Source organism: Hirundo rustica, chromosome 5, assembly GCF_015227805.2.
Source record: "Hirundo rustica isolate bHirRus1 chromosome 5, bHirRus1.pri.v3, whole genome shotgun sequence".
NCBI classification, from domain to species: Eukaryota; Metazoa; Chordata; class Aves; order Passeriformes; family Hirundinidae; genus Hirundo; species Hirundo rustica.
In genome coordinates, this window is record NC_053454.1 from 37950509 (window position 1) to 38094687 (window position 144179).

The 144179-nt window shown below is 43.1% G+C and overlaps 1 protein-coding gene across 3 annotated transcripts; it reads right to left on the reverse strand.

Moving 5' to 3' along the window:
- Nucleotides 1-30781: 30781 nt before the first annotated feature.
- ELOVL6 (ELOVL fatty acid elongase 6) lies at nt 30782-110945 on the reverse strand. 3 transcript variants are annotated; one of them, XM_040065234.1, is made up of 5 exons: nt 110932-110945; nt 110426-110487; nt 60037-60168; nt 38942-39093; nt 30782-36986 (listed from the first exon to the last, which is right to left on the reverse strand). In XM_040065234.1, the coding sequence occupies exons 2-5, from the start codon at nt 110437-110439 to the stop codon at nt 36562-36564; spliced, it is 723 nt and encodes a 240-aa protein (XP_039921168.1). In that variant the 5' UTR covers nt 110440-110487; nt 110932-110945; the 3' UTR covers nt 30782-36561. The 3 variants fall into 3 exon arrangements, with proteins under 3 accessions (XP_039921168.1, XP_039921167.1, XP_039921166.1); XM_040065233.1 differs by lacking the exon at nt 110932-110945 and adding an exon at nt 110645-110719; XM_040065232.2 differs by lacking the exon at nt 110932-110945 and having other exon boundaries at nt 110426-110586.
- Between the last annotated feature and the right edge of the window lie 33234 nt (nt 110946-144179).

Below are 144179 nucleotides of genomic sequence, written 5' to 3' on the forward strand. Positions count from 1 at the left end.
ATGTAGTGTAGACTGTTAGCAATGATGTTCTATGTGGTCTTTTGGTCCTGCTTTACTACCACTGTTCAAGCTGCTCCAGCAGAAAGACCCAGAAAGCAGAAACGTCCCTGTTAATGTAATTTAATTCCAAACCTTTATGCCTGTTGTGCTTATCTTTCAGGAGGGGCAGTGAGACTTTTAAGGAACCTGTTCACATCTGAGTTGCAGAAGTTAAACACAATGAGTCTAAGAAAGGATGGAGTTCCCGCTAGAACAGTGAATTTCCTGACTTCTGATTAAAACCAGATGCTCAATACTGTTATAACATAGAGTTTTATGGGTGAGTACAGAAATTTTTGTTCCATAAATATGTGCTTTACAACAAATCTAATGGGAATTGTAAAGTAGTACCTCGCAATATCAATGTTTAAATGTCCCAGCGTAGCATATTGAAACAATTGCAGTTCTTTGCTCATGACACAGCTGAGGTGCAAATCCCTAGGCTGATACCCTCTGTAAAATGTGTCAGATGGAAGACAGAAACACACTCTCCCAGGACAATATTTCAGGGCTAAATGCAGTCTCTCATGGGATGTCCTTAGAGATTGATTTCTTAGGGCTATGAAAAATAAATGTAAACATTCTTGCAAACGTCTGTCAGCATTTAAGGATTTGCATTATGTATAACTTCTGTCCATTCATGTCAGAAAGAAACACCACAGTGTGTCATACAGATTTTCTTATATTGCATGCTAAATGTTGTATTGGTGTTTTAATGGGGTTTCAAATAAAGTCTTGTCTAGCTCAGTGTTTGCTTTCTTGGAAAGAATTAGTTGTATATCCACATCCTTCTCCAATGGAAAAATCCCACGTAAAGCGCTCTTTTTTTGCCCTTTATTTTTTGCCCACTATTTCCTTGTTCTGGAAACCTGTAGCAATAAAAGCAGAGGTACTGAGAGATGCACTCCCATCCAGTGAGTGGTGGAGCCAACTGGGCAGCTGTCAATCCGGCTGCTGTTTTCCTTCCCTGACCTCTTCATGCCAGTGCCAGACCCAACAGCTCATACTGGAAACAAGGAGGCTTCGATTGCCTCTGGGCTGCCTGAGCTTCAAGTTTTAACCCTGTGTTATATTTTATAGCACAGGAAACTTTTGCCTCTGGGGTAAGGTAAGGGCTGGACCTACTGTATAAACAGCGGCCAGAGTGCCAGGAGGTGTGATTTGTGACTGAAACAGCTCTACCTGCAAAAATTCCTCATGTGAATGCCCATACATAGACTAAACTTCCCTTTAACTGGGGATGAACATGTAGTGTGCTGCAAACATGACTTTCTCTGTCCACCTTTCTTTTTGCTGTTTTGCTGGAGCCACTCCCTCTGCTTTCATGGATGTTTTCCCAAGTCAAGTGGGAGCACAAGCATATGAGGGCAGATTTCAAACCCACAAGGATCCCTGTGAGCAGGAGGTGTTAGAATGGTAGTGCTTACTCTGTAGTGCTTACTCCAAATATCAGAGGAAGAGAGCTGACACAAAACACTAAGCACCATTTTTCTTTAGGAATGATAGTCAGGACACAATATCAACAATGAAGTGTCTACCTCATTTCAGAGTTACAGTGGTCAAAATGTTGCGGAGGTTCACCTGTAAGAATCAATTCCTAAATTGGACATAATGCTTTTGTTCCAGTCATTGCTGATATGGCTGAAATCAGTAGTGCTGGAATGGGTTGGTGTCTTCAGTCTTTCTCCTAATCTCTGTGCCAGGGAGTCTGTATTTCTATGGGGAGAGAAAATGATGGCATTATTTAGAAGAAAGGTTGGTTCATCCTGGGCGAGGTCCATCACTTTAACCTTTTGATCTGTGGAGGGAAAAACCTGTCCTTTTACTTTAGATCTATTTGGTGTTTGCGAAGACATATGGAGTGAGAATACTGGAAACCACATGCCCACATTTATCTGAAGGTTGGGGATTACCTTCCTGACAGGTGAGAAAGAAGCTGTCTCAAATCTCATTCAAATGTTTTCTTTGTTTCAGAAAATCTTGGAAGAGCGACAAAGTATAGCAAACGTAATTTTGACATGAAAAACAGTCCAAAAGGGCCTGAAATGAAACCAAAAATTCCTTTCAGCTAGGCACAGAGAATGAGCGTGACTCTCTTGCAAATGAACTTTTCTCATGTGTTGAAATTCCAGAGGTTGGTCTCTCTCCTTCTTTTTCCTCTTTTTAATTGTAGAAAAAGGATCATTGCTCCCCCTTCTCATTAACTCTGCTAGTCTCTAATGGTATTAAGTCTCTCTTCCTAGTAATTTAAAGCAACTTTTTTACATTAAGTTAAACATATACCACTGTCAACTTTGAGGGTCCTGCATCAAGGTATCAAGCTGGGGTGGTGTTAAGAGCAGGAGCTCAAGGAGAAGATCTTCATGTTCTGTCAAACTGTTTCTGACTTTGACCTTAACAGAGCAAAAATGACCTGGGGGACTGCATGAATCAATGTGATCTAGCAACTCTCTGTCCTGGTTCCATGTTCACCACTTAACTGCTCTTTGGTGTTGGTCAATGAGGTGTTTTATTTCTGTGTCTCTTGTTCGTACCTCTCAAGATAATCAGCTCTTGTGCAAAGCCTGCCTGTGCCATGCCCTGCAGTCCTGTGCCCAGAGACTTGTCCATGTCAGCCCAAGCCAGGGCCAGAGGGGGATCACCCAGCTGCTGTGGCAGGCAGGCATGAGGCTGGACCATGCCTTTTCCGGGCTGAAAGCAGAACAGAAGGGTCTGAAGGCAACAGGGTATGGCCTAATAATTCCCTTGCTGATCCACAAATGGTGATAATAAAAGGGATGGGGTTGCTGTAGGATGCAGCACAAGCATCTGTGTAGAAAAGAGATGGTGTGGGGTTTGTTATCCACTTATCTCTCGCTGAAACTGACAGATATGTTCTTGCTAGGAAAGAAGTGTGCCACTGAAATACCTAGAAAATGATCATTTGCACCAGCTCACCAGTCATTTTGCAAGTTCTAATATTAAACATTAATATATTTTGGTGAGTGTCAGCTGCCAGCATATTTTTCATTAGTTTATGGGCTGTCACATTATTGCACTCCACACTAGAAAGTGACGGCATTCTGAGAGACATGGAAAGCTGCTGTTACTTCGTCATCCTGTCCTCCCCCACAAAAGGTCCTTTTCCATTACATGGTACCATTTGAACTTGGCAGCAGTGTTTTACCCTGCTATGGATTTACCTAAGGAAGACATTGGTGTGATGGGGATCAGTGACAGACTCTGCTCGCAGCTGTGATGTTACAGCAACTTTGTCACCACTTCACTTCTGTTTTCAACTTCCCTGGCATCACCCTTTAGGATATACGGGGGAAAAATAAAACAAATCCAACCATATAGTCCTTGTGTAAGCAAAATAAGATGCTGGGTTAAACTGTCTGCTAGAGCTGACTGAAAGCTTTGCAATAAGGGGAAAGCTGCTTGTTAGAGGGGGTTGGAAATGGCGTGAGGAGGAATTTGCAGAACCAGACTGTACATCTGTGAGCTCTGTACAGGCCTCTGGAGGGAGGGAGGGAGGTTTCCTCTTTTTATTATCTGATGAACATCAGTCCCTTTGGTCAGACTGCTAGGCGCCTCCTGGAGCTTAACCTCAGATTAACATCTGCTTCATTTCAGTGTCTGTCTGATAGTGATATCAATAAACATCATCATCTTACAGTAAAAACTGATAATTAAATCTTTGCCTGCTGACTCACTATCTATTGTACCCTGGGGAATAATTACAGATAGTGAAGATTTAATAGATAAAGAAATATATTTTGTATATGATTGGGTAATGGATATGAAGCTCTTGTAAGCACGATTTACTGCATATAACATGTATCTATAGATCATATGAAATACAGCCAGAGGCAGGCTGAATATCCTTCTTCTGGTTTAGACCTACTATAAGTGGGTAATTCTTGTTAGCCAGATTTGGAACTGTTACACCAGGATGGTACCTACAGGTCTGATCCGTCTCCCTTCTGCTTTGCAAAGGTCTGTGGCAACTAAAAGGAGTACTGGAAGAAAATCATAGGTGAGCCCCCTGTCGCATTGCATGTACATTTGCAATGAAGGGATCTTGCCCTCTCTGGTAGGGCAAACCCACCATCAGGCTTTAGTTGGACAGACTTGCTCTTGAGGTACAAAAATTAATTTTTCATGATTTTCCTCTAGATTTCCCCATGGCATTTGGTAAACAGTGTCTTGACTTGAAGTGACACCTCCCACCAGTGACAAACAAAGGAGTAAGAAACATCCTGAAGGAGAGTGTGAGGCACGAAGTGCTGTGGGCAAGGAGAGGGCTGACAAGCACTTTCTAGTGTTACACGCGAGGCCCTGTTAAGAACCGAGCAAGGTGCAGCTGGGAGACTCTAGGCTGGCAGAAATAGCTCTCCAAGGGCCTGGTGCACAGCGGTGGCTGAGCATCCTGCTGAAACCAGAGCTCAGCCCCCAGCAGAGTGCCGGGGCCACGCTCCTGTCAGCCTCCATCCATCGCCCGCCATCCCTCCTGCGGCCGATGCCCGGCTGAACTGAGGAAGACCAGGAGCTGGAGGGGGCTCAGCCCCCAGCCTTGCAGAGGTGGGTGTTCAACCCTGTGCTGCCAGCAGCTCCTTCAGTGGTGCTGCAGGCAGGTTCAGGGTCTTAAGCTGAGGGGCTTTGGTTGGCCTGTTGAGAAGAAAGCGTGGGAAAAAGAGAGAGAAAGACAAAAGCTGATTCCAACTCAGAGTATTCTTTGATTCTATGATTTTGTTTCTCTAAACAGATATATTTGTACCTCCAGAAAAAGTCACTCTCAATAAATGAAAATATGAAGAGTGAATTGGAAGAATAAAACAATGTAACTCGGCTATAAGCAAGAGAAAATGAAACCTCTTTCTTGTATTTTAGTTCAAGATCTTTCCTGCTGCTGGGGAAAAAATAAAGAGCAGGGAATGTAAAACTGTTTGCATAAGCACTAATTTAGAAAGAAATTTTAGTAAGTTAAAGAGTAAAAAACAGTTAAAATACTTCAATAGTGTGCACATTTATCTTTCAAGTGTGGTTGGTGTAACGCACCTGAGATAATTTCTTCTGGAGATGGACCAAGGGACACAATTTAATTTTTCTGTGATTGGGGCACCATGTCATCAAACCTACACGAGGATTTGGTTTGCTTCTGAAACACTGTGTGTAGGGTTTTGGGGATGCTGCTACCAGCTGGTGTGCTGGGGAACGCAGAACCTGTCCCTGTGAGTTTGGGATCTGGTCTGTAGAACAGGTCACCGAGCCTGTCAGAACCAAAACTCACCCTGGAATCTTTCAGGATTTAATCTGAGGGTTACTGAAGTTAGTACAGCTTGAGTTGTTTATGAGCAAGGATATTTAACTGACTTTTCTAGACATTCCTAGATTGTAATACATTTAAAGTTTATTTAGATTTAATTAAAAACCCCAAACACTGACAACCCCTTCACCCCAAAACCTCACAGTACTACACTGCACTGACTGTCAGAAGATTAAAGCAGAGGGAGGTGAAATAGCACAGTGCTCTAATGTGAGAACACACAAAATAGGGATCTGGGGACCCATTTTTAAGGAATCTTTAGAGAGCAGAGATAAGCTGTTACTACTTTAGCTGATCTTTCATCCAAACATGCACTTTTATCACAGATAAAATCATATCATATCATGAAGCCACAATCCTGTTAATATCAAAGGCAATTTGGCCCTTGATGGGCTATCAATTCAGTTATTGAAATAATTTGTATTAAAAAAATCTGTAGCTCTTTATGTGCATTTAATGCAGAGATACAACCAGAAATCAGTGACCCGTACCAGTATTTTATGCAGTGCTTCAAACTGATGGCAATTTGGCAGTGAAAAGAGGGACTGAGGAGAGACACTAGGACACAATTAAAGTTTTTACTGGCAGAAAAAAAATCTCCTTTGCCAAGGTTTACACTAAAAGCTTTTGCTTTCGCTTTTCCCACGTGGACAGTCCCTCTGATTCAGCCATGTGCATTAACCCACTTAGCTGTCCAAAGATGTCTGATGAGAGAAGGGAGAAACTTGTACCCTCTCCACAGAGGACAGGGGGGACACTGGAGCTTTGTTTGGCTTAACCTCTTTATCATGGTACATTACATTAGGAAAAGAAACTTTGTGTTTAGAGATAGGTGAGAGTGGCAAAAGCTTCGGGAGACTGTGGGTGGTCTCAGAGGGTCTCAGTTTCGAATCATGCCTTACTGCAGGTTCATCCCACAGCGAGATCCTGGGCAGCTTGGAGGGAACCAAGAGTTCCTCCCGTGTTTTGAGCACATGGAGCCACCCTCAGTGTTGGCTCTCAGGGGCATCCTCACCTATAATCTGGGGTTAGGGCACCAGGGGACACATGACCCCATCCTGCCCTCTTTGATGCTTGGACAAGGGTTTGCCCTTTCTCTGGGTACTGCAAGTTGCTCTTGAGATTTGCTGCAGAGCTGCTTTGCAGCCCAGAGAGGGGCAGCTTCTGGGCCATGCTTGGAGAAACCCACTAGGAAAGCTGGTCTGTGGCATGGTGGAACCCCACAGGTGGCCAGGTGGGCTTGAGGCAGCTGGGCAGCACACTCAGGGTTGCACCATCCATCCTCTCCCTGCCTTTGGCTGCTGAGCCATGCAGGCAGGCATGGAGCTGGCCAGTGCAGTGGAGCAAGAGAATCTCAAGGAGCTGGGGTTAATTGGGTAATTTGTGCAAGTTGCTTTGAACATAAGAAGAGATGTTAAATGCTAATCATTACTATGAGGTGTCTAAGAGCCCTTTTTAATTTACTGGTTGCTGTTTCTATACTGTGGATTTATAAAGGGGCTTCTGGCAAAAGGGACTGTTATTGTTAAAATTCAGAAAGAAAAATTACATAATTGCCCAACAAAAGTGAGACCAAAATTAATGGAGAAGGACTTATTTTAATGGAGCAGAACCATCTCATAGCCTACATTCTTTGAGCCATTCTGAAGTTCCTGGATGCACACAGATCATCCAGAAACTTCTACACCACTAAATGTATTTTGGTTGTATTTGTTTAAAGGAATGATAGTTTAGTGTATAATATAATTGGCCATATTTATAGAAAAAACACTTCCACCCAAGTCCTTAAGTGTTTTACTGATCTTAATGAATCCTGGTTGGAGAGAACATTATTTGTATTTTTGAACAGGGTACCTGAGAGGCATTCGGAGAGTAAGTAATTTTTGTGAGTGCAGAAAAGCACCTGTGCAACATGCTGTTCTCTGTGGCTGCATTTACTAAAGCTGGGTGCATTCTGACACTTGGGGCTGGGTAGCGCGCTGTTATCGTGACACGCAAAGCAGTCACATGAGAGACGAAAAGTTTCGCAGGGCAGAGACCTTCTCTGATCCAGCTCAAGCTGAGTCAGGGCGGACAGAGAGCCTCCTTGTTTATTTTTTACTTTTTATACATTTGTGGGTCTGGCTGAAGATTGGTTTTTGGAGTTTTCACCTCTCAAGCCAACTGGCCAGACCAGCCGTCAGTTACAATTGTTTTCAGGTTAGAAATATGCAAACAAAGGACAGAGAATGAAAAACAAAGGATTTGTTTATGTTACATCTGTTAGAAAAAGGTAGAAACTGCTTCTAATATTGTACAGTAGCTAAAAGGTCTGACTCCATTTTACGAAAATTCAAAAGGCTTTAAAAAACTCAGAAAAACCAGGGTGACAGTGCGCAGCATTAGCCCTCCTCTGTCCTTCTCTCCTTGTTCTCAGTGTCCTCCACATAAAGCTAAATTGCCAAACACTTTCAAAGGTCTGACTGCTTCTGGAGATTTCCTGGTGCACTTTTGCATTGCTTTCAGTATTTTCCAGTTGTAGGAGAAATCTCACATATTGACAGAGTAGAAAACAGTAACTCATGGCACCAGGATTTGTGTCTAAACTGGGATCCATTCCCAAGTCCCAGGCCACCTGCTTGCTTTGGCCAAACACGTCACCATCACTCAATGACACCTGCACATATTGCTACTGCTGGCACTTGATTTCCAAGTGATGGAAACCTCAATGCAGAGGAGAGAAAGGAGCTGGGACAGCCTCCACCAGGCCCTGCATGAATCACCAGGACAACATGATCCTGGACAGTGCCAGGGACATGTGTGCCAGAGAGCAAAACCAAAGCCAGAGAGCTCAGCAGCATCTCCCTGAATCCCAGTGGAGCCCTCCTGGTCTCCAACTCTTTTCAACTTCTCAGAGCATACAAAGGATCTGGCTGGGGTGTAATGGCAGGATCACAGCCTGTGGGGAACTGTTGGGCTCTCTTCCAGCAGGTGGTTTTCCATGGCTGTGGGGAATCAGAAGGACAATAATTTATAAACCACTGTTATTGAGAGATGATGTCTATTTGTTTCCTAGCTCCTGGTAGACAGCTCGAGGATGAGAAATGTGCCAAGGAAGCAGATGGATGGATCATCATAAAAGCTGGGGCATGTCAGGTGAGTTCCCCACTGGCTTTACACTACACAATGTTTTGTCCCTTATTTTCACTTTCACTTTTCCCGGTTCCTGGTATTGGCAACGATCATATCAAAATGCACAAGTGTAAGCTGCCACCTCAAGGAGCTTGCTTTTCCTTAGGAGCCGTAAAATAAGATATTATTAAAGCCCAACCTGTGCTGCTGTCTAACAGTGCCACTAAACAAAGATATGAACTAATTTGTATGCACTTAAAAACCTGTTCAGTGTTTCTCCTAAAGCTCATATCAAACCTTTTTGGGGACATGTTGGGAGAATTTGACAATAATGACTACTTATTAGAGAAAATGCATAGCAACAACATTGAATATGTATGGGGATTTGCAGTTGTTTGTGGGTTGGTTTTTTTGGTGGTTTGTTTTTTGTGTGTGTGTGTGGGGGGTTGTTTGTTTGTTTTTCCCCCTTTTTGGGAAAGGAAGTATCTACAGTACATTGCTTTGCTTTATATTCTCCCCAAACTATCAATTGGGAATATGCATTTAAGGAATAGAAACGAGAACTATTACTTCAATATGACAGGCATGAAATTAAAGAGATAAAGAATTGATTTAATTTCTGTACAGAAATGTGTAACTAGAGATGAAAAAGTGGGGATTTGGAGAGTTTGGTTTAGAAAGAAGGTCTTTTTCCTGTAGGAGAAGTTGAAGATTTGTGCTGGGATCTGTGTGGTAGCCAAAGAATTTTTTTCAGTAAAGCAGGAGCCCACTGAGCTGCAACCTGGATAATCTGTCCGTGAACAACCAGAAGTTAACTGTAACTCTGATAAAACAAGCTTTAAATTGCCAAGGGGTTCAGTGTCTCTGGTTTTCAGAGTATCTTGCAGGAAGATCAGGGACGAGGCTCTAAACGCTGTTGGAGGCTTGTCATGTAGTTTTTATTTGTAAGATAATTGTGCGCTGGAGTCTGGTTTTGGGCATTTGTACTCAGTGCTAACATCTCCTTTCATTTTATTGTCCAACTCTTTTAGATGTGAGGTTTTACATGGATTAAATTGGGATATAACAGTTGTTTAGTCTTCTGTTCAAAATAAGTGCATTTAAAGAAAAGAAGCTGTAGCATTTAAATGAAGGGCAGGAAGAAGTGCGTACCCAGAGGGGCTATCACTTCAGATAAGTGTGAAGGCAAGTTCTGTAGCAAGCTAACACAGAGAGCTGGTTTCTTCACGCGTTAGTTTTGCTCACCACTCAGTAGAATCAGGAATCCAGGAACTGTTCAACCGGACTCAGAAGAATAAAAGCTCTTTTGAAGCATGCTGTATAAGAATGCTGATAGCTTTTCAGGGTTTATTATCTCTCCTGTAATATAAAGGGAAAAGAGGACTCCAGCCTACATTCAGCACATAACAGTAAACACTAGTGTTGTTATTTACTATCTTCCAAAAACATATACAGTCGGTAATGACATATAGGCCTGGATGACTGGGTTAATCTTTACACCTGGATTTATGAACCTGCCAACAAGCCTTCCTATTCTCTCTGAAGGAGAGGGCCATAAACACTGTAATATAATCATAAAGCTTTTGACCTTAGCACTATCTATGGGACTCCTTATTGCTCACTGAGGGTGTATAGGAGTATGCTTGAAAGTGAGTATTGCAAAAACATGTTTGCTATGAATTAACATTTCAGTGAATTTTGGCAGCTACTTCATGTCTGGTTTTGTCTATTCTCTTGTACAAAACTTTATCTGGAATATCTGAGAGGAGTTTCATTCATACTCTAAATGCAAAAGTATTCAGTGAAAGAGAAATATGTATAAGCTATGGGGTTATTTTTGCTCTCTCAGCCAAGGCCTGGAAGCAGTCCCAGTTACAGCCAATAATAGCTGAGCAAACCTCAGTCTGGAACATTAAGTATTTCTTTGCACTCTGACTTAGTAGATAATTATAAATTTACTTATTGAAGTAATTGATAAATTAAACGGTTGCATAGATGTTTGCAGGATGGTGTTTGCAGCCAGAGTTTTGCAGAACAAAATAATTCTTTTGGCAGTGGTAGAAAACAAAATACATTCGAGAAAACTACAATTGATCTCAGACACTCTGCAGATGGAAAGAGACTCTTACATCATGGGATGTGTTATTTGTTGAGAATCAGTTTTTCCAGCTCCAGTTGGGGATGAAAGAGGAAATTTATACTGAACAAAATTTACACGGAGCTCTAACTGTGAGGTTTAAACTTCAGGTAGGTGGAAGCTCAGAAATGAAAAAGAGCCATTTCCAGAGGGCTGAATAGAGGTAATGACTAGGGATGAGATCGCTTTGGCACAACCTTGGTATGAGCAAGGAACTTCTTGGAGCAGTTGAAGTTTATGGGGTGCATAGGGAGAAGGAGAAGACAAAAGGGTAAAGTTAGCTGTACTGTTTTAGACCTCAGCAAAACCTCTGGATGTCAAGGAGGTGCGTTGTGCAAGCTTTGGTCATACTCTCTTCTGCCGGATATTACTATTGTCTCCTGTTTTAAGAGATTTAAAGAGGAAACTTCAGAAATGTTGTGTTAACTAACACTACTGACCAAGGTTTGTGGGGGAGGGAGTTTGTCAAAAATATGGTGGACTTTAAAAGTAAACTTTGAAGGAGGTTTTATAGATCTGTTTGATTTCTACACGAGTTCAAAGATTGGCCATCATGGACAGACAGTGACTACAACAGCAAAGCAGCAAACACTGCCTGTTACTTTTGTTGCTGTTGGACACGAAAGAAAGACGAAAGACTCCAAATATTTCAGAAGGCAAAGAGTATAGAAGGCTTTATTGTCTAGTTTTTACTACCTTTTATAAGGTGTTCCGACACATACCCAACATGACTGGTGACACGGAACGACACCTCTCTAATTCCATTGGTGAAACCAGAGAAAGAGCAAAACACCACCTGGAGAAAGATTGTTTTGGGAAGGATAGTGGTTTTGCCAAGATTGTTTTGAGAAGAGGCTTTCTTGAGAACTTTTCCCTTGGGGAAGAGTTAGCACTGCTAGCAGGCTAAAATCTCTTCAGATTTAGAAATGTCAGGCCCACATTACTTTTCTCAGAGGGGTAAGATGTTTATGTTTGGAGTAGAAGGCTTCCTAAGACTGCTCTGTGTTCATCTCTTTCAGGACGCCACTATACCTGAACCCTTGCAATATTAGAGTATTTATCTTTGAGAAGGTCTGATAGAGCAGGACTATTATTCAGTAATATTTTTCTCATTTTACAGGTGGTGGAATAAGGAAGAGAATGTACTATGACAGAAGCATGTTTGAGGCAGAAAGGTGAGTCTCTTTATCTCACAGTTTGCCCCCATGGAACACATGTTCAAGGAAATAAGTTATTTGGGGGCTCAGATTAATATACTGATTTAAAATGTGCTTTCCGAAATAAATGAACATTATTTATTTCCATTGCTTTCCAGGTGTGCTGGTTCACACTTTGGACAGCTTTATGGACTGCTCCTTCTCCAACCTCTTCCATGAAAGTATGCCACCTCTTCCACACTTATGTCTCTCTCTTCTACCACCTCTCAAATGCCTCTCTGCCATTTTTACCTGCACTGATAATGTTGGTTACATTTATTGCTCCACTAATTACTCCACTTGCAAAAATTTAATTGTCAGCCTTTCCGTGAGTATCTTAGCTCACGTGCTTTCAACTTGAGTCCTCACAAAATTACAGGGCTCCTTTCTCTTCTGTCACGTTTCAGCTGCTTTTTACTCTCACCTCTCTGTGGTTTGCAGACCTTTCCCCCCTAGTTCTTCCCTCTGCTCACTGGGGATGCTTTCTTTCTGTCTTCGTGAGATGCTGTCACACAGCTCTAGCAAGCCATGTGTGAGAGCGATTCATTGCAAACTAATGATAGTCCCCGTGTTTATTTGAGTTGCTGTCATGTTTAGTCTCCATCAAGGCAGAGTGAGTGGCTGCATGACTGCCTCTCACTTACGAGCTTGTGTTAAATGTCATTTTCAGCATGTGTTATAAAACACCACATGGGGAAGATAAGCCATTTTGTTGGTTCTGAAACTTGAAACCCCTGTCATCAGACATCAGAAAGAGCCCCACATAGGTTGTATAAATGACTTCGTTGTAGCCAGCCTAGGTGCTGAACCCACAGATTGTTGCCATTGTTAACTGCTTAAGCAGAAGTGCCTGGCAGGAAAACTCACCCTGACAGCACAGCATAACTTGGTTTATTATGATGTCAGGTGGTAACAGCATCCAGTTTTGTCCAACAAGCACCCACAGCTCTTCCCCCTCGTGCATGTTAAAAGGTACCCCTGCTCTAGACAGCAGCTTGTGGACAAAAGCCATATTGACTGATGTCCTAATGCATTATTGAGCAGCTGGACAGGGTCATCCCTGGATGCAGCTTAGATATTGGGTGCAGCAACAGTAAGGAGAAGGGGAAGTTGGGAAATTTTCATTGGAGTCAAGGTCCAGCTGAAGGAGGACAGATCGTAATGATGGTGCTTGTCTGAAGAATCAGATAGCCATGAGAATGTTTCAAAGGCAGCTGTGGAGCTGCTTTGTCTTCAGTGGCTGATGAGTGAAGGGGACATAGACAACACTCAGCTAAATTAGAGTGAGGAAGCTGGGGGGAAACACATTAATTTCTTTGTAGCTCTCTCTGAACAGAGTAAATAGCTCTTTGACATCATGTTTAGGGAAACAATAATCTCTACTGTTGCTCCAGGACTCCTCTGATGCCAGGTGATTTCAAGGTGTCAATGTAGCCCGCTCAAGCCACTGGGGCATTTTGGTTTCACTCCTCAACCTTCCGACGTCTTGCCCAGTTTAGATGCTCCTCAGTATTAAGAGGATCCTCTCCATAAGGATTAAAGGAACGGCAGTATAAAACATCTCTTGGGGAATGGCATTACCCTCCAGCAGGTAAAAAATTTCATTGGCAGGACATCAGGAAACAGCCTGAAATTTGGCAATCCTCCATACTTTGGAGAAAAGGCCTCCTGTCCTCCTCACGTGTGGGACAGGTGAGGTGCCTATTCCTCCAAGCATGCTGCGTTTTAGAAAACCCCTCCCGCGCCCCACAGTGCCTCAGTCCGGGAAAGGGCTCCCTAGAGAAGGGGGAGCTGATGGAGAACTGCTGCGCTGACCGGTCCGTTTTGGGGCGGAGCTGCCGGTGTAGCGCCGCGATGTTTCGGCGTCGGGCGGGTCCAGCAGAGGGGGCTTTCGCCCCGAGCAGCGCCCTGGCGTGCGGCTGCGGGCGCTCCTGCGGCGGGGAGCAGCGCCCTGCCCGGAGCGCGCTTACGGCATCCAGCGCCTAAACACGGCCGTGGGCTTATTGCATTACATTTGCCACGCGGGAGACGTCTCCCGTTTTTTATTTGCGCCTGGGCCGGTCATCTGGTGCACTATTTTTATGTCTGTTAACAAAACGTCCCTCTGTTGTCACTCCGCCTTCCCAGTCATAGGATGTTTCAACAGCTGCTATACAATCTGCTCACGCTGACGAAGTGCAGCAGCAGTGAGATGACCTTGGAAGAAGTAATTATACAAAACCTCAAAATGTTTTAGGATTGCACTTATGCAGCACTTAGAATTGACCCTTTATAACAAAGCAAAACCTCCGTTTGTGGCTCTGATGTCTTGTTTGATTGTTAAATTAGATTCCTACACCTGAAAAATTAAAACCCTGTGAATTAAAATTGTGCATTTGTGCAAGCAGGTCCTCAGTGAGTGAGAGAAGCTTATGACCTCATTTTTGACAGCTAAACCCCACTCCTTGCAGCCAGCCCTACTATGGGTGCATTACCACCCTCAGATTTCATTTATATGTCCCAAAATCATGCTTTACAACAACTCCTAGCTCCCTCCCTAGCCAGACAGTCTCTGTGCATAGACATCACCAAGCTCTTCCTTGCTTATGACTTGCCTTTATTAGACATTCACCCATTAGCAATTTTTTTTTTTTTTTTAAGTTGGTTATTGTCTTTAATGCAGAGGCATATCTGAGTAGTGAACAAAAAATTTAATGTATTTTCAGATATTTCCAGCATGGTTGAAGGTTTGATATAGATAATTTTAGGTGCAGAGTGAGAAATGAAAATTCTGCTGAGGTGACTTCTGCTGTGGAGCAACCCTGGCTATCGATATTCAGATGTGATTTCCACTGGCTTTGTCTGTCCCTGTGCAATGTGTATTTTGATCTGATGCTTGTAAGTGATTAATTTTCTAAGATTTCTATATACTGGTAAACATAAACAACAGTAGGTATTGTGGGTAGACTCAGCATCTTACTCTTATATTTTTGTACTTGACAGTTTAGATTTGTGGGTGGTTTTTTGTTTGTTTGTTGTTGTTTTGTTTTTGTTTTGTTTTTGTTTTTGTTTTTCCTTGCCATAAATGCCGACTTTTGACTTGAGCTGTTTTGCAACGTGCACTGATTCCTCAAATAGTAATATTGTCAAACGACATTCAAGAAGGAGAAAGTACGATTTAAGAGAGAAATGTTCAGAAAAATATATTTTGGTGACCAGGTAGGAGGAAAAGAAGGAGAAAGTGTGGGACATCCTTAAAGCCATATCAAGAGGATTGTAGGAAGGCCACGGTTCTTGCAATATCATAGTGTTGATTGGGAGATGAATTCTGCATTTCATGAGAACTTCTCCCTGCAAATCTCTTTCAGAATGACCATTTTTTTTCCTGGACATTTCTGTGAATTTATTATCAGTTTGGCAAAAAGTTTTAATCACAAGCTTTATATACTGATGGAAAAATCCAGGAAACTACCTGAGACTTTGGACTCAGGATTCTGCAAGGCAGAGGAATTTATACAAGGGAATGCAGGTGAAATAGGTTCAGTCTGTGAGCTGCTTACACAGAGGAGAAAGTGTCTAAACTGAGAGAGAATATCCTTCTTTGGGAAAAAAAATACTTGAGCAATTTGAATTTTTTGGCTCACTTAAGCATTTGACTTCTTGTAACAGAGTGAAATCTGTGTTTGTATGAATTATAGCCCAGCCACAAAGAATCACAAGTTTAGCATAGTTTGTTCAAGTAATCCAAATCTGACAGTGTTTCTCTGAGCTTCTTTTTAATGACTCAGATTTTCCCCTCCTACTCAGGCATGTCCAATATCAGTAGCAAGACTCCAAAACTTCCTGTGTGGTTGAGTACGTAACTGAGCTTTATTCATTAACCGTGCTTCTTTAATATAGCAAGTTTTCAGTGATCAACAAAGACCATGCATGGTGATTTCTTCAGGTGCAGCCCTGTGCTATCAAAATTGTGATAGTGGTTTATTCCTTTGTCTTCACTATAAATCTCAGTGGGAAGACACAAGATACACCATTATGTTAAAAAAAAAAAAAAAAAAAAAAAAAAAAAAAAAAAAAAAGACGCTAACCTTAAACTTTAACACTTGCTATTGGAAATCCAAATAAATTCTGCCACCGTCACTGGCTGAGGGTGACCAATGGAAAAATAACACCTAATTTTTAGAGAGTTACAGTTTTTCTATAATTTGCTGCATGTGACAGAATGATTGATTATGCTTTTTATGCCATTTTGCCTAGTAGCATCTTGAAGACTTCTTGTGGCCTTTTTCTGTAAGTTAAGTACACTTTCTTCGTTATATATAATCCTCTGGAATAAAACCCATCTGTTCCTGCTTAGAAAGTGAACTTTTCCAGCTTTATTACTGACCATACAACTTGGAAATTGTGAGATTTATGTTTCTTAACAAATACATTGTACAGCTCTAGCTTGGAAAAAAGCAGAGCAGGGTTGAAAGGCATTCCAGCAGTTTCCCTGATTATTTCTGCTCCAGGATAAGAACAACTACCTCTATAAAAATATTTTATTCTCTTATTATATTTTATCTTCCTAGTACATTCTTCAATACTTCCAGTAATGGAAGCACCACAGCACAGCCTTGCCTGCAGCACACACTGCAGTACTCATCTCTTCCCACTACCCTATGTCTCACCTTGAGACAGTGTGAGCTATAAATCCTTCACTCAGTCTGTGGATCCTTTAGACAGAAATACTATAGATGAGCCCCAAAAGGTCAAGCCACATGTCTGTTTTAGAACAAAACTTTCTGACTGACCTTCCTCAAAATGGTGGGTTTGCAAACCAGCAGCACTGAAACTGTGGGGCTTTCTGATTTATGAAGAATCAGGAGTCTGATCAAGAAGCATGATTCCATCTTAGCCTGTGAGTGTGAGTGGAGAAAAATGTCCCCCAAAAAGCCTTTGTATATGCCATGTCATGAATAGCAAAATGGCAACTTGCATGTATGTGCACATTTATGTCTGAAAACAGGATTTGTTTCTTCCATAGAAGGAGAGGCTCTGTGGTTTGCATTTCAGAAAAAGCTCTGTGAGTGATATTACACAAAGTTTTGAAATTACTTGACAGCTAGGAACAAGATGTTCTGCTGTGCCCAATCATTTTGACTGAAAGACACTGGAATATTAAAAATTATTTCTGCCCCGGAAAATTTCTGCATATCTCCAGAACAAGTTTGTAAAGAATTAAAGGAAGCAGATCACTATGGGGAAAAAAAAAAAATAAAAAAACAAATCTCAGCTGATACATAAATAGTTAATCATACAGAGTTAATCTGTAACCTAAGAAGAGCAGCAAACCACTGATCCCTGTTTGCTCTTTATCTCACTGAGTGATGACTGCATTTGAACAAATGGGAATAACTTTGCCAAGATTTCCTATAAGCTGTTTTTGTGGCTTGATACTCTAAGGGAAAAATTATACCACAGTGAGTCCAGAGAAGAGCTCAGGCTGTGTCTTGTTGTGCTGACAAGGGGTAAAAATAAAATGTGTTGAAAGGACGCAACTGTGAGAATGGCCTACCCTCAAAGTTTTATGTAAAACAGCCTATATTTGGGCAACTAAAGATCTGACCACCTTGCAGCAAAGCCCAACCAGCCCTACATCTTAGATGAGGCTTGCAAATGCTACTTCAATGCAAGCACGAGGCATCTTCAGCCCCTCAAGGTTTTCTGGGCAGAGTGTGCCTAGGGCCAGAGATTCCCTTCTGACTAAACCCCTACCAGCCTGGCGCTGAGAGCAAAGACACTGGCAGAGGAAGAACTGAGAAATACATGCCCAGAGCCTGGCTGAGCTGGTGCAGCCCTGCAGTGGGGTGTTGCTGTGTAACTGCCTGGCTGGATTAAAATTGAAGCCCCCCCTTACCGCTGCCCCAGGTTACCCTCCAAACTCCCACACCGGTGTGCTGCCATCCCCATCTGCTAGGAGTAGGGGCAGGGGAGTGGATAGGCCTAGGAGTCAGATCTCCTCCTCTTCCTCACCATTTCTCCCTGGATTAAAAATAGAAGGATAACAAACCACATTTAATTTGCTGTGTTCTATACATAGATACTGTAGTTAATGCTGTGAATTCAGTTCTAGTGATGCTCTTTGATCTTTTTCCATTGGCAAGACTTTTACAATCTAAACTGCAATTGAGTGAATTATCATAGAATAAGGATTCTTTTATCAGTTTTTAACATTGCCATTTAATACAATTTTTTGGGTCAATAATATAGTGCTTTCTTTTTTTTTTTTTTTTTTTTTTTTTTTTTTTTTTTTTTTTTTTTTTTTCCCCTAGTGTAGCTGCTGAAAATCCCTGTGGTAGTTAGGCTGTTAGGAAAGATATATTTGCTTCAATATACTTTATGTCAGATTCCTGGAAAAATAAGTAACTGCATCACTGCATCATAAGAAGGAAAGAGTGGCTTCTATTCCCAAACAAGGGTCTGTCTTGTTGAAATCTCTCAGCATCCACTTTGCTTTGATTGTGTATGTTCATTCTTTCTTTGATCACCTCATTAAAGATGGAGAAATGATTGATTTGCTCTACTTTATTCTAGTCTTAACAACTTTGCAAGATGTGTGAGACAAACAAAGACTCCTCAGAAAGGAGAAGAAGGAAAATGAGAAGGAGAGAAAATGCTGAAAGGTCTCCTGGCTTTGTGAGTCGAAGCAAAAAAAATTGATTCTGACAGTTCTTCTTGTGGTAAAGCATAGACCTGCAGAAATTAAGTGTTTAACTTCTCAGGAGGTTGGTCTCCTGGCTGATGTATTGCCTAACAGCAATGCAAGCCACTCATGCTCTTCCACGTGCTCACCATGCTTGTACTGATCCTTTCTGCAGAGGGAAAGATCAAAGACCACTCTCTCAATTCAGAAAAAAAAATTACTTAATCCTGCTAAAATTCCTTACATCATTGCATAACTGCTCGCCTCTGCTATGGAAAGCAGTGGAAACAGGGGATAGCAATTTGTGCTGGTTGGTTCCCTGCTGTGAGAGAAACTCAGGCTCACTTGGAGGCCAAGTTCTGTCAGAGCCTCTGTTTGTTCCTCACACTGCCCATCCCCACATTTATTCCAGTCTGGGTGTGTCTGTCTTCCCACTGTGTTTGCAGGATTACAGTCCTAGAGGATTAGACCACCTCTGTCTTTACCATTTCCTAAGGGCTACTCCATCCTTTTGGGCTGCCAACTTTTTGGGTGGCTCCTTCAGGGACAAGGTTTCACAAGGCCTTATTAACAGCAGTGTGTAATATTGATTGATGAAACATCAAGAAGTCTTTATATTTTTTTAGGAGAGAAAGTGACACTGGAGCACTTAGTCCTAGTGAATGGAAAGAAGGTTAGCTCAGAAGATTTGCCTCAATTTAATTTTCTGAGTCTTCTCAAGGGGATGCTGCCATCTTTGCCAATTTGCATTAAGTAGTTCCTCGCTACTTCCTGCCTGGCCAGTATTATTTATGTGAACACCTTCTACTCTGTCCAACATTCCCCCAAATCACATTTAATGTAGAGAAAACCCTGAGGCTAGTTCATAGTTTGTAGGTTTGGAAGATTAACTCAAAAGCATGAGTGATGTCTGAAATGTTGTTTTCTGTATCTGATGAAAGAGGAGAACCACTGGATTGACCCATCTACCATCTATGTGCAATCATCCCCTGGTCTGCTGAGAGAGAAGGGAGCTAGGAGGAAAGGGACAACAGGTGGGAGTGAGGATATGCATCTGAAATGCACAGATTTAGTAGGAATCATGGAGGGACCTGACTCTGACACACCTGAGAGTGTTTCACCGTACTGCCAGCTCTAAGCTGATACAGGTTACTTAGGCTTGCAGTCGTCCCTCTGGTGCTTTGAATGCTGCCAAAGGAATCAGAGAGCCATGGTTGTCTCTGGAGAATGGTTTTATCCATCCCCTTATGGGCAAGCAGGCCATACTTTTTTCCGTGTCCTACTGCCCTTTTCCTCAATGGGACAAGTATGCTGGTTGGGGCAGGACCAAGGGTGCTTCCCACTGCCAGAGCTCTGCTGGGTGATCCAGCTCCTCAGGGGCACCAGCAGAGAGGAATTCCTGGTACTCCCACCTGTCTGGTCCATCTGTCAAAGAAAGGCAACACAGGGCTGTTGGTGTGACAGAGCAGGGCGAGAGCATGACTGTTGGGCAGGGCTTTCCCAAAGGTGTGGGAAATGCTGCTTCCACACCCTGCTCTGCTTGATTTATATCAGGATTGATAAGGGAAGGCGTCTCTTATCATCTGTTCATCAATCAGATAAGGTCTACTAATTGAAGAGACAGTGAACAAACCAGGTTTTCTTCACAGCTCCTGCATTCCCTTTCATATACAAAGTATTATTATGGGAGCAGGAATGTCAACTATGGCCATTTACACAGGAAAACCAGACCCACCAGGTTACTGAGTGAGCCTCTCCATTGCAAATTCTCTCTGGTTTTCCTAGAAGCGAATTAAACTATCCAGCAGGAAGCAGCTAGTTAATGTGTGTAAAAGAACGGAAATCAAAAGTGCTTAGGGAAACTGTGGGACAAGTGGCACTGAGCCAGCCCTTACCTGGTTCTGTCCTCTGGATTTGTCATGTTCAGTGTGTGTCACCTTGTGCTGTTACATGAGGATTTGGAGAGGGAAATTCGTTTAGTTAACCGTTTTTTCCAGCAGAACATCTGAAATTTCCATTAAGATAAATCTGCAGACAGGAGTGACATGACTTTTTTTTTTAATTTGAAGGCTGTAAATTTTTATTCAAGGGACTGATGTTTTACTAGGTAGTGAAGCAGCCTGATTAACAAATTCAGGAGCCTTGCGCTTGTGGAAAACAAAAACAGAGCAGCTGTCACTTTTCAGCCCCACGTTACTTTTAGCAGGGTCTCTCCATGAATCTCTCTCTCCGTATCCCACGGAGCATCCAAATTACTTTTGTGCTTTCTTTTGCACTCCAGACAGGTTGGACAGGGCTTGACTGACCGTGCTGCTGTAACAGAGCAGGGCTGTGGCTGCACTGCAGCTCTGATAGCTGCTTCTCACCTTTCTTGGGAAAGCCAACTTCTGGTGGCCACCAGGCTGTGTAAGGCAGGAGCCCAGAACTGCAGCGTACATCATCCACTGCTTTTCATTTATAATTTCCATGGCAAAGTAAAATAAAGATTCCTTCCTTCTCTTGAAATATCCCCTGTGCTCCTCTTGAGGGCTACCTATGTGGATGATTAAAGAAAGCCCTAGAGACATTCACTTTCTTCCCATGATATATGTCTTGGCATAGATATTTGTTATTCACTCATTTGCAGTCACTTCCTAGTTCTCAGCTCTCTTGTTTAGAAAGCAGGAATTTTTGGGAATGGGAGGTTTTCCCATTATTAGACCGAGAGGGTTGTCAAACAGGTATTTTTCCCATGGAAGCTATGCACCATCAGGCAGTCAGGTACCCTGCCAGTCATTTTCTCTCCCAGTTTTCGCATGTACCTTGCAGTAGGCTTTGCTCATGGGTCACAGAGAGCCATGGCTGCACAGTGCACACATGCTCAAAATTACGTCTCACCCACACCCTCACAGGACAGCCCCATCAAAACACAGTCCTGGTGGAAACTTGTTTCTTTTCCTTTCCTTCAGATTCTGTCCAGAAAACCTCAGATGGGCTTACATGTGAAGGAAGGAAAGGGACATACGAGAGAAAACGCCCCTTCTTCCCTGCTGTGTTCCCAGGGAGTATCCATATTTTCTTCCATCAGGGCTGACTTTTCACATGAATATCCCTTTACCTACCTGAAATCTTGTGCAAATGCAAACGTATGACAATCCCTCTCCAGATCCTGAGGAAGCCTTCTTCCCTCTGTCCTGTAACTGAGTATCATGAGACAGAACAAGAAATTGCATCAGGGCAGCCAAACTAAAGCCCATTTGATACCTACTCCAGAGGCTTCTGCACGGGCTCGCTTGGTCTCCCCTTGCAGGCTGGTCTGCCCAAGCGACTCAGTTTCCTTCTCTCTCTGCAAACCCTGGCCTCCCGACCCCTCCACAGTAACTACCTCCAGAGTTTGGCTGGAGCACTCACTTCCTCCCCACCCTGAGCTGCAATGGCAAAAGCCTAGGCACACTGTGATTTTAGGATTGGTGCTCTCTGCTTTTAGCCTGCAGTTCAGTAGCAAAATGTATTTCTAGGGAAAAAAAAGGACTGGCTGATAAAAGCAAGGGCTGCTATTCCAGCCCACAGCGATCCTCCCAGCTGCGAGGTGCCCAGCTGCTGCCGCCGCTCCTGCTCCTCGCTGCCCAGGGACTCGGTGACACAGGCTCAGCTTGCAGGCAATGGGCAGAGAGCAAAGCTTTCCAAGTGCCAAGGCACGTATTCATGTTGACCCACTCAACCAGATCAACACAATCCATGTGCTGCCAGCAGATGATGGAAGGCTGGCACAGAGGTTTCACCTTCACGCTGTGTGGAAAAAAGGAAGCTGAAGCTGGGAAGGGCATGGTATTTCTCATCTGGAAAGCAACCCAGGAAAAAAAAAATTATCTTGGAGGCCAACTTCTTCCACACACTTTGTGTTTGAAGTGAGTCCTTTGTCCACAGATCTGTCGCCCCTCGGGTTGGCTGATCACCCAGTCATGCTCTCTTTTGGCACGGAAATCCCAGGAGCTGCTTGATGGCTTCCTTCATCGAAATAAAGTTTGCTCCAAGTGGGAATAGAGACTGTTTTTCCTTCAATTTTAAACAAAGATAATTTTTTCAAAGTTTCCTTTAAATCCTGGTGCCAGAGGAAGAAGAGTTACTACAGGAACAAAACTAAGCTTCTCATAAAGTTCAAGCTGAGGAAGCTGAAAACATATGAGCTTAGGATCCAAGCTTGTGATGAAAGCTGGGAAGTATTTTTCCCCAAATGGCACATTGCAGAAATTTTTAAGGTGAAAAAAATTCTTCTATGTTTTCCAGGTCCAGCTGGTAGAAGGAAGGTAAATAACCCCTCATCCCTCAACATACCATCTCTGGAGACAAGGAACTTGTGGAGAGAAACAATCACTGCTCAGGCAGGTGCAATCCAAGGGTAGGATTACAGGCCATCACAGCACTCACTGTCCTCTTGGCTAAGCATGTGAACAGGCAGATTGCAACAGACACAGTGCCTTTGACCCTCAACCCCCATCTTTGGGAGGACTGGAAGAAACAGAGAAAGGGGGGTCAGTGGAGGGTCTGTCTGATGGACAGTGCATCTGTGTACTCCAGAGCAGAGACTGGTTACGTCAGCACGGCCTCTCACAAACCAGGAGAGGTTCTTCGGGGCATTTCTTGTGCACATCTTCTAACTCCTGTCCAAATGGAGACCTGTCAGGCTGAGGGAGGGCATTTGTATCCATGTGAAACATGAATAAAGTAATGAGTGCCAAGAACTTTGTTAAAAGATGGTTCATGCCTAGAGAGTAGGTCACAAAAATCCTGTAATTATGTACTACCCCCTAATTATGACATCAAGATTTTAATTTTGTGTCTTTGAAAATGTTTTCAAGGTTCAGGGGTCCTGATGCAATAACTACCCAAAAGTGTAGAATTCATAACAGTCCTGTTGGTGAAATATCTATTTTTAAGTAAAACACTGGCTCCCATTCTACATTGACATGACCGATGGAGAGATTAGCTTTAGCTAAAGTTCAAAAATATGTTTGTCTGGATCTTTCTTTATATTTGTTGTGGAAGCTTTCCCAGTTAATTATAGCAGTATTCAGCTGAAGCTCTAAATGTGGACTTAAAGAATGAATTGATGAGTCATTCCTTACTGAATGCTACTTTCTGAAGTTAAAGATTGATTTTTTTAATTCTAGCTATTCCACCCTCTACAGAGCTGTAATCCCTGTAAGGTATATATTGCTTAATAGCATAAATAGTCTTTGTGAAGTCAAGAACTGTTTGTGTTCCTCTTGCCCAATTTATGACTATTGCTATGGAATGGCTCAACCAAATAGCAAGCAGGACTGGAATTTTCATGCTTGCAGCTCTTGTAAAGCATTGTGAAAGGTGGTGGATAATATTATCTTACTTTTTGGAACCACTGAAAGGCATCGAATTGTAGAATGCCAAAAAAAAAAAAAAAAAAAAAAGGAGTAACAAATGATGAAATAAAGAGGTATCTTGTAGATACCTGAGCAGAACTTTGAGGACAAGTTAAATAAGTAGCTTAAGCTCTGGAGACGTATAGAATGACTACCATTGCCTTACCCTGATGCTGTCTGTCTTATCTAGGCAATCTTAGTAAAAAAATACTGAAGTTTTGCCTGTCTAATTAACACTGATTGTGAGGGTACAGATTGGATTCAGTACACAAACAGGACCATCAATGTTGAGAGCTCATTAGTATCTGCACTTAAGCCAAGAGTTATCAAGGGGAGAAATAGAAAGAAAATAACGCACAAATCAAATAAACAAAAATATTGTGGCTAACATCAGGTTCACAGCAATTCTTCCAAGTTTTTCAGGTCCATCTGGTAGAAAGAAGGTAAATAACCCCTCATCCCTCAAAACACCATCTCTGGAGAAAGGAAACTTGTGAAGAGCAACAGTCACTGGTCAGGCAGGTGCAATCCAAATGTAGGATAACAGGCCATTGCAACACTCACTGTCCTCTTGGCTAAACTTGTGGCAGACCAGTCACAAGCACTTGCAGGCATCTCACCAAGCAGTCAGTCATTAAGCAATGGATAGAAATAATCCTAAATGGAGAGTTTGGTAAATGAACTGGTTCATTACATCACAATGCCACTGTCACATCTCTGTAGGCTACGGCATGTGCAAAGCCTTTCCTTATTATTATTATTCTTAGTGCTTTCATTTCAGAGTTTTGTTTGGGAACATGCCTGAAACTCACATTTTCTAACTCTTGCAGCAGAGAGGACACAGGTGCCCAGCCAGCCCAAGCCTTTGGCAGTCCTGGCATTGATAGCAACCAAGTGACTGTGAACATCTCCCCAGAGGTGTGGTGAGTTAAAGTGACTCTCACTATTTCACCAGGCATCATTCTGGAAAAATAATTCATGTCCCTTCCCTCTTTTCTCCTCTTTAAGTCTTACCAGGGTATTAGAGAGGAGAGACACAAGGAGAAGGATTGGCTCAAAGTAATGGACACAAAGCCAAACGTAACCTGTGTGCTTCACTCCATCTCAGAAAAGGATGACTCAGGAACAGGAGGCTGTGTGGAGAATTACAGCAGGTAAGAATTTACGAAAAAGATCTGCAAAAATACATTACAGATCTGAAACCCAGAGTGTCTGCCATACTGAAGCATTAAGCTTATCAGTACAAGTAAAGAACCGTTTGCTTCAAGCACTATTGCTTAATTTCAAAATTAAAAAGCGACAGCTGAAGAATTGCCAGCTTGTTGGTGTCTGATGTACACACTTCACTCTGCAGGCAGCTGACCAGCGCTGTGGGGTTTTGACTGCTGAGAACTTTCCCACTGAAGAATGAATTCATGAAGGACTGGCAAGTGCATGCTGCATACTGAGTTATACAAGTCCTTTTTGAAGGCAGAATCAGGAACAAAACTGTATTCTCTAAGCTTACTTTATAGTTGGTTGCCATTTCACAGCACTGCTTGTAACACTGCAAGTTCAAAGTTTGCATGGGATACTTTCAAGCAGTGGGCTGTTATCCATAATGAAAGTTATATGTTCTTTTAAAAATCTCCTGATTTCGAGAACACACTCAGTTGCTGTCTTTTAAGAAAGTAACCCCAGGAAGTTCTATATGTCAAATATTCACCTATGAGACCTTTGCAGTTGAAATATTCGTATTTTATATATATAAATGCCCACTTACTTTCGATGAGTTTTCTAGATTTCTACAGAATTTGAGCAGCAAAGTTAGCTCCTGGTTCCTCTTACTGCCACTATCATCCACAAAGGAGCTTGAAAAAGCGAAAAAGAAAAGAAAGAAAATGAAAAAGATTCCACAGAGTTGAGAGCAATTGAATTTTCTCGAGACATTTGTACGTTTTGGGCTTACTGAAACTGTGCATGACTGAAGTTCGCTCCTCTACAAGAGTGGAAACTCTCCCTGCCAAGGAGCGATGCCTGTCCACCAGCCCTGGGCAGGCAGAGAGCCCGGAGAGCTGCTCAGCCTCTCTGGGACTCACAGGTGAGCAGGTGGCTCTGGCTGTGCTGGTGTGCCAGAGACATCACAGCATGTCCTGGCTTGTCAAGCTGTGCCAGAGGCTTTTGGTCAGATGTGCACTATCTGCAAAGAGGCTTAGGAAAGTCTGGCTGGGCCATGATGACAACCAATTTGTCCTCTTTCAAATACCAGCAATTTTTCTTTCTGTTTTACCTTGGAAGTTAGTTTTTTAGAAGTTAATTGCTTTTAGTTTCCAACATAAGATCCTTAAGCTCATTAGCCCTGCCCTATTGAGGGAGGTGGAATGGAAAGGAGCCTTTCTGTAGTCCAATTTTTGCTGTCTCCTTCACTCAATCCTCCCTGTGGTGTTGTATGAATTTAGAAGACAGAGATGTCTTTTTTCCTGAGGCTCCCATGCAGAGCTCTCTTGCCAAGCTTGCTCTCTCTGAGCCATGCCATTTTGTGTGGTGGCCTTGAGCCCATACCAGTCCCGTGGGCAGCATGCAGGACCTGCCAGGGGCATTTCTGCTGCCCTCCAGGACAGTACACAGCCTTAACACCGCAGCTACCTCCTCTCCTGATACAAAAGGATCATTTCCTTTGCTCAGGGGAAAGCTCTTGGCCTCACTCGCTTGATGCACAGACTGAGGCCACACCATGGGGTGGCAGAGCAGGGAATAAGAAGAATTTTGTCAAGGCAGTGCAAGAAGTGAACAGCCCCTGAGTGCCAGAATGCTGCTGCATGTTGCCTAACACCTCCTACAGCACCAGGGAAGGGCAATTTAGTGAGGGAAGGTCAAAAGTGGAAGAGAACAACACAGTGCCAAGGATGTGTAAGTCCATGGTAGTTGTCTGTTTGGGGTTTCTACGTGGTTTCCTCACACTGAGCAAACCAGGTGTTCCCAGCCTCTGGATGCAAATCCATACAAGCCACCAACATTATGCATGCAGGCAATGGTCCTGGCCAGCTGCCACATCTCATTTCTTGTGTTCTTCTTCTTTTGCTGGAGGGAACAGGTGTCCTGATTTAATTCAAACAAGTCTAGGATAAAGCAGGGAAAATAGCAGCTCAAAGGTGTTCTCTCAAAGGGACATAGATTGCATAGGAGCAGATATTCTGGAATTTTGTTCCCTGGGTGTAGTTCATACTTAAAACTAACTCATGCAAATTTTTCTCCTGGCCCACATGGTGTATTGCACTGGATGGTTTTGTACTGACAAGTCTGGCTGCAAAAGCAGGGTGGAAGTTCACAAAGGACCTCAGATAGGACCAAGACCTTAAGCTGCAATCCTTGAGATTTTCCAGTTTTCTCTTGAATGTTCCATCAGCTAAAAGCAGCATATGTTTTTCAGAAGTCAAGTTTCCTGTATGCTTTATCCTTTTCTCTTTTAAATTAGCCCTGTGAAGTTATTAGCCCTATCCTTGTAAGACTTTCTGCACTACGCTCAACATCCTATGGGAACTGACAGCCACACACTCCCAAACTCCATCTCCTAGCTCCAGGCACTCTGTGTCGCTGGGTCAAGGTCCTCTTCTGTCAACCTAAAACAACAGCTGCCTGGGGCAAGCCGAGGGGCAGAAGTCCCACCAAGAGCAGCCCACAGACCACATCTTGTGGTCACGCCTTCTCCAAGCTCCCTGGGAGCACTGGCAGCCCCTCTGTGGGAGACTTGCCGCCCACAGACAGGGCAGGGACCCCCCAGATGGGTATTTCCCACAGCTGCAGGATACCAGGCCCAGCACAGCTGCAGGTGCACTCTCCAGCCTCTGTGTGTGGGTGCAAGCCCCATGCCTGCATCATGCTGATTGCCATGCGGGACAAAGGAGTTCGTAACTGCTTGGGGCTTGCAAAAGCTCCACCTGAAGCAACAGTTTCATGGGATATGCTTGAAGTGATTTAACATCCTTCCAGCCTAAAACCCTACGGACATAATAGCTGTGAATTAAATACTGCAAGAGTACAGAATTTCCATCATGAAATGCATAACCCCCTTAAGTGATAACAGGCCTGAGCAGCTTTTATCCCCCTAGACAAAGACTCTGTTACACAACAGAGAAAACATTCCCAAGCAGACAGCACACCCCCAAATAGCCGTGATCTTACCTGTCTTACAGACAGATACCCTTAATGCTCGTCAGCCTCTGTGGGCTCAGTTTATCTTATATGGATAAAGCCATGCTGAAAGAAAAGCTGCAGTGAGCAAGCAGAAGAGGTGAACAGCAAAGCCTTTGTTAACTGTATTTTGCTGTCTGTCTGACAAATACTTAGGAAAAAGGTTTTAAGTGCTCTTAGCAGTTCTAGTGTCACTGTTTGTGTGCAAGTGCCAGCATTGCATTGGACAAACCTTCGATCCCTGGCATTATTTTACTTCTAGTATAATTTTAAAGGAAAACATACTGACCAAGAAAATCCTATACATGTGACCTTTAAGGTCCTTTCAGCAAACGTAAATTATTCTAATGTTCAAAACCTGGTATTTTCTATTACCATTTCCTTTATTGTAACTTTAACTCCTGCTGTTTCTGTGGTTAGATTTTCTTCATCACCCTCCCTGCGGAGGTGCCAGCAGTGCTGGGGGCAGCAGCTGAGATGCACTGGTGATGCATGAAGGATATGAAGAATTACAGCGACCACGGCAGCAGAAAGGATTTGAGCACTGAATTGCAAACTGCAGCTGGCAGTGGGACGGGGACTGGAGCAGGTGGACGGAAAAGTCCTCCTCTGTTACACAAAGCAATGGATTTCAGCCTGGGCTGAACAGACAGACGGTCAAAATCCTTGAAGTAGCAGGGCCTGGGGCTGTATAAAGCAGAGAGGAAATGTGAAGAGCAGCGTAGATGAGAGGCGAGGCAGAGCACTGTGCCCCAGCAGAATTCACCTGGCTTCATCTGTCTCCCCCAAATCAGGAATTTAGGCAACAGAGCCTGTACTGTCGCTGTGAAAGTCATTATAAATAACCCCTTTTAATCCTTCTCTGGTGAGCTTCTGATAGAGCAGCACCCAGGGTTTGCTGCCTGACAAGTTCTCAGGCCTCCAAAGGGCTGGAAGGTGGCAGAGCAGGCACAGCTGAAGGCGTTTATGTGAGGGTTTCTGGCAGGGATTTTGTGGGCACATCATTCTAAGGGAGCATAGAGGTCACCAAGGTACTTGGAGGAGAATGGATGAAGAATGCTTGTTCAGCATTTTGACATTAAGCAATGTGGCAAAGACTCAAGAAACTTCTTGGCCAAGTCCAGCATCACTGTAGAATGTGTGTTTGCTGTCATGGACTTGATGTGAACTCTGCAAAGTGTTTCAGCTTTGTTTTCGAGGCAGTCGCTGTGCATGAGGGACAGAGCATGGCTGAGGTGGAGCTGTACCCTACTCCCCACACCAGCTGGCAGCTATGGCTGGGCTTCTGCATGCAGTCATCTTAGGAAAATGTTTCTTCTTGCTGGGATGGCAAGAAACAGAGCACTGCTAGAGCCACGTGGTGATGGATGCCTGCCTGTCCGCTCAGTGCTGAAGGACAAGCATGACACAATTCCTTTAACTCTGATATCAACTTTCTGGGTAAGCAGCAGCCCATGCTTAGTGGGATGCCAAGATGACTGATTCTGCTGGGGACTTCTAAGCATAAGCTCACTGCAAGCCACAGCAGCTTGACAGAGGGAACCAGAAAGAAGAGCAGAGTTTTGCACTTAGGGGCATAGATGGTACCTGTCAGAAGCATAGAGCGATGGAGGAGAGAAAATGTAGTTTCTGCTGTAAGCCTGAAATAATCCCATACTGTCCACATCCTGGTTTTGTTCTGCCTGGTTATTGAACCAGTTATTGAGCTGCACTTACCTTGGAAATACTTGTCTGCTTTGCTACATTATTTGCTCTTTCACTCCGTGATAATATTGAAGATGGTAGGCAGCACTTCCCAGTCCATATGTGCAATTCCCTCTTCTTGTTTCATTTTCAGACTGCTCCTTGGGCTGACTCCCAAACCAGTCCTCAGGAAAGTCACCAGGCTCTCTCACATCCCCATGTGTCCCTACTGTGGGCTTCCCACTGTGGGCTTCCCAGTCCACTTTACCCTTCTCCCTCTGCCTGCAGCTTCTGCTGTGTGTGCTCAGAAAGCTGTTGTGGGGCTGGAAGCCAGCAGGGGAGCGGTGAGGGTCCAGCAGGGTGATGATGCAGCCCAAACATTTTTCACTTTGGATCTTGCCTCAGAATTTGGTTAGTCCTGTGACAGATGCAAGTCACTTCATTGATTTGTGTATATGGGGCAGCAAAGCTTTTCCTTTACAGCCTGCTTTAGCTTAACTCCAAAAGAGTGAGAGCAAAACAAGCCCCAAACTGCTCTTGCTGTGCCGAGCGGGGATGGCTGCGTCCATCATTCAGCAGGGGTGCTTGTCTGCACAAGCTGTGCTGCCAGCAGAGGGATAACTGGGATGTTCAGGGAACAATGGACACAGGATTATCCAGAAAATGGCTGGTGCAGAGACACTGCAGAGCAGCCAGTGCCATCGGTACGGCAGCGACAGCACAGCACTGGCAGGGCTCATGGCAACTGCTGCTCTTGTGGGCTCCCTGCACAGACGGTACCATGATGGACAGGGACCCTGTTTCTACACAGAGGCAAAGATTAGAATTTCCAAAATTAAGGACATTTAAACACCTGTATGATATGCATTCTCACTATCACAGAGATGCATGTGACGTACACAAAAAGAAAAAAACCCACGACACTTCTGTGTGGTACACAAAAATATGAATTGGGTAGAGATCTGCTGGGAAATGAGACAGTAGTCATGCTGTAGTCTCATATCTGGAGAACCACTTCTCTTTTTCAAAAGATGGACTTGGTGGCAGTAGAGAGAAAAAAATGGATGTTACACGTGAATAAGACACAGAGACGGATTTTATTTTGAACCAAAAGTTAAAATTTATTTGGAATATCAATATACCCCAAAAAAATAAAAACTTCCTCTTATGTAATGAAATAGCCATTTGAAAATGGTAAAATAAAGATATTTCTCATACTATTCTCTTCTAGTTACTGTACACATATTAAGGTTGTTTTTCTTTTTCTGAATATAAATCTAGCTTGAGCTTTAAGGCTCCAAAAAGCCTAAAGCATGTAGTGGCCCTTTTCAGAAAGCAGATAAGTCAATCAGAGCTGCATTTTTTCAGCAGACAGGCCTCTTTGAAGCTGTCCAGGACTGGACGGAAGGGAGATTTCTCAGGAAGGTCCCTGTTTTAGGGAAGAATTATTTTATATCCATTGGGAAATACACTCTAACCCCTCTTCATGCAGCATTTTAAAATTTATTGTCCTGGGGAGGGCCCTGGTTCCCCTTAGCTGTCAAGTTAATGTGCAGATCCAATCTTACTTGTGTTGGTACAGTTGATTTAATTTAAGACATCAAATCCCATCCTGTGGTGTTTGCTCTGCTGGAAATTAAGTCAGTAACAAGACCCTGGTCCTGCCTTTACCCCAGTAAGCAAAAGCCTGTGTATGGTACACTGGCTGCAATGGAGCGTTCCTGATAGCAGGATCAGGGACTTGTCCTTTAGCTTGCTTTTAATAAAATAAATGGAATGGAAAATGTATTGAAATGAAACAGTGGAAACCCACCGACAATTCTGAGTTACAATTACTCCCTTGCAGAGCTCATTGATGCTAGGATGGAAAATTTGACTGAAGACCCACGTCAGAGCTGAGTAATGCCCCAGATGGTTCATGTCACCACTAAGCAAAAAGGGAATTTAGGTCTTACATCACCCTCTGCAACTGGGCTCCAGTGGGCTGAAGCAAAGCTACCTGAAATCATTGGACATCTCACCAGCAATCTCACTTTCAGCAGGCACTGGAACAAGTCCTCAACTTACGCAGTATGGTCTGAAACTGGTTTTGATTTCTTCCTTGATCAAAGCCATCTTCACGACTTTGTGTCTGTGCTTATGGTTTCTATACAGAGATGTCATACTTCTGCTTCTGGTTCTGAAGTACGGGACAGACTACGACTACTAGAGATATTACAGCACTACTGCATTATATCTAGCACTGCTCACAAAGGCTGCTCTTTCATGGCCACAATAATTGGTCTTGTATGCTCTTTGTTGCCTGAAAGCACCTGAATGTTGCCTGAACCATGAGGTGCCATTGTTTTCATCAAAAATCTCCCAAGTTTTTACTCTCAGGAGAAAAAAAAAAAAAATACTCGACTTGAACAAGTTATCAGACTATAGATGTTCCTCCAAACAAATCCACAGGCCCACCTTTGTATTCAGGGAGCAACTGCCTAATTAACTTCTGCAGGAGGGTCCCCTGCAAGGAAGCTTTATTCCTCCAGCCATGCCATCCTGAGCACCTGGCACTGTGCAGCCCACCCTTCTTCCACATTACCTTTCCCTCCCCTTGGAAAGGTGGGAGTACTCAGACTGGAAATACTTTGTGCTGGGACATGGAATAGATCTCCCTCTGCAACTCTCCTGCAACTTGCGCCCAATGTTTTATTCCTGCTACCTTGCCCGACTCTTTTGAGTGATTCCCTTTGCACACTTTGGCCCTCATCTTGCAAGCAGAACTTGTATCATTTTACTTTGAGATGCTGGTGAGAGGTCTCTTTTGGAGCCAGCTGCTCCTAGTTGGGTGTTATCGGCGAGCCCAGGCATAAATCATTTGTGACTCTGAGTCTTACAGAAGGTCTGTAAGAATGAGGGGTTTCCTTCTCATCACAGGCACGGTTTAAAGAGGCTGCGGAATTATCCAAGCTTCTGTTCTCTTACTAACTAGTTTAAAATATTTTCCCTAAAGTATTCACTACACAGAAGTAGTGTTAAGGAAGTGCCAAACTCTGCTGGCAGCTGCCTAAGAATAAATCCATACTGACTTTTCTGGTTCTATTTCACTACATTGGATTAATGCCTCAAAACATAAAAACACAAACTTTGACCCTGGCAGAGTGACCTCATCACCAGTGGAACTTTCCTGACTTTTAATAGTGGATCCCATAACAGCATTTCTGCATCTCGCAGCTGTCACAGGTCCTATAATCCTTGGCAAATTTATATAAAGTTCAAGTTCCCCATGGCATGTGTGAATGCAACAGAATTACAAATTTCTTTAAAATAAATAGGGAAAAAGGAGTTCTGGTACTGGGCAGAAAAATTTGTAAATATGACTTAAGCCAAGGGAAATAAGTAGGATCCAATTAGCCCTGTTTGTATCTTGTGGCTTAAAGGTTGGAACAGCAGGAGTACTGTTGATGTGTCTTACATTAGGGTTGACAATGTAATGCGTTTAAGTCTATGCAAGCGGATTAAATGTGATGTCTAAATATGACGCATGTATGTTTCAGGGGAAGAAAAGTAAGAAAAACAGTGTCAGTTGTTTTTTGTCTTTTTGTCAAATCCTTTAATGCCAGTCACTCCATTTGGCTCCAGTGGAAAACCTCAGAGGAAAAGCCCAACAGTACAGTAGGGCCATAGGACCTGTGCAAATGCGTGTGTGATGTTATAATTTCCTGAAGCAAGTGGCAGTGTCACAGCCAGTTCCCAACGTGACAACGAACGTTCCCTAATTTGTCACTGTACCTGACATGTCTGATCCTGCTGCCACATCCCTGTGCTTGTCTGCAGCCCAGTCACCGGCCAGGATGCACCCTGCATTTGGTGCTCAGCTTCCCCTGCACACCAGGGGTGCATCTGCACTGCCTGCTGAGGAGGTCACTCGGGCCGGTGACTGCACTGGAGCCGCTTCCCGGGCAGCAGGGAAGCTGCCTCTCCCACACCCAGCCATGGTGAGGAGCAGGGGCTGGGAGCAGTGCACAGGTACCCAGGAGGGCTTTGGGAGATGGGGAAAGAGCGGGTGAATTTCTTGCTCTGCTGGAATCAGTGTTGGCCTTGTCAGCACTGCCATTCAGGACCTAGAAATGTGGGGGTTTAATCCCATGCTATTAAGGAAAACAGAGTATGAAACAGGGCAGATTGTCGTTTGTAACCCACCCTGTCTCGCACCCGTGTTAAAGTTGGGCCGCAAGTCCTTGCCGTGCTGTGATGTCCCTTGCCATCGATAAAGGTTTTGAGTCGTGAGCCAGAAGCCTCAAATTCGCAGGAGATACGCAGGGCTCCTTCCTCTCAGCTCAGATAAAGGCAGTCAGGCACACTGGCTCTGCTCAAAGCACAGCAAAGCCTCCACTGACTTCAGAGAGTCCAAGATTTCTGCTCCATCTTCAGCTCCAGACACTGGACCACTTCCAGCCTCTCTTGCTCTGTCTGACAGGCTTAAGACACACAGGGCTGAGGCTCTAAATGGCACAACGGTGGGCTCCTACTAACGCTTTATCAGCTAATTGCAGTTAACTTTAATTTTGCCTTTTCCGCTCTTTACTGGTCTTAACCTGCTTTTTAGCCAGGGCAAAATTAAACATGAGGAAAAAGGCTTATTCAGCATTACAATTATCTACTCCCAAGCTGTATAACAAAATGCTTTACACATTTAATTGGTTTTGACTAATATTTCCACATATACAGTAGTCCTATTAATGAATATCATAGCTTCATTACTGCATATCACATTTTGCTATGTTTTGTACCATAAAATAATGTCAGCACATCAACAACTTAAGTAACACAAATGTAAACTCATTTTCTGCTTGTTATAATTACGATTTGAGCCTGAAAAGGCCTTTGATTTGTAAGACCATTCACATAATATGGAATGTAACTTTATTTGTTTTTCTTTTGTATATAATGAGACACCGAAAGCCCTTGTCATCTCTTAACAGGATACTAAAGCAGCTCTGTTTCATGAATGACAGCACAATTAAAGCTAAAAATCATAATTAAAAAAAACCAAAACCCTTTGTACTGTACAATCTTAAATTAAAGCAAGAAAGATAATGACAATCTTTTGCATTAGCCAGGAAACGTGATTCTCTGCCATTGGGCTGTTTTTTCTTGTTGACAATTCACAGAATGTGTATATGGGTGTAGTTATAGGTGTGTGTATATTCTATGCAGAACAGCAGTCCCTATTTTGTTGATCTAGTTCTTCTAATTGTTTAGTTAAACTACCTAGCTGTTACAATTTAGAATACTACATTAACACATTTAACATCAAGTGTACATACTTGCGTCTTTGAAATACTAGGAAATTTTACACATTTTATTTGGCTTTGTAAGGACTGGAATATCACAGATAATGCAATCTACTTGTCTTTGAAAGAATATGGCTGTTCTCAACTAACTCTCTAAGGTTCAGAGTGAAATACATGTCTCCTTATATCTGTAGCTGACTTCAGAGAAGGAAGTGTGTCTTCTTAAGTGGTCAGTCTGATGTTACAGTACAGATTCTGCAGAGATGTATTTATTTAATGAAAGATAACTCTCTCTGGACTTTAGAGTCAAGCTGTTGCAGCAAAATTACCTCATTTAGACTAATCTTTTTCTACACAAATCTCAAGAAAAACCTGTCCCAAGTATGCTTTGTAGTAGTATCTCCACATGACCAGAGGAGGGCACTTTGAACATCTTTGCACTGCCCAGGAGGCAGATGCAGAAGCACAGTGATACCCAATGTCGCACAGTCCTGCCACCTCTCCCAACTCAGGCAGGCACCCTCGAGTCTGCAAAAACACGGAATCCACATTGTACCACAGGGCTCTGTTCTGAAAACAGCGGGCAGATAAATCACTCTCTTCTCGCTAACTGCGATTTCTCCCGATTTCCCCCATTTAATTCGGTGTTGCTGCAGGCTAAACTAAGAGTAATGGAAAATTCTTAAACATCTCGTGAGGGGAGTTGTCTCCCTCTCCTTCCTGAACATCCCTCCGCTATTAGCCCCTGGTAATTTAGCAAATATTGATTGAATTAACCCTCTATGACTTATCCTGCTGCAGAAGTTCCTTGCCTCTAACTGAAAAATGCACTTGGAAAATGCACTCTCTGAGATATGTATTGCAACAGCGCATCTTTTCACGTTAAACTCTTGTGAAAGTACTGCTCCTTTCCGCCTTCTGAGGGAGGTCACCCTATGCCACAGATCTGCTCTCCTGGCAGAGCACATAGCAGCGAAATCAATCTCTTCTCTTTTCCATACATAACCACAGTGTGGAGTTCTGCCAGTTTCCATGCAGGAAACATATTTTTGGGCTTCATTTTGGCTAAAGGTATCAACATTCTGTGGAAAAGATTTTAATTCTGCAATCTTGTTGTTATTGTAGACAGATTTTTTTTTTTGTCACCTCCGCTTTGTTTTGTTTTGTTTAATGCAGAGAAATTATTAGAAAGTATTTAGAAACCTTTTTTCTTTTTTTAAATAAAAGTCTCTCCTCCACCTTGGGAAAACACACTGCTTATTTTATGTACTTTTTTCTCCCCCCTTAACATTATTCCATTTCTCTTTTCTTCTCTTTTTTCTTGATTTTTCTCTTCGTTTCTCCTTCTTTTCTAGAGCAGAGAGGTACAAGAAGGAAGTTGTCTTTCATCAGCAGTCCTTTGAGATAGAGTAGAATTCAGTGAGTCCTCACCATGATAGGATCATAAACTTACTGGGTTAAACCATGCTAACTTTCCCTAAGCTGCCAAGTTTTAGCTGCACCATACATATATGTGTTTCCTTGTGCCTTTTTTTTTTTTTTCTTATAATTTTGTTTTTCTTGATGACCCTGAGCTATGGCTTCTCGCTTCTACCACTAGTCAACCTTTCTTTCTTTTCTGGTTTTGCCGATATAGGCCTCAAAGAAAAAATGGCAGAAGAGCACAAAGTAGCTGAGGTACATGAGAGAGGACCAGATGATGTTCTGCACGTGGGAATGGCACTGGCCCTGCTGCATCCAGGAGAAGACCAGGTAATTGATCACGCAACCGATCAACATCTGAGTGATCTGCGACAGGGTGATGAACATGGCAAACTTGCGCGAGACCCTGAAGCCGGCGGCCCTCAAGGCATAGTACGAGTACATGACGGCGTGCACTCCGTAGTTCATGGTCATGAACCAGCCGCCGCCAGCCACCATGTCCTTGTAGGAGTACCAAGAGTAAAGTAACACAGTAATGTGATGGTACCAGTGTAAGAAGATGAGCTTCTGCTTCCTAAGAATAATGAATATTGTATCACCTGTAATAAAAACAAAACACACACACACACACACAAAAAAAAAAAAAGAAGAGGGGAGGAAATGAGAAACATATCAAACAATTCCGTAATTAATGCACCACTCTCTTCCCTTTGTTCTTGCTGGAGTATACACTACTTTAGAGCATGAACTCCACCTCACCTCTAGATCTGAGAGCCCCTCTGAGAGCCAGTTTGGTTCCTAATCTCTATGTAATCTTTAGCAAACCAACGCATCTGCATTTTTCTGTAGGGATAACCCTGTCTGAAAACTCCATAGGTTTATTTGGTAGCCCTTGGCTGCAAACATTTCACACAAAAGTCTGGGGTGAGGTAGGTGGATGTGTGTGTATCGTCTCTAACTGTGAGACTGCCCATCGTATACTGTGACTGGAAGAGAAACACAGCTTGACAGAGAGTAGAAAACTTGGAGTAGAAAACTTAGAGGAAGCAGCACAGTGTCCTCTGATTCAAATGTTTACGTGCAAACTGAACCTAATTAAAATCAGTAGGGCCTTCTGAGGTATTACACAAAAAAAAGCTGTTGCATATGCAACCTACCATACTGAAAGAGATGCTTCCAGAAAGACATTTGGGTTATGTTGAAACACACATCCTTCTTCTGCAAATCCATCTCACTATTGCAGAAAAGTAAATATTGTTCCTCTTTCTTGCCTTTTTTTCTTCCGTCTCCTTCTTATGATTGCAATGAGCATCCCAATTAGATATATGGATATATAGGTATGTTACTTGTTTTCCACTGTTATACAACACAGTGTTTCCAAAAGGATTCCTGAGATTTGAACCCAGGAACTTAGTTTGATGCGTAAGTATCCCAGGAAATCCAAGCCACGAATCTAAGGCATGGATGGAAGTAAATTTCACTGTCTTCACAAGGTCTTTAATAAACTGTAACACTGCTGTTCACTTCATTAACTGCAAGATGTTGACTCATATTTTAATAAGTAATCATATGTTCAATTTTTTTGTTCTAGCTGATGTTCCCCATTTTTAACAATTAAATTTCTGTGGGTTTGCAGCAATTTAAGCAGCAGGAAACCAAGGGATTCTGACACAGCAAGGCAACTGGCGTCTGTCTTGTTCTAGTTTTAATGCTGATGAATTGCTGTCCTCCAATTCACTGAAGCAAATTACCTGCTGAAAGGTCAAGTCTTATTTTTGCTGTACACCTGAACACAGTGAGAGCTGCAGTCCTTTGAGTTTTAATAAAGGCATCCTCCAAACTGAAAGCTGGAGGGCTGCTCCTTTCCATTAAAACAACCCTTTCTTACACTAATCAGCCACGGATGAGAACACACAAAGACTGACTTTCAAGTTGGCTTTCACATGTATATCCTAAGTATCCTTATCAAGAAACTGCTGTAGAGATATAAGTTTATAAAAATCAGTACTGAAAAAGCTAGGGACATTATGGAAAATTGGTTTCTACTTGGAGGAAGCAGACAGCCACAGCTTTCACGGTCTAGGGAGGAAGCACCTTACTGTTCATAATTGTACACTTAGATGTGTATTGAAGAATGAAAGCTGCAGAATGGAGGCAGAGCCTGACTCAAAGCTTCTTGCTGGCACAGCTGCTATAGCCCACCCTCCACTTCTGTAGCCACGGGGTGTGTGACTGCCAATTATGCCACTCCTATTTGCCTACAAGTAGTTCAGGAAGAGGTATGGACCGGATTGCTTTTACTTCCTGACTGCACTGCAGTTTATTCCCGGGCTAGGAAAGGTCTTATGCAGCTGCACATTGATCTAACTTCAGCCAAGCTGGAATTGACCTCTAGAGACTAAAGCATGTGGTTTGGGGTTGGTTATGTTTACCCAGTTTTTCTGAGACTTAAATGGGATTTTGACAGTGATGAGACCCTTCTTCTGCTTCCTGCATGGACATTTCTTTAAAAATACACAAATGTATATGAGAGAAAGAGAGAGAGGGTACTCACCTAGTTCAGGTGCTTTGCTTAGCACAAATGCATATGCCCAGAATTTGCTGACAGGTCCAATGTAAAAACTCTGGTCACACACTGACTGCTTCAGGCCTTTGGTCATCAAAATGTACAGCATATAAGCACCAGTTCGAACAGCACCGAATATACTTTAAAACAAAAAGAGAAAATTGGGAAAGGTCAGTGGACACTTGAAAACTACATGCAATCCCTTCAAATCGTTATGAGGAAAAGGCCACAACTGTGCTGAAATCATAAGTCTGAGACAGCTTGAAAGTTGGAGAAACTCTGCTTCTAGGAAGTTACTCTGAACTCAGACCTGTAAACTGGACTGCAGCCACATCCCTTGGTGAAATGTCTGCAATGGTAACAGCAGTGTTTTTTACTTCCTTGCCACAGGAATGCTCCTTCAGTTTTCAGGAACAGGGAAACATCTATTTCAGCTCAAAACAACACACAGAGTTTTGATACTGATGGCTGGGAAACAACAAGAAATGAGTTGATAAAATGCTGAATTAGCAATATAAATGGAACCAATTCACTCTTCTGGTTTCCTTAGAGTTTTCTCACATCTCTCCCTGTATTTGTTACATCCACAGGAGCTCTGAGCACAGCCATACCAGGTAGGGCACACAGATTTTGATAAGGAATCTCAGCCAGAGCCAGTGTTTTGGTGCATATGCTTGACTTCATCCCTTAATAGGTCATTGCTAAGAGAGGAAACAGGTAGTTAAATCAAGCTGTAAACAGCAGATTCACCTTCACCTCATCAAAGTGAGATGCAAGGTAACAGTGTTCTGTAAATGAGAAACTTCAAGAGATTCATAACAGTATTAATTAGTGCAATTACAGAGGGGATAGGTTGACATCCAGCTCTTATCAGGAACAAAGGCTTCTGTCTCACCAGCAAGGAACTCTGCAGAGGAGTTTTGTCTCATTGTTTTACAGCAAGAACATGCCTGTTGTCTACCACTGTAGCTGGGTGGCCCCACGTAAGCTGTGATGAATACTGGGTGAAGGAAGCTCTTGAAAAGAAATTGAGCAAAGACAGACGCAATCAATTTTGGGGTTGAGTACATCTTACTTTATGCTTACATCATACGTCTTCATCCCTCTACCCAGCTCCATCTTATCTCCCCTCCAACTGCTTTGTGACCTTGACCTAACCTGGTTCCCACTCTGCCTCATGGTGTTCCATGATTATTACACAGCAGCAGGCAAAACAAGCCACCTAAAACTGGTGTATAAACACGTGGGTAACATAAGCTACCATTTATGCAAAGTGTGTGAAAGAAGCAACAGTTCCTCTGAAGTTATTGATTCCCTGTTACTTGTACTTGTCTTGTCAAGTCAGTATTCTGTAAAAAACATACTTTAAAATCATCAAGGCAGCCTCAAAACCAGAGTTCAATGGCAGTTTTTATGGTACTTGATCAGACTAGATGGTTCTAGAAAGCTTACTGCATACAAAAACTGCTACCTAACATATATAATATGCACAGAGTATTTAGATTTCCAAATCTGCAGCATTGATACACCCAGTCAAATCTGCCTGCTGCTACGAACAGCTTGCTCTCCCCTGTCCACTGCACGGATCACGCAGCCCAGGGGAGTGCCATCTTCGGGCTGCCAGTGGCATCACAGATGGGGCTCTACAGCCAGGTCACACCCATGGAGAAGTGCTGCATCCTGGCTCCTGCACCATTACCTTCTGATGCCTGAGGTTCCACTGCGCCATCAGGAAATCCAGACTGTGAGCACTTACAAAGCTACTATTATTATCTGCTGTTTGCACAGTGGTATTTGCTCATTGGCTCCACTGCCAGACGTATGTGCAATGAAAAAACCACCCTGCTGTGGTTTTCAGGTGTGCTGAAGTTTAGCTGAGTCTGTGTTTCCTATTAGCATTGCCCAAAGCAATGCACATATTCCCAGGCTTAGGCAATAGAGCCACTGCAGTCCCTCATGTTCACCTACCCCTGCATGGAGAGGAGACATCGAAGGGCTCTTAGCATCTACACAGCTCACAGTGCATCCTCTCCATGTAGGGTTGTTTCCTCCCAAAAATGCTCTCTCTCAACACACTTTTCTTGTGTCTTTCAGACATCGCTCATTTTAACTCAGCAGAGTGCCAAAACCTGCAGGAGGAGTTTTGAAACAAGGTGCAACTCATTCTGTGTCTTCTCTTTGGTGTTTAAAACATGCCCCATTTTTTTTTTTTTTTTTTTTTTTTTTCCCCTTCTCAGGAGCTGCGTTTCTCATCCCCAAGAAGGCAGGAGATCCTGACAGAGATGTGATCTGATGATTTCCTGAGGCAGTGAACTCAGGCTAGCCAGGGCATGCTGCTTCCTGCTCCTGTGTTTTAGGTGGTTGCAAAACTGGGTGGGGGAAGATCAGGCAGAAGACCTAATGATACACTTGTTCTCCCATTAGCAAGTATCTCAGTGCTGACATTAAAATGAGGGGAGAAAAGGAAATTTTAAATAATGAAATCAAATAGCTGTAAGCAGTATGTTTTTCTCTATAAAGAAGCTGCATTGCTTTTCTAACAAACTGTTTGCTGAAGTTTTAAAACCAAAGAGAGTTCTTCGCCTTGAACAAAAATGCAAATGACAAAGAACACTCGTTCCAGCAACAGGCAAACAATGATCTAACTGTGATTGGGTATGGACATCCAGGGATCTAACCTAGACTGATAACAGAGCCACAGTCTGTGCCTGGTGGGGATTACAGTGTCCCTTTGCTGTCTTTGAGATTATATTGATGTAACTCTGCCTGTCTTTCCATTTAGCAACTGCTACAGAGCTCCCTTTGGAGCATGAACACACTGATTCACACTCACTTTTCTACAATTTCTCAGGATGATGGAGTCCTCTAGTTCCATAGAAGTGACCCCAGTTACAGGTCTACACAGTGTGATTCAGACTAATCTGTATTTTCTTATCAGTAGAAACCAAGTCACATTTTCACATAATTCACCGTGGAAGGCTTTATGCAAAAGAAGGATAGCAAACTCCAAGTAACTGATTCAATTACCTAAATAGACACCAAGAGCAGGTAGCTGCTTATGAGAAGTGCTGCATGCCAAAACACTATCTTGCCAACAAGTATGCACCACCTGAGACTGAAAAAGATCTAATGCATGCCTGCAAATGTCTTGGAGCCAGAGAACTAAGACTGCCTTTTGTGCCTCTGACACTTAATCTTGTTTGTTCTGTAAGGTAAAATCAACCAACAAATTTCTATCTTGCAAAGACATGATGTGCAGCAGAGTGATGACATTGCTTACTCAGTAAATCACTTCTGCTTCATTCTGTCCTCACCCTGCTCTCTGCTGTAGCTTTTGTGAGGTATTGAAATGAACTGCTTACCAAAGCAGTCTGTCTGGTGGGAATCATTTGCAGGGATTTTCAAAATAAGGTAGCAGTGAATTACTGTACAATTACAGTCTTTTACAGCTAGAGAGACTGATCAGAAACAAACTGCACCATCTAATCCAGCTTTCTTATCTATTCAGGCTCAAAATGTCCTACATTCTCCCTCCAGGCAGTAACTTCTCTGGTAAGTTAGAAAATGCCCAATTGTTATTTTACTGTCCATTAAATGATCAAAATATATCCACGAGTAAAATACAAATGAGTGTTTTTCCCTCTCAAACTTGTTTTCAAACAGGGTTTGGTGGGTTGACTCTGGCTGCACGCCAGGTGCCCACTAAAGCTGCTCTGTCCGTCCCCTCCACAATGGGACGGGGGGAGCAAATATATAAAAAGGCTTCTGAGCTGGCATAAAGGCACAGAGAGATCACTCACCAGTTACCATCAAGGGCACAAGAGAGTCAACTTGTGGAAACGACTTTAATACAAATCAAATTAGGGTAGCATAATGAGAAATAAAAGCTAAGTCTTAAAAACACCGCCCCCCCAATCTTCTCTTATTCCTGGGTTTAACTCCACTCCTGAATTCTCTACCTCTTCTTCCGCAGTGGCAAGGGGAGAAGGGGGATGAGGAAGGGTCCTCCTGCTGCCAAAACCTGGCCACAGAAATCCAGTACTCAGAGGGCCTCAAAACACATCCCATGCATGGGTTAGGTGCGGAATGAAGAAGGGCTGGAGAGCTGGCTAATGGAAGACAATGGAAGCGTTACTGTCTGAAGCCTATTGCTGCTTTCTGCTGTCTCCATCCTGCCTGCCAGCAGGGAGTGAAGTATCTGTCTGTCAAAAGCCCAAGTGAGTAGCAGGTACCTCAAGCCTTCAGTCCAACCCCAGCTGGCATTGTAGCAGGCTCAGCTCCTCCTAATGTGGAGGTCACTGCCCATTTTTGCTAGGGCTGCTTTCTATGGAGACTCATCCCCGCTCTTGGCTCCTGACACCTCTGGACACCCCAGTCCAGGATCAACACTGCAGAATGGAGCAGGGAATGTGACTTCCAAATAAGAACAAATTTAGAAGTGACGCTCGGAATACAGCAGCATGTCCTGAAGGATAGTCACAGAGCGGAAGGTCTCTGCTCTGGCTTTAAACAAACTTAATCAAACAAAACATGCAATCTGTATATGCAGTGCCCAGCTGGTTCAACCAGTTCCTGAGGTGTTGGACTACAGTGTGCTGTGGGTGTGCTGGGCTAGTCCAGCAGCGAGCCAACTGGCCACCCAGACAAAGCTCCCACAGGTCCAGCTCCAGCTCCCAGCATGAGGCCCAGCTGGAAAAGAGAAAAAAAAATTAATTCTACCCCAGCCTGCTTACATGGTGACTCACAGGAGCTCTGGCAGGTAAGTCTGTGCCATGGAAGCAAACAGCTATGGCAAAGAGCACAATATCCTCCTCTGTGAAAGCCACATTGAGCAGACAGTGGTCCTGGGAAAGCAGCTGAGATGACCACACTGACACAGCCTGCTTGTACCATAACAGCAAGAAAAGAGGGCAAGCAGGTTCTTTAGTTGTTTGATTTTTTTTTTTTTTTAAAGCATGTTTTCACATATTTACAGAGGGAGCACTCTGAAATGTCTAGAGGGCAGCAGGTGAAGATGTGGAGCTTCCTACACCTTCCTTCATGACAAATCAAACCATTTTCACCTTCCTGTTGTGGTCAGCAGCCGTACTTTGGCAGGCATTCCAAGCTTCCCTTCTGCTGCTGATGACTTATCTCATAGCATAATAAAATGGCCTTTCTGTGCCCTTCTGATTTAAATCCCACAGTTCTCAGGAAAGAGGAAGGAGTTGCACTGGTAATGCTGGGTCAGCAGAGGAGCGTGGGAAGTACAGTGACCCCTCAGCCTGTCAGTTCCAAAGCAGCAAGGCAGTCCTGAGAGCACACCTAGAGCCAGCAGTATCTGTAAAAAGGGGCAGCAGAGTATTTCTGTGCTTAGCCAAGCAACAGAACACACACAAACTATGAACTGATGCTGGGAAAATGCAGGGAGGAAGCATGTATAAGAAACAACCCTCAGAACTAATTTTCTTGAAAAGAAATGCAGCTTCATCAAGCTCTGCTGAACTCCCCAACAGCACAGTTGTCAAAAGAGTAAAGAAACTCAGGAACTCCTGGTATTGCCAAGCACTATGTACCAAGGTGGGTGGGTCTGGGTGGGTCTCCATGTCAAAGAACATCTCACACCATTCATTTGTTCCCTTGCTGTGCTTTTTAACTTATTCCTAAAAATAAGTTTGTAACAAAGCAATTTTTCAACATGAGTGGTAGGTTTGTTTCGCAGCTCTCTGGAAGAAATTTACAGTTTTTCCCTTCCACCTGTAAGGGCGAGCTTCTTTCCAACCACTCTTTTCTTCTGTGGCCCGAGAGTACCAGCCCATCAAAGATGTGAACCACAAAGATAACACTGCAGAGACAGGGCTAGGTGACTGATTTCTTCAGAAACAGACAGATTTTGTTGCTGGAAATTAAGCTGTTTGTAGATTTCTGTCTGTCTCCCCAAAGACCCTGCTTTGGCCATGTGAGAAAGAAATGGTGGTTTTGGCTGACTAAATAGACCCTGGGGCCCCTCCAGAGCATGAAGGCATTGAAAGGGGAACTTGCAAACCAGCAGAGGAAAGGGTTTTTTCCAAGTTTGTATTGTTTTGTTTGACTTTGTATTATTTTTTCCTAGGTGAGTAGAGATAAATTTGGCAGTCCAGTGTTGGACTACTCCAGGGAGGAAGGATATGATGACAGAAAATCCCACCTAGCAAACAGGGCAGGAGTTCTGCCAACGTGCATTTGTACGGTGACCACATACTAAATATATATTTACAGCTGTACTACAGAAAGATAAACCTAAACTATTATCTGTGTAGACAGGTGAGGTAGTCAGATCACAGTGTGCTTGCTGCATTGCTGTTGCTGTGGCGATTATACCATCAGCCCAGTGGGAAGGAGGGAAGATTTAATGAACCATTGGCCTGCTCCTAATCTAAAATCAGTCTTTATATTTTGTGGTGGTTTCAGGTCCCCTAGGAGCAGAGTACTCTGCAAAACTGCTAACTTTTATGGCAAAAAGAGAAGACAGTCAAAATTCTAGCAGTTAAATAAGAATGCTTATGGGAGTGTGCTCTCATAATCAGTTAAAAAACAAAAACAAAACCAAAAACCTGATTTTTTTCAGTTCTCCAAGGATGTGGCTACAGAGAGGACAATTTCTTTTTACAGCTGAGCAACACCAAAAGGTAATATCCAGGTTAAAGTGTTTATCTGGCTAATGACAAATGAGGAAAGAATACACTACAGTCTGGTTTGTGCTGACCAGAATTATGGACCAACACTATTGACTTTTACTGGTGCCTGGGTGCTTATTCAAAGCCTAGTGTTCCAAAAGCTTTTGTGGACAGATGTGCCAGACTGTTTCAAGGCTGGGAAATGAATTAAGACCACAAGAGCAGCCTCCTTAAGAGCCTGTCTGACAGAGACAGCATTCCTTCCTCCATGGGGAAGGGACAGCGAAAAACCTGGTCACACACCAACCTTCCAGTGTACCGAAGCAAAGGACAAGTGAGAAATAAGTTTCCTGGGTTATTAAGTTTCCTTAAACTTTTGTGTCCACGGGCAAATACATGTTCAGAGGGTATCAGTGAGAGAGAATGTGGGCCCCACTTTCTGGGGGGTTGACATGTGCAGGAACTGGGTGAAGGAGCAGCACGACCCACCAGAATCTGCAATTGTTTCGATCTGATTTCTGATACCCAAGCTGCTCTTGGGTGTTTGTGGATTGGTTGGATTTCATTGAAGCTGTTCTTCTACTTCTTTTTTTTTTTTAATGAATCACCTCTTTAGTCTTGCTGTGATTTATTTCCACTGATGGACATATTCATCCACATCTGGCCAGCTCTGCAAGGGGAAGGGAGGAGCAGCACCAAATTCACTGGGCAATGTGCAGTATGTGATGGTGCAGTATTAAAACACAAAAAAACCCAGTTTGATTTTCCAGATGGAACAAATTTTCTAAAAGACAGAAGGAATCAATGATGCCTATGAAAATCTTAATATATACTGTCACGAAAAGGTTGTCAGACCACCTAAATGTTATCTCAGATGTGGTTTCTTAGTATGTCTTGATGGTATTCAATAAAATTTAAGTTACGTAAATTCCATGAATTACCAAAAGTCCTGGATCTTCCTGTATTTAAATTGGTGTAGAAACTATATGGTTTCTTTAGACTTATCTTTGATTGCAAAATCACGGTATCTGTACTATACGGTGAAAAGCCAATCATTAAGCACAAATAAAATGTGACCAGTTACTGAAAGCTATCATTTGACTGTTGTTCCATGTAGTGACCTATATGGAATTAATGTCTCTTATTTTGATTTCATGAAGCTAATGAGATCTGTTGTTAAGTCACTGCAAAATAATGAGTCCTTGAAACTCACAGAAAAGCAATCTGGAAAAGGGTCCGGCACCCAACATCCTAAATGGTCAGTGTGACACGAGGGCAACCTATATGAAATATTAATAACTGACTAGAAGAACCAGCTTTGTAAGCCTCTGCCTAGTTATTAAAAATATTTTCCTAGCTTTGTGGCAGAGCATTTAACTTTCCAAATTAAATTAATCAGTTTCTTGGTCAGTCAAGGATACACAGCAATATGGTAGTCACAAAAAAGTCTGAAAAAGAAGGGTACTGAGTATGGATCCGGTCACTCTGAACTCTAAATGTAGTATTTTGGAGGTGTTTTATAAGCATTTAAAAGACAAGACTTCTTAACAATGAGTTATCTTGAATTCCTAGAGAGATACTTGTTCAAATCACAGCTGATGAACTCAGGGCAACTGTTATTTTGTAAGAAATGGCAAAGAAAATTAATGTCATTAGGCTATTGTTTCATTGTCTTTCAACATTTCCAAAGTGCTTTCAAGCAATGCCAAGGTTAGTGATGAAGAGGGAGACCTGTTCTTGCAGAAAGACTGTTGTTTTAACACATTTGTAAAGCACTTCTCTGTTTTACCTCCTAGAACTGATGCAGGTACCTCCCCAGAAGGCTGTGTCTCCTCACTGGATCCACTTTAGATGAAAAGAACATCTCCGTTCTCTCCACAGAGCAGACCTTCCTCTGCCATTACAAAACCTTTGTCTTCTCTGCTTTCCAACAGCCAAGACCTACCACCTCCAGCCTGGGTTGTCTCAGGGTTACCAACCTAAATAATGCTCTGGCCAGCAACTGCTTTTTTTTTAGGTCAGAAATTTCGGTGTGAAGAACTGCTAGGTACAAAGCTGTTCATAAGCTGGGGTCTGTTCAGGTAACTTCCTTCAGACTTCTGTATGTGTTGGCATCTCCAAGGCCCTTAACATTGTATGTATGAATTCCTCAAAGAACTTTATGGCCTTTACTCATATGATAGCCTTGTAAGTTGGTTAAGCATAAAACCCATTTCGAAGACAGAAAGGTGAGGCAAACTGAAATTTAATTGTCCTGTCAAAAAATCTGTGTCCGAGCTGGGATGAGAAATGATGTGCAACTTCAAGAGTCCAAGCTTGTGGGTTTAATCCCTGTATGGGCCATTTACTTAAGAGTTAGACTTGATGATCCTTGTGGGTCCCTCCCAACTCAGGTTATTCTTGAATCTGGGAGTTGTGGTTCAGTGCCCTACCCATGAGGTCTGTTTGGTGTAAGCAGAAAGAGGTCTGACCTCACTCTCCATCAGTGAGAACAGTATAGTTGAAAAAACAGTAAACACTCCAGTAGGAGGAATTTTCTTCAGAGTCCTTTGACCTACAGCAGATTTCCTTTTGACTTTTTAAAGTTGTTCTCTAAACCTTCAAGTCCAAAGCCCTTCATCTTAATACCTAATGTACAACTATATCTTTCAAGATAAATAGTTTATAGACATAAAAATTATTGGTACACCTCTTAACAACACTTCATTGCTTGTACATTTGATATTTTGGCAGCACACTTTCAAGATCTAAAAATACAGAGTGATGTGCAGAGACATACAGTGCAAATTTACAAAGCTGTGCTGTCCTAGAAACACCAACAGCTGAAAACATTCTGACCTAGCCTGAGCACCAGATGTGCCTTCCACAGACGCAGTCAGACCCTTGCTTTCCCTCTGTTTTCCCTTAGGAAAATATGTTAGGCAAACACCAGGGTAGATTTGGCCTGACACAGCTGGACAGACGTGACAGAGAACGTGAACTTACAAAGTGAGTTTCAAGGGCATCTGTGCTTCTACCTCCTCCCCACTGTCACACCTGCTGAGTTTGCACAGGACCAGACTGCAGCAACTGACCTTAACTGTAGGAGAAAATACTTGGATTTTCTTCCTCATGGAAGTTTTGCAGTTGTTTTAACTATTGTGGTTGTTTTGCAACAGCGAACTCCAGAATGAAACCAGGTATGGATCAGAATCCATGATGGGGGGCTTAACTCCGTGTGACATGAGCAAGATACAAAAGTGAGGTGGAAAATTCAATGCCAATATTCTTAAAAACTCCTGTTCTCCTTCACTCATGCCTTCAATTACTATAAATACAAAAATGGAGTTTTAATCCTATTCAGCAGCAATGGAGTGTGTGGGAAATCCATTTTTAAAAGGCTTCTATCCAGCCAAGTCTATGAAGGAAAAGCCTGAAGACACAACCAGTAAGTCAACTATGGACAAAAAACAGAACCCTAAACTCTCACTGTAAAATGAAAAAATCTGATTATTTCAAAGTCAGTCTTTCAGAGGATGCAATGCTTCTTTTTGTACGTTTGGGATTTAAGACTATCATGACATTACTGAGCGCCTAAGCTGAACTCCTTTCTGCTCCATACTATTTGCATTTCACTGGGGAAAAAAAAAAATATCACACTGGTTTTAATTTTCTCACATTCTTCCTTTAAGAAAAGTCATTTCGGGCACAAATGTGAAAAAATGTTACCAAGTTTTCTCCGGTGCCAACGTACTATGGTAACTATTTACATGCTCAATCTATATTTAGCAATTTTTGTGTAAAACTGTAAAAACAAAGAAGGAGGTTTTTGCTACCATATTTTACCTCTTGTTAACTGTGTTTAGACAACCATGTGCTCAGTTACTACAGTTCAGTTGCAGCAGATAATTGAAAGTACAGGAATAACTCCCTCAGGTCTATGTCCTCCAAGGCCTAGCCTATAGATAAAATTATATGGGACCATTATTCTCCTACAATAGGCTGAAAAAAGAAATAAGTATGAAATAAGCACCTTGGTTCCATGATACACTTTTTTTTCTTATGGTAACTGAACACCTTTGAAAGCACTGTTTCAAAAATTAACATAACAGTCATTTAAGAGCACTTAATCTCATTCTTTAAAAGAAGACAGAACTCATCCTCTTCAGCCCATATGTCCGAAAGGCTGCAAGGTACCTATAAAATGACTAAACTACTGTAATTAAGAGGACAACTTTCACAAATGTTTCAGACTAGAAAATGTCTTTAACTTCCTAAACTGCCTGAAAGCTTGTAATGACTAACGCCTTTGTTCTCACTTGCAATTTTACCTCTCCAGCTGAGAGAGGAGAGGGAACGCACTCTTTGAAAATGTGAGCTTTCTTTGGGGAAGTGAATGTGATTACTAGTGATGGGCATTCTCTGGGGCTCTTCTCTGCTCCAAGCTCCTGTATCCATGCATCCCACAGTGAGCTCCAGCCCTCTCCTGCTGGAGCTATCCCACCCCTCCACCCATGCTGCAAGCAGGTGCTGCCTCCAGTGCCTTGCTGCCCACCCCTCTGTGCTGCTCTGGCTGGCTCCATGGCCGTGCCATTTGCCTGGACTGGTGAATGATGCAGCTAAAATAGTCTCTCCTCCACTTCTTAATGGCATGATTTCATTGCTCTCATTCACAGTGGGGAAAACGAAGACTGGGAAAGGCAGGAGTCTTTCCAGCCAGCCTTGGCACTATAGAGTTCAAAACGTGGCACTGTGCCCTGAGCAGCTACCCTGCTCTAGGAAGCCACTGAAAAGGAATTTAAGATGGTGGTTGGCATCTCTGCTGGATCTTGTTTCAAATACGCTCCTTTGCAGCGTGACAGAAAATCTCATGTTTTTGACTGACTCAAAAGCTTGGAAATACACAGGCTACAGTTGAGAATGCAGCAGGAATTGCACCAATGCTGTATTAGGTACACTATGTTTATCAGAGACTCTATAACCCACTGATCCAAATAACAGAAATGGGTCCCTCCAAAACATACACAAATGCAAGGGCATGAGAACACCAAGAATTTAACAAGCCCCAACAGTAAAACCTTCCTTCTGATGTTTTGCTGCCTAGCTTCTCCTCAGCCTCTCCCCCCGACCTTTTCCTTACTGGGAAGGAGAACAAATCGATCTTCCAGTTCACTCACACAGTCCTTCTTTACTGGACGGGAAGGTGAAGGAGAATCATTCAGGGTGAAGTCCAAGACACAGTAATGTTAAAAAAAAAAAAAAGGTAGGAATAGGGGAAGATGAGGAATAACACTTTTTTTCAGTATGGTGCTTACTTATCCTAAAATCTGCTGGTTAGCAGTACTGGAAGTGTTTTATAATGAGGTTCTCTGGCTCACAGGACCATGTGTGTGAGCACAACTTGTGCTGATCTTTGCAGTTATTATCAGCCTTTTTGGCAGAAAACTTCTTGTTGCATGAACTCACACATACCTTAAGGTTTGGCTTCAGTCCTATCAAAATCCCAGAGCAAATGTGAGAGAATTCCCCTTCCATTTCTAAAAAGACCCCTACCTACCACCGTACCAAGCACACAAGCCTTGCTTTTCAGACATGTCTACTGCACCGATCCAGATGCCCTTCTAGAAAGCTTTTCAATGCAAATCATTTGAATTTTCAGTTGGGACCAAAACCTGAAGTCAGGCCAGCTCAGACTGATTTAGAAATTGTGCAAACATTTTACATCGCTCCAAGAAATAATACATCATTTGTGCAGCTTTATAGACCCATAAACATATGCATGCATGCCTGGGTGGTGGTAGGAGCCCATGTGATAAATTTTGGGGAAGGTAATGAGGTCTATTAAAAGTGATGGCTCGCTCTGTGGTTTCCAAGTGAGGGCAGATACTGTGCATCTTTCATCAGCCTTTTTTTTCTTCTTGGCAATAAATCCCTCAGTATGGGGCCACTCCCTTCAGCCCTTTCCTCTTGTCGGCAGACTTCTTAGTCACAACTCACCTGGCTCCCCAAACCATTTCTTTGTCCTTTTTATTGACAAAACTGTATGGAAAGCCAGACCTAACTTATTTCTTTCCCTCTCTAGGGACATCATTAAGCATACCCCAACAGTGACATCTCTGCAGGGCTCCCGATCAATGGACACTGTCACCTGGAGATTTTAATCACATTAACACCACAGCAGAGGAAAATCCATCTGACTCTCCCTTGCTAAAGTGGCAAACTCAAAAATTCTGCCAGTTGCTGCAACTACTACTCGTAAGGCTTATTTGTTAGTGTGGATAAAAATCAATCTACCACAGGTGCTGCCTTCCAGTCTCTCCTCACAGAGCCTGAATAAATGTAGTTTGATTCTCCAGATCTGCCTTCCTTATGATTGGGAAAAGCTATATTCAGACAATCCCGAGAGCACAGCACAGAAAGAAATAAGCAGTAAGTGAAGCTTTGTGAGAAGAACTTGCGCTGCTTAAAAAACACAATAGAAAAACAAATAAGCCGGGTCTAGATCCCTGCCAGTGGTCTGTGCAACAGAGGGGAAGATAACTGGTGAAAGTGAGAAGAGCCATGCTTGCATGGAGAGCCTTACCCAGAGCACTCGGCAGCTATGCAAGGCCCGCTGGGTCTTGGCAGAGATAAGCAGGGAGCAATGGCCCGACTGAAGGGCAGCTGCACTCAGTCATCACCCGAGGAACACCAGAGGGACACTCTTGTACCCACACACTGCTGAAAATCACGTAACTCTTTCCTTACATAGAATGAAAAATGATTTTCCAGCTCTGCCCACGCATCCCTGTATCGCCTCCGATTTCCAAAGGGCCGGTTACACGCTAATCAATAATAATCACCTGGTTTTACCCTCTTCAGTGTGCTGCTACCTGACATTGCTTCCTGCTGATCTGGCACACGGAGGGTGGGAACTTGCAGGAACAGAATTTCTTTATGAAAGCTGTTACTTCTCTCGCAATACTTTCACTAAATAATAACTGGATTTTGTTGCAGTTGAAATTCCCTGGCAACCTGTGAAGGCTGCATACTCTATGAGATATTTTTCTTTCAAGAAGTATTTCCTAGTTCTTGGAAACAAGTTTGGACTGTGGCTCAGCTACTAAAAAGGAAAAAAAAAAATCAATTTTCAACTTAAGCCTTGTGTTTGGTGCAAAATCTCATAGGAATTAAGGAATCCATCTGAGGATTTCTAAAGCAGCCCATGAGGATTCATAAGCACAATGTGCCTCTTAAGCAATCCTCAGTGAATGCATCAGGGGCATTTGCACTTGTTCCTGTGTTGTTACTGAAATTATTCTCAGCTTCCAACATCATCTCAAGGCAATCTTAGAGTAAGTATAGAATTGCAGTGATTTAAATGATGATCCAAAAAAGTGGCATAATCTAGTTCTGCAGGATAAATTAAAGATACTTACAGGATCAAAAGTATCAAGCTGGCAGAGTAACTGTCATGTATAGCATTGAAATGTATGTATTCAGGAGATTGAAATTATCCCATGCACATAAAGCCAAACAGCAGTAAAGTAAAAGATTTAGCAAAGAATCAAGCCAACGAATGAAGCCAGCTATCAGTAAAGCTGTAAAACTGGGAGATAACATAGAAAAATCTAAGTTGCAGGAAAACACTAGCATTTGACAGAATAAAGAAGGCTTAAAGAAGCTGGAAGTTATAACACAACTGTAATGAGCTGCTCAGATCCATAAATTTAATACCAATTGCTGGCCTGGAGCCACTGATCTTTTTCATTCTGTCCTCAGGGGGGTGATACTCCTACGAGCACCTAGAGAAGGTCACATCTCAGGGATTTGCCTACAGCTGGCGAATAATTTAGTTTTCTTTTTTAATCCAACAACCCAGGGGGAGGATGCTGAACGACAGGGGCACAAGGAGCCACGTTTGTTTAGAAGCAGCTGAACTCGTGACAAAGCAGCGGCTCTGCACAACCACGGGCCGACCCCCGCACGCAGCCAAGCGCTGCGTGCGAGCACTGCTGGGCCTGGCGGCGTTTATTAACGGCTCGTCCGCAGACAAAGCGTTGGATTTGATAGGTCATGCCAGTTAACACCTCTCAGTGTTGTGTTCCCGCTGTCTCCAACAAGCACAAGCTGTCGGGGACTTAGAAGAAAATACATGGAGACACCCATTCCCCAGGGATTTCTGCATCGAGGAGGCCCTTTCACCGCACTCACGAACCAAGTATTGAGGCTGCGTAAAATACAGAAGAGCCACATGGGTAGGGAAGGCAGGTTTGATTGATTCCTTTTAAATTAATTATATATACGTTCTCTCTATTACAGCTCTTTGCTTAAGCCACCAGACAGATGTTCTTTCTTCCTCAAATGCACACTCCCGTCTGATCCCTGTATAAAACTGAGAAGCAAGGTTTCACTCTCAGAGGCTTTGCTTTGGGTATTATTCACGCTGGGTGGTGGGTGACCTGTGAGGGCTCCCATGGGCTGGGACAGGGTGAGCTCACAAGAAAGGTTTAATTCAAGGTGACACACCGAGTGTCAACACACTCACTGACTGTGAGAGAGGGGAAGGAACAGGGACAAAATGAGCACAACAGCTTTTCAAATGATGCCCTGAATTCACTTTGCTAAGATGTTCATTTTCCAGCAATAAAGACAAGCAAGTAAAGTCAGAGAAAAAGAAAAGGTTTTAAAGAAATGAGGCCCAGCTTAGCACTGAGAAAAGAGATTTTCATAATAACTTTTAGACAGTCCTGTCCTTATCTCCTGCAAAGTACAATCAGCCAGGTCTCAGAGTGACTCCTTAGTTTACTTTTAACTAGGCCAGAGCAGGTAAAAACAGTAAAATCAGCTTACATTCAAAATTAAGGACACAGGAGTCCACAGGAGTAGCAGCAGAGTGAACAAAGGGGTGAGATTTTAGGAGATGGGCACAGCATTTTGTCACATGGCATCAGTTACAAATCTGGGAATAAGGCTAGTTAGAACAAGTAAGGTAGATATTGGAGATACATCTTCTTAGTCTGTATATTTTTATCACATCTACACTTTTTTTTTTTTTTTAATACCAGCTAGCATTTGTTTTGCACTGTATGAATTCACTCTACACAACGTTGTTTGTATTTTCCTACTGGAATTACAATAACTTATGGAAAAGAAACTTTTCTTCTTAAACTATTAAATGTCATCCAATGGATTTTTGTCTTCTCTCCAATCATTCTGAATTTCTACTGTTCACCCAACATTCAACTTCATCTCCAGAAAGGTAATTCAAAAGATGTTTCTTTATCTGTTATGTAAGAAAATCAGGTAAGTATGTAAAGATGAACATGGTCCTATAGAAATAAATTGTTAAGTAGGTGTGTATTAAGCCTTTTACTGATTTGGGTTCTGAGAAATGTCCTGAGAATATGCATTAATGCTTTACAAATACAGGGAATGTTTCACTTTGAATTAATTTCCTTTCAAATTTGTAAGTGAGAAGATTATTAATTCACCTTAAATGCTGCTTATTAATTTTAATGGTATTTGGCAAACATTCCTCTTTTCAGTAATTCATTCTTCTCTTTGAATGTACTGTCAGGACCTTATAAAATTTCAGAATATTTTAAGATTTTGATGGGTTGCTCAGCAACATATGAAATTAAGTTGTGTTTAAATCATGGCAAGTATCTGTGAACAGCAGTTCTTAAGATGGGACATAAATCTCAATCATCTTTCATCGATTCTCCTACTTAAATGCCTGATAACTAGAATGAATTTCAGAGTCACAAACACAAACAACTGAAAACTTTTCTTTAAACATATGCTTTGTCTTTTCTGTTTGATTCAGCTCAGAACTGAGCTCTTCACATAAAGGCACATCTCAGACTACCTTAGCAGGAGCCCTCTGTGGATGCAAACCCCTCTACACGTGCTGCTGTGCTTTCAGCAGCAAATCAGTCAACACCAGCCACCTTCCTTCAGTGAGTCTTTTTGGGCTCATCTTTCAAATACAAGACCTGTTGTGGCGATTGCCTTGCTTTTGAGGCTCTGGTTAGTTTTGTGGCAAGCAGCTAGCAATCTTTTAGGTACACTGATACTATTTCTACTGCACAGAGAAAGTGCTTACCAGGAAGAAAGACGTTTGGAATCCCCGTACTGACATCTAAGTTCCACCACTGCTACAAAGCAAAGCTGGGTTTGGATTAGAATCTAAGTGATCTCCTGAGATGACAGGAGCATGACAGTGGTGTGGCTTGGCTAGATGAAGAGATGTTCCTCCTCTCACTGCACCCACCAGCCGTGGTCAAGCTTAGCCTCTGCCTGCAAGTGATTGCATCATGCTAGATGTTTTAGCTTCTCTGCCTCCTGCATTGATGTGACAGTACTCCCTAGGAAAGACAACCTTTTACTATTATTAGTTAGAGCCTTGACTCTGAAACTTCTGTTGTCAGCCCCTTAAGGATGCACAGGAAAATGGCGCCATGCTGCTGTCCTCTGTGAAGATGAAGCAATCATACACATTTAAGCTCCTTGAGAGAAAAGCTACCCATACATAGTGGCCTATAAAAGGACTTAAAAAAATCCCTCTGAGATGTAATGAAAACATGAATTAATGATTTTGCGGCCTTCTGTGAGTCCTGGCCTCAGCTTTGCTGATTTCTACAGATGCCAGCATGACACTTTCGATAGACTCCATGTAAAACATTCAATGACTGCTTTACAACTTTATGTTCAAAGTGTCATGAATATAAAACTGGCAATTCAGGTTTGATGGGTTTTGCAGATTTTTGACACCAAGAACTATTCAGAAATACAGGACTGACTGTCACTTTGATTGTGTAGGTGACACAGCAATGGCTTCCTGGGGGTCTTGTGGGACTGAAGAAAGACCTTTTGTGTAGCTCCCTAACAGCAGGTTCCTGTAACTGCAGAGCAATGCGGGACTACTCCCCCACGACCTCAGTCCATAACCAGGCTGGGTAAACACACTTAATTAAAGTGCAGAAAACAAAACAAAACAGAAGAAACCTTCAATGACTGAAACCAGTCAACAAACTTGCTAGGGACCAAAAAAATCAAACCAGCCCAGCAACCCCAGTATCTCAAACCCATTTCTCAGCAAAAAGATTTCAGGAGATGATCTTTTCACAGTTGTTTCCAAGTGAAAAGCAAGATTTACTGTCATTGCTCCTACTGCAGTTTTTAGTGACAAACTGTTCAAAACTAGTCAATGCTTTCAAAAGGAAATAAAGCTGCTTTTTTTCTCAGAAATCCTGCTGGCTGCCAGTGTTGACACAAAACTCACTCTTGACCAGGCTCCTGAATGCTCAGCAAGCTCAGCAGGGTGGTGTAATTGTTTTGTTTACTTAAAAGCGTGGCAAGTTTCCTACTGTAGCAGCTACCACATTTAAATAATCTTGGCAAGTGGGAGGGCATACAGGATACATTCTGAAGAAGGACCATGTGATTGCCTGGCAGGCAATTTCCTTTTCTTTTAAAGCCCAAAACACATCTTTTCAGCCTCTGATAAGTGTTACTATTTCTGAGGATATTTGAAGCAGGTAAAATGGTAGGAGTGCTAAAAGGAAGATAAACAAGGAGTTCAGAAAAAAGCCTCACACTGACCTTGAGGCAGAATACTGAGGACTCTCCAGGCAGGTTTTTCTTCCTCAGTACAATCACTCATGGCAGACAAATATATTACTTAGAATTTCTGTAAGGCATTGTAAAAGTCAATGCATTTAAGCATCCCAGAAAGCCAAAGAGGTACTCTTTTGAAATCTAAGGAGCATTCTCCTGGATCCATAGTAAGTCTACAGTCCTCTAAATGTACCTGAACTGACCTTCTGAGGAAGCCGGAATGCCTTTCAGACCAAGCATATATAAATGCAACACCTAGTTATGACAGGAGCCAGGAAAAAAACAAATCCAAGTTACTTGAAAAAGTTTACAGCATTTGAAGTGCTGCTTGCTGAGACAGTCAGTAAGACTGTGACCGATGGCCCCAGAAAGGACATCGGTGCTGAAGCACCAGGTAATGGATGTTCCAATGAACACTTCTGTAAGTCTCTGTCTCGCATTTTCATGAATTCTTTGTCACTTCTCCTGTTTTCCAGGCAAGAAGTCAAGGGGTTTTGTATGGGATTGCATGTTGCTATTGAAACTACAGAGGTTTCATGCTCTGTCCTACTGTAAACATTTGGGGTTGGTTTTCCCCCTTCCTTATTTCACTCTTCTGCACACTACTCAGCACCTCAGAAGAGCAAAGCATAATCATATAATTTTCATAATCAACTGATGCCTGTGGCACATCCAGCAGGTTAAATGCACAGAGCTTCTGTGCAGGCCAAACATCTCACACGTACCCCCCCACTCTGCTGTCTCTTTTCCTAACATACATAAGAAAGGGTGAGTCCTGCAGTGCTTGGGGAACCCCCATCCCTGGACTATTTGAGTTGATGGAGCAAGCAGATGTAGGAGTTGTGAATCCCTCTCTTACTGTACCCTTCTGGTCAATGCTTCTCATCTGCACAAGCAGAGCTCTTCTCGAGTGCCTGCCCTGAGGTGGCTTCTGTGGCAGATTCATCCTGGCAGCTTGTAGCTCCAAAACATGAAGTTCACATTTTTACATCACCCAGCATCACTCAGCAGCTCACACTGGCCGTGAGTTAGCTATTTCATATGATTATGATGGGAAACTCTGAGTTTCCTTGGAAGCTTCCACTACTTCAGCAAGTAATGAATCTGTTGATTCCAAAGTCCATCTAGGCAGCACAGTGTAAATTCATGCTATTCACTGATCAGTGCATTGATCACTTGTGATTTTGGGAGGAAACCAGCTAGTGAAATTGCTTTAAAACCCCACGCTGTGAAAGTCAGCCACATCTCAAAATAATTTGATTTTTAAATTCACCCTAGACATCTTATATAAAAGAAAGTTCCAAAATCATGCTTCTCCACCTCAGACGGAGAATTAAACTACAAATGCTTTGTGTAAGCAGCTAGTTCCTAGTGTCCACATTCGGTAAGAAAATACAATCAGAATTGGGATGCTGCTGGCTACAAACAACTTTACAAACTGATCCAAAAACAAAATGCCATCTAGGAACCAATTCAACAGCTCCTGAGATTCAGCCGTTTCTGGAACAATGTCAATTGCTTACAGCTTAAAGCAAAATTATATTAGACACACAGCCAGAAATACAGCACCAAGCGTAATCAAATGAAAATTACAAATTTTCACAATGTTAGAACTTGCTCTCAAAGTTATCCAGACCACTAAAAGTTTTGTCTGCTCTGAGATATTCTTTGATGTGTTGATGAACTATTAAAACCAAGCCAAATTACAGTTCTTTTGTTAGCATGTCCTAGCTATTAGAAATACAATTTATCTTCCCCTGCCAGAGTTTTGGAAAGTTTCAAGGTGATACAATTCTGGAGAACAAAAGGAAAAGCCAAGAAAAAAGCCAAACTTCTCTACTCCTGCTTTATTTCATTCTGTATAATCTCTTGGCAAAAACTACTCCCATCCTGTGGAAAGCAATGCACCATTCACACCTGCTCAGTAGGCAAGTGTGTTTTATGTAGTTGTGAAGTAATACAATCAGTGATTATTATATTGATATTAGAAAGATACAAGTAGCAGTGTTTGAAAACAGTTTGTGCTTTAACTTACAGTCCCAACAGTCCCTGATATGAAGGATATCAGGATATCAGGTCATCTGTGTACTATTACTAGTAATTTGCTTCAAAAGCATGTGTTTGTAAGGGCTATTTTTATAAACATTTGTTTATTCATTCATATATCTTCAGCGTCATTAAAAATTAGCATATTAAGCCTGTAAAGTATTCAGGTTGGTCACTTTTACTTCTGACTTCAACAAGTACCAACAATCTGAACATGACATTCCCCATACTAAACAGAGTCAACACACAGCCGAGAGATGTGTGTCACTAAAAAACAGCCTTTCCCGGTGGAGCCACCTTTTTGCTGCAGTCACAAACAATTTGTGATAGAATAACCAGAAGTCAGCTCCTGATATCAGTTACAGTGGTCTAATCTACCTGTCAACAAAGCAGTGACTTTAGTTTTAATTCACTGTAATGGAGATCAGAGTCCTGACTAAATATTCCATAGATACACATCACATAAACATAATACTACTTGTAGATGAGAACAAGACTAACATCTTTATTTCCACTTGTAGCTTGCATGGTAAATGTATTGCAATGATAAGAGCTTTTTCTCATGTCCTCCTTTATTTTCACCTTTGTTCTTCAAGAGGTTTATTGATTTCTCCCCTCTTCAAACGCTCCATGATCTGGTAAGTCAAAGGGGATCATTTCAATGTTAAGGAGTGGATCAGGACACAACCCTGAATAACAGATGCAAAGAAATGCCACTTCTGTGTGAGCCTGCTGTTGCACTAGCAGTGCTGCTGGAGGTGAAGAACTCCAAACCTCTTCAGGGCCTGATGCTGAAGGCAGGTGGTGTGGGGAAGTGCCTACCTGAAGACGGCGAGGCTCAAAGACCAGAGCACTAGCGGCTTCCTCAGTTCAAATTTTGCTCGTTTGTTCATTAGGTGCCGACCGCCAAATATAAAGGCAGCGTACAGAGCTGAAAACAGGAATGACTTCTTCCTGCAAAACAAAACCAAAAAACACCTGTCAAATGTTTAATTAGTGTTAGACACACTGCAGAGTCACATATGGACATCACTGCTACGGGCTTGTGCGCTTCCTTGAAAGGAAACTTTTGGAGACGTTCCTACATCCCAGCTGAGCTTATCGTTTCTGTATGAAACTACATGCCTGCAAACACTCAGGGCTGGGTGCAGGCAGAATTGACCCTGGGGAAGTTCTGGAAAAGGACAGACAAATCTGGCTCCCATTCTTAGCCAGCTTCAGAAGACTGAACTTCTGAGAGGAACAGAATAGATACTGCAGAGCCCAGACACACTTCTGCAAGCAAAACACAGCTGGTACTTGAACCAGCTGATCACATTTTGCGTTTCATTTAACTTTTTCATCCAAATTTTTGTTTCCCACAGGATCTTCCCTATGTGGCAGTTTAGTTTCCCATTTTTTCCCCTAAAAAGACACTTAAAGATCATGAGCACTGCAACACACCATGATGAGCCACACAAGAAGCAGAGAATCAGGAGGAGAGGTCAACAGCCCCATTAAGCAGCAGGACCATGCTGGCTGGCATTGCCTTGTACTGTGAGTGCTGGCTCAGGAAATCCAGTGCATTTGCTGAAAAGTCAAGCAGGGCTCACTTAAGGAACTTCAATTATACTCTCCAAATTGCAAATTTTATTTTTAAATCTGCCTGATAGTAGTCCAACTCAGCAATAATCACCAAATATTTGAACTCTGCTACTATAACTCACTGTAAATCAGCCATTAGAGGTCAAAAATAGATTCAGCCTGGGATTCCTCCCCACACAGCACAATATTACACTGACTAAGGCTTAATGATGTACACCATTAATGGTGGCCTAACTGGAAGGGTTATCTATTCAAGAATAGATTTTTTTCTACATAATTCATCATTACATTCACAAATATATGGTGGACTATGGTTTTGAACCAGGAGGTTCTGGTTCCTATTGTATGCCAAGAAAGAATGACAAATACTCTCAAGAAAGGTAGCTACTTCATTAATGTGACAGAAAAGACAGCAGCAGGCTACAAGACCTTTAGTTCCTTCTGACACTGGAATCCCGAGGGCAGCAGTCAGAGAGGCCTAGGATCAGGGCATGGCACACTGCCCAGGCTTCCCTTTGGGAGAAAGGCTCACCCATAATTGAGATGTTCAGAATTTTCACAGGATTTTCAACTGGATGTTTAAATGACAGTACGTTGCTTCACCTCAAGATAAAGACAAGTATATGTCGTGGTGTCACTAGTGGTACCAAGCAGATGCCACCTCTGGGCTCTTCCATTGTGACTGGTCAGCTGAGGTTACCCTGTGGCAAGGAATCTGTCCAGCACAGCAGGGTCCTGAGGGCCAAGCAGTGTGGCACAGCACGGCATGTGCCTGCGCCTCCTCAAGCCAGCTGGTAATGGGTCACGAGACCCTCAATGGCCAAGGGTCTTCCAGGAAGGTTCAGAAAAACTAAGAAAAGCTGTAGCACATCAGACTGGAAATACAAAGAAAGTACACAAAACCTCCAATCAAGATGAATTAACTGAATTTTATATAAGTTTGAGAGCTAACTAAAAACTATGTCCAGAGAGACAGACGCATACCAGTATGCATTCTGCAGCATGCAATTTTCTGCCCACTGAGAAACTCTGTTTCTACTGATGTATTTATAGATTTGTGTTGTAAAATGCAGGTAACTGCATGAAAATACACCTGATGCTCTGAGAAGGGAGAACCCAATGCCTGTAATCCACTGGGTGAGCTTTAGCATTCATCCTGGCAAAAGCCCTAGGAAGACCAGGATGACCACAGGGCCAGAATCCTCTCACCTTGTGCATTGAGATGGTCTAACTGCCATGGCAATGGTTATAATGACCAGGTTTTGAAAATCACAAAGCCTCGGCCCTTATTCATGTAATACAGAATAAAGCATTTCTTTTTACTTCACTGGTCAGGGAAGGGACAGAATCATCAATTTGAAAGCATGACTGCACTTTAACTTGGCTGGAGATCAGTAAATATTTGTTAACCAGTTTGGGTAATGATGAACCACCTCAAGCTTGCTCATACTGAACCACCTAACTGTTTACACAAGATTTACGGGTTAACAGATAGAAGCAGGCTCTTAGCGTGAGTCTGGACTGCATTCCCGTCTCCTGCCCTCTGCACCCTTTTCAGCAGCAGCGTGAAGCGCAGCCCACTGCCCCCCTGGGCATGGGTGAGGTCTGTCCTGCGCTGATCCGTGCGTGGATCTCCAAAGCAAGTGACAGCAGTGCAGGATGACATCCCAAGTAGTGCAGGGGAAACGACTGCAGCGCAGTGCCGCCATGCAGCTGCCAACACAGCACAGGCTATGCAGGCTGGCACGGGAGGACGTCAGGATTCAAGAGCAGTAGCCAGAGACACTTTGCAGGAAGGCAAGCTAGAAACAGTTCAGTTCTAGATCAAATACAGCAGAGATTTAGAAGTGATGGTTCAACTTCAGTTCCAGTTCAAGACAAAAAAAGCAGTCTCACTGAGTTAGCAGTTCAGGTATATGTTCTGTCTGTCTCTACTTCTTCCTGAGCCAGATAATCTATATATTTACATCAAGTAACATTTCATTTTGCTTCTTATTACTGAAACTATCTTTTATGAGTTCATTCAATTTATTGAGGTTGATAGTTCCGTTACAGTAATTAGAACAGATAAATTTTAGGTCACTTTAAAGTTTTGTAATGAGTATAGCATTATTTACAACGATGGCAAATGGTACTCCCAGAGTAGGCAGCTTTGTATGAGCAGTGGCAGACATGGCAAGATTTGACTGCACACATGATGTGACCTGCAGAGAGCAGCTGTAAGCAGTTTCAGACAAGAAGGGACACAGTAGTATTATCTCCCATCAGAGGTAGGAACAATACTGAATAATGACTAGGCTGATCTTGAAATCATCCACTGTTTTGATGGCTGCTACTTTTTGCACTCAAAGAACTTTGAATTTTCCCCATTTTTTCAGCCTAACAATGGTTAAAAGAACTGGGCAGGCCAGGTGGTAGAGTTACAAAGGGCTTGCAGAGTTATGCACTCAAGATAATCTGATAAACTCCATTAGACTGGTATTAACCAGTTCACTACCAGTGTTTTTATGATGGATTTTCCCAAAGGTTAATACTACAGTCAAGTCCTGGGCTAGTGACACAAAGCAATGGCAATCTGACAGAATTCCATTAGGTCTGGTATGATTTTAGCCAAACGAGAGTAATATTGAACAAAGCATTTTGAAAGACAGAGGCTTAGAGTTGTTCTGGAGCAATGTAACTTTTCAATACTATTACACGAAGAGAAACTAAATAGAGCAGAATGATGACAAAAAAACTAACCTCGAAACTAAAAAAAAAAAAATAAAATCCCTCAAAGTAATTCAGCAAAAGACTTGCATCCAATAACTTAAATGTTAGCACATTCATATGTTTGTCTTCAATCCTGTTCTGCAGGGTAACACAGTAGACATAAAGACAGGCCTGCCAAATCCTCCACATTTTTCTGGCATTTCTGTTTCTCACAGTTGTCTCCCACCTTCCTACATTTTCAGACTTCAGGGACTAAGTACTATCTCTACCAAATACAACTCCATGTTCCTCTGACAAAAGTTGCCAGCTCTTTCCCCCTTTACAGGTTTCTGGAGAACCTATTAAAAGCTATATTTGGGCTTATGACAAGAGAGGGAGGCAGGAGGGGCTACAGGCTGAAGATGTGAGACAGATCTTCCACGACAGTAGCAGAGAGATGGCTGTGTCATGAGGCAAAGGGAGAGAAGAAGATGGGAGACATGATGGGTGAGAGAGAAGAGAAAGGATGAATAGCAAATGATGGGAGCTGGCAGCCATGAGATGGGCAAAGAGCTGGGACAGCATGGAAGGCAAGGAGGCTTCAAGTCCTTTCTGTGCTGGAACCCCTGGAAGGACACTTCCTGCATCCATGGGCGCACCGATGGCAGAGGAACAGAGACAGGAAAGAGGACAAGTATGAAAAGAGGGAGGCAGAAACTGAGAAGGATAAAGGAAGACAGGAACAAATCTTCTCCTCATTTCCAGCCAGGGAGTCCCACGCAGGAAAGCCCACTCAGGCTCTGTGGAGCGACAAGAAGAAATCAGCCACCCAAGCCTCAGGCAGGAAAACACGACACTGGGAAGGGGAAGCAAATAAACCAAAGAGGAAAGCAGAGGTAAACTAATGGCTAAGGATTAAGAAATCCTGACTTCCACAGAAGCACTTATTTATAAAACGCTGAAAATGTAAGAATTACCACAGTATTCTAAAATTAGGGGCCAAAGCCTGCGGGTAAGCCTCATGTGCAGCGGCATGAGATATCCCCCTGTCTCTGATGCAAAGTGAAATAGCCCTGAATATTGCAGTACTGCTGAAGGAGGTACAGCTTTCGAGCCCAGATGCACTGTTGCCATTTTTCCCCCTGAAAATAGCAGACTGAGTCTCTATGATGTTAATGAGTAAACTGAAACAGATACATATGTATGTGTGTGTTATAAAATTGATTATTTTCACAGGATTTTCCTTAATCATTAAGGAAAATCCTTATGAAAATGTCCAAAGGACAACCTTATCACAGACCGTTGAACTATCTTTTATCATGTAATACAGGATTATTTGCATAACAGCATTCAGTAGGGGAGTTGTAAAGTGGTGTTAGCCCCCTTTCTAGATTCTGTAGGATTTTTTAAGCACTTTTTAATCTAGAGTTATTTACTTTGCACATTCAAAGCTCATTTTTAAATTCGCTACCACTTCTTCATCTGCTGTAAAGGGAGCAACAACAGGTTAAAAAAATCCCCACTGCAGCTGCCAGAGCTGAGTATGGCTGGAAAGTAGACAGGCAGTTTCAGGTTCCTGACATTTTTCTCTTGGCCTTCTTCATCACCATTTTATTGATGTAAAAAAAAAAAAAAAAAGAAAAAAAAAAAAAGGAATGTTTGCCAAATGAAATATAAGGAAATTTTCCTACTGCCTTCTCCCAGCTTTCAACAGAAAATAACAACAATCACTTGTGTTTATAATTGAAACTGCCAACTTGAGAGTCTAGCTCAAGTGCTTTAATATGAAATATGAAGCCATGTGAATCACACACCATACCCATGTCCACACATCAGCCAGCAGGGTTGGCAGCCTTGGCAAAGTTACTTTCTCTCTGGTGCTTATTTAAAAATCACACATTCTGTATAAAAAAGGGTGTGAAAACGTTTCTCAGTCTCTCAGTTTTTCTACCTCAGAAATACTGTCAAAGCAAACCTTTCTCTCTCTTCACTGATGTAATTTTGACAGAACCAACAAGAAGAGATCCAGTGTGTGGATATGCCAGATCTGTGTATGGAAATATAACCTGTACTCCTGTCTTAGATTTGAGTTTAGATTTTGGAAGCAGCTGCTTCCCACTGACCATAGCAGCCTTCATCACAGAGAGAGGACACAGAGAAGAGGAAGACCTGTCTGATACACGCATGCCAACAGAGTCTGATTTATTCCTACAGCTCAATATCCTTTGACATTTATATTTAGCACAGCAATGATGACAGTCACACACACACGTAAGTGATTCACTGATGATGGCCTTTGATGTAAAAAGCTATCAGAGAGTAAACACAGACGTGTCTCATCCCAACCATCTGATCCCTTGATTTCTAAACCCTGCGTCTCAAGAGGCCATTCAGCCTCCTCGTGACAGGTACTATAGGATGCACAAGTCTTCCCAAAAGGCTGGAGCAACCCTGCAGGCACCTCTGTCCTGTCTGAGAGCAAGGGAAGAGGAGTCAGGGCCCTGGGAACACATATGGGACAGGGACTGTTATTTCCCCACACGTGCCTTCTCTCTGGGGTGCTGCTCCCATCACCCAAGTCATGTCACTACTGCCAGACAGCACTTGTGTCACTGCCCCGACCCCTTATCCCACACGAAGGGAAGAAACATGGGGCTGAGAGGCTGCCAGGAGGACTGCTGTGGGAACTGTCCCAAGAGCAATGTTGCTGAAAAGGATGGAAGATGAGGAAGACTTGCATGCGCACTCTTGCTCTATGAGTGCTAGTGGCTGAGCTGAGGGGCAGCCTGAAGCCCAGGTCCCCCACTGTCCGGGTCAGAGCGCCAAAGGTGAGAACTGCAAGGGCAGCAACCTCTGAAGAGCGGAGTAACTATTTTTTCGTGGTGTATCACCAGCTCACAGCCTGCTCTGTCCAGTGGAGACAGCCCCATTTCACCACCAGCCAATTTGTATGAGCACTGTGCTAGGGCAGCAAGAGGCTGTGCCCACCTGAGCCTCTGCCCACACTGCATTCAGTCAGACCCAGGGGCAGGAAACCACTCCTGCACTGGCAGGGCAGCCAACAGCCCTCAAATTACAGAGAGGAGAAACAAGGGCACGGAAGTGTGGGGGCATGGGAGAAGGTGGCTCATGTCCTGCACCTCCCTGATGGTTGCATCTGTTTCATTGAAATGTTTGCCAGTAATTTGTAACACTCATGTTTGTAAAACACACGTGTTACAGAGTATTAGCCACACACTTAAAATGTGGGCAGCTATCGACAAAAAAAGCAGCAAACTTTTCTTGTTTTTTTCAGTGAGTGGGAAAACATAAGCAAAGCAGAAGGGTGAGAAAACAGTTAAAATTCAGGAACAATTGTGGTTGGGTTTTTTTTTCAGATAGAAGGGGCAAACTCAGCTCTGAAGCACAGTCCCCTGTTCTTTATAAGCTTCATAGATGCTTGACTGAACAAACCATAAACCTGTAAGAAACTCCTAAGTTAGAATCCCAAATATAAGGCATGTCACAAGAGGAAAGAACCTCTCAAATAGAAAGCACTTCAGAAAAAGACCCCAAAACAAGTTCCAAAACTTTGGGTTTTGAAACCAAGTTGCCAAGATTATCAGTGAGGGAAAATCAGCTTCATCTCTGGCTCTGCCCCCAGAGCCACTTACACTTCCTCCACTTACACTCCGAATGGGGACCCACCCAGTGGAGATGGCAGGTGAGTGTACTTGCCATGGCAACAGCCTCCCTTGAAGTGGCACAGACAGCAGTGGAAGCTGCAGCCCAGAGGGTTGGGCGACTGGGGTGAGCCACACCATCCCCTCCTACCCGTTGGCATCCCAAGTGACACGGTTCAGCCTAAGTCAAAGCCTGAGTCACCCGATCCTCAGTGCCACCACACACACCAAGGATGGCCCACAACCCAGGGATGGCATCTGACCCCACTGTTACTGACACCCATCACATGTAACAACCATTTATGCACAACCCCCTCCAAGATTTACAGTGCCAGTGGTAAGAATTGAGTATCGCCCCACAGGAAAAATGATGAGCATCCCTGTCCCTGTTAAGAGGCTTTACAGAAGCTCAGTGTAGTCAGAGAAACTCCTTGACTGGGAGTCTCTGCTAAATCCATTGATATCACTCTGACAACATACATAGTTCTTAAGACTAAGATTTGGGGTTTTAGCAGGAGACAAATCAGGATGTCCCAATTCCCTTCGGACCTACCACCGTTTTTTCCAGGCTTTGCTGAGTCCTTCAGGCAGTTGGTAGAGAGATGGCAGAAAGCAGAGATGCTAATGTAGGTCATAGGCACTGCAGTTCTGATGAAAAGCTACAGTACTTTCACTTTTAATTTCATCAATGTAAATGTAAACCTCTGGCCTCCACAGTAAAAACCTGGAGCTAGTAAACACAACTGCAAGTGAACTTGGGGACTACTAACCTACATCCTTCCCAGCTGAAGTCATTGCTTGTTCTTACTTCGCACCTGAGAGCAGTTAATGAAGATGCTAACAAAGGTATGTCATACAGACATAGCATGAAAATAACTAGATCTCCAAACTGCCTTACTCCTTTGAACTGCTTCATCTGATCAAATTAATCAATGGTTATGACATTTCATAATTTTACACTTAAAAGAGTGCGCCAACGTAAGTCCTTCAGATGCAGGATGATCTCTGAAGAAACTTAAAATGTTATTTATACAGACAAGTGCTGCTTTTTTCAACTGCTTAGCAGGTAGATATTTGTTTATTAAACAGGACAAAACTCAAGAAACAGATCAATAAGAATACTTCACTGAAGCTGCCTTTGCCCGTGCACCTGCGGAAAGCCTCAGCACCACGGTGGCAAGCCCAGGTTCCTCTATCATTGCAAAAGCAATTTGTAAATATTCTGGAAAAGTGTCTGTTGGATCTCAAAAAATATTTAAGTAAAAATAAAAGCAGTTATTCAAGATGAAACATGGAAAATGGAGGGGTTGCAAGCAATGTGTTATTTTTTTATCTATCCGCCCTAAAAGACATTCCAGCAGACATTGCTTCCTTCCAGGCTTCTGCAATACGACCTCAGAAAATGATGTTGCTACAACTGTCAGCGGATTGCAAAACACAAACAAATAAAAACTGTTCTGATTTCCCTGACAGCGTTCTTAGCCAAAACAGACATGCACGATTTTCCCATACAGCAGAGCGCAATGTTAGAAACAGGACAGTAAAAAGTAATGGACAAGTAAGACCTTACAGCCAGGGCTTCTTGATCACCTTATAGAAAGCATCATCATAAAACTTCTTCATCATAAAACTGGAAAACATTAAATTATCTTGGAGGAAACCAAACTAAGGGGATGCCTGAAAAGCATAATAATTTAGAACACTGTCCTGGGTCTGGCCAGGACAAGGTTAATTTTGCAGTAGCCAGGAGGGAGCATGGCTCAAACCCAGACGATATTCTTTCTGCTGAGGCTGGAGGTAAGGGAGTCTATTCTGGGAAGAAGGGGTTCCTTTTGGTCCAGGTGGGAGCATGGCAGGGGGAGCTGTCCAGTCCTGTCTGCTGCTGGGGGTTTTCCGCGTGAACCCTTCCTTTCCCGTACCCTGTCATCAGTATCATTGCTGCTACTCTTTGTTTTCTCATCTCATTGCTCTTTCCAGTAAATTGTTCTTATCTCAACCTATGGTGCCTCTAATTCTCCTCTGCAGCAGAGGACTGGCCAGGAGGGGGAGTGAGTGAAAGGAGCACGGGTTTTAGTGGGAATTTTGAATTGGAACATACCATTCCTAAACCATGTCAGATATACACTTACTCCTCCTTTCTTCCCCACCTAAAGACCTAAAACCACATACATGGATGAGAGCAAGCCAGCAATATCATTTGGTGGCCTGGCTTTGATTAAAAGCAGATACTGGTACCAGTGGTATTACAGTAATGGGACTGTGGAATAAAATGTCATGCTTACAGACTTTCTGACTGTCCAGGCAACCAGTGGAAGAGAAGGGGAGAAAATGGAACTCATAAAGAAAGGCATTTTGTTGGAGAAGCAAATGAAAGAATATCTTCCAGCATCCCTTACGGAAGAAAAATCCGGTCATCTTGAGAACAACTGCCTGCTCTGACTGGTCCCATAGTACTTTTTGATGCATTATGTCAAGGACTGCTTGATGTATCTAACAGAATCTTCAAGGACATGTGACCTTTTTCTATGGGTGAGAGAGGCAGTGACAAAGGATGCTAATGGACATGCTACAGTGAACCCAGACCTAACTCTTGACCAACAGGAAACTGGCAAAATCCAGACAAAAAATGGGGCAATCTCTTCATAATCTTTTCAATTCCCTCTCTAAAACAATGAGATCTGCCCAACAGCCGTTTTCTTTCTTAATCAACTGGGAATTGGGTCAGAACAAATAGAAAGGCGTTTCAGCACAGCTCAAAACTTGCGACAGGAAGCAGTTCGGAGTAGCTAGGAGGCAGGTTTACATGCTGCTACCTCCTTCCAGCACAATGCTTTGCCACTTTTCCAACATGGCCACTGGCAGGAAAGGTAGCATTATCTGATGATGCTGTCATTACCAAATGGCATTTTCATGAACTAAACCTCGCTACTACTTATTTAAGAGTTTCTTGCTTTTCATTCCCAGTGGAGGCTTCAATACCCAGAATAATCTGCTAATAAATTTCCAGGTACTTTCAACCTGTCACAATTCCCATGTGATTGACCGTGACCCATAGCTTCTCCATTAAATCCAGGATTGTTTTACTTGAAATCAGACAAGACAGTATCTTTAAGGCAGACCCTTTCATATGCAAACGTAGAGAGAGGCAAACTGGCCTGAATCCAAATGAAAGTCTTTGAGGAGTATATTAAACACCATAAGAAATACTGCAAGCAATAAACTAGTGGAAGTAGTTTTCTAATTACTGTCAGAACTTTCAGGATGTGAGGTGGACAAAATTTAGGAAGCAGGATGACATTCCTAAGCCTGTAGTGGAAAAAATGGGACAAAGGAATGTGGCAAAAGCTGTGCAATCACCAACACCTGTTCCTCAACTAAATATCACAGCCCGGCTGTTTAATGGCCACTTCCTGCAGAAATCCCACCTGCACTCCTGAACAAGTCCAAGACAATCAGCATAAACTAGCAGGAGCGGCACAAAGCAGTACAAAGTACACGGCATTATTGTAGCTTATCTCCGTTCTGTCAGCAATATGGTTGTGACAGCTTGTTCTGGCTCTCCACCTCTGCCTACAGCGTCACGCTTGGCACACGCCCCTCTGTCTCTCTCAGCAGGTGGCAGGACCCCGCTGGGTCTCCCAAACTAAAGTCCGAGTCTCTTTTTGCATCCAGCCATGAGGGTTTGACTGACTGCATTCTTCCCTTGGCCAGCCCCTCACCTAATTAGATGGGATACTTAACTGCTTAGCCGTATTTCACTTTCCATCGCAGCATAAGAAGACCAGGTTACTAAAGGATTAGGAAGCATAACATTAAAGTGTTATATATACAAAGAGAGCTGCCTGTCCTAGTCTCTGCTAAATCTTGCTCAGAGGGGACCTAGTAAAAGGCAGGAGATGGCAAAAGGGAAAAATGATGAGTGATGAATCTGGACTATGGTAGAAGTGGCTGCATACATGAACCAAGAGAAGGAATAGAAGCATTATGAGGAGAGAGCAGTGACTGACATCCAGCTCTTCTGGACAGGCAGAGCAAGGGCATAAATATGAATAAATTTTTAAACTATTCACATACATCAACAGTTAGAATTTAATGGCTGTGGTCAATAAGGGACAAAAAGCAGAAGCAGACCACTGCAAATGAACAGGAGCCTGGTAGCATGTCAGTGATCTTGTTTCAGATTCTTTTCAAACAGGAAGCAGCCTCCCATGGAGGTAGAGAACTTATTTAAGTTACCTGACCTTGGTTTGTTCTCAAAAGTCACATAAACAAAATCTGTTTTATATCTCCTAATACATTCCATTTGCTGTTCTCTTCTTCACTGGATTGTACACCACTGTAACTTGTGGATTTTGCTCAAATTTTTCTCTATGGCAGAGAAACTTATAAAGTTTAACTTATAAAGAGGTTAAAAAAATATCTGTTCCAGTCAAAAGCCAGGCTAGTCCTATATTAATTTCTGTTTCACATAGCTATTATAGTAGAATACTCTCCACTCTCACCACCTATGCTTAGCACTTTCCTTTTGTGGGGCTCTTATAAAGTCAGCGGTGAATCAGCCTCCTGTATCTGCCTTGTTTCTCTCATGTTATGATCAGATGACACATGAACCCATTTGCAACAGTATCTCTTCAAGGATGCTCTATTCCCTTACCAAACAGAATACAAGAGTCCTTTGGCCCCTGTGTGCAGGATTCGGTAGGCAAGAGCGATGGAAGAAAGCAATCTTCCCAAAGACATTGTTTTCTCAGAAGATGCCCTGAGGTGCTCCAGTGCTTTGCAACTCTTCCACCAGAGCCCACCAGCTGGACAAAGGCAACACCCAGGCGCTGGTCACCCTCATTGCCCCTGCACCTGGTGGCCCCATCACAAAACCCACACATGCAACTGAGAAATATCTGACGCTTCCTTGCTAATCTTGCATGATCCAAGCACCTACCACACTCTCCAGAGGTGGGGCACTACAGTTTCTGGGCATTAAGTACACATTAACATTAGCCTGCTTTTACAGCCTCTCCTCAGGAAGGTAAATGCCTCTTTGAGGTTGGTAATGATCAACACAAGCGCACATTTGCCACCCAGCTAACCTAAGTGCCTGGAGAAAACGTTGCACAGCTGTGTATTCAACAAGCTTTTCCACTTCCATGATACCCTAGAGCAAATGGCAGTTTGCTAATGTTTACTGCTTTTGGTTTTGCTTCTTCTGTTGCTGCAGTTTGCTTAAGGCTCATGAGTGTAAGCATGCTATAAATGCATATTAGAGACTTCCATAATTACTCTGCATCTGGACTGACACTTCAGCCTGCTTTCCAAAAGGCAGATAATCTTGGAATTGCAAGCACCAAGGGGAAAGAGTTTACTCAGGTTTTAGGGAGCTATGCCAGTGACTCCCCTTCTGCCCCACTGCAAGGGGTTTTCTACTTTATCCAATTTCTTCAGATCACTGGGACTCCAGTGACTCACTAAAATCAAAAACATTTTAGAGACCTTGACCTGCACCACCAGCAAGTGACCACCAACACAGACACGTGCCCCTGCGTCTGCCTGCACCCTGGCCACGGTTCTGCTGCGCTGCAGTCAGCCTGTACCTGCACTGAGAGCCAGCAGCAGTGGTCTCGGGAACAAGCTCTGCTTTGCCCCTTTGAGGCTCCAAGCTGCTTTGTCCACACGGTCAGCATAGTGCAGGGCTGCACCTGCTACCGTGGATGTGTCCAGTGCAGCCCTTCTTTCTGGTCCTTCCCTCTAGTCTGAATCACCGAGGTGACAGCACGTACAGAAGGACAAGTGACAGAGAGAAACCTCTGAAGAAAGATATTCGAGTCCTCTGTCTTTTGCCAAGAAGGAACAACGTTCATGCTCAAAGTTTTGGTTCAGCAGTTTCAGTCCTGTTGGTAGAACAGGTTGGGCCAAGCAAAAACACAGTTGGTTTGTGATTCATTGCAATTTTTTTTTTTTTTTCAGCCTACAAGTTTGTATTTTAGTCCCTCTACCTGTCTACTCTATCAGCAAAAAGAATCAGCAACTCCCCGCCTTAGACATTTAGCAATCTCACAGGACCCTGGTGACTTCTTCAAAGATATATCAAGCCTGCAGCTGCAGAAGTTTGTTCTTCTGGGGACTGAATTCTCATAAATACAGCTTTGAGCTTCTCAGCCACATTTCTGGAAAATGCTGGATCTGTGTTACAGTTGCCACTCCACCCATCCTGCCCCACCCCTGGTAGCTTTTGCTCTAAATAAAACAAGGACATGAGCGTGGCTACAAGCCAGATGATGGACATAACTAGATTCTAGTCACAACTGTACCAGTCGTTATTACTTAACTCAGACTGTGCTTCCTTGTTCTTCTAACTCTGTATTTAAACACTGTGCTGATATACACCAAATTCCCTGTAGCACTATAACACACTTTATTCATGTCTCACATGTGCTTGTTTGCTTGGATGGTGGGAAGAATAAATCACTTTATCACTCTGTCACTGTATCACTTCTACTCCTCACTCACTCTGGTTAAACAACACCAGCATGATGGATAAAAATTAAATACTACTGATAATACTACTACTGATAACATGTTAAATGAGCTTCTTAAATAATGTTTAAAGAAAATGGATTTACTCACAAAACAGGTAACTAGTTGAGAGTGTGGCACCATGTAATTGAAACTTAACCCCAGTGCTACATTTGCATTCACAGAAAGACCATAAACTTTGAGTAAAACTATATTCAAATGACTTGGCTAAATTTGGTGCTCACAGGCTGTGCTAGGCTAACACTTTTCTGAGAAGGCTCATGAAGTGATACCATTAGACCTTCTAACACCTACTGATGACCGGACGTGTTAATAAGCAATGGTTTGGGAGCTCCTTCAGACCAAGAAAAAGCTGGTAAGGTGTCTATGTGAATTTTGTGGCTGCACTGATCCAAAAGACCAACAGCGTAAAAACATTCTCAAGGAGGTGCTTCTCTTCCTCACCATTATACACTGAAGCATTTTAAACCATAGAGTTGTTTAACTATAGGGGTGGCACATTAAGCACCGTTCCAGCATACATCCTGCAGCCAAAATGAAAAACCTGGTACAAAACCTAAGCATCCTGCAGCTAATATAACTGGAAAGTGACAGAATAATGTCTTGATGTCCCCTCATGGCTTATTCTTGTATGTTAGTGCACTTTGGAGAGAGTGAGCAGTCCTGGAAAACTCTCTGCATCCAAAGCTCCATGAACCCACCAGGACTAGGGATCCTTCACAAAAGGATGGCTCCTTCACTGTTCCATTGGTTTTCCAGCAAACTTTGTGAACTTTCTGAATGGTGTCTCGGGACATGGTTTTAAGACCTAGAGCTGCTGTTCTTTCCTTTCACTAGTCAAAAGCTCATTATGAGATGTTTCTGTGACTTCAGGTCAGCATCTCCTGCAAGGGAGCTCATCCCAAATGCTCCCACACCCACTGCCTTTTAGTCTGTCTGGAAAAAATATCTCTGCTTCCCCCAAATGAAACATTTTACAGAGTGGTAAAATAGGCTGGGGAAACACTTGCCTCTGATGGGTCTGAGGAAAAGGAAGCCAGACAGGCAGCAAGAAGGTTGGGAAATTAGAGTCCCTGCAGCTGCCTGCCAGCAATGGGCACGCATCACTGCTCCTGTGGCTCCCTGGGCTGCAAGTGTGTGTCGCATGAAATAAGTCCATACCTGACAATTCAATTTCTAAATCGTCGTTTCCAAGTGGCGCCTGGGGGTAAAATATAGGGCTCTGTCATCCTTCCTGGAGCTGCCAATACTGGACCAAAAAAACTGGAGGAATAATGTGGAAACAAAAAACTGAGGGAAACTAAATTCAGGTCATGGCTGTGTTGTTGGATCAAGCAGCTATAGGGTGAAGGCAGGTCCTTTTCTTTGCTTTCTTTCCCTGCTCAATGCCAGACTTGTTTAACAAGACTCTCCTTGGTGAATTTTCTTTTGTAATTAACAAATGAAAAGGAAACATGCTTCTCTGCATTAAAACAAAAAACAAACAAACAATGCAGCTGCCTTTTGGAATCCATTTCCATTTTTAATACTAGGAAAAGGTTTTGCCACCTCTGCTTAAGTACAGTCTTACTCTTCAGCCTTCTCTAGTTTAGGAGGGAGAGGGGGAACAAGCAAGCATCTTAAATGACTGAGGATTTCTGCGTTCATATTAAATGGTAAACACTAACAAAATAACAGTGAGAAAAAGTTTCTAGCACTCAGACTGGACAAATCTATCACAACAGACACAGTGGGTGGCTGGTCTCACAAGGTGCGAAGGATTATCTTGCTCCTCAGCCCGCACTAACTGCACAGGCTTTAATTTTTTTTTTTTTTTTTAAATGATCTTTTGATGCTTTACATAGGCTCACACAATTGTTCCCTGCTTCATGTCTATTAAAAAACCCTGGCAGGTCGAGTTTGCTCTCATGCAAGAGGGAAGGTGAGGAAGGTATATAATCGCTTCAGTTTTCTTGGCAGCAGAACAAACCCACAGACGCCAGCCACCACTAAGTGTAGGCAGGAAAATGACTCCCAGTCATTAGGACATCCAGACTCTGAGAGATTCTGCTTTCCAAGTGCAAAAAAGTTTGTCTGCTTCAAAGATTGTTTGGCAATTTTGGGGAAAAAAATAAGTAAAGACTAGGCGATGGGTTGCATGACCCTTCAGATTCCTTACAAAATTAAACTGGGCTTGGGCACTCCTGCCTGCACCCCATCACCTCCTGTATGACTGTGCTGCAAGCGACCACTGGGCACACAGACCCGGGAGAGGAAAACCTCAGTGGTGCTGGGCAGGGCTGGGTGTGATGCATAAAAGTGGCAGACAAGTCTCACCTCTACCCTACAATCTAGTCTTTCTGCAAACAGAAGCATGCAAGCCTAGCATCTTTAATTTGCAGAAGCTTCTCCCCTGCCTTCCAGCACTTGCAGTGCCAACGCAAATCCCCCAGCCTGCAAGGCTGGGACTTGTTGAGCAAGATGTACACAGTGAAACTCTGACTGAGACTCCTGCATAGCATGACAGCATAAAAATGATACACAGTCGTCCTGTGGGCAGGAAACTTCCTACAAACCACATACCTAGGAGAGCTGCAGAGCTATCAGCAAGGAAGGGGAATCTACAGAAGGAAAGAAGGAAAGGAAAAGTAAGTTTGCAAGCATTAAGAAACACAAAGATCTCCCCTTGCACAGCCATATAGTGACTGTCAGCCCAGCCCATCTGCTACATCATCTTCTGCATCCTTGTAGCCCAGTGACAAAAAATAGTTTCTGTCTCCAGGGCCTCTGAAGACAAGTGCTGCCTAAACCACTCAGACACAGAGAGCAGGACCTGGGATCAGGCTTGAGAAAATCTCATTACTTTGGACCTTGAGATGGGCTGGAGTGGCTGCAGTGGCAGTGGGATCAGCAAGAATATCCCAAAGTGGTCCCTGTCATGATATCGTCTGCCTCCAGAGCAGTGCTCTGTACACCCAGGGGTTTTCACTGCACCAATAATAGCTGGCAGCTCAATCCAAAACTAATAAATTAAAATTAAGATTCCTTTGGGCCTGACTCATAGCAGAAATGTAGTCTTTTACTGCCCTGTGCTTCCCTTCCCCCCTGTGCTTGCCTCTCTCACAGAAGAAAGGTGAAGAACTACAATTTGCCAGTGAACAGGCTCCCACACCTCCCCTAGCCAAGCCCAGCTTTGCTCAACACTCCACATCCCTGCAGCTACACCAACAGTTTAAAGGCAACTCCAGTTTAGAAGGCAACTCAGAGACATGTGTTTAAACCCCTTACTCAAAAAAGCTCACTGAGCACTACGCATGTACAGATTCTTCCTTCTTTTTATTTGTTTTGCCGAAATGCTTTGCTGCATCAGTGCATTGGCTGGGCTGACAACACTGCGTTCCTGGGAACTAAACAGTGGACTATTTGCTAGCCCCTTCCTAGCAAACATATCACTTGTAGTAAGAGCACGTTTTTGTCTGTCTTGGTTTTGATCAGTGGCATTTGTTATGCATCACCACAGAATAGAAAGAGAATAAAGATTTCAGGGTTCAGCCCTACACTGTGTGTGCACAAAGGAGAGAGAAATGGAGCCTGGCTCTTAGGGATAACAGTATTTATCTGAGCTCAAGCCTTGGTAAGTCTTGGAAGTTTTTACCAACTGATGTTGACAAGTCTTTTGTAGTTTCATCCCCCTTCCCAAGAGACCTTAAGGGCAGCATGGCCCTGCACTGATGGCACTTGGCAGCTCAGCCATGTGGCAACCAACACCAAAAGGGCTGACAGGGAATTAATTGAGTCACTCTCTCACTTCAGTTCAGGTCAGCCCAGGTCACAGCTGAGGTGATGCAGAGACACCTGCACTGATCAACGTGTAAGGGTGGACAAAGGGCTGCCAAGCTGGTGTTTGCTCCCAGTGCTAAATGTGCTTTTCCACATAATTCTCTAGCTGTAACCTTGCATGTATCAAGAAAAAATAAAACCATAGAACCTTTGAGGTCAGAAAAAGCCTTTAAAATCATCGAGTCCAACTGTTAACCCCGCATTGCCAAGTTCTCCTCTAAACCATGTCCCAAAGTGTGACATCTACATGACTTTTAAAACCTCCAAGGACAATGACTCAGCTACCCCCTGGGCAGCTTGCTCCAGTGCCTGTCAACCCCTCCTGTGAAGAAATTTTCCCTAATATCCAGCCTAAACCTCTCCTGCTGCAACTTGAGGCCATTTCCTCTTGTCCCATCACCTGTTACTTGGGAAGGATGTAAAGAGGATGGAGCCAGGCTCCTCTCAGTGGTGCCAAGCAGTAGGATTAGAGGCAGTGGGCAGAAACTGGAACACAGGAACTCCATCTGAGAAAGAATTTCTTTACTATGAGGGTAACTTAGCACTGGAACAGGTTGCCCAGAGAGGTTGTAGAGTTTCTTCTCTGGAAATATTCAAAAGCCACCTGGACACAGCCCGGAGTAACATGTGCTAAGGACCCTGCTTGAGCAAGGAGGTTGGGCTAATGATGTCCAGGGGTCCCTTTCAACGCAAATCATTCTGTGAAAAAAGACCACCCCACAACTCACTGCAACCTCCTTTGACATAGTTGTAAAGTGTGATAAGGTCACTCCTGAGCCTCCTTTTCTTCAGCCTACACAACCCCAGCTCCCTCAGCCACTTCTCATAGGACTTACCCTCTAGACCCATCACTAGCTTCACTGCCTTTCTCTGGATACACTCCTAAGTAAGTGCAACTTGCTGGGCAGGAAGGGTAGGGAACAACCCTTGCTTAGGGCATGAGCCAGCAGAAAGCACCTATTTCTATAGCTGACTCCAAGCCAGACACAAATGCTGCAGGCAAAGCTGCTCTACTGCCTGTAAAAGAACAAACATATTTGTATCCTGTCCTTTTTATCTGCACAGGCCCAGTGGGAAATAACAGACAGAGGATGCCAAACATTGCCAAAGTATGTGGTGAAACTGCACAGAAGCCAGAAAAGATTTCACCTCTCTGTGACTGCCAGAGAAACACTTAAGTCTGGTCCAAGCTTAGGGGAATTAATGGAAAATTACTTAAAATTTCAGAGCACTTTGAAAAAAATGCATATTAATTGTTGGACCCTGTTTCTGTTATTTTACATTCCTAAGTCAGACAGCAGAACTCAACAGTTTTAACAACCTTATTTTATTTCTTAGTTCCCCAAGTCCCTACCCAATGCTTTTTCATGATTAAGCAAACTTTCTTAAGGGAGTAATCAGCTTTCAGCGATCTCTCTTTCTATGTGACTTATTCACAAGCAAAAGCATGCTGAACATCTATTCGCCTTCCCTGGGGTTCCTTGCAGTACCTCTGAAGCGCTTTATTCTGCCTTTTCATAACTGGATTGGCAAGATTACCACTCCCTATATGGGTACGCTGACTATATCTATATTGCTTACTAAGTGAAAAAGAAACATTTCAAAAAGCTATTCCTCATCTAAAAAATCCACGCGGCCCAGCTTTCAAGAGTGCGTTAAACAAAGGTATCTCAAGGGTAGAACTACGCACCTGACCATGTTCCTGCTGTGGTCAACCAGCTGGAGTCAACTCAAGCCATTTACAGCCTCTGCATCCTCACAACAGGCATTAGCTGAGAGTCAGAAGGGGATAGACATCAATGCTGGCTTGCTTTCCTGCTCCCCTGCGAGACTCCCACTCACTGCACCCATCCCTGGCCCCACTACTAGCTTAGATTCCTCCCAAGAAAAACTGGAAATCCCCAGGCTGCCGAAGAACATTCCATACAAAGCAGGAGCAAGTTGCACTCTACTGAAGAAGCAACCCAGTTTCTCTCTTTCTATTAAGTTTTGGCCTGTACAACCCAGCTGAGCCCATTACAGTTCATTTCGTTGGCATTTGTGGCAGTGCTACAAGACTGTAATTTGCACTGGTGCCAGGTTGTCTGCATTGTGAATCTGCATAGCACAACTCCATTGTACACTTCTCTAGTGAAGGTTTCTCTAGAGTACGTCTGAAGAACAGAAATAAAATCAGAACTTATTAGGAGCAAAAGTAACTGAGTTTCATCTTTGGTTTACAATAGCTCACTAGATGCAGCCTGCATGTTACATATCGAAGTACCACCTCATGAACTTCACTGTAGGTCACTTGAAGTTATCTGAGTTTAGTTATCCAGAGCTAAAATAAATATGTAATTATATTTTCTGTGTCTGCATCATCATCTTAAAACTTTGGAGACTCCCACTTTGTGCAATGTCCTGGAACACAACTGTTTGCTGAAGCCTACTTAAAACACAAAAATCAGAGTTAATAAAGCCAAAATGGAAAACTCTCCTTTTCTGCTAGTTTCTCATACCTATCCAAAATTCCACAGAATTATGAGACACATAAAGACATGTTAATATGGATAGATTCACAGTAACAACTACCCAAACACAGTACTTTTCCTAACAGTGGTCTATTGGTAAATGCAGCTGACTTTAGGCCATAATTCCTATATAAAGTGGTTCATCTATTTTAAATGCCTGCATAAGCTCATTACTGCTCACGTTCTTCTCAGACACTTTTTTACTTCAGTCCAGAACAGGCTGGTGCCATTTTACAGACAGAATAAAAATAGGCTTGGCCACAGTCTTACCTGTGCTTTTGAGTCTCTTCTGCGGTGGAATGCTGTTCAACAGCACAACTCAGCAGGAACAGATTTATGACTTCTTCCCTTTTCTCTCTCCTCCCTGACTCTCTCTCATTATACCCAGGTCCCTATATATCCAAACTAGTCTTGATATTGGGGTGCATTCGGTTTTATCCAAGTCAGTGACAACCTTAGTGCCCCATAACCTTTCTTACCTTGCACACTTTTTGGTGTCTATGGGAGGAAATAAGGCACAAAATATTGCCCAGGACACTGCCTCTACTCAAGTGCACTTCTGCTTATTCACTTCATTAACTGACCACATTAGGGAACTGCAGCATCAAGCACATCACATGCAAAACACATTTACATTCTCCTTTTAATACATCTTTATGATTTGCAATGTATTTCTCTCATTTAGAAGCAGAGTAACATTTCCTAATGGAGACTGGATTTATTCAGATGCATAGAAGTCAGCTGTCTTTACCACTGACTAATGCACTTCAGTGTAGTTAGTTTCATGACTATTAATGAAATAACTCATTTGAACTTTTGCCACTAAAATGTTAATGAGTAAGACCAGATAGCGGCTTGGTAATGGGATATATATCCTTTTACAGTTTGCTAGTTTAGATCTGGCCCATGTCTGCCATGACCAAAGGTCATTACTACCTGAAGACTATTTGATAATCTGCACGAGACAAGCTGGCAGCATTAAGCCCATGCTTAGCAAGAAACAGCCTTACCATTTCCTCTCAACAGAAACACAAAGCTGAGGAAGATCACTGCTACTTTTACACAGCGGTGGTCAGGAAATTTCAGATTAGGACTGTTCACCCGGCATCTTTCACCAGCAATGCATTCAATAAAGGTGAAAGAGAAATAATTTGAATTAAAAAAGCTTGTGGATTTTTTGTGCAAGACACCATTAGCTGCTCTGTGACTCACTGTCACAGATTGTTTGCTTTTAGCACACTTGTAAAAAGAACAGGAAAAAGAAAAAAATACCATACCCATAAAAGATCATACTGTGTCTAAGGTTTAGCTGGTCACTCATTAGGTTCAGAAGCGCATTTAGGGATGTGAATCACGTTAATCCTGGTATATTGTACCCTCTTGTCAGTCCAGCAAATCAAAATACACACCACTTTCAGCAGCAGCCAACACATACTGTATCCACTCCTGTAAACATTTATACTCTTCTGTTTGGTACTGATACAATTCAGCCCATACATAAGCACATACCAAAATTGAGAAATTCATCCTGACAGCATTCCGGTGCAAGTCTTAAAAAATATTGCTACCTCTTCACAGACAGTAAAATGTGACATGGACACGCAACAAAATTATTTGCTCAGGGACTTAAATGAACTGGGACTTACTACATTTTCATGAGGAACTTTAGGACGAGTAGGCACAACATAATTACTCAAACAGAAATTCTAAGCATTCAAGCTGGCAACCCTTCTCTTATGACTGTACACAGGCTCGACCGAGGTTATGTCTCTCACTGACAGGATGATACCTCCAGCACCAGGTCCCTCCACCTTGCCATCCAGCTCTTGCTTTTACGTGGATTCTCAACAGATACACAACAAATCCTGAACAAGCACCCTCCTCAGGCACAGATTTTGACAAAATAGGCAATGTATGCAGTAAATGGAATTCCCTAGCTTACCTCAGCTTTCCCCTTCTTTAGTCTTCTAAGAACAGTTTTATTTGGACTGGATTATCTTCTGTAAGAGATTACTGGTGGGAGATCTCACAAACCCTCACCATTGTTTTGGCCATGGAAAATGAAATTAAAACTGCTGAGTGGCACCCACTCTGCTGCAGATTTGACACTATGATCAGAGCACTCTTTCAGATGTAGTTACAGGACATGGCCTTCCAATGTCCATGCGTGCAGATGTAAGACAAACTAAATGCTTGCAGGGTGCTGTTATCTCATGAATTTTTAAAGAATAATGATCAATACTTAGAATTTAGTCATACCATATAGGATAGTAATTCTAGCTTACTTTGTCTAAAAAGAAAAAATATTGTAGATTGGGTAAAAACCAGTCACTCATCTGAGAAGCTGTCATATATTTACATTTACATATATATGACTGAGCCTCAGCAGCTGGCAAAACATGAAAGAGCCAAGAACAACTTTTTGAGCCCTGTTGTCCTAGAATTCGCAAGGGACAGTGACTGTAAATGCTTGTGGCCAAGATCTTGGCAGCCAGTCTGGTTTCCAGAGCAGAGCTGCTCAGTACCTTTTGCAGACTCTCATAAGGTGTTTCTGACTAGGAAACTCCCGGGGAGGTATTATAACCATTAGTCACTTTGAAAGCCTTGAGACACAGTAGATATCCAAGACTAAGCATCTCACTTCATACACATTCTAAATGGAAACTTCCACATTACATGGCGCAGCCTTAACTCCATAGCTACAGGCCCGCCCAGGCACTCTTTTCTCATCATTTCCAGATTTCACACAAATATTGCAGCAGAGTAATGAATGCCATGTGTTAAGATTCAAACAAATAATTCTTGAATTAGTTAAGAACCCTCCAAATCTGACACCACATAAACAAACATGGGTTTCATCTAAATTACACATGTACCTTTCAGTAATACCCAGCTGCCCTGTGCTTTCACTTGTTCGTCTCCAGCTGGGATATGGAATCACCCCTGCGGTCCTTGCACAAACACCTGCTTGCACACAGATAACTTTCCAAGGCAAAACCCTCAGCACTGAAAAAGGCTCCAACCAAAAAAACCTCTGACACACTACAGTATCACGGTGAGTGGCTAGCGCTTTACTCTAGGAAGTCACACCATCCGCCAGTGCTGTCATCTTAACTACAGCCACATTCAAATTAGATGGTTTTTGACTTTAATAGTTACTCTAAACAGACTGGATGGAGGCTTCCAAAACACATTGATATTACAAGGCAAAGGCAACAGAATAATAACCTCACCGTAGCAAAACCAAATCTGTCTGAATTCAGAGACTTGACAGGAAGAATGTGCACTTTCAACAGCACTGCTTGAATAAAAAGCTTTGATTCTCTAGAAATTGGGCACTTTATTCTTTATTTATATTTTTCCTCAAACAGCAAGATATGGCACTGTTGTACTACTGACAGATCTTTTTATTGTTTGCAATGATGATTTCTTTTTTTTCCAAGTATTTGGGATTCTTCTGAAGTGGGATCTGCATTTCACAGTGACATTCCTGAAATAACTTTGAAGAAGAAATAATGAGCCTCCCCTTACTTTACAGGTTCTCTAATACAACATAAGCAGCTTTACAAGGCTTAGCTAGTCTCTGCTGACCTAACTGCATATTTTACTCCTACAATAAACTAAAATAAGCAGCCTGCTTCCACAACAATTGACTAATTGACATAGTGCTTTTGTTAGTTTCTTAATAAAAAACTATCCTAGTCTTTCAAACATCAGACATACCAAGTAACAGTGGAGAAGATTACTAGAAAGACAGAGAGGACAGATACACACATCTCAATAAGCAGATCAGCGCACTACGGTTGTCGTGTGGGGTTTGTTTTTGGTTGCTGGGTTGTTTTTTTTAATTTCCAGCCATTTAGGGTGGTTTTTTTCATGGCCTCTGATTCACTTTCTCAAGCGCAGACACTGTTCAAATCCCCGTTGGCTGCTGTGTCTGAGCACTCTCCAATCAGCGCTGCGGTGTCTGTATGGGATCTGTCTGCTCCTGAGTCACTGTGTTCCTGCAGAGAGCTTGAGGTCACTTGCTGCTAGAGCAGAGCACCCGCAGGGACCGCCCCAAGATCAGCCGGACTGGGAAACGTCTTTTACATAAGAGACAGGCTCCTTGCTCTGCCCACCATCAACTGTCCTGCCTCTGCTCCAGAAGCAACCAACAATGGGCTTTTTATTAACACAGGCATTTAGGAAAGACAAGCTTGCAACATTCACTATCGAACATCTGTGTCTCTTGCACTGCGCAAAAGCAATACCTACACGCACCCTTATATACACCCTGTGTGCATACTGATATTGGGATGTATGGGGAGGAGAGGGAATTTAATTGGAACAACCCCCAAAACTGCAGATGTGATATCCCCAGTCTAGTTCTTTTGTGTTTGCTCACAAAGGAATCAGCAAACAATGCTTTTAAATTGTTATCATTAAACTCTCAGAACTAGTGCCTTACAGGAAAAAAAAGAAAAATAGGCAGCATTCAATTCAGTTCAAGCAATGGGGCAGAAAATTACATGTTGGTGCAAACTTAATTCACACGGGTTTAATAACTTTTTTCCCCAAGTATTTAGTTCTACTTTATCTGAAAATACGGTTTCTGAAACCCAAGTAACAGCTCTGAGCAGCAGTATTTGATCAAAAATTCTGTCATCCCCTGGTTTTACTCACTGCAAACATTTTTTGCTTTCATAACAAAAAATGGTTTGCTACCCCTACCAAAGGTCAGTGGCATCAGTATTTTAGTTTCCTCATTTTCCTCATTTTAGCTTCACCTTCTGGCTGAATAATTTAGTCATCAAAGAAAGATGATAATACAGTGGAAAATGAAAGGCAATGGTATCTCTAAATATTGTTACATCCACAGCAATAAATAAATAAAACTAATGTAATGAAACTATACAGGTAACATACTGAACATACATTTAAGTTGAACAACAGTGAGGAAGAGTAAAGAAAGGGATGCATCTCATCTCCATCAGCTGTTCATGTTTCAATGAGCTTTAGGTCCCAGAATGCCATTATCAACACGGGTAACACATGACATGGTACAAATGAAGAACTATGTATGGCAGTTTAAGGAACACAATTTCTGAACCTTGTTTCACTACTAAATTCACTACAGAAATTCTACACGAAAGGCTTCTTCCTACGGACTGATCAGAATATATGCATTTTCTAAAGATATGCTTATCACAAGAACTGACAGGAAACACTTAAGGAAAGGACAAAATTTTACTAGGTGCCAAAACATTTTACAGTGGTCTCCTTATGTAGGTTACTAATTTGTTCTAGTGCACAATGAGGCTTATTACCAGCCACAAATGCTGTGCGCAAAGACTTCACCGCTCAGACACAGACCCTTGTTCATCCGCCCTTTACAAGATGGAAGAACTCTTCAGTGCTCAGTATTTTCTTTCTTTTCTGCGCTAACATGACAATTTTGGATAAAATGACCAGATAAACACTTAAATTTTTCTTCAGAGGGCATCTTTCGTAACCCTTGAATTATCTGAGTGCACTTTCACAACTTTTCCATCTTTGCAATAATACTGCCAATAAATTTTTATTTTCAATATCCCAAACTATTTTTTGACTTTATTCCATTGGACATTCCACTCTTTGGACATTGACTTGAGCATCTTCTGTGGAAGGAAAAACCTGACTTGTCAGGAAAAACCTGACCATCAACAACAGCTGATGCACTCGCACATCCTCCAAAAGAGCTGTTTGAAATCAGAGGACCCCCAAGCATACTGGATGTACCATTAAACATGGGCTGTGTGTGCTTGATTTTTGCACAAGGCACTTCACCTAAGATGAAAAACAATCAAGAAAAGTTGTGATTTCCTCCTTCTCACTATAAAAAACAAATACCAAAGGACTCAGAGGCCGAGAGTCACAAGACTAACTGCAGAATGTTTAAGCTACCCACAAATGTTTCACTGGAGGTTATTCTCAGTCCTCGGGAAGAAATATGAAAGCAGACAAACTTAGGATGGCTACAACTAAAAGCACCACCTGAGACCTTAACCACTGCCTCATCAGAAGTAAGCAACTGGGCCCAGAAGAGCTCCAAAGTGCAGCTCAGCACCCGTTTAACATGTTTTACATATCTTTCTTGGAATAAGATGGCTGAAGAATCAAAGGAAATGCTTTGCAAACAACTCACTATGCAATTGAGGTGAAATTTTAATTGCATAAAAATAAAGGCCTTTGGCATTATCATTACAAAATCAAGTTTATCTTTGTCCTCTTGCCTTGTTTGAATTCCTCTGGATTGCGCAAGTGAACAAATCACCCAGTTGCGCAAGTTCCAGAAAGGTGATATTTATTCAGCAAATATATTAAAAAACTGAACTTATAAAACATCAGATGCATGAATATAATTGTTTATTTTCCTGCAATTATTCTAGACTGTAGTTTAAATACCATCCCTTCAAATACAACTGTGTAAAAAGTAATTCTGCTTCATGTGCATAGATTCAAAAGGTATTTTCTATAGCTATGGATATTTTATCAATCCAATCTCATATTTTATGTTGGATGATCATAAAATGCTTTCTAATGAAAATTTAGGGGACATAAACCAAATAGCATTTCACACTGAAATTTCTAATCCAGCCAGTGATCTTTACATAACATCTCAATCACACACAGAAAAAATCATCTTAACAAAGAGTGCATATATCACCAGCCAGCCAAGCAAACAAACATAAAATAATTGATTTTAAGTTTGACCATGCATTTATTTTTTATTCACCTTTCTGTGGCTTAAAATATTTTTTTGGCAGTAAACCCCATACTGAGTCATTTCACTGTTTCTCCATTAAAATTGCCTTTCAAAAGTTCACACGTATGCATGCATCCATCCCTACAGCACAGCTCCATATTCTGGATAATCCAGATGAATAATCCAGCAAGTATCACAAAACCCTATAGTTCTTAATTGCAGACTTAAAGGAGGACTTTGAGAACTGCCTGCATGCTCCTCTGAATCAGCACTACAGAAATCTGGAAAGATCTTAGTCAGTTCTGGAAATTTTTAGTTTATATGAAGCCAAATTCTGCATCTTTTGCATACCTCAGAACCTGAGGATGCATCTCTGAAGACAAATGAAAGAATGACACAATTCTGAGATCTTCAACAGTGATAAAGTTTACCAGTGGCATCGTGCCGAGTTTGACAGCAATGAAACCTGCCTCTGGTCTTGCTCCTTCTCAGTCAAGAAAATGGACATACCAAGCTGTTGCTAAAACAAAGCCAAGACCAATGTTCAACTGCTGCTCTGCTTTGCTAACTGCTATTAATTATGCACAAATTCCTTGAACTTCCAAGGGTTATGGATACCCTGATGTCCCAGTTTCATTTTGCTGGCGCTCACTAAGCTTTCAAAGTGCTTTCCTGCTTCAGACCGTCTCTTCCTCTTCTGATTTGAAGTTATGTCATGACTATTACTACAGCAACGTGGCAACAAACAGGAAGCCCCAAGGCAAGCAGTGCAGCTCAACCCAGAGAGCGCAGAGGATTATATATGGTAATGTTTATTTGTGCAACACACACAACTTCATGTGTGACCAAAGGGCAGGAGCACGCTCCCCAACCACACAGTGTGGCTACCTGCAACCAGTGGAAGCCATAATCATGACAATACTTCTCTGGGAATGCCTGAAGGGAAGATGGTGCCAAGCTCATACCATGCTGTCTTCCTCCCACAGCTGGCAAGAGGGTGACAATTATCTCTCTGCAACTCATCTTGCGTAACTGAGGACTGAATTCAGCCCTCAGTTTTTTAGATGGCAAACTGAGCCGAAACACCGTTCATTACACACGGCAATTTGCCCTAATCACTTCCAAGCAGGTGTGTGAGGTAAAATCAGCCATAGAATCACAGAATCAGTTAGGCTGGAAAAAACCTCTGGGATAATGAAGTCCACCCTATGAACACCACATCAACTAAATCACGGCATGAAGGACCTCTTGTCCTGTCACTTGCTGCCTGGGAGAAGAGACCAACCCCCACAAGGCTGTACCCTCCATTCAGGTAATTGTACAAGAGAGCAGGAAGGTCCCCCTGAGCCCCCTTTTCTCCAGGCTAAATGATCTCAGCTCCCTCAGCCATTCCTCATAGGATTTAACTCTCCAGACGTTCACCAGCTCCATCGTCTTTCTCTGGAATCACTCTAGCACCTTAATAGGTTTCTCACAGTGAGGTGTCCAGAACTGGACACAGCACTTGAGGACTTCATCACTGCCCTGATCCCACTGGCCGCACTATTGCTGATACAGGCCAGGATGCCATTGGCCTTCTTTGCCACGGGGCACACACTGCCTCATGTTCAGCTGTGTCCTAGGGTGACTTTATGATGTTTGTATCCCCAACCATCTGTTCTGTTTGTGCTGTCTATTGAGTTCTGTGCCTTTAAGACTGGTTCTAAGAGCAAGGAGAAGCACGGAGTTTGTTTTGAGAAAACTGCCTGACTCCTCCACATTCTTCTCCAGCCGGGGCGTTCGGCGGAGGCTTGGAGAGACTGCAGGACAGATATTTCTTTGCTTTTAGTTAGCTTCAGCTAGCTAGAGCAGAGAAGTTCCCTGGACTGTATTTTTTCTTTTTCTTGGAACTGTTTAAACCTGCTCTGGACTGAAAACCCAGGGGAGCACTGGGGGCTGCACCTGCGGCCCACCGGGGCCTGGACCTCGGCATTTTCCAGCAGCGCCGGAGGGACTGGGACTGAGGAGAGACTGAGAGAGAGCCGAGCTACACCCACGGCAAGGACTTTCTCAATTTGCCATCTCACTTCAGAAGGAGAGGTTTTATTGTTTCATATTATTCATTCCTTATACTTGTATGCACTTTGTTTGTTAAGTAAAATAGGTTTTTCCACTTTTCTCCGAAGAAGTTTTTTACCGGACCAGTTGGAGGGAGGGGCCATTTGAGTTTGCTTCCCAGAGGGACACCATTCAGGGGTTTTCTCCCAAATTTGTCCCTAAATCAGGACAAGCTGGCTGTTGACCAGGATCTCCAGGTCATTTTCTACAGGGCCACTTTCCAACCTCTCCTCCCCCCGGCCTGTAGCACTGCCCAGGGTTGTTGTGGATGAAATCTAGGACACAGAACTTGGGTCCTGTTGAAGCTCAATCAACACATCTCTCAAAACCAAGGGTGCAATTAAGGGGAAATTCCCAAATGGCTCAGCCCACAGCGTTGCACAGGAAATGCAATGGAAATAGAGCACTGTATTTCTTCTCCAACTGTTTCCTGTTTACATAGCCCAGCACCGAACAGACCCTAAAAAGACAAACCCCATAATTGTGAGAATGACCTTTCTTTGAGGACCTGATTAACCTGGGGAGCTCTTATGATCCCCAGGTTAATCAGGTCTGCAAAGAAACATCCAGACCACGCTTCATAAGCGGTTCTCTTCTTCTCTTTCTAATTGTCTCCATCCTGGACTGAAAGAGGTTAAAAAATACACAGACCCTTTCTAATGACCATTAAGCAAATTTAGGTTTAGACACCTTTACACTTTGGAGCCATAAGGAGTGATCCAAAAAGATTACATAGAATACAGAAAATTTCTTTTGGCCTTACAGGAAATGACAGATTAAAATTCTTTGCAGAAAAGCTAATTTTTTAAGCCTCTGAGATGCTGACTAGTCTTTGATGATTTTTTTTCCCCCTGGACTCATTCTTCAGTCTTCCTGTTTATTTCCCTGCTATTTTAACTGCCTAAAATACACTGAATTGAACTAAATCTAATATAGAATTATGTAATCATTCTAACAACTGAAAAGTACAGGGCTAGCTGATTCATTCATTATGATCTTCTAAAATGACTTCAAAATTTGCCTTCTGTGAAGACGGTGACTGAGCCTACAAATATTGCAAACCTGCGATTTTTCTCTCCCCACATAGACACTGAAGTGCAGAGAAGAACAGATGGATCTCTGCACAGTTCAGCAAGCATGGGAATGGGGAAAGAGCATGCAGTGTCTACATAAGTTTGCAGTTTGAGTTGTCCATCATTCTTCTACTGTAGTAAGTAAAAGTATAATACCTCTAACAGGTAGTAAGCATTACTGTCATTCTCTATTGGACACTCTAGTCTAGCCACACCAACCTGTGCAGGTTCCTGCATCACCTTTTGTTACTGAGGAATAGCTTATGTAGATGTTAAGATATTATTTTATCACCCTCTGAAAGCTCACCATTTAAATACAGAGTCCGTCTCCAATGTGAACTCCTGTGCAGAGCATCCAGATTCCCACACATCACACATTGAAGTTCCAATGCTCTCAGGAATTTGGCTACCTGATTTTGCCTTATTTGATCTGTTGGAAAACTGGCAAAACACTACTGTGCCTGTATTTGGTCTGCTACATCTGTTGTACAGTAGGACAGTTATTAAGGTCTCACCTATGGAGAGCAAAAAGAAGAAACACTAAATAAGATAGCCTTGGTGTCTCAAGCAAAATTATTTTATAACTGAACAGCAATTGAACTAGAGATTAGCTGTTAGGAGAAAAAAAAATGACTCTAGAGAATAACCTAAAGTCCACAGTGATCTTTCTCTAGGGAGCTTTTTCTGCAAGCTAAGAAGATTACATCTCAGTAAAACTTGCGCTTTTTTTTTTTTTTTTTTTTTTTTTCCCTTAAACCTTTGTGCTTTTTGATTCTCGAAGTCCTTACTTGATACTTTATTTCTTACTTACTTAAAACTTGGTTCTGACTTATGAATCTATTTGCAGAAGATGACAAATTTATAATGCTGAAAACTCTGCTAATATATTCCAGACCACGTTGCTAAAATGACAGAAGTTTGAGAATTAGGTCTTCTAAATTAACCTCTTATCAAACTTAGGAATGTTACCCAATTAATACCAGAAATGTACTGTAGATAACTGAAGAAATCACAGAACAGAATTATATACAAAAGAACACTAACAGCATTGTTCCATATTTCACTAGGAAAAAGTAACCCTAGAAGGTTTTAAACCTTCTCTGAATTCAGTGAAATGAACTTATATGAACTTAAAATGTACAGCATGTTGGAATGTTAGACCTAGTTCACATTCACTATAGGAAATTAGTAAGAATCTAAATCAAATATTTTCAGTATTAAAAACTGTAATACTGTTGAAACCTGGGCCTGTATCTTTCAATTTTTGTATGCAGATTTGCTGCATCTTCACCCTGACGTAAACTGGAAGGAGCTCCTAGAGTGAGAAAAGGGGTACTATTTCATGCAGGATTACAGTCTAGGCAGTTATCAAGTAAAATGCAACGATGTAAAACACAAGAGTACACACCATGCATAATGAAATTGAAACGGGGGTTATCCCCATGGGTCAGCAACTGCAGGTGCCATAAGTCCTTACAAAACAATGTTCATTACATTTGCTTTTGAGCAGTGCCATAAAATTGAGACACTGCATGATGCTGCTCAAGGATGCCACTATTTTCTACTCAAGGGCAATAAAACAATGTCTGACATTAATATGACTGCAGCCTACTGGATAACTCACCTTTGGTGAGGAGTCCAGATACAGTTATTTGTCTAACCTGGGTTAGAAATAGAATTACCATTTAAATGCATTTCAGCGTCTACTGGGAGAAGCTATTTCACTAAACAGTTACCTAATGGCACAAGAGACTCCTCTCTCTACAAAGCCCTTGACACATTACAGAAGTGCATATTGCCTCTGCTTACAAGCCAAAGATCAAAAGATATCTTGAACAGATCACAACATGAAAAAGCAAGAGGCAAGCCATGAAAGTCTTATGGACAAAGCAATGACACCAGGAACCAAACACTACAGCTTTGGTTAGATGGGTTTCTTCATACACGCTTAATCACTGAATTTAACCAGTGAAACTGCTGTGTAGCCCTTCATGAACTAACAAGCAGCCAGGAAGAATTTAGATGAATATTAATTATGGTGTATTTATGGAAAAGCATAGAATCACAGCATGGTTTATGCTGGAAGAGATCTTAAAGATCACCTATTTCCAACCTCCTTGCTGTGGGCAGGGACACATTCCACTAGACCGCATTACTCAAAGCCCCCTCCAACCTGGCCTTGAACAATTCCAGGGATGAAGAATCCACAGCTTCTCTGGGCAACCTGTTCAGTGCCTCATCCCTCCCAGAGGAAAGAATTTCTTCCTTATATCCCACCTAAATTTACACTCCATTTAAAGCCATTACCCCTTGTCCTATCGCTATATGACTTTGTAAACTGCCCCTCTCCAGCTCTCTCATAGCCCCCTTTGGGTACTGAAAAGCTGCTCTAAGGTCTCCCCAAGAACTTCCTCTTCTCCAGGATGAACAAATCAAACTCTCCCAACCTGTTTTCACAGGAGAAGTGCTCCAGTCCTCTGATCATCTTTGTGGCCTCATTTGGACTCACTCCAATATCTCCACATCATGTACCCCAATCAACACTCCCACTTGGTAATTTGTCGTAATTAAACAAAATTTGTCATGTGCAAGTACCTGCAATATGGCTGCAATACATCTGTAGGGTATCAACATCCTCACTGCTTAAGACTCAAGCAGATCTAAACAAACACTGAGATGGATACTCATAAACCAGGCAAATAAATAAATTCCAGGATTTGCACACATTACCTCAAGTTATTAAACAATGAAGGCTGATCCAAAGAAAGTCAGCAGACATGTAGTGCCAACATACAGTAAAGAAAACGAGACAGAAAAGCTTGGCAAAAAATGTAGGAAAGCCTCATAGGGATAAAAAGTATTTATATGGCCTCGAGGCTCTTCTCTTTTTGAGTCAGCATTCTTTTACAGTTCCTCATGGTATAGAAAAAACTTGTCCTAAGGCATTAGTGGAAGCTTTGCCTGGGTTTGCCTCCTGAAACACAACAGCAAAAACGTAACAGACACAGGTAAAGACTTACAAACTACTTTTGTACCTTTCTGATATCAGCCATGAAAGACGCCCCTGTCAAATGAAAAGTACTCTCAATGTGTGGCTACAGTGATATAGTTCTGAGTAAATCAGAAAACCATCAATAGTCCTTACCAAACTCTGATTCTATTTTTTTTTTTTTTTTAATAAGGTGTACATGTACTGTGCATTTAGCTTAAAATCTGACTTAAAAGATCAAAATACCTCAATCCTGGAGTACCACCAAATCCTACCTAGATTACTTTTTAATCACTGCAAATCAGGATAGAAATTGCCAGCTAGTAGAAGGCAGATTAAATGCTAATGTAGTCCAGAAACTTTGAAACTTTAGACTGAATTAGTGGAGAAACACTTTTAAGCCTAAAGAAAAGACGTCCAACTAACACAGAAAAAAAGTGGTGGCTGATACTTATTCTGTTGTGCTGTAGCCAGCAGGATGCTTCTCCCAGGGAATCTGAAGAGGGCTGAAAGCATCTTGTGCTAGGCTTCACTTCAGTGAACAAGGTCTCATGGTCTGTTGGGCAGCTTCTCAGACCTTCTTGGCTGGTACAATATTTTATGCCTCATTTGAACCAAACCAAATCTTTTTCCTTCTCTCTCAATCAGCCTTCCACACAATGCCTCTGCCTGGCAGACATATACAGGCACCATTTTCCAAATCAGCCGGTGATGCTGCTTACTAAGACAGCATCAGGCTCCTCTCTGCATATGGCTTTAAACTGTAGTCCAAATGCAGATAAAAAGTCTGTGCTGGTTAACAGCAGCAGAAAGGAATTCATCCAAGTATCTGGGAAATGCAGATACTCTTTCAGAGAGCTGCCAAATCTGAAGCTTTAAAAAGTATCAACATAATGTAGGCCAATAAGTAGTACTGGATTAAACAGGAATGCTACAGGTCTATTAAAATCATTAAAATTAACAACTTGGATGTAATAACCTCTGCATTAAGATGTCTCAACATGCTTGTAAAATAAACAGCTGGAAAATCTGACCTAACTATCCATGTAACTAATATATGGATATTTCCTTGACTCTGCAGCCTAAAGCAGCTTCCAGAGGACCTCTTTCTTTATCGAACAAAAAAAGCCAAGTGGCCAGCTTTGGGCTGGGGAAGGTATGTGGCACAAAGCTGAAGAGTCAGCAGTTTGGAGGCCAACCAGGGTTGGAGAAGGGTTAGAGTTTATAGCCTTCTGAGAACTCTGGTAAGGCAACAAAGCCTTCTCCTCAACTCTCTAAAACAGGGGATTGGAAAGATGGGTGGCAAAGTCCTAGTTTCTGTTTTAAACTCTGCACTGAAGCAGCTTTTCATCCCAGAAATTCATCATCCAGCCACACAAGGAACATAAAACATTACTGGGAGCAGGTGCTGCAGTTTGGAGGTGGAGAAGAGTTCATCAGTTCCAGCACCACTGCTCACCGTGACCTGTGAGAGTGTGTCATGCTGAAGAAAAAGCTTACTGCTCACCTTAGGCAATAGGAATGAAGAAACATTTCAGTAGAGCAGACCTTGCCAGAATACGCACTACCACTAACTGATAAAGACAAGACATCTGTCTTACAGCTCTCATATTATTGTCTGTTCTGGAACTAGCTTCTGTTCACTTGGGCAAAATAAATCTAAATATATGACTTACAAACAGGTCATGCCAGATGCTCTTTGCCAGTAAGTAGAACACAAATTCAGAGGAAGCTGGGATAGAGAAGATGGGTTAATTTAATGTAAAACAAAAGATCTGATCATCATTTAGTTCTCACTGTATGGATTCAAGGTGCCAGGCACTTTGTTTGAGACTCAGTAAAAACAAGTGGCTTTCAGAAGGATTTGGACAATTTTATTCCCTTTTTCGAAAACTTCTGCTTTATTGTCCCATACAATGATATCATCGAAGTACTACAGGTGTTCCAAAGCTTATTCCCGCTCCAGTGCAGTCAGGGTAAGTCCATGGTAGATGGTAGGGCTGCATTTCTACCATTGGGGCAGTGGATTTCAGGTGTACTGCATGCCCCTCCAAGTAAAAGCAGACTGTAGCCTGCATTTGATAATTGCCTGATATAGTTTGAATATATACTTGGTCCATTATGCATTCAGAATCAATGACAAAAATGTAAATCCTATAGTGAGTAAAGCTGGGCACAAGTCATTAGCATTGCCACTGAAATGCCTGGAGGGCTTTCGGAGCTTGATTCAAGAAGCTGACAGTCATTTCCACTACGAAGAAACATCTAACAGAAGACACTAGAGAAGCTGTATGTTTAACTCCCTCCAGCACTTACAAAAGTCACAATAAAAAATGCCAAGATTTTTCTGAAGTTTCTGTTTGCAAATGCAAAATATCACCGATCTCACTGAACCTGGGATACTGAAACCTGCAGTAAGAAATCCTATAAATACTGTTTAACTTGAGAAAAACAATCATGCCTAAGAAGAACCAAAAATGCAGCCCTTCCCAGGCTAAAGCTCCTCGAAGTGTCCAGGCACGCAAAAGCCTGGCTCTGTTCAGCTGCTGATGTGCAGAGCCAGCACAGAGGATGTAGTTCCAACACAGGGAGGGTTTTTAAGGCACGATGGAGGCTGGATTCCTCTTGATGATGTTGGGGAGTGCTGTCTGTCTGCATCTAGACTGACACAAAAGTGGAGAGCAGGAAGGAGAAGAGAGAGGCAAACAGCACTTTTTGTTTACAGCAATGCTGCTGCAAGGTGATGCTGTGTGGTATGATCTCATGGGAATGTGAACATAATGCTCTTTGAACCATGAGGAAGAATCTGCTAATTAGTTTCCTGGTAATTGCCCATGCAGTGTCCTTGCATGAGGACTACTGTGAATACACTGGACATCATCTGATTAAAACAAGAGAAAGGAACATTGTGATGGCAACATAATGAGATGGGCTTTAAACTAGACCTAAACAAGCTGGACAAGAAAATAAATGCTGGCTTATTTAGAAGCCACTGAGAAGAAAGTTGCAATCTATCTGTACTACTCATACAAAAAGTTCAGGAGCCTGGGATTTAAAGCGAAAGAACTTGAAGACATAATGTCCTTGCATACTAACCCAGACACTCAAATAATTTAGGACCATCATTTAGGATCACTGGTATCTAAAAGACATATCAGAAATGAGCTGTACCTCCACAAGTATATGAACACTGCATACCAAGAACAGGCACTCTTTGAAGTGGTAAGAGACATGGACACTTAATGGCTCTGGGTGAGAGATCAAAGTGGGAAAGCACGCTGGGCTGTGAGGATGCAGGGCTGCTGCAGCACAGCTGATGAAGAGCAGATAGATGAAGCCCTTCCAGGAGCAACCTATAACCAGGGCGGGTGGTAAGCAGGGCCTCTGATCACCCGTATTTCTCCTAGAAAAGCAGGACAGTGGGGAGGGGCCAGAAGCTCTGCCATCATCCTTAGCCATGCCCGTGTACAGCTCCCACTTAGAAAGTGCTTTCAGACACAGGCTGCCTGTGTCAAGAGTCTTCTGCAAGTGAAAACATGAAGCTGCATACCGGCCATTCACTGAAGAGTTGGACTTGATGACTCTTGTGGGTCCATTCCAGCTCAGAATATTCTCTGATTCTGAATTTAAATTCATTGTCCAAAACATTTTGGGGGAGCGGGGCTTGAAGAGACAGCAAGACCGAATGCAGGTGGTGGCGTGAAATGCCAGGCAGTGATGCTGGGGATGGCCCTGCTCAAGAGCAGAGCGTCCCTGCCCTCCTTCTCATGCCAGGGGTCTTTAGACTCCTGTATTTCATTGCTGTTATTCACCTGCAGGTGAATGATATTAATGTTTGTATCCAAATGTAAATACCTCCCACCAACCCAGGAGCCAAACACAAACACGCCGATTATACAGTGTCTGGGACACAGCCCTAGTAACAGAGATAAAAATCAACACATCCAGGGAACAAGAAAGAAAAGGCAGTGCAAGAGTGAGTCAGCAAATGTAAGCAATGTTAGTCAGGCAAGTGTTTCTGAATGCACCACGAGGCTGCTCACACTGCAGACAAAGTCACAGCCCCAAAAACCTGGAAAACCATCCTGGTGTGAGAGGCCCCACCCTTTTGCAGGGGGACCCCTAAATTTTCATACTGGTTTTGGAAAGGCTTTATTGTAGATTTCCATTGCCCCCATCCTCCCCCCATCCTTAAGCCTGAGAAAGGAAAAAATCTGTGCCATGTTTAGAAAGACAGAGACATGAGCATGGAAATCTGGTAAAGCAGAGGAGGCTGGCCTTGCTGCTGTGTCAGGTGTCATGACAAAGGCTGCAGGTTTCCAGGATTAGCCTGGTCACTTTGCAAGCCATGAAATGCTCCGCCGAGCCTGTTTAGCCTGTGGTTTGGCTCTTTCTCCTGCCAGCCTGTTTTTTCTGCAGAAGAGGTGGCTGAGTGCCTCAGAGTGCTGCTGTGACATGGCCCCATCAGTGCTGAACTGCAACAGCCATGGGGAGCACAGCTGCACCGCTCCTCTCTGGGGCCACACACAGCACAATCCCCTGCACCATGTCCAAGGGACACTGCTGCAGAAAGCAGTGAGGGGGAAGAAGAAGCAAGGCACAAAGCCAGGAAGTTTTACAGAAGTCACTGGATTTCACATCACCAGCAAACTGATTTGCTTTTCTGATCTAAATCCTGTTGTTCCGCCACTTTGAAAATGCAGACTCTAATTAACTCACATGCTTATATACTCTGGCGCCTGAAGGGTACTTGCTTTTGTAAATGATATTTATAAAGCAAGCGCTATTTAATACCTCCTTAACATATATCCATAACCTTCAGAATGTCTCCTATGAGTCAACACAGCCTGACTTGAAATGACATCTCTCCCCTTTCTGTTCTGTAAGGCTTTCTGCAGTGTACAGCCACTACCCCAGAGCACAGCAGAAGGCAGCCTAAGCCATTGCTCATATTAACTCGTTCAACACTGGGTAGTTTTACCCTGGAAGAGAAGCACTTGCATAGAGAGGATTGCATCTAAGTCTATCTCTGTGAAACAAGCCCTTTTCAGTCTAGTCTTTGTGCTTTCTAGTGATCTCCCATATGTAGCCATTCACTCCACAGCTAGATCCTGCATTTTAAAATGTTCATCGGTATTTCTGCAGGAAGACTGTGGGATGGTGGCTTAGTCCAACTTCAGCAGCACTCAGATTTCTGTCTGCACCAAAGCTACAGGTAATGGTAGAGCCATCTCATTACTCATCCACAAAAATTTATATCCTCTTCCCACTCCCATCACAGATATGTCTCCCACTGACTTGGATGAATCCCAGGCCCCAATTTTAATAATGAAGGTCCTTGACAGTCTTTAGTTCTCCAGATGGGTGCCTTACCTACTCTTTGAATGAAGCAGGTCAAGCAGGATAGTCTAGGGACACCACAGGACATTATCACAGCAGACTGTGGGATCCAGTCAGAGAGGGATGTTTGTCCAATTCACAACTTAAGAGTGTTTATCCCCACTCCTGCAGCCATAATGAAACAGCTCAGAATGCATGGGTGCAACATTTCGGGCACACAAGCAGAGATGCCATCATGGGTACTACTCAGGACACATCACCTCCATGCTGTGCTTTCTCCAGGACTGCTTTCAGGACAGCTACACAGGCAGCCTCCAGGCAAGGCAGCTGGAGCAGTGTGATAGTTTACTACCTCTGCTGGTCCCTTCCACTCTGCCACAGGAGATCACAGCCCCAGAAGGAGTCATGAAAGGCAACTCATTTTACCCAGCAGTGCTGGCAGTGCCTCCATGTGCAGCATGGAGCCAAAGTTCAGCCCTGGGAAGCTACTCCAGTGCCAGCAAACCCAAGGCAACCCACCCTGATATCATCCCCTTGTGCAACCTGGCTGACAGGGAGGCTGTCTCTGTTGCCTCACAGACTGGCTGACATTCAAGAGGGAGCATTTGATCCAGCAGCCAGGAAAAATGCACGATGGTACTGAGTTTACACGTGTACATGTAATGGGAGACTCTCCAAAGTTTTGGGAACCAAAGTCTTGCTTTCTTTTAATGTCACACAGGACTTGGGAGCTAAGAAGACAGACCTCAACAGAGAGTTAGTGGAAATGGTCATTTCATCTGGGAAGACTTCCCGCTGCAATGGCTTTGGGCAGCTCTCAGACCAGCCCTTGTGGCTGTGAGGATCCACCACTTTCAAGGCATCGTTCCTGCTCTTAGAAATGCTACATTATAGAGCTTTCTGTCATTAAAGCATTTAACTCACCAAGAATGTGACTGTGGGAGTCTGTCTTGATCTCAGCAAAGGGAAAAAGATTCTTAAAATACCGTAACTCTTCATGGTAATACAGTGAACACAAGTGTCCCTCTTTCAAGATGTACAGCTATTTTACAACACAAGAACTATCTGAAACTCCATTGAGTCAAGATTCCTAAGTGGGTTAAACATGTCTGAAGACAAATTCGTATCCCCTGTAAACAGATATAACACTATCCAGTTTAATGGAAAGGAGTCTAACTCTCTGCCAGCAATAAATGTGGATCGTAACTAAGGTCATCAGGACACAGCCTATGAAGACAAAATGCTGGACCACAATCATAAAAGCATAGGCAAGATACCTGTGGTCTGTCAAAATTCTCCCTTAATCCTATATGTCATTTTACTGGAAGCAATGAAAACTGCTCACAGTACTTGCAACAGTTCACTGAGATGCAGCAAAGGACTGCCCTCAGCATCTTACACACTTAGCCTGCCTACCCTGGAGCTACCAGCATGCATTAGGGAAGATGCTCCATGTGGCACCCCAACAGCTGAAGTCACAAGGACTGCTAAGCCAAGAACATTTGGAAAGGCTGAGGTCAAAATCTGCATTCCCAACTTTAATGCCAACACATGCTAATAGGTCCTGTTTTGTTACCCTTGTCCAACACATGCTAATAGGTCCTGTTTTGTTACCCTTGTCCAATTTTCTTCTCCATCAAGGGCATGCCACTGTAGAAAGCAGAGGAAGGAGCTCTGCTTGTTTACCCCACAATAAAAAGCTGTGGTAGCTCTTCCAGTTACGATTTCTCTCTAATCTTTGGATTGCCCACATTATGAGCCTGGTGTATTTTTTTTTTCCTAAATGTAGGCACAACTTCTTTTCTCTTCATTTTCTCCTAACATCTTTTCCAATTATTCCATTTACAGTAATGACCATTGCAAAATATGTGAATTGTCATAATTGTTTTACATACCAGATGCTACACTACATTTAGCCAACACACATAAGCTTAGGAACTAAATATTTTACACTGAAGCCAACCGCCGTTTTACTGTGGACTTTATTTAGTGTTTTTCCACTCAGTGACTGGGAAGTGACTTTTAAAAGAGAGGGCCCTTTTATACCAGTATACAATAGAGCTGTGGAAAGGTACAAGCTAACACCCTTCTTTGGTTATTATTGCTGTATTCCAGAAACCAAGGTCCAAGGGAATTTATCAGAAGATGGCAGTGGGACCACACCATTGCATTGCTTTTTCTGTTCAGCCAGAGGTCAGGCCTGTGCTCCACCAGCTCCACCAACCCAACACCAAAATATGTGTCAGCTGTTTCCCACCATGCAGGGTATTCTACAGAAACATCCAGGGCTTCCCCAGCCACCTGTGCTGCTGATTTGACTGCTCCTAAAGGGGAAAAAGATATAATACAGAAAATGAAAGAGGAATGAGAAAAGGGTGATAGAAAGTAAAAACCACATAGACATCTGAAAAAAAAAAAAGAAAATGCATTATGTGAGAGAAGTAAGAAAGATCAGGAGGAGTGACTACTGTCTAGCTTGCTCCCTGAGTCTATACATATGGTAAGAGAGGGAGCAGTCTTACAATAAAACTTACTTCTCTCAGCTGCCCACTTCCGGATGACTCAGACACCTTACACAGCAGGCATCTCTGCTCAGACAAATGCCATCACCAGAGCCTGCAAGGTGCTCCTAAGACCTGACAGAGTGAACAGTAATATAAACTCTCTGTAAATAACAGAATCTCAGACATTAAACAAAACATCCTGAGCAAGACCAAAAGGCACCATATGTGGAAGGAACTGGGAAGCGCATCCACTTTAACTACCATCCTTACGCAGGGGCACCATTACACAAGGACCACCTCTCACAAACCTCAAGGGACTGGTTTTCAGAATCTTTCTTTCAGCAAGACGTTTTCCTTTATTTCCTAACCAATGTGAGCATCCTGGGTAAATCAGCCTTGACACAGGCAGGCTCCAAGCATTCCAATAGGAATAGCTGGTGTTGGTCTTACCTTTCAAGCAAAATTTTGAAATTTGTCCATGATCTAAGCACTGATATAGAAGAGGAGCTCTTGGTAAAAGCTGGAAAGCTTATCTTAATTTCTTAAAAATTAAAAATATGCATTTCAGTCATGGTATTAGAAGTGAGTGAAAAAGGACACTGAGGATTCCATTCAGTGCTATAACATTACTTTTCTTCATGGTCTTTGGCTGTTTGGAGTCATTCTCTCGCCAACGGAATAGAAGCAAAACTCCCCACTGGGTCACAGAGATAGCAGCAATGTAGCTGCACAGATACAGCTCACATAGTCCAAGCAATAATTTACCTAAACTTTTAGAAAATAGTGAGTTTTGTCTGCTTGGGTACTAGTTTTAAATTAAACTCCAAGTTAGGGTTAAAACAAGAGTTTTCAATTGCATCCATTGGCAGTGCTTTTCCCAGAAGGAACCTTGCCTAGCATGAGACTCCCAAGCAAGATTTAAAAATAATGTATTTAACTATGAAGTATTTATTTAGAGAGTTCTAAAACAACAAATAATGGCGTAACAAAATAATCTGATCATCTGTGTACAATGCCATTGCAATAGGCAATGTCACTTCCAGACAGTTGTTGTGTGACCAAAAATAGTATTTTCCTTATCAGGCATATGATCAAAAAAAGATATTTAAGCACACATGAGCAGTCAGGTCAGAGCAAAGGTTGAATCAGGCACTGTCTTGTTCCAGACAGTGTCAGCATCAATATTTTATGAAAAACTGTAATGGGGAAATGCCCTCACAAAATAAAGTCAGCTTACGCATCCTGAAATACCTCTACCTGCTAAACAACCTGTTTCCTCATGAGTCTGAAATGAATGCTGCACACTCTCATCAGCACTTCCACTTAGCACATCCTCACAGCTTCTGCTTTCACCTAGGAAAGGCAGAGATCACCCACGGGTTTGGCTGCGTTTGGGCCGGACACCATGGGCATGGAAGATGCCACGCAAACAGGGAACAGGATGGATCCTCGTCCACAGCCGGGACCAGGGCTGAGGTGCAACAGGGTCCAGGGCAGCCGGCAGAGCAAAAATCTTTGTGAAAGTCGAGGTAGACAAGAGCATTTAGACATCCACGTGGTGGACAAAACAGCTTGGAGTTTTCTGCTTGGCTGTCAAGCCAAGGCAAGTGGGGAAACAAGAAGGAATTGAAATGTAAGGTGTCTACATAATTTCCTTCTAATAAGTAACGTTTCTTTTGCTTGTGACCTGCAGAGACATGGAAAAGGAGTTGGACAGCCAGCTCCTCCAGGGAGAACAAAACGGAAGGAAAGCCATGGCTTTCAGCTGCCTGGAGATGATGTATGTTGGCAACAACAAAATTCCCAATGTTTACAGAGGACCTGCATTCAGAAGAATCACATCAGGGTAAATGCCCAATTAAAGCTAAAAGGAAAATTACGTAAGGAAAAAGACAGACTTTGTAAACATTTGTTAATAAACCCACTATCTGAATGGCACAGTGCAGCAACTTTGGCATCCCACTTTTGTTTATATTTAGGGGATTTTACTGCTATCTTAAGTAGCTCATAATGGCTCCAAACAAACAAACAAACAAACAAATAAAATGAAAATAAAAAAGAAAACTGAAACCCAGGAAATTTTATTAGTCAAAACATAAGACTCCTCTTTTTTCAAAAATTAACTTGGCCCATTGTTTCTTCCCATTAAAACATTATTTGGTACTCACTGGGATTGCTCTTTCCAGGTGTACTTATACTACTGATGGCTCAAGACATATAAAGCAGACATTTGGCCTTAATAGCACTCTTGACTGACCTTAAGTTTTATGTCCAGGGGTAACTGAGGCCATCAGATATCAAAATCAACACATTTAATCTGACGAGCTCATAACCTGGATGATGTCCAATTCATTTTTACTCAGTTTGCAGACTTCACATACTGAAAGTAATTACCAACAAACTTTAAAAATTCTATTTAAAAGTTATAATCAGATGTTGAATTATCTGAAGTCTTACTGGACTATTTGAAGAACAATTGCTTTCATAAATTTGCAATTAAAAATGGTCTGCACTTTTGCAGTTTATTCCCATGATACCAACAGGCAACTGTCTTGTCTGTAGTATTATGGCAGCTCTTCTCAGTCCTTGGTTACCACAACCAAGGAGACAAACTTTGCCCCACATCCACGGCAAGAATAAAGTAATCTTCGCTGCTAGTACAAATGTAAAGCTGCATAGTAATAGTGTAAGAACATTATGTTTTCTGTAGTTTTATTGTAGTTATACACAAGCCTTACCACCTTTGTGACATGGCAGAAAACCAACTTTGAATGTCCCCAGAAAGGAATTGTTCCCTATTTTGCAGCAGAGGAACTGAAGCACAAAGAGAAATTTTCACAGATAACACAAGTCTTTGATTTCCATTGAAATTATGGGACCCAGTCCCCTGACTGATGCCCAACTTCTAAAAAGTTTCTAAGGCTGCCATCAGATTGAAGTAAGGCTCCCCACATCCTCAGAGATATCATTCCCCTGCATGCCATGCACTGCATAACCCCCTGCCTGTGCTCTGCAAGGTCCCAATTCCCCTGACATGAGGTAAACCCTGCATCTCCCCCACTTCTTCCCCACTCCGAATACCAGTTCTCCCCACAGGAGGTCAAGGACTGCTCAGCAGATGCAAGCTCTGCCCATCACTTCATGCCACGGCTGCTCTATGGGAGCTGGGCCCCTTCTCCAGGCAAAGCGAGGTCATGTTGCTTTTGGAATCCTTCCAACTTGGTCCTAGTATGTAAATAAAATTCACAGCAAAAAAAGTTTGTGTCCTCACAAAAGTCAACAAGACCTGCAATTGACCGTTTGCAGCAGAGCACAGACTAGAAGGCACACCGTGAAGGGCAGTATCAGGTACCATTGCTACTCTGTCTCTGAAAGCAATCATGTTTGCAAATCTTGCACGCAAACTGATACAATTTTCTCCCTCTATTAGCCCGGGTGCAGCCACAGCCTCGCTGTGTCCTGTTCTGCTGGCAGCTCGCGAAGCGTTAACCTGGGTGTCCCTGCAGAGCTCCCCGCAGGGCTGCACCAGCCTTCCCCAGCGAACCCAGGAAGCCTCAGGAGATGTGATGCTGTGATGCACACAGGAACAGCACGGCTTGTAGGAGCAGCAGTCTGGGACACTTTGGTCAGTGACGGGGCAACACAGTAGAAGACAAAACCCTACCACTCCAACACAGAGCAAGGCTCAACTGCGCTGACTACTGTTGGCAAGAAAAAAATTACTGGGTAGCACTACACAGGTAATGTGGTTACACAAACATCAAACGTGGATATAGCCTAAGCCAGTGAAAAAATTATTTTATAATCCAGACAAGGCAAATTTACAGTTAAAAAAAATATTCTAATCGCTGCTCTTTTCCATTAAAAGAAAAAGCACCTAATTCTTAACAAAGCTTTCCAAAATGTGTTTTGGGATGTGCACCTTTCCTGAATGTCATACTCATTTCTGAAAATGATGGCAAGTTCCTACATTACTCCTTGCTCCACTCCTATAAGTTTATTATTCCCAGAAGTACATGGTGTTTCTCAAAGTGGAAGAGGAGTCCTCACTCTCAAGAGGTTTAAAATAATGGAAGCAACACAATGACAAATGTGTTCATACTCTAGGGACAGAGTAAACAAAAGGCCAATGCCTATGTTTCAGTAGTAGGCTGAATCAAGAAGACACTGATGCATTTCACTTCAGGATGACATTTTGGTGTCCATCATATTTTTTTATTTTTTTTCCTAAGCCCTAAGACAGAAAACACCTGATCTCTGAAAGGACATCTGCTGTTATTCCTCACACACTCCATCCTTCTATTTTCAAAGAGCCAAAACCCTGTGATACTCCAAAAACATCAGTCTTTGGCTCAGAAAGGCCTGCAGGATGAAAGAAAAGCAAAGAAGTGGGATCCTCTAATCTCTGCAATGCACTGGTGGCCCTGTCAGCTTTATGGTCAGTTTGCAGAAGACAGCAGGAAAAATCCCCTCTGGAGAACGACATGTGAAGGAGGTAGGCTAAATTTTTGAGTCAAGTGAATTCTGCTCAAGCAAAACAGTCCCCCTGTTGAAAAGAACCAATTCACATCTTCCCTCTGAGTCCTTGCTGCAGCAGAGGAAAGTACAGGGTGACTGCGGCGTCCCTCTCTACATCCTTCACTTGGCATCTAGCAAGAGCTCAGGGGGGCGGGGGAAAAAGTAATTTACATCAGTTTTTGGCTGCTATGCACATATGCCTGGAGAGATACGCTCACAGCCTCTCACTCTTGATTTCTGCATGAGGTAAGAGCAGCTTAAGTGGATGAGGAGAGCTTGTTCTGCATTTAGGAAACAAACCTGTCTAGGACGATGGTGCTTGTGTGAATTATTAAAAGGCAAGTGCACTTACAAATCCAAATTAGCTGACCCTCTGCCCTTCCATATTTATCTCTAGTTTTGACTCGAAAGAAGATCACACCAAAGGATACATTTCTCTCAGCACTGGCTCCATTTTCTGCCTCGTAAAAGTTTTGGTAACAAAAGGTTAAAAATAAACCTAGAAATAACTTCCTGCACCGATGTTTTCTTTCAAATACATAAACATTTATCCTCATCTAAGGTCCACTATGTTGATTTCAGAATGGAGTTTGAGTTGTCAAATCCCCTCAGAACCAAAAAATTCCCAGCAGTCCTTATGCAGTCCTTCTCTGTTTACTGAATCATTACTTGAGTTAATGATAACAAAACCAGCCAGTTTCTGCAGCAGAGCCCAAGAGCATCTTTAGGGAATAGCCAGTTTCACTTGCATCTCGCTTGTCCTCCTCCCTGTACTAGCTGCGAGCATGCTGCCGGCTGCCAGGGGTTAAACTCAGCTTTTTAAGAAGCAAAACAGGAGGGGAATGAGAGAGAGAGGACTGAGGAGAGCCTGCCCAGGGCAGCAGATGGTAGGAGGACACGAGGCTGGGGCAGGGATGTCCGGAGCGCTGCAGCAGCCGGCGGAGCAGCAGAGGAAAAGTTTCTGTGATTTTAGGCAAGCCCTGTTGTGACGTCAGCTCTCCCAGATAATCTCAGCGCAGTCAGCACAGGCCTCCTGCGTCCCCATTGGCGAGCCCCTCGTCAGCAGACATCTGAAGATAATTATTATTGGCCAGACAATTATAACAGGAACGAGTGTCACTTCGTGCTGATGCCCGAACCTGGTGCTCTGCAGCACGACGGAGAAGGACTCCGGCAGTCACCACTCCATCCAGGCACTGCTGTCACTCTGCCTTTCCTGAGCACTGGCCTGCTTTTGCTGCCTCACTGGCCGCAGCTGGGAACCAGGATCTCAGCACTACAACAGTTCTTGCTGCATGCCTGACAGAACCAGGAATTTTCTCCAAAAATATTAATATACTTACCCATAAGAAATAAAAGACTAGAGCTGCATTAATTCTCATGCAGCAGTTTAAAGAAAAAAAAAAATCCTCTGCAGACTATTTACTTCATACCACTTCCCTCTTTGAAGACATTTGGAAGGAGGTGCTGAGAAAGTTTGATTAGAGAAATCATTTAAGCAATTATTTTAATAAACATTTGACTTAATCTGGAACATACTGAAATCACACCTCTCATGGTTTGAGCACAACATGACGGTATCTTAAAATGATATTGTATTTTATATTCAAAGCTACTCGATGGCACTATACTTAGACATGTACTAGCAACAGAGCTTTCCCACAAAATAAAGTGTAAGGAGTTTCATGACAGTAAATGGACCTGCTGTTCTCTCTTTAAACTGCTGAAATCCTGCCATTGATAGTTTAGGGAAGGGAACTAACTGGCAGCTCTTACCATCAGAGACCAGGAGGCCACAGGTCCATCCTTGCAGCCTCCAACCTCACTCTGCCACTCCTGCCTCCCTGCCTGACAACCAGGCAGTGTGGGTGCTATACCATAAAGGTGTGCATAAATATAAAGCCAGGCATTCAGGGAGGCATGAAACCCATCAGCTCCTAAGTATCAAGCAACATGACTATTCATTTCTCCTCAAAAACTGCACCCCCTTTCCAGCACTGCTAATCCAGCTTTAAAGAGCTCTCAGTGCTATGCATGTTGCAGCATAGGGTCCTCCATAGAGTGAAGCAGGAACATCTGGAATCGAGCAAGGAGGACGTCATTCACTGCCATTAGACCAATATGCCCTCAGATGGGATTTTTGGGGGCAAATGGCAGTAAGGAAACAAGCCCTACGATGGGGAAGAAAAGACTGCGTGCCAGCTACTGGTGATGACAGAGGACATGCACTTGCCACAGGGAGTGATGGAGCTTGGAGCAGGCTCAAGGGATCAAGGCAAAGAGGGGAAAGCCTTGGCTGAACAGAACCGGACCTCGCACCATGATCCCTCCTGACCAACCATACCAGTACCTAGGGGTGTATGTCACTACCTCCAGGCTGCACGTTCAAGCTTTCCCAGCTTTAGGCTGATACAGTTTAATTAAAAGGGCTTGATGGCGCTTTAACCTGCTCAGAACTCAGAGGATATGTAAAAGGATTCACATCTATCCTCAAACTAGGCTACATCTTCATATGCAACCTAGTCAGACATCTCAAAATCCAAAAGTCAGAGTCAACTCCTTAGAGCCAATTCACACCCCCTTACACCCTACAGCCCTTTTTATGTGTGTGTATGTTGTAAGGTAACAAGACATAGTTCTGAGATGAGGTAAAAAAGCAAATGCCACACCTATAGAATTTGTTTACCTTCATGTTAGACATTGTAATAGTATTGCACCCTAATTTAAATAAGAATTACAGTAAAAAATCCTGCCAGTCTTTCCTTAAGCAAGTCCCCCTAGTCTGTCCTCCTGGTCAAAGAGCGAAGGAACATGTTTATCCCTATATAGTACTACTTGACAACCTCATCTTGGATGGCTCTTATGTTAAGGATGTGTGCATTGAGGCTACACTTACAAAGTGCAGGAGCCATGTACTGCCATTGATGTTTGCATGCACTAACCTATTGAGTCATCCTGATAGAAAGTAAAAAAAGCTGCTATATTTTACCAGTTCAGCTCCCTGCAAAACTCAAATGCTTGAACAGGACCTGTTTCATTACGCAAGAGCATTTCTTCAAGATAAAAATGCACAATTTAACATGAAACTCGAAGAGTCTTCAGCAGCGTTTTCAGGAAAAGCCTGCCACAATAGAGACCTCAGAGGCCACAGCTCTATTTCATTTCCAAAAGTATTCCCAGGACACAGGAAGATCCTTTACTTTCATGAGAATCAAAGATCCATCAGTTCCCTCAGAGAAGGTGAAACTAGACTGAAAAGCACGTGGACATGTATGATTGTGTCTCTTTGGCCATACAGCAGCAGCGTAACACTGACGGTCTCCTCCTCCGAACCTGGAAAATGGGAGCCCAGCGTTACGGAATCCCAGCTGGCAACCTCTGCAGCACACGAAACTGCCAGGGAGATTTTAATAACACTGCTTAGTATTTATGTAGTACCTGACATCTTCAAGGCACTCGGCAAACATTACCTAAGTCATTAAAGCACCTCATAAGGGCATTTCAGCATTATTATTCCCCACTCCCCTGGTCTTTCTTTGCTGGGGAAACTGAGGCCTAGGAGAGTTTATGTAATGTTCCCAAGGTCACATCATGAAGCTCAGGAGAGCCAAGAAGGAGATGCAGGAGTGCTAGTTGCTAGTTCTTTAAAATAAACTGTATCTCTCCTGGGTTATTTTACTATTATATACACTCATATATCACCCCCTCCATTCTCTTTCACCAGCATGTCCTATTTTGATGCCAGTTTTCTTCTGGAACATGGACAGAATGGGAAGCATCCAATACTCCCAGCCCAAAAATATCTATGTGGTCTCCTTTCTCCTGAAATGAGTGACACCACGCACCCTTTGAGAGGTGATGAGCTCACCTGCAGAACAGAGGAAGACACAGACGCACTTAAATGGTCATTTTAATTATACCGTCCTTAAAATTCCCCACGCAAGTCACTAGAGGAGTCTAGCAAATCTCTGGCTGAGATCCACCTAGGATCATGGACCATTCTGCCCTACAAATGCAGACACCAAAGCCTGGGCCTAGAGGCAGTCCTATCTTACCATGGTCACATGAGGGTGGCACGGGGAAGGTCCTCACTCAGGAACTCAAAAGGACAGACAGCCCTGCCATGGGAGATCACGCAGGCAATGTGAAAAGTCGGGGGCTAGCTGGAGAGAGAGACCACAGGAGCAGCAGAAAGGGCAAGACTGGGCACTAGGAGAGGAGAGGGTGGTCAGGGACAGTGCATCAGCAAGGCACAAGTGAACAGGGCCAGACTGTGAACACAAGGCCCGTGCAGGTGGACAAAACCAGGACAAGGCATGGGGCAAGGTGGGCAAGAGTCATCGAGAGAGGGATCCCGGTCCTGAGGACAGCCCAGAGGGCCCCGCGGAGGGGGCAAGGGCAGCTGGGGCACTCTCAATCCTCGTCTCCCTGCTGCCGGCCGAGGCCCAGGGATGCCCGCGGGGCAGTGGCTGGCAAAGAGCAGCCTCCCGGCACAGCCGCTCCCGTTCGGCCAGGCTGTGAATGTGCGTGTGTCCCTCTGCGGGGCCGTCAGGCTCCGGCTCAGCGCCACCCGGGAAGTCCCGCCGGGTCCCTGCGCAGCCCCGGTCCCGCCGGGGCTCGGCTCGCCCCGGCTTCCCGGCCGCACGCACACGCCGGGAAAGTTAATAACCGCATGGCTGCAAATGAAGTTTAATACGAGCTGGGGGAGGGGAGGGGGAAGGCAAAGGGGCTCCGCGGGAAGCGCGGGCAAACGCGCAACTTGTTTGAACGCGGCCGCAGCGCGGGGAGCGGTAGGGTCGGGCAAGGATGGAGGCAAGGGAGGCCGAGGGCAGAGCCGGGGCACGTGTGCGGCTCCACGCCGCCGGGCCGGCCGGAGGGCCGGAGCGCGGCGGGAGGGGGCGGCGGCGGGGCTCGGGCCCCGCAGCGCACGGCACCGGCGGCGGGATGCCCCGGCCTTGTGTAACCCGGCGGGGCGGATCCCGCCCGGATCCCGCCCGGGCGCGCAGGTAGCGCCGGCGGCAGCGCCCGCGTGCCCGTGCGCGGCGGCGCAGAGCAGAGCCGAGCCGAGCCGAGCCGAGCCGCGCCGGCCGGGCGCAACCCGCGCACCCGGATGGGCTCAGCGCCTCCCCGATCCGGGCGGGCGTCGGGCCCGGGGGCGGCACTCACCAGTTTTCCTGCATCCACTGGATGGCCGCATGCTCGTTGAACTGCTTCTCGAATTCGTATTCCTGCAAAGTCAACACTGACATGTTCATTGGCCCGGTGGCTGCGGAGCCGCTCCCCGCGCCGAGATGCTGCCTGCCGCCGCCTCGGGAGCCGGGCCCCTGCGCGCCCGCCGCCGGAGAGCCCCCGCCTCTGGCCTGGCCCGCCCCGCCTCAGCGGTACCCCGGGTTTAGCATAGCTCCGCTCCCCTCCGCGCCTCTCCTCCCGGGCCCGCCGGTCTCCTCCTCTTCTGCGGCCGCCGCGCAGCGCCCGGGGGCGGCGCGGTCTTAGTGCCCGCCCGCCGCCGCCGCCGCCGCCGCCCGGGACACCCGCCCCCCGCCGCCCCTCGCACGGCCCCGGCGCTCCTCGGCGAACCGCGTCGGGGCTGCGCTCCCGGCAGGGAGGAACGCCCCCCCCCCCACACACACACCGGGATGTCAAAAATAGCCACAAAAATAGGAAGACCCCACCCCTGTGCTGAATCCATGCCGCAGCGTCCTGCGTGCCCTCGCCGGCCAGTCGGGAACTAAAGAAGCAGAAGCTCAGATTTAACCAGAAGGGTAGACCCATACACTCCCCCAAAAGAAGCCTACACACCCCCCGACACGTCCTCTTTTGCATTTAGATCCCAGCGCACCTGCTGCGGGTGCCTCCATCCCGCGGGAGCAGGCTCTCTGCCCCCTGCCCGGCCGAGTCCAGCTCGCTGCGGTGGCAGGGCTGCGGCCGGGTGTCCCCATGCGGGGGGCACCGTCATGCAGCCTGGCTGTCCCGAGCTCCCTGCTGTGCACAGACACGCTTTTGGATGTAACAGTGTGCGTGGGGCTGGTGGCGCATGGGGCAGAGATCCTAAGTCTAACCATCACCTGCTGAGCTGCTCTCGCAGTTGGGTCACACGGAGTTTATGTTGTCTTAATTTTCCTTCCCGTCTCATCTGCCACTTGCTGATGCTTCCAGCTGAGCTCTTCCGACTCCATCAGCATCCTAGATGTGCGCTGCAGTACGAACTGAGCTAAAAGAGTGGTCCCAGCCCCCACTGAACTTGCATTCTTAAGGCAGGAGGAAAACAGTGCCAAGGAAGCCAGCCTAAGTGAGCAGGTCCAGCAAGGTCAGCACACTCTTGACTCTCCTGGACTTGTCATTAACATGGAAGTCTAATATCATTAAACCCAAGCACTGAGAAAGTGGAAAAAGAGAGCCCTCAAGTACTGAGACATCAACAGCTAACCAGTCTGATGATCCTGCTTGCATTTGGACTGCCATGCTCTCCAGAGTCATGTTTTTAAGCACATTAGCCTGAAAGTCTGAAGACCTGCTTACAGTGGCAGCGACCTAAAGCTGGTGTGAGAGCTGGTGGCGTGCACAGGATGAGGCTGAAGGTTATGAAATGCCATGACAAGGGCTTCTTTAGGTTTAGGATGGCCATGGGGCTTCAGATGAGGTTGACTATTGTCCCTGCAGGCTTTCAGTCTACCTGGGAGCTGAGCTGCCAACCAGACTCATGAAGCACCCGTGTGGCATTCAGCCATCATGGCTGAGTACAAGACATCAAGTAGAGGTTAAGTCACATCAACATTTGAAAATTTACTGTTACAATTTCAAGAAATACATTAACAGCCTGGAAATACTAAACCCTACTGGGGTTCGTGTGAGTCTCAAAAACTCACTGGGGACTTTTCCAAGTTTTCCATAGCTCTCAGGACTTTTTATATGTTAAACAATCTGCAGTGAACCTTGCTTCCTTTCCTGTCCTGCTCTACCTGAAAATTTCCCCTAGCACATTGCTATCTACAAGTTAATCTAGAACCTTGGGGTCACTTGCAAGTGGAAGAGCATATAAAACCATCTTGGCCTTGAGGAGTTTATAAGACCTGCTTCTAGTTGATTACACTGATCACAGTCAAGAACAGTAAACAAAAACATATAGTCTATTTTAAAGGAAAATAACTTTTATGTAACCATTTTTGAAGTAATTTAATTAGTTCTTATATAAAAGCACAAACTTGAAATGAAAGTAGGAAATGCCTCTCAGGAGAAAGGATGTTGGGAGAATGATGTGGTCTCAACAGACACGGAGTACAACGTTAGTCCCTCTGTGCTTGTTCATGTGCATACCTCTATATTGTTGTGAGTTTTTTATGGAGTGCCCATCTCATTCAATTGTGAATAGTTATTGAGCATTACTTTTTACTCCTTTTATTTAGTATGTCTCCTAAGGCTGTGTAGAAGGCATAGCAGGTAAATTATACATTTTCTACCAGATATATGTTTATGCAGTTTTTGTTTACCCAAGACCCTTTGGTTGAATAATGCAAGCAGCTTCATTCAGGATTTACAGATAACTGTCTAATCAGGTTGGGCACCTTACCATTATCATTTCTGCTGCTAAGCAAATACTTTTCTCTCCGTGTCATAGAGTTAAGTTATTGCAAAAACCATTAGGCTTCTATTGCCATAAGAAGTAATTTTGAATAGTTTGTCTTGCTGATGTATAGCTAGGTCTCAACTAAACTCTTAGCAGCTGCTGGGAAATGAGATGCTATACTGCTGACAAGTCAACATAAGGTATAGTAAGTGGCAATGAGAGTTGACATTGTGATTTAAATGTAACATCGATTGCTAAAACACACAAAGACTTGAAGGAGGCCTGTGTGCTCAAGAGCTTATTTCCAGCTCTATCAATTAATGCATCAAATGATTTAATCTCTCTGTCTGTGATTTTGCCATACTTGAAACGAAAGCAACATGCAATGATGGAAGCCATGGAAAACTGTGTTCTTCCGTATACCCCATAATCTCAAAACCTCTCGGTGATGCTCTTGGAGAAGGTAATGGGAATTAGTGTCAAGAATGAAGATTCTTGAAGATGAAAGAGAAAGATTTCATCAAGTGCCAGGCAATGAACAAAAAATGGCCAAAGGATATTTATGGCCAGCCCAAGTCTACCTGACAATTCAGGCCTGCAATTTATTTGTGCTGTTGCATTACTCTTGGTCTCAACCATGGGCAGCTGGGAAGCTGCTTAAATGGATTTCATGCTAAATCTAAGCAAACCCTATGAACCAACTGTTGTACACAGGATGTGTTATAATAAATTAATAGTAAACACTAATCTGAGTTTCAATGTTACAAGAAAAATTGAAGCAGGATTATTGTGTCATATTTAAGGTCTGTAAAATAGCCTATGCCTCAATGTACTCCCTTCTGTCTTGTTACAGTCCCCAGGGACTTCAACTTGATCACATGCTTAGAAGTCACCTGTGTGCTCTGAAACCACCTAGATCAGGGGTACTTTGAAATATTCTTAGTGCAGCTTATTCCAGTTACCACGGAAAAGATGATGGCCAGCATGCTGGGCCTGGGCAGCAGCTCCAGGCTGCAGCCCTTATGGGTAGCTCAGATGGGAATCTGCACCTCCTCATTGTCAGGGCTTTGGTTTAGATTGGCTCGATAAAAGCTTACAGTTGCAAGTGGAGTAATTTTATCTTTGTTTTCACATGGTTCACATCCTCAGACCCCTCTCAGTATTTTCTTCACAGCGATAAGAACCAGAAGTATTCTTCAGTTTGAGCTGAAGCTCTAGGCTGCATTTGTGGCAAGAAGTGGAAAAGATCCATGGGTTTGGATCACATGACCTCTTGCATATAAAGCACAGTCCAACAGCAAGATCTCCCTCCTTACAGCTATTTCCATACAAATCATCAAATTTGTATTCGCTATCTTTGCATACACTAGTAGCAGCTCTCAGCATATCCCAGATGGTATTCATTCATAGGCAAAAGACACGAGCCTTTTTCTGCATTATCTGCCAGTACATCTGCAGACCTGTGGAGTGCTTCATCTCTACAAGCTGGGGAAAGCACAACACCAACAGCGTCCTTCCTTCTCTACAGCCTTGGGTAGGATGATATCAGTAAATGAGACAGAAAATAAATTGACTTTCATTGTTCAGAGATCAACAAAAAGAATCTGTTTTGGAAGGCAAGGAGGCAAGGTGCAGAAGCAAAGCAAAAATGTTAAAATATGGGCACATGATTTTGGAGCTGGATGCCAGTGCTGAACTACCTGTGTGCATGCTGAGATCATGATAAAGGTCCATGGCAGAGATTGGAATAAGAACTGACTTATGGTATTTGATGTTAATCCATATATTTCCTTTATGTATTCTTTTTAATTGAATTAAGTTAAAAAATGGAAAATATGGTTGAAGTAATGGGGTCTGTGCAATTACATTCTAAAGAATATTTTATTTTTACATTGCAGTACAAAAGAGACAGAAGCAGAGAACATGGCTTCAGATGCCTAGTGTTGTTATTGCCAGTGTGTCTATGTATTTTGGGTGAAAAGTGGAAAATTATAAACACAGCAACAAGAGTGTGTGCTTCAACCTTTACTTTCCATGCTTTTTTATAGTTTGGATTTCTTGAAAGCCTGTTTCTGCATATGTCATTATCTTGGAAAGTGAGCAAAAAGTTGACAGGTGCTTTGATAAAGAGGCCACAGAGCAAAATACTGGGCACCCTGAAAATCTTGTGGCTGGGTTTTTTTTCTTCATGATTTCACCCTCTAGCAGTGAGATTGCCTGCCAGCTGTGATTAGGAAAGTGTCATCAAACAGGCCTGACTTTTCACCTTCTTCTGCTCTGTGCAGGTTCAACTGCTTCCAGAGCCAACACAACTGATACTGCTATCACTCCTGAACAAATCGGTTCACTCCCTTCCGTAAAAAAAACTGATAATGCAACAGTGGCATTGCCAAACGGCTTACAGGCTCTATCCCAACTGTTTCAGCTTCCCGTACAAACAGATTGCAATTCTGCTGCAGAGTTTTGTGCTGTATCTTGCAGTGGCTCTGGAAAGACCTGGTGATCTCAACAGGGTCTAGATGTGACACACTTGCTGTCTAAGGTAATGGAATCAGCCATGGGATTTCAAAACGGTGCCCACTTGCTGCCTGTTTGAAGATGAAAATTATCAGTTGAGCTCCTTCACAGCAGGAACAGGATTAATTCCTGTTAATTATTGCTTAACTGTTAAGGTTATGATTACTTACTACTGTTATTAGATCAAATGTGAATGTGCTACACAAGTGCCATGTAGAGATTATTAAAATGAAGGACAGGACTAAGTCATAGGTATGCTGCACAATCTTCCTGCTGCTGATGAGATCATATAGGTATGCACAAAGGCCCACTGATTAGAACGAGGAAAAAGAAGGTCTTGCTCTTCCATGTAATAATGATACATTTAACCATACTAATATTTGATTGTATTCACTTTTAGGGAGTTACCAAAAAAGTAATGGTGCCTCAAATAATACTTAGGCTGATTCTTCAAGACTGAAAAGGGGAAATGATTGCTGAGCTTTTCTCTTTGTTCTTTCACTTCATCAGTCAGACTAAACCCTGAGGAAGGGGGTGGAAAAGATGAAGAAATCTTTATAGTCACCTCCTTTAAAACCTTTAGTTCTCAATAGAAAAGTCACTTGCTCTGTGCCATCTGGAATCTGTGCAAAAATCGTATAGAAAAGAACTTTACTTTGCATTTTAGAGATGCATGCACTTTAAAGTACAAGAAAGAAATGCTTTACAAGAACAGTTGCACAGATAAGCTGTTTTTAAAGGACTTATTTTAATTTTTAAACACATCTTTGAACATCTTCTGCACATGTATTTTTTGGCTTCATAAGTGCTTTTTTGTTGGCATAAAAAAGTGGTCTATGATAGCATTAGAAGAAATGCTTTCTTATACATGAAGAAAGAACAAATTATGATACTAAAACTACAAGGATTTTTGTAGGAAGTCGCTGGGGTCAAGGGTATGTTTTTGCACCCGGTTTTATGTTAAATCTGCTGTCACAAATTCAGAGCTTTGGGAAAGTCTGTGGGCAGGCTTTGCCCCTGCTACTCAGTCCTTGGAATATACTGTATCCCAGCAGTTTCATCAGTGTAGCTGGAGCTATGTTACGTCATGGCTGAGGACCCTTAACACAAGTTGCTTCAGCCTCGACCCATTTTCAGAGAGATGGGTGTCTGGTACTGCTGTGTGAGATATCCTCCAGTATTCTTCTTGGCCTCTAGCAGCTGTTCACCTAAATCTCATCATGTCCTCTGTCTGAGCCCCAGAAATGTGCTGGATACCCTAGCCTACCTACCCATAGACACAGTCACCTGCAGTTGGGCACGTGCCCATGCCTGTGTGCCTCAAGGTGTTTGCATTCCAACAGGAGAGCCACAGGAATGACAGTTGTTTGGAGGATGAATGCTATTTGGGGAGTGTTCCAAAATAACAAGTCATCTTGCTCTCTGCACTCCAACCGATTGCCACACTGGCAGGAAGAGAGTGCCTGGGTGGAAGGGCAGAGCCAGCCTGCTTACCACAGAAGGGGAGTTTTTTCTCCTTGCTCTCCCGTTGGTCGTGCATTCCCCCTGCTTCTGCAACCCGGGCACTCCTTTGGCCCCTCCATCGGCTGATGCAGCTCACTACAGTGGGTGGGTAATTCATCTAAAAAAAGAGAGGTAAATAGCTTGTGCAATGAATTGTGTTGGCTCCTTGAAAAGTCAGGTCTGGCCCATACAAATGGTGAGTGGTGTGCTTGGTGGTGCAGCTGGCATTGGGATGCTCCCTTGCACTCTCTCAAAGGGGCCAAGTGAGCCAGCAAGTTGTAGTGATCAACTCTTGAAACATCCCCAGGGGCTGTGGAATGGGCAGGGAGGAAAGACCACTTGCTAAGTATGGCAAGGGTGCTAAAGTGTGAAGGGTCAGTTCTCTTTGGGTTTTATACATAACTGAGCAGACAGGTTGTTCCTCAGTTCCAGCTATCTGCTTGTTTTAATCTTGTTTTACTGCTTCAGTGGTCATCTATCTACAATCTGTAAACTGGGAAATGCATATTGCTACAGCCAGGTGCTGTCCAAGGATGAGCCCACAGCATTACAAGCTTACAGCAGAAACAACTTCTCACTCAGAGAAGCAGAGTGCTTGAAATAGATTAGCCCTGGGCCAACTATTCTGGTCAGAAACAGGCAGGTTCATGTTTGCTCAGCTTAGTTAACTTGTGCTCAGTGTGGGAGAGAGCTCTCTTTAAAGTTTGGCTCTCAGTTGGAAATGAGGTAGTTCTGGTACAGAGTTCTGGTACAAGGGTCATACGTAAGTTGTCACATGGACATAAGGTAGGACATTATTATATCAGTTTAAGAAATATTGAATATGAGAAAAGGGTGATAAAATCTGGAACTATGGGGTTTTTCCTCCAGAATTTTTAAAAGTACACATATTGGGAAAGATCCTTCCAGGGATAAGAATTGCCTTCCCATAGGAAAATACAGGAATATACCACTGACTTTGATACCAAGATTCTTTTCTCTCTCTTGTCCAGGGCAGTCCAAAGAAGAGAGATGAATTTTCCAGCATGCTTATATAACTATTGGATGAATGTTTGAATATGCATAAGTCAGATATGAGCTGCACTGATCAGCACGAGCAACAGACCAGAGGAAGATTCTTTGCATTTCCATATGGGGCTCTCCACTAGCTTCCTTAGGAAGGATAGCAGATCAGTGTATTTCCTATCTGAGCCCTTCATCTGTTCAAACCACCACCCACAAGACAGGAAATTTCATCACTTGCTTTTTATAACTTGTGTCATGGCATGGTCCCTGAAGGTCAAAGTGCTGATTTTTTATTATGAGAATCAACAGAATATTTGTTGGGCTTCAGTCAGGACCCAGAAGCAGGTATGTGCAAACACAATTTATGGTTACCCCCCATGTGAGCTTTATGGGTTTCATTCATTAAGCCTAAATGGGTCAATGGCAGAGTTTCCAAAACGCTTCTGACAAGTCACTTCTCTGCTTCATTCTCTCTAAAGAGCAAAACTCTTCCATCATAGCTGATACAGAAGGCTAAATTCATTACTGAGTTTTAAACATAGGGAAAGCCTTAGAAGGAAAGTGTTACTTGATGTACAGAGCATAATTGTTATGTTGCTTGTCTGTTACATACGTTGTCCACATAATTAAAATGTACCCTACTCATACTGTTCATAGTATCAATGCTTGTCTGTCATTTGTGGTCATAAGTGAAGAAAGACCTAGATGCCATAGTGCTATATAGGTGTTAATTGCTGTTATGTTGTATAATATGACAATTGCACTTGCCATGATGCTCTACTGAGACAAACAGAAAGCTCAAGTGTGCTTTTAATCATGCCGCAGAGGGAGAGCCCTGACTGGGGAGAACACAGAGCTAAAATGAACATTGGGAGGCGTCACAGGAAGAAGGGGCCCCTGAGCTCTCCCTCCCACAAGGAAGCCACATGTCCTGATTTGTGACTCCCTGAAGGACCTTTATCACTTTCTCCTCACATGTTGGCTGAAAAGGAGGAATGCCCTCCCTCTGCTTTAGTTCCTTTGAAATGCTGCACAGGCTAATGGAGGGGGAAGGGATCAGAGCTGTCCCAGCTTAGAGAGGAATGGCCTCCATGCACCACTTCACCTCAGGCTCATGGCTCGTTGTTGAACTAGGCAGAAAAGCCAGTTACAGGTTAGAGCTGATGTGTTTTCTGTTTCTTGCAAGGCAAGCACCTTGCTAACCAGGTAACTCTCAAATACCCCTGCACCTAGTGCCTGAGTTTAGTGGGAAGAAATGGTAAACCTCAGCTGCTAGCTCTGGAAGCCTGCCTGATGCACACATCCAAAATAAAATCAAACAACATTAAAAAAAAAAAAAAAAAAAAAAAAAAAAAAAAAAAAAAAAAAAAAAAAAAAAAGGATAAATTGCAATGTTCTGGCTGTGCTACCTTCCTTTCACCTGCCCAGACCAGGTGCTCAAGTGCTCTGGTGCTAAAAGCAGATGCTGCACCTCTCTTGGAAGTGGCAGAAATCAGGGTGTTTTTAAAAAAAGACCCCATCTCCTCTTAGGGTGTATCTGGAGTCAGCACGAGCCAGTTCTGCTGAGTGCTGAGACTTCATCAACCATATGAAGTTCAACAAGGGAAAGTGCCAGATGTGGCACCTGAGATGTACATACAGACTGGGGAACAAGAGGCCGGAGAGCAGCGCAGCAGAAAGGGACCTGGAGGTCCCGGGTGACGGCAAGCTGAATGTGAGTCACTGAGCCCTGGTAGCCAGGAGGGCCAGCCCTGTCCTGGGGGCATCAGGCACAGCCAGGGAAGGGACGGGATTGTCCTGCTCTGCTCTGCACTGCGGTGGGCCCGTCTTGAGTCTGGGGCAGTTCTGGGTGCCACAATATAAGAAAGACATTGAGCTGTTAGAGAGGGTCCAAAGGAGGGCAATAAAAATGGTGAGGGGGCCCTTTAGGGGAAGCCTTAGAAGGAGGGGCTGAGGTGACTTGGTTTGTTCAGCCTGGAGGAGACTGAGGGGAGGCCTCATTGCAGTCCCGGGCTTCTTCATGAGAAGAGCAGGGGCAGGCACTGATCTCTGTGCTGACCAGGGACAGGACCTGAGGGAATGGCCTGAACTTGTGTCAAGAGAGGTTTATGTTGGGTACTAGGAAAATGTTCTTCACCCAGAGGGTGGTTGGGCACTGGAAGAGACTCCCCAGGGAAGTGGTCACAGCACCAAGCCTGAGAGAGTTCAAGAAGCGTTTGGACAATGCTCTTAGGCACGTGGTGTGATTCTTGGGGATGGCCCTGTGCAGGGCTGGGAGTAGGTCTCGCTGATCCTTGGGGGGATCTTCCAACTCAGCAGATTCTGTGATCTCTTAGGAACATCCTGCTCCTGTTGCTGCCTCTGCTGCTGGCCCAGCTCCCCGTTTCTGCTGGGTGGCTGTGCCCTCTGCTGGAGCCTGTGTTTTGGACACTGCTGGGTGACGACCAGACCCAAAACCAGGCTCGGGCAAAAGGGCCAGACAATGCTAGAATTCAAGTAAGATCTCCACAGCCCCACTCCGAGCAGTGTGTGCCCCTGAGGGCTTCCCCAGGCTGCTGATTCAAGGAATGGGGCCAGTAGCTGTTCTGCCCCTTTGGTTTTAAGGCTTGTTGGTTGCAATGGTGTCACTGTTGGGTTTGGGAGAGACCCTGAATAAACCCTAGAGCCAGGCACCTGAGCTCTGGTGTTCTGCTCCCAGCTAAATTTTCGGTGCAGAGCACAAGAGCACTATTGGTTCATCTCTGTTCCAGTGGAAGTTTACTTAATTCCTGCAGTCTGTACAGCAATTTCCAGCCTGTTAGCTGGCTTTCTTCCCCAGTGCCAACTCCATTTCTCTCCACTGAATAGAGGGATGGCAAGCACCAGCCTTAGGAGTGAGAAACCCTGATAAATGGGTCCAGCTCCTGAACTGGCTTTTAGTGTTGCTTCCTCCTCTATTCAGCAGGGAGAATCGAGACTCTTGCACCAAGAGATAATTTAGAGGTTGGCTCTCTAAGTTGTGGTCTGTGAGAGGCTTTTGTCACAGCTTCACTGGATGTGTGAGCTGTGTTGAGCTCATTACTCAGTACCATCTTTTGTACTGAGTATTGTTAGGCGCTTGCAGGAAATTTCCTGCTGTTTCCATGCAGGGAAATACAACTCAATTGTATTGAAATAAATGCAGCAGATTCAGCAAATAAGATGCTGTGCTTATGAGACTTATTATTTATAAACTTTAGGGGAATTAACCTAGTGAAATGTATTCTACTGAAGGATGTCTCACTCTGGAAAATATTAGATAGGAAGAGGGCACAAGATGGATGAAGGTACTCCACAAAACTCGTTTACTAGTAAGAGACAGATTTGGAGAAGAAACAGAATTTGGGGGGGATTTTTACCGAGGGTCAGCCACTTCAGGTGTGTGGAAGTCAGTGGAGGTAGGGCAGTTGACATAAGCTGGTTCAAGTCTACTATGAATTCCATCACAGCTTTTTCCTCTGCCGACAGCAATGTAGAGAAGGACTCTATATCGCCTCCACATCCCGTGCAAAACAACCCAAATCGCATTTTCTTTAAATGGTTTTGCAAAGACCCCTGAGAGACCAAAAATTAATAGTAGAACAAGCAACTGACTAATTCTTTCTGAGATGCCTTCATTGACATCTTCATTGATCTGCATTTTGGGGATTGTTTCTGCCCTCACATTCAAGGAGGGTTGTGGGTTCACCTTGAATTTACCTTAGAATAATTAGGCATTTTTGAAAGAACTCTCCTTGGCAGGGAGATTGTGCTCCAACAAAGCTAATACTCATGCACACACACAATAACTATAGTCTGTGCATAGTGATAGGGGAGATTTTGATCCAATTGCAGAGCAAAACTGTAAAACCTTCCCATATTATTGGCATTCTGGCATCTATAAATGAAAGCTTCTAGACTGACTTGGTGTGGACAGGCTAAGGTGGTCCCTCAGGAGCCCTGAAGAAAGTGCTGTAGGTGTCCATGTTGTGGTCTAGTCAAACAGACCTTGTCCTGTCCACAATTTATGTAGGTCACAGTCGCTGTGTTGCTCAGGTAAATAGGAAACATAGGCATGTTTTTTCCATATTTATTCTTCAATGCTCTGATAATAGCAGTCCTTTAGGAGCTTTTCCTGGTGGGTTACTTCTACAGACTTTCCAGTTTAATTTTATTTCTCAATTTAGTGACCTGAAACATGTCACCCAAAACTAGTAAGCCTCGATTTTGGAGTAGTTGAAGGAATAAGGATGACAAATAGTGCTACATGCTGCATAGAATAAAATATTACTCCAAAAATTTAATAAAATAAAAAAAAACAAATACCAAACAGAGCAGAAAGAAATCACATCTTTCTACCCATGTGCACACACATGCCCCAAAACCTTTCAACTGAGCTTGACATTTTGTACTTCTACACCACAGATTTCCCTCAGCATAAATACATGCTTGCTATAACTCCAGTGACATTAATGACTGCCTTTCAATATATTTAACCTCAAAGGCCTGATGCACTTGTTGGGATCAGCCCTGCTCAGAGGAGATCCTCATGATTTCCAATCTCAGGCAAAGTGGTCAGACTGGCTGTGAGACTGTACTTTTGATTTCTACCATCTGTCTGAACCTTTGGAAATTTCCTGTGAAACGCTGCACCTGAGTGTATTCAGAATAAAGCCCTGAGTTTCCATAAAAAGCTCCTAGACCGTGTTTCAGCCCTTACTCTTTTGTTGTGACGGCCAGGAAGATGATCTGGAGTCAAATCAAGTCCCTTTTGAAATCAATGGCAAAACCCCTTTCATCTGTTTTCTCTGCAGGGAAGCCATGTTTTGAGCTAGAAGAGAAATGGCAGAGACAAAAACTGCTGAGGGTCTATGAAGAGCAGAGAGAAAGGAAACTGAAATAGAAGAGGAATTATTTTTGGGTGAGTGTTAGATAACTATACTTATTCAACTTTGTCACCACTGATTTTTTTGTATGAAATAATGAAAAAATAAATTTCTTTTTTATGCCTGTGTTTTAAGCTACTATGCACCTTTCTTTACCATACACATTATTAAAGATAAACAACATTAATTCTCAATGTAAAATAACTCCTAGGTATTTTGTAAAATGTAATGTAACATGCAACAAAATAGCATATTGTAACCTGTTTGTAACTCTGAAATTGGACCAGAGGTCAATTCAGAACTGTATGTGCCTACATGTATAATGACTGACACAGACATACCTTTCATTTTTGACAGCTGAAACTAAGGACAGTTTTCCTGCTGCCTTTCCAAATGCATTCATCTATAATTCCAGCCTCGAAGGTCACCACCCTCTTTTTCTAACAGAACAAATTCTTTCTACAAAAAGGGGTGTTGTAGCTCAAGCTGCAGGGAAGACTGAGTCAAAGTACAAGCATGATGATGAAAATGCAGGTTCCAGGCTTTAATAGCACATCTGTTGCCCCTGTCCTCCTGCTGGCCGTAATAATCACCTCCTTGCTCCAACATCTGTTTCTTCATTATCTTCACGTTTTCAGAGCCTGGCTGACAAATGTCCACCTCAGTCAGGTGTTAAGGAACTGGTTGATATCCCCTTTATTCAAATAATTCATAAATACAGGTGACATAAGGACCGTAATTTCAGAAGACATTTTAAGGGCAAGTCCTACTCTATAAATTATAAGCATCTCTCACCACCTAGATAAAAAATACTTCATGGATCTTCTGGCAAGATTTGTTTAATTTGTCCAAACCCATGTGTATTTAAATCTAATCTTCAAACATGCAATATGTCATTTTTATAGCACCTTTTCTTGAATATCTAGAACTGTTTCATATCAGAAATAATTTTTATTCAAATAGTAAGGCATAAAAAAAAAAAAAATTAGTCCAAATTCATTAGAAATACCATTACAGCCAGATATCCACATGTGGGAACTATCTAGGTTACAACATGAGCATAGGTGTACCATAAACTTTAATTATTAAACAAAAAAGAAAAAAAAAAAAGACTGGATTAATCTCTGTTAGCAAATGCAGCTAAGTGTAATAGAGAATTCAGTCTCAAGTGATCACACAGGAATTCAGCTGAATTAGGTTGGATCCTATGTTTTCATCTGCCCCGATAACATATTTTAAGATAAGCCAAAATTTCTTCTCAATGCCTTTGAAACCTAAAAGTTCAAATTTTCATTTTGAAAATGGGTTTTTAAATTTATTTTTCAGCTTATGAGTAAAACTAAAGGCCTCAGTTACAAGAAAATTAGAGAAATATTAATTTGTTTTCCCGTTCTTTAACTGGGGAAGAGGGGGAAAAAAAAAAAACCAACAAAAAGAACACCAAACCCAGACAGATGATTATAAATCAGCTTCAAGCTTATTGCTTTTATTCCCAACCTCTCTCTGGCCCTAAAGGTCTGGTCTGGTTCCCCATGATATCATTGGTGCTCCTTCCCTGCTTTCCCAGTTGCTTGTGCACATCTCAGGTCCTTGCTATTACCCTGGATCTTTCAGCCTGTTCTGTAGATAATACAATGGGAAGCAGTGACCAGTGTCACTGCAGATCTCCTTTCTGTGTTTTTCTGCTCTCTCTTGTTGAAAAGGAGTCTTTTTATTATTTCTTTCTACATCAGAATGTTAGGAATAAGCACTGCCAGAGCCAGCACTGAAATGTCTGAGCTCCCCTGTACAAAAACGAGCCTAACTGAGCCCGCATACAGGTACAGCTGTAATTTGTGAGATGTGCACTGGAGCATGCAGGCAATGATCCCGGCATCGTAGTTGACAAGCAGAACAATGGTGTTCTGTGCAGCTTGGACGCCAACAACTTTCTCAGCTCCACCAGAAAAACAGTAACTCAGAATTTACAAAGCAGGGTTTTACTGCCAAAGGTGCCAGGCTTTTAAGAGGCGCATGAGCACACCTGGGAACTGACAGAGTTGGAGTACTTTTCTGCTCCTACTGCATTATTACAGGGTACTCAGTCTGTGAGGGTTATGTTTATGTGGAATCAGGGAGTTAAAATCAGAGAGTGTGTGTGGGAAAACATGTTTTTCTTTTGCAGGAGGTATTCCCCTCCAGCAAGGCAGTGAGGTGTCTTTGAGAGCCTCAGGTAGGACTGAAAGCAAGTCACCTGCCTTTGGAAAAGAAATATCGAAAGCAGTATGCATGATCATGCTGGCCTCCAGAAGTGGAAATGCAGGTCAATTTCCAGCTAAATTCTTTCCTTGCAAATGCAAGTAAAGCCAGTAATGGTGATCTCTGGGACCTGGACATTTATCTCACCAGAGCCTGGATGCCAGGATTAGCCGTGTGTGCCAGCAAGCAGCTGTCACACAGTGATGGATTCTGGCCACTAGCAACTGGGATTATATTTAAACCAACAATTTACAATGGCAAGATTTTCACTCCTGTTGTCCTCTAAAACAACCTGAAAACCTAAAGTTTCATAAGTCAGTTCAGGGAGAATACCAAGGCTCATCAAAGGTGAGGTCAAGGACAAAACCTTCATCATTAGGTGTTACTACTTAATGGAAGCTGGTCACTGTGGTAGGCCCTTCCTCCTCCTTTTTACTTTGCACTGTGCGTTCACTATTATGTGTGACTTTGTAAGGGACAATTAGTGTGTTGCTGAAATGCTTTTTTAAAATTGTAATTTCATTAAGGTATTCTGGTAACATTTCGAATCCATTTTCCGTATTCATTATCTTTCCATTCCCAAGTAATTTAGTTAGTTACAGCAATGCCACTAAGAGGAAAAAGCTCAACACTTTGATCTCAGCTCCTTTTATCAGGCTCAGAAATACATATTCTATCTAACCTACCTCTAAGGACAAAACAGTAGCAATTAAAGGTAGAAATCACAGTCCAAAATGTCTTCTGTTCCACTCTCTGCTCAAAGGAAAGAGGGTAGGTCTCTACTGCCCACAGTCACTATTTCAGTACAAATAACGCTGTAATGTGCTGGTTTTAGCAGCAATAACAGCAACAAAACAAAAAGCATGGCATTCCTGTTATACAAATTCAGTATCCACATAACCTTCACAATAAAATGCTCAAGCCTAGCATGTGCTCCTTATGCTGATTATGGCTTATCCATGATAAATAATCTAAATTGATGGCTGCTGCCTCATAGGCATAAGGCATTATTCTTCTGAAGGACAATTCTGTGTTTCTTAACTTACTAAGTCTCAACATTTGAGTGGCTACTACACGTACCTGACTGTGCAGGCAAGAAATTGTGTCTACACTCCTAGGCAAAACCAGGACTTTGCTTCTTCCTGAATTCAGCCTGTCCCATGTCTAGTAAGCAGCAGAATGGAATGTTTGGCAAAGGAGGACATCTGCCAAGAAATATGGAGAATGGAAGCCCTGTTAATATTGTGAGAGTCCATGTTCTAGATTCAGTATGTCTGAATTTTGCACAGTCCTCACTTATGCCTTTAATTATTATATCTAAAAAGAAAGCTAACAAGATGCACTTCTCTGGGAGCAATGGTAGCTGCAGTTTCCCAGACACAATTTATGCACTTATGCATTTGCAAAAACCTTCCGGTGATTCTGACAAGAGACAGGCACTTGCATTCCATAACGAGGTGGCAGCTGACGAATATTTATTTTTTCCTTTGGTACCTATCTTGTCTGCTTTAATTGGCTGCTTGGGAATGCACTTGGAAACCCGACACAGAGCACTGACACTGTGGTGCTCTGAGATGGGGGTGGGTGCCGTCAAAACCATTTCCTTTTTAAACTCGAGTGGCAGTGGGGGAAAGTCAGAAGATTACTGGTAGGAAACAGTAAGGTGATCCTGTGGGGAAACTGCAATTTTCCTCTCTCCTTTCCTTTCTCTTCCTTGCTTTGCTCTTTTCTTCCTAGGATCTACCTTCTTTAAGGTAGGGGGTGTTTTTTCTTTGATAGCATAGTGAGACTGCCATACAGAATTAACAGAAACAACACCAACATTGATAGTAGTAACAACAGAAGCTTTCCTGGAAAAAAGCCACAGACTTCCCAGAAAATGAAGTTCTCCTGTAATAAATAAAATTACTTCCTCCCAAGCTGAATTTGGCCTATTTTAAAAGATACTGAAATAGGAAAATAACCTAATTTCTTCAAGTATGTGCACTCCAGTGGGAAAGTTTGCAGTCATTACCTTTTAAAAATCAGGCTATGAATTTTACTCTTTGACAGTTTCTAATGAAAGTTAATGCTCAGTAATTTTAGCCATCTTCTGGTGAGATTAGAACTACTGTGGGGAGGGCAGAACAGAGAAAACCCTCTTTTCACTACAAGCTGCTGAATTAACTGATCCTGAAATGCTTTGCAAATGTGTGTCTGTGCCAGTGAGTTTTAGAAAGAAAGAAAACAAACAAGGTCTCTTCAGCAGGTTTCTTGCCTGTCCCATTTCCCAGTCAGTTGGCAGCTCTCTTCAAAAGGAAAAGATGCCAGGTAAGCTAAGTCTGCCTGGTGCACAGATCTCTGGCAGGCACAAATTTTGGGTACTTTTAGGACTGAAGGCCCTAGCGATGTGTGCTATGCAGTCAATGTAAGTCAAGAGTAAGGATGCCTTCAGGTGCTGACATAAAGGACTCAAAACATTTTGTTTTTCCCCTTGAATTAGGACAAAAACCAAACTGTGTTATCTCCAGATCCTCAAAGGCATAGCATTACGTTTCTTTGCAGAGGTTTGTATCTTTGGACAAGTCACGCATTAGATTGAAAAGGGATTTCTGAAGATGGTCAGAAAGACAGAAATGTTCTGAAATGGGAAAAGCTTGGCTTTCACTATGAATGCTTCCCTTGCTTGTCAGCAACCCCCTGCATTCTGCATATTGTATATCAAAACACAAGAGTGCTTGTAATAGGCCTGATTTCCCCCCAAATTTAAACGTTATTCAATCACGGCAAAACAGAATTTCACCTCTATAGCAAAGGCAGCAAGATGACAACATAAGTTTATTCTCACTTGTTATTTTCTTCCAGTGGCAGTGCTGTCAGCACTGCTGGGACAATAAAATATGAGGGTTCGTTAAACCAGCACTAAACCTAATAGTTACAGGAAAATTGCTCAACGAGTGGCAAGACCATGCAAATATTAATGTTAACGGAATATTCTAACAGTTGGAGAATTTGAGAAAAAATATTTACAATTGCTTTATACTGCTTTTGGGCAAAGGCTACTTGCACGCTGTAGTGGCAAGCAAGTTTTTTTTTAGCGAGTCTCTAGAGTGTAGGTACATCAGGAATTTTTACCCAGCGCAACAAGTGTGCCCCCTGTTTCTGTTTTCAGGACGCTGGCATCTCGCAGTCGATGGCTGTGTAAACCGCGTGCCGCCGGTGCAGCGCCAGTGCGGACGTGTCTGAGTGTGCCTCAGCAGCTGCGAACAATCCAGGGCCAGCACACAGAGGCCTGTGTGGCTATGAATATTACCCTGCTGGGGATGGATCTGTGAATAATAGCCACTGTAACTGCTTGTGGCAGATCTGAAAACTGATGAAATTGTGACTGATGATGCGGTAGAAGTTACTGCCATGGAGGGAGCAGCAATTCAGCGTTGTGGTCCCATGACAAGTTTTGGCCTCATCAGTATGTAGGGCAAAGCAGCTGCTGTAATCACAAATGACGGCCTGGGATTCCTGGGCTCCTGAGGTCTCTGAGAAGACTTGCAATCACGGGCTGGCCTAGTTTCCCCCTCTACCAGAAAGGTGGAGCTCATACACCAATGCTTGCCTCAGCAATGGTGGGGAATATCAACCCTGAAGCCCCCCAAGTGATGAGGAAACTGTTCCAATGATTGCTAGCCCCAATCAGCTGTTACCAGAGTGACCCATTAATGATGTTCAGAAGCTGTGCCTGTGCTGCTACGGATCACATTTGTACCAAACCAGCACAGGAAAGCTGCTTTCAATTTCTCACAGGAGGCAACAATGCTTCTCTGCGCAGTTACCTTCAGACTCATATCACACATTCCCTGCTTTTCTCTCCCTCGAGTAAATTTATCTATCATATATATTTTTTTAAATTGTTAAATATTGTGAATAGCTTGAAAATATCTGCATAATTTGTTTTTTCAAAGCTGCATTTTCTCACATGTATTAGACAGGCATTAGGTGGCAGTATGGGCTGGAGACTTCAGCATGGGGCAGTGGGCTAGATATACATATTCCTGATTCCAGTTGTAAGATGGAAAGAGTCTCTAAGCTTTCCCTTCTGCCTAAAAAATGAAAGTGTGAGTAATGGTCCCCTGACATCCTGTGAAGATTAATTAGCTAATGTCTTCAAGAGCTCTGTGCATGGAAAATGTACTCCATGAGTACAGAAATAGTCAAGTAAAGACTTTTTCTTTTACATCAGTTTAATGTCACACATTTTGTTCTGGATTTCTGCAGTGACACATTTGATCCATAATTCTCAACTATTCTATTTTTAGATTTCAGAGAGACAGATTGGAATTTATAGCTAAATCTAACTTCCCAAACCATAGTCTGACAGGACAGATCAGAGCTAAGTACACAGTAGTTAGTGAAGAGCTGACAAAGTGCTTTCATAAAGTCATCACAAAGGTGGAAAAACCCCAGTGGGTATCCTAATCCATCTCCTTGCCTCTGAAACATTTTTCTTTATGGTACAGTTGTACAAGTGCTGTATCTAAGATGGTGAAAATGTTGTTAGAAGTTTTCTAGGGAAATGCCCTGTCTGACAACCAAGGAAGACTCGTATTTGCATATCAGTTTCAGAAGGTTCAGCCTGTAGCTTCCTGAGCAACGTGCCTCAATCCAATCTGCGTCATTTTTCAATGTGCAAATGGGAGTTTGGCTAGAGCCTGCCCAATATCAAAATACCTCAGCTAAATTCTGATACAAATATACTTTGACCCATGTCTGGATCCTGCTTGAACTAATTTCAGTGACTCCAAAATTGCCATGTGTAATTGATATTTCAACTCACTGCATGTTATTTTTCTTGACAAAAAAACATTAGGAGGACACCTTCACCTCATACTGTACTTGGGGCCTGGCAGCAGGTAAGTTTAGACTCCAAGCTTATGTTTTTACATGTGAAATCCAGAGCTAATGTCATCTTCTAAGCTACCATATCACACTGCAGACTCATTTCACTGGCTCTGTATTTCCATCTTGCACATTTCTTATCTTTCAGCATAGCTGCTCGGTACAATTTTCCATTCCTTTGGATTAATTCCATCCTTTCCTCTGCCTCAATGAGATAATTTACATATTTTCACTCAGAATCTCACACTGTTATTCTGTGGCTGTATTATTATCCTCTACCACTTTTTTTTTATATTTCCTCCCGGGCAGTTACTTATACTTTCACATCATCTGCAGTTCCCCTTACTGTCACATTAATGAGAACACCTGCATAAAAACTGAGCCTAACACAAATCCCAACCTCATCCATTTTCCTTTCAGGATTAATTTCACCCTCGTGTGTTTGTATAAAACCCCACTCTTCTTAGATAGGGAGTTTCATGGCAGGGAGTTACTTGGCTTCTCTGCTGCTCTAATTGCTCCACACCTTATACACATTATTTGCCCAACCAACCCTTTTCACTTGCAGTAGTGGATTCCCTTTTCATTTCAGTCTCGAACACTGGAACTTTCTTAGCCCTCTCTTGACAGCCAGTGTGCCATAAGGTGCCTGTTTTCTGTGTACATCTTAAAAGCCTAGAACAATTTTCTCAATATTCAAAGCATTTGGTTTCAGGTAAGACCCTGTATTTATGTATTTATGGCTCTGTATGGATGATCATGCAGTTTTAACTCACTTATTGTTTGAGATACTCTCAGTAGTTTTCTTAAATTTTGGCTCCTGAGGCCGACGGGGATGACTCTTGAGCAGAACTCCCCTATGTTGACACTCATTAAGGTGTAGCTGTAAGAAAAAAACAAGAAAAAGAAATGTTTTGCAGTTGCTACCATAACTTTTAATGAGAGCCTTACTGTTGGATCCTGTGCCATGCTTCTGGTCCCATTTTTCTGGCTTCAAGGCTGCAGGAAATCATCACCAAGGCTTTCCTCCCTTGTAAACTTATGGATTGCAAATTAAGCACCCTTTAACTTTCTTTTTATAAAATACCTGCTAGCCCCTGGGTCGTGTGTTTTCTGACCATAATAAGTATTCTCCAGCTTCTTAATTGTTCTCTAACTCTTCTCTGGAACCATTTCAGTTTGCCAATATCCTTCTCAAATGACAGAACTGGACACAGATTCCATTAGTGCTCTCTACAGTGCCAAACACAAATATCATTGCTCCATTGCTATTTGAGCTACCACTGTTTATACATCCAAAGACTGCATTAGACCCTGTCCTGTCAAGGAGAAGCTTATTACCCCAGCAGCTCAAATTACCCTTCTCATCCTTTACAGAGATGCTGCTTTTTGGGACACAGGAAGATTTCGTCCCCTCATTTTTATTATTATAAATTCCACCCAGACCATGTATTTGGGTAATAAACTTCAGCTTAAGATCTACACTGTTTAGCTTATTCTCAGTTTATTCAGAGAACCACGTTGTTCTGTCTGGCTTTTAAGCTCAACATTGCTGTCGTTGTAACCTCTTTGGTTTCTGGCAGTTAGTCAATGATCAACAAACAGCCACGAGCTGACCACTCTAGAAGCACATATGCTTGCTCATGGCTACCTGCTTATGTCTACTGAAGACTTGTCGCCCATCTTATTTTTTTAAGATGTGTTATGGTAATTTTGTGGCAGTCTTATTTATTATCAAAATGTTATGTAAAATCTAATCAAACTCTTACCAGATGTCTGAGCACATTATATCCCCCAAGGCTAGCCAAAGTTATCCTTTTATCTAGCAATCTATTTCAAATATGAAAGCATCCATTTAAGCTCTTTAATAAATAGTAAGAAGTAATAATTATAAACTCATTAATTCTCTCCTCTATTTTATTATTGTATCCAGAATGAATGTCAGAAAGAGAAATAGTAGTTGAAAGCATCTGAATCATGCCATCTTCTGATTGTAAACATTGGCATAGAGCTGAAGATGCCTCTGTCTCTAAATAGTTATTTAAAATTTGTCCTAGAAATACTGAGGTCCTCAACGAGCTCATTTAAAACTCCTGGCTGTTGAGAAAGCAAAACAGTGTCTTTCTCTCATTTAATGGATATTTTTGTCCAATGTGTCCCAGACTTCTCTGAGAACACAATGAGACTGTCTAAGAAAACGATCAGCAATGGCTCCGAGTTTCAGATAGGTGCCCTCAAGACTTCTCTCAGTTGCCACCTACCCCTGGAAGCGGTAGTATCCCAATTGCATCTGTATTTCAAACGGGTACTTTTGCTCGTGTATCATACTTGCAAAAGCAGGTCTCACAGCTGTCATCTAAGCAAACACTCCAGGCATCCCCCAGCAGCCCCTTGAGCCTGCTTCTTGCACAAAGCTCCTCAGTGACTCTGAGCCCCCATATGCCCTTTCTAGGAGGTAGCCTGCAGGGTGAAAAGCAGGGTGAAACCTGCTCCTTGGGGCTTTTCAGTGTGAGTGGAGGAAATGGTACCTAGCTGTTGCCCTTATCTTCAGAGGACATTCCTGCTTGGAGTGTCCTTAGTGGACTACCACCAGTCTGGATTTAGAATCAGGTGAAGGCTTCAAGCTGCATTCCCTAAAGCACTTGTCCACACAGCTGGTGTGGTCCACACAGCTGGCCAAGGTTTAGCAAAGACACTCTTCCAGGAGTTGCTTATGGCCCAGCTGTCCTCACAGCTAAGGATGTGTGGAGCCCCGCCAGCAGCACTCCTAGGCAGAATGCTTAAAACACCTCTTAGAAATTCAGCCTCAGGGAAGACACATTTCCCCTCTTGAACTGCCCCATTTAGTGCATGTTTTCTGGTGGGAAGAGAAGGATGAAAGAGAGATATAGACTTCTAAGTTCATATCTCCAGTTTAAGAAAAAAAAAAAAAAAAGTTCAGATCCTGTTTCATACATGACCTGGCCTCTAGCTTTATTCAGCAACTTCTATGCTAAGAAAATATTCAGTTGGCAAGGGAAGGAGAGAAGAGGGTTAGAAGATTAAGGCTGTTCTGCTGCTACACAAAAGATGGGTGTGAATAAATTATATAAAAATAATCCACCTAAAAAAATAATTAGAAAAATAATGCTAATCCTATTTAGACATGGTGATTCTCACTATGTGTTTTATTTATGAAACTGTAATCATAGAACAGTAAATAGTGGTATTCCTTATCCTCCCATGAAGATAATGTGGAAGAAAGAAAGGTATGCAGCATGCAATAAAAGCACATTAAAGGAAGAAACTGATCATGTAATTAAAAGAGATTTTTTTTTTCATGGAGCTTAAGAATGTTTTCAAACAGTATTATGTAATGGAGATTTCTAAGTGATTGCTTTGATAAAACATATAGCACAATAAAAATGGGGGGGAAAAACCCAAACCTTTCAACTATATGACACTACACAGACACCCTTTGTCAACTATAAAACCTAGGTTTCAGCTGAGACTTAGTAGGCACAACTTCAGCTACTGCAACTGAGAGCAGGCTTGTATATGCCTGTGCAAACGGGCTTCACACAAACTCCTCATTTGCTTCTCACTTATTCTTTCTGCACTAGTTCCCAAGAACTATTTAGCAGTCCTGGTTGCTCAGCAATCTCCTGTGGTTTCCACACTGAGGTAAACACTGTCATGTGGGGCCCGAGTCTTTGCTCTTAATGTGCTAATTGAAACTTGGCTTTGGGAAGGAAATGAAATGAGGAGAACTGTGGTGGCTCAGAAACCAAAGGTGAATTTTCCTGGCTGGCCAAAAAGGTGAATTTTTCTGGCTGAATGAGGTATGTCCTGATTTTGTGCCAACGCAGGGCTCCAAGTTGAGCTGGAAAAAAATGTAAACATCTCCCACAGTTTTGGTTTGCCATCCTGCACATGATTGGCTTATACAAGTAAGACTCCTGTTCATGGCTTTGTTCATCCAAAGCTTGATTGTACCTTATGAAGCAACAATTAGTGATGGCACAGAATTAAGCAGATTTGATCTGTGAATTCAGCCATTATAATAGCTTCTGCTCAGAGTTCTCACTTTTATCCATTTAGTAGTTGTGATTTTCATTTGACACCTTAACCTGTGTGGTAAGGAATATTGTAAAAACCCTTTCTCTCATAAGATACACCACAACCTTCTCCTTTGCTGTGACAGTGGTATTTCTGGGAGAAGAATTTCTTGCACTCTTTCTGGTTCTGTGGGAGTCCACTGGCAGCTCCTCCACAGCCTTCTGCCTTTTCTTTGGCCATGGTTTACACAAGTGCACTCTTTTCTGAGTTAAAAACTGGCCAAATGGCTGGAACCAAAGAGTGGGAGAGAATGGATTACATCCTCTTGGTCATTGGTGACTAAGGGTCTTCCCAGGTCTCAGGGTTGGGGCCAGTTCTATTTAAAATCTTTATTAATTATTTGGACAAGGGGATTGAAGGCACCCTCAGTTAGTTCACAGATGACACCAAGTTGTGTGGGAGTGTTGGTCTGCTGGAGCTTAGTAAGGCACTGCAGAGGGATCTGGACAGGCTGCATCCATGGGCTGAAGAAAAGAGTCTGTGGTTCAATAAGGTGAAGTGCCCTGTCCTACACTTGAATCACAACAACCTCAGGTGGTGCTACAGGCTGGGAACAGAGTGTCTGGAAATCTGCCTAAAGGAAAAAGACGTGGGGGTGCTGGTGACAGCAGCTGAACACGAGCCAGCTGTGCCCAGGTGGCCAAGAAGGCCAAGGGCATCCTGGCTTGTGTCAGCAATGCTGTGGGCAGCAGGACCAGGGCAGGGATTGTCTCCCTGTTCTTCAGCACTGGTGAGGCCACACCTCGAGTGCTGTGTCCATTTCTGTGCCCCTCACCACAAGAAGGCCATTGGGGTGCTGGAGTGTGTCCAGAGAAAGGCAATGGAGCTGGTGGAGGGTTTGGAGAGAAACTCACATGATGAGCAGCTGAGGAAGTCAGAGTTGTTCAGACTGGAAAAATAGAGGCTCAGGAGAGATCTTATTGTTCTCTACAAATACCTGGGAGGATGTTGTGGCCAGGTGCGTGTTGGTCTCTTCTCCCAGGCAACCAGTGGTAGGATGAGAGGAAATGTCCTCAAGCTGCACCAGGGGAGGTTCATATTGGGCATCAGGAAGAATTTTTTCCCTGAAAGGGTGGTTAAGTGTTGGAATGGAAATTGCCTAGGAAAAGGCAGGACTGATCAGCACTGGAAGCGTTCAAGAAACATCTGGACATGGCACTTAGTGCTATGGTCTGGTTGACATAGTGGTGTTTGGTCCGAGACTTGGTTTTGGATATCTTTTCCAAACCTAAAATTCTTCCATAATTCTATATGTAGAAGTTCATAAGCAGTCCTACTCATTCGCACTTTGTGGCAAATATCTGGCAATGACAAGAAACAGGTGGTGATTTACTTCAATAAACTCACAGTCACAGGACATACAAGAGCATTTCATAGATCTCCATTGAAGGTGAAAGACAAAATTTATCAGTATTTTGGTCAGGCTTTTCCTTGAACCTGGAAGAGGGCATGAAGACTATTCCAGCCATCTAATTTAAAAACAATTGAATCTAATTCCTTAGTGTATTTTCAAGTCCACCCCTTGCTATGAATCTCTGAAGGCTTTAAGGTGACTGCTAACCTGTCAGCATTGAGGAAAAAGACAGACAAGGGGGAGATTGTTCTGGGAACTCCAGGCATCCTCATTTTTTCATAACCAGAAATGCCATGTCTCTCCCTCAGCAGCACCCTGTGCAATAAAAACGCAGAGTCACAAGCATCTTTTGCCTCACCTGGAATGAGAAAGAAGGAAGCAGTCCTTGAGAAAAAGGAATAATGAAATAGCACACCTATTCATCTAGAATACCTGAGACTGCTGTGAGAGGAAATACTGCACACTCACATACCACATGTACACACAGACCGATGGCCTGGAGCTGCAGCAGAAGCAAAAGTGAGATGGGAGCAGAGAATGATTTGGGATTCTGTAGATCTGAGGGGACATGTGGAAGGAGGACTGGGAGCTCTGTGTCAGTTTGACACAGGAAGGGCGATTTCTAACTGGGACTGAAATCACCTGGAAATGCTTTTCCCATTGCAGTCCTGTACACACTTTTATTTTCCACGTGCACCAGAGGTAAAGGTTAAGGTGCAGATTTATTATCATTACCAGTGCTGAAAGTTGCGCAGCTCAGTGTTTAGCTTCCTGACAGTGACCCTGCTGCCACAATGACAGAATACAGCGGACATACGTAAGTTAGAAACTCTGTAGCTACTGCTGCCGTTGTAAAACTCAGTGCTGAAATACCTACCCTGCTGCTCATTCAGTTCTCCAACCCATTTTGCAGCATTTTCGATAATCCCTGATGTTGTGGGTACAACAGACAGATGTTACCCATTCTGTTGCAAACGAAGCCCTCCTGAGCCAGCTGGAGGCACCACAACCCTGCAGTGCCTGTTGGGAGCGAATGGAGAACCTGTGTGATTAACAATTCATGTCTCTATCCTGCCTCTCTGCAAGAAGGGTACCGAGGATTGTTGCTTACCTTTGTAGTGCTTTGGGAACAATGTAAGCAATTTTCTACCCATCTAAATACATTATGCCTTAGGAAATTAGCTGGTGCACAGAGAATCTGATTATGCTAGACTGGAAACAGTGTCTACCCACAAACTGGAAATAAAAATCTTGACCTTAACTTCTTGCTTCTGCAAAGGCCATCTGGTGGTCAATTGGGCATTGGTTATGCAAGTGATGATACGCACACACTACAGAGAGGCTGTACAGACAAGCACAGCACTGCAGCAGAGCTCATCCAGGCCCTGCTTCACAGCTTCTCAGAGAGCAGAGCAGAAATCTCCTCCCCAGGCAGCAATGAAGAGGATACTGGCAGTATTTCTGAACCAGCAATATCTGCTCACTGCCCTTGCACACATACATATGAACTTCAGCCAGCCAGTTTTCCAAAATTATCCATTATTTTACTTGAAAATTTGTACTTCAGTGGAAGCCAAAATACTGCTTGCAGTCATTAGAAGGATTAGAAAGGAAAGGGCCTGGGATTTGCTTCTAGGCTGGTCCTGGCATACATGATGCTTGGATAAGAGAGAGAACTATCCAAATTGAAAGGAGGAAACCTCCCTCTCTCTCTATATATATATAATTGAAATAACCTGTGTGGCTCTAAACAATCCCTGTTTCCATGTATATTTTTCATATTGTAACCAGCCATTTATATGCAGCATAGCATAGTTTGCAAACACCACTAAACTATCAGAGAAATTTTGACACTCCTGAGTAACATATAAAATAGACAGGCTGATTTCCAGTTTTCAGTCTGAAAAACAGTCCTACAATAGGGAAATTTGGATTTCATGGTGCACATGCTGTCCATATTTAAACTACTGCACATTTCAGTGCAGAAACCCCATCAGCACTTTACCATTGTCTGTGGGTTGCCTGGCTAAGAATTAATTCCTGGTTTTAGATGGCTCCCTCTTATCTGCCCATATAGCAATCAACTTCTGCTCTCACAGCCAGTGACAGCATCGGTATCAGCCGATAAAACCTCTTCTTTCTTTTCTACTTGCTGAGCTGTAGCTCCTGGCTAAAACTCTGCACTGCAGAACAGACATTAAAAATCATTTTTCTGGAAACTGGGTGGCTCAGGGAAATGTCAATGAGTTCCTGCCTCTGCTTTTCAAGCACTAGTAAGACTCCAGCTGGTCCCTTCGTCTCCTGGTTAAAGGCAGCTGAAAGCAGCCACCATCTGCTTGCATAATGTTTCTCTCTGAAATGGTATCACCAGTCATAAATGCCTGTGTCCATACTGACTGCATATTTCATTTTCAGCAAGAAGTTTAAGGAGTTGGAGGGGCATGAAGGTCTATAAGTTACAGTTTTAGCCCATGGACAAGTAGCAATTTTACCTTGGCAGTAGCTGTATGGGAAAAATATATTGACAGTTACACAACAAAATGCCGACAGCATTCCATCTGCTGTGTAAGCAGGTAGGGAGGGAGAACTGTGGTCCGGGCAGAAAGCTGCATGTACCACCAAACTGAATTTGTCTCTGGAGCTGTCTAGGCACAGGGAGAATAACACTTTGGATCCACCAAGGATTTGTCCTAGCTTTCCAGCAGAACAAGGAAGCTGAGTCATGGAGCTCCATCTGTGCTTTGCCGAGAGCAGTATGGCAAGGGAGATCCCAGCCCCTTCTTACATGTTCTTTCAAGCACAGTTTCTTATCTATTTAAAATGTATATGCCCAGTACTTTACACCTCCATTTATAGCAATTTCTTAAAGAAAAAGCTGATTTTTGCTGTTATTGGCACAGTTCCACTCCAATTTCCAGAAAAAAAATTAAACTGAATATAGATATTTATAGATATTGTGCTCCAACTTCCACTCAAAAATTATGTGGTGGTGGTTTTTTTGTTTTGTTTTGTTTTGGGTTTTGTTTTTGTTTTTGTTTTTTTTTTCCCCAGTTAATGCTGACAGCAGAATTTAACAGTCAGAACTGGGGCTGGAACTGAACTATCTGCTCTTGTAGGACAGGGCCCATAGCTGTCCCTGAGAGCACTAGTGCTGGTTATGCCTGATTGCTTTTCATGTAATGAAAGGGAAATTACATTGCTAGAATTGCTGATCACTTTTGCTCTGTGGTATAAGCAAGTACCTTCTTTGCTTTAGGTCAGTTGGATATTTATTATTTATTCAAGTATGCAAAGAGCCCTTTTGCTCCTATAAATCACAGCATTCCTACTCCACTATCCTAACAAAACTACATCTTGACTCCTATTATATAGTCCTGATGGGGAACGTGGTTTTCACCCATGTGTCTGGTGTTGTCAATTTGGGAATAAAGTAGTAAGACTTTGGAACTGATAGTATCTTCTCCTTCCATTATAGAACTTGGCCTCAAAGCTGGTCTGACTCAGCCAGCTCTTTCCATTTAAAACTTGATCATCAATCTTACTCTTAAAAAAAAAAAAATCCCAGAGATGCTTATCATAACATTTTATCCATAATCAGTTAGAAGGTGCATTTGCTTTTTCCAGGTCATTAAGATATTTGAAGCTAAGCAGCTTCCAGGTTTCATTAAAAAAAAGTCTGCAAAGTTTGATGGAAATTTGAACCAGGGTTAATTCCTTGCACACTTCTGTTGGTGTGACTGACAGGGAGCCTGGGAGGTCAATGGTCTCAGAAAAGTGCAAGAACCTCACATGTCTTCCCCTTGGTATAACTGTTTGTTTCAAAACCTTATCTGAGAAACAAACCTTTCTGCCATGGAAGAAATGAATGGGATTAAAAGTAACATAAAATTAATTTTGCTCAAAGCACCTTGACCGACAGTCTGAGCGAGTCACTGGGAATGCACAAACTTCCTCCCACACTTTCCCATAAATATGCCTCAACACTTGACAGGTCTCACATGTAAATGGTGGATTTGTGACCTTGACTATCTCAGCTTTAAATCAGTGCCTAGCAGTACTACCAAGCTTGGTTTATATAATCAGATAAAAATAGGTGGCAAGTGCTATTTACTATTAGGCAACTAAGTGCAAAAGGTATGAAAAATTACATCTGGTCTACTCTGTTTCCTTGAACAGGTTTATAGGACTGGCTTAAATGCATGGGGCATTCCAGCATCCATACTATATCAAATCTCTGGAGACCTGTTAAAAAAAGCAATGGGAAATAGTGTAGTAAAATATTTGGCTTTGTTTCTTTCTGCCTTCTGCTAACACAAAACTGCAGCCCTGCCTGATGACCAAAATTGTGCTGCTGTCTGAATGGAGGCACAATCAGAACTGAAAGATAATTTTTGGATCAAAACGGCAGGGTTGTGTATTGCTTATTTAAATTGTGGGGACTGCATTTCTTCCCAGCAGCATCTCATGACTGCTAACTAACTTACTGCTCTTTCAGATTGCTATAGCTTCTCATGAGACTGTTTCCCACTTGAAAAACCAACTCAAAATAGAAAGGTACTGCTCAGCTGCTAAAAATGGATGTAAGCAGGTAGCAAAGAACTTCTGGTACAATCACTGGGCACAAGATACAGGAGCAGACCTGAATGAATTTATGAATTTATTTGAGTGAAGCAGGAAGGTAGTGCAAAAGGACCACAGAAGCATTGCCATTCCAGGGTCTGTGACCTCACTCAATGTTTCAAAATCACCTTAGCAATTTCCTCTATTGTGCTTGCCTGGCAGACATACTGCCTTTCTGCTAAGTCACTGGAAAGAAGAGGATGGCATTTACAGCTACCACTGTCTGTCTGCAACACACAGAGACAGAAAAGATGGAATTACCTAAAATAAACCATTTTCTCCAGTAAAGCAATATAGTAAAAAGAAGGGCTAGTAATACGATGTCTATAGTCTTTTTATGACTGTATTTCTTCAGATTTTATCCTACAGCCTGCCTATAAACTTTGCCACAGTATCTGGACTCCCTTTTTATTTGGCAGCAGATAAGGCAGAGAGGCCCTTAGATTTAATATAGCCTAGAGATAAGAGGTGATAATACCCCTAAATGAAAGTGCTGGAGTTGAAGTTCGCTAACTTACTCTGACTTCCACCAAAACTCCAGATGTAGCACAGTTATATCTCTAACAGTCCCATGGCATGAAGTTCAACAAGGGAAAGTGCTGGATTCTGCACCTGGGATTGGGCAGCCCTGGGTGTATGGACAGACTGGGGAAGGAGAGGCTGGAAAACATCACTGTGGAAAGGGACCTGGGGATCCTGGTCAATGCCAAACTGCATGTGAGCCAGCATTGCCCTGGCAGCCAGAAGTGCCAGCCCTGTCCTGGGGGCATCAGGCACAGCCAGGGGAGGAAGGGGATTGTCCTGCTCTGCTCTGCACTGGGGTGGCCTCGCCTCGAGTGCTGGGGGCAGTTCTGGGTGCCACAGTATAATAAGGCCACTAAAGCTGTTACAGAGCATCCAGAGGAGAGCAATGAAGATGGTGAAAGGGCCTTGAGGGGAAGCTGTATGAGGAGCAGCTGAGGTCACTTGGTCTGTTCAGCCTGGAGAAAAGGAGACTGAGGGGAAACCTTATTGCTCCATCATGAGGGGAAGAGGAGGGCAGACACTGACCTCTGTGCTGATCAGTGACAGGACCTGAGGGAATGGCCCAAGGTTGTGTCAGGAGAGGTTTAGGTTATTAAATATTAGAAAATGCAAGTTGAAAATTAGAAAATTATAAAATTAGAGAAAAGTTTATTGGGTATCAGAAAGAGATTCTTCGCCCAGAGGGTGGTTGGGGACTGGAACAGGCTCCCCAGGGAAGTGGTCACAGCACCAAGGCTGACAGAGTTCAAGAAGCTCTTTGGCAGTACACTCATACATATTGTGTGACTCCTGGCGTGCCCTGTGCAGGGCCAGGAGTTGGACCCGATGATCTTGTGGGTCTCTTCCAACTCAGGATATTCTGAGGTTCTGGGATGCCACAGGAGACCAGAAGCACATGACAAAGGACAGCTACTTCCCTAAAGGAGGCAGGACCGGGTGGATTAGAGGAGCAGCTGGCTGACCTACCCACAGAAGGCTTCAGAGCATGGTAGCAGGAGCTTTCTGTTCACCTCTGCCTGATATTGCTACATCTGCTTTTGCAGAACCTACAAAAGACCCCAATATGTGTTTTGAATGCCTTCTTTCTGGCACTTAACTTGAACCTTTGATGCTAACACTTGAAAAGTAGCTGCAAGTCTGCTAAAAACGGTAGTGGCTTGGCTGTACTGCAATTCAAACCATGCATTGAACATTTACTTCTACTAGTACTTTGTAAACAAGTTTATCAAAGACATTAATAAGGAAAAAAAAAAAAAAAAGTGATGACAAAGTTGATCATATCCTGCAGGAGCAGGGTGCTCTTCTGCTTCTCTCATCTACTTTTTGAAAAGTAACTCTGACAGTTTTGGTATCCAAAAATAGTATCACCGAGTTGACATAGTAGCTGTTTCCTACAATGACCTATTTTCACCACAAGCTTCAAAAACCCCCCACTTGCATGAGCCTGGTTAAATGCAGGAGAAATTAATTTTGCACGCAGTGAAAAGGAAGTCCCTTGTTCCAGTACACCCAGGGTCACACGGTCACTGTTGCACAGCTCCTTTTGCCAGCCTTGAGGGGCAGAGGCACAAGGCACAGCAGCACCTCTTTGCCACCACAGCAGCTGCCACTGCCAGCCGGGCTGTCCTCAGCAGCAGATATGAATTGGTACAGCACAGGATGATGCACGACAGCTTTTCTGCTTTCTCCCTCATGTCTTTAAAGGCCACTGATGATGCCAGTACCAGGCGGCCTTTCACAGCTTGAATTTATTTTTTCAAGCTGCTGTGAAGTCAGCTGAATGGGAGGAGCCTCCTTCCTTTCTTTTGCTGCTGCATAACTCACTTTTCTCTCCTATCTCTTTTCATCCTTACTCTTTCTACTGTCAACTTTTTGATCCTATGTCACTTCTCTTTACCTTGCTGGTAATGAAACAACAATTTAAATAGTTGATAATTGCAAAGGTATTCCAGAATATACTTATCCTTGACAGACGTGTTGCTATTTAATGTTGTACATTACACTTGGCAATTCCTTCTTTGTTTTATTTAATTAAAGTTTAATTCTCACTATTTGTAAAAAATACTATTTTTCTAATTCAGCTTGTGTTCTAGTATGAAACGATATTTTTAGGTACAGCTTTATTCCATTTGATGGAATTCCAAATATCTCTATGTTTGTCCAAAAGAATCCAGTTTAGAAAGGAGCTTGAATTCCATTTGCAAAAATGCACTGCACTGTCGTATTTTAAGAGAAATTTAACAGTTCTTTTTGGACAAAAGTACAGTCAATATCTTTTAGGTATTTTAATGAGATCTACTCCCAGTTGAATATACTTCTATTCAAGAAACTGAATTAAATTGAAATTCCCAACACCAAGGTTAGTGGTATGGCTGACATGCCTGAGGGATGTCATCCAGAGGGATCTGGACACATATGAACTTTATGAGGTTTAACAAGGCCAAGAACAAGGTGCTGCACCTGGGTTGGGGCAGCCCCTGGGACCCCCCAGGCTGGGGGATGAACAGGTCAAGAGCTGCTCTTGAGTGCTGAATAGGACTTGGGGGTGCTGGTGGGTGACAGGATGGACATGACCCAGCCATGTGCACTCGCAGCCCAGAGAGCCAAACGTGTCCTGGGCTGCATCCAGAGCAGCGTGGGCAGCAGGGGAGGGAGGGGATTCTGCTGCTCTGCTCTGGTGAGACCCCACCTGCAGTGCTGCATCCAGCTCTGGGGTTCCCAGCACAGGAAGGACATGGACCTGTTGGAATCAGTCCTGAGGAAGCCAGAAAGCTGATCAGAGGGCTGAAGCACCTCTCCCTATACAGACTGGCTGAGAGAGTTGAATCAGACACAGAAACTCTCAATAAACAAGCAGGAGCTTGCCAGTACCCTTCTGCACAACAGTTGTCCCCATGGCTAAGTCCATCTATGAACTCAGAAATGCCTCAAAACTTCACTTAATGGAATACAGGTCAGCCAAAACTAAAATCTTAGTATTCAGGGCTACAGTTGTCCATCCTGCAGATTCTACCTGATCTTCTATCTTGTCTGCTTCTGACCTGTCTCATGTAGGAAATTTTCATTCAAAGCATCTTTTCCTCCTCAACAGAACTAGGGTGTCCAGCTAACAGAATTATTTGTTTCTGGGATCTTGTTTCAGCCTCTCAATACACTGAACTAGGTGCCCCACAGGAGCTAAGTAGGTAAAGAAAATCAAGCTTTCTTGCAAAGGTAATGTCTACAGAGGGAAAGCAACACAATATCAGCACTCCCTGGGACCCCTTGAAGCTCTAGATATGCTTGAAGTTTGTTGTCTTTGGGACAGGGCAGCTTGGCTCTATGTAGCCCTCGATATGGTTTAGTGGTGAACACAGTGCTGCTAGATTAATGGTTGGACGTGATGAACACAGAGGTCTCTTCTGATCTTAATGATTCTGTGATTCTGTTGAGGGGTACTGACAGAGCCTAGCCTACTGCACCAAGCACTTAAACTACATTTGCCAATAGGGCGTTGGATGTGGAAAAACAAAAAGCTCAGCAGTGTGAAGGTTCACATTCTGTTTCACGCAAGTACAAAAAGAAGAATTTTGATGTATTTGTCTTTAGGGAAAATTGGTTTGGAATGGCCTCCTACATGGCACAGTTTGCTCTTTGCTTCCTTGGAATTAATTTTTCTTTTACCTGCTTCAGACAGATGATCACACTGGGCACATACTATTGAAAGTACAGAGTAATACTTAACACCTACACCAAAACTTT

Excerpts from the sequence above, each read along its gene's own strand:
- ELOVL6 (XM_040065232.2), bottom strand. The coding sequence starts at position 110,514 with ATGAACATGTCAGTGTTGACTTTGCAGGAATACGAATTCGAGAAGCAG. Across the intron at positions 39,094-60,036 it reads TTGAGCCTCGCCGTCTTCAG|TATATTCGGTGCTGTTCGAA; the intron begins GTAGGCACTTCC and ends TTTGTTTTAAAG. Across the intron at positions 36,987-38,941 it reads AAGCAAAGCACCTGAACTAG|GTGATACAATATTCATTATT; the intron begins GTGAGTACCCTC and ends TTTTTATTACAG.